Source organism: Tetrao urogallus, assembly GCF_951394365.1.
Source record: "Tetrao urogallus genome assembly, chromosome: 1".
Lineage (NCBI taxonomy): Eukaryota > Metazoa > Chordata > Aves > Galliformes > Phasianidae > Tetrao > Tetrao urogallus.
In genome coordinates, this window is record NC_136813.1 from 43,040,860 (window position 1) to 43,155,028 (window position 114,169).

General features: G+C 38.7%; 1 protein-coding gene across 3 annotated transcripts; it reads left to right on the forward strand.

The window, feature by feature from the left end:
* Positions 1-38,397: 38,397 nt before the first annotated feature.
* Positions 38,398-87,274, forward strand: NDFIP2 (Nedd4 family interacting protein 2; the record flags this gene model as incomplete). Of its 3 annotated transcripts, XM_079535450.1 has the most annotated exons (8): positions 38,398-38,433; positions 60,377-60,533; positions 61,512-61,639; positions 65,287-65,346; positions 68,483-68,570; positions 80,140-80,264; positions 83,257-83,323; positions 87,171-87,274. In XM_079535450.1, the coding sequence occupies 8 exons, from the start codon at positions 38,398-38,400 to the stop codon at positions 87,272-87,274; spliced, it is 765 nt and encodes a 254-aa protein (XP_079391576.1). The 3 variants fall into 3 exon arrangements, with proteins under 3 accessions (XP_079391576.1, XP_079391578.1, XP_079391577.1); XM_079535452.1 differs by lacking the exon at positions 65,287-65,346; XM_079535451.1 differs by lacking the exons at positions 38,398-38,433; positions 65,287-65,346 and adding an exon at positions 45,262-45,303.
* Between the last annotated feature and the right edge of the window lie 26,895 nt (positions 87,275-114,169).

A 114,169-nucleotide genomic window follows, 5' to 3' on the forward strand; every position in this document is an offset into this window, starting at 1 on the left:
TCTGACTGAGAGCAGAGCAGATACAAGACTGTTGAGCTGCCGTCCTGTTTCTCATGGCTATAGGGTTTGGATAATCAAACTTACATATTGATCTGTCAATATATCAGCATCCTGATGTCCTGCCTATGTTACATGGAATCGGGATAACAGCAGTAGTCTTGGAGTCCAGTGGTGAAGATAATAAGATATATTTGGATGCAGTAATATCAGGCTGTTGTCCTGTCTGGGGAACTTCTTCAAGATTCATCCCTATCTTCCCTCTGCTGATAGCAGCTCACCACAGACTGTTACTACCTACTTCCCCCTGAAAAAATATTTACCTCTCTTAATCTGTTACAGAACAAGGACTGTAGTATATTACAATCCTTATTTTTTTTCATGCTGCTGAGTAGAACTTGACCTCTGCAGAGAAAGTGTCAAGCATCCAACACAGCTAAATAAGCCAACACGTAAAACTATCAGTTTTTCAGGCACATCTGTGAGGTCTTTCCAGTTTCTCTGCATAGTGGAGAGTGAGCGGCAGGTCCAGTCAGTAGACAAAAAGTCACCAACATGTGAAATTCTTTGGAGGCTGTTTTGTACACATAAAAAAGGCTTTGGCTTGCAATCATCAAGATGCAAGTTAATTCCCCTCGAACATATAAAAGGGTTATGAAGCTTGGATGTGATCTATCTTTGAAAGGACAGGCACACAGAAATCAGGCACTGTGATAAGAATCTGGCCCTTAACCTTTTGCAAAAGGCAGTGTCTAGTAGAAACAATTCAGGAAAACACTGTGTCAGTCTCCTTCACTATTATCTTGGTAACTACCTTTGATCCTTAAATATACAAGCCAGCAAGAAAACATTGCCTCCAATTCTTCCCTTCATAAAATGTTTGGATATAATCGTGGTTGCAAATTTGCTGTGTCTGACACCTCATTTTCTATACTGCTATCAAGCTATTCAGAAGCACACAGTTATAAATGAAATTTGTGATCCACAAACGTATTTCACAAGTACGTTTTAGGCACTTTATCTGCATGTAACTTATGAACATTAAACTGCTGATAGAAGCATGCACTATCACCCCTCTGTGGCAATATTAACTATAAGAAATATATTTATAGCTGCCGACATTTCCTCTTTTAGCATTTGCGGACTAAACTTTAGGACTTACAAACCAACAGAACCAACATCTTCAGAAGTGGCCACAACGTTCTGTAGCACTTTTAAATCAATTTTCATTTAATTTCATGGCAGGAATTAGAAGAAACCGAAGCGAGAAAGTATTCATTAGATCTGAGAATAAAATTTCCTCTGACATGTAAGGTGGGTTCTTCATGTAAGATGGCTTCTACTTAAGACACAACATCAGAAGAATCTTAGAACTTAGAGGAGGTAGTCTTTGCTTAAACTGCAGTTGCACATGAAATCAGTGCTTTAATTTAAAAACATATTGAAAATCATATTTCATTTAATGCAACATAATAGAGAATCTGTGCAGAGGGTTAAAGTAATTATTAACTTCTCATGTTTCCGTGAGACAAATAAACTACTATTTCTCCTGTACCTATACAGTGTAAAGTTCATAAACTGCCCAAGAGGGGGGAAGAAAAAAAAAAAAAAAAAAAAAAAAAAAAAAAAATCATAAATGTCATTCCTCTCTATGTAATGAAAGCCAGAAAGAAGATACCAAGGGAAAGAATGAATTTTTGAAAAGATTGAAAAGTAGCAAATGAATAATTTAAAATACTCTTCTTAGGTTTCAACAATTGTTGAAATTTAGAAAATCAGTTCCTTTTGCTAAATGATAGTGGTACACTGTATCCTGAATATGATCTGCAGAGAACAAACACTTCTTTGGAACTAAATCACAGCTATTGCAAAATATGAAAAACAGATAAATACATGCTTTGTATTAATATAGAAAGTACATTTTAACATTGATGATTTTAAAGTATAAGTAAATTGTCATGGTGATAAGGAAATACAAATCTAATGCTCCTATTTATTCATGCATCAGAATTACTGATTCCTACTAGCACTTTCAGTTTATAAACACATTATTAAGTTCTTTAGAGTAGTACAAATGTTTTAATGTATTATAACTCCCAAGTTCATAAGTTTATTATGTGCCTAGTTTGCATTAGTTTCATCTCTTTCATTTTTTACATCTAAAAATAATATCATGAACATTTTCACCATTTCAGCCACTTATGTTAGAGATGAATATTGCCAACCAACACAGAGATTTTTATTTTTTTTTCTTTTTTGTCCCCAGTTCTTAACCAACTGATCTCCAAAGCTGTGGGGACTTTGATTATACACTATCTTTGTCAAGGTGTAAAGGCTGGATTTTTAAGAATTAAAGACCTTTTTTTGAAAGCTGACATTTTCTTGAATGTTCATTAATCTCATTCTAACTTATATTTTTTCTTCAAAAATTTTTTAAAACAAAGAATAGTTAATAGTTGAGAACATCTGTCTTTTTGCCAGGCCTGTCTCACTTTTGCCAGACACTGTCTTTATCATAAATAGAATATCAATTTGTGTTTTTGTTTGATTTCTTCTATGTCGGTTTATTTTTTTTAAGCTGCCAGACTGATCTACAGCATTATTAAATTCTTCAATATACACAGGTCATGCTTCACTTTATTTTCTTTTTAATAGGAAAGTGAGGTAGCATTTGCTGTTGTGTGTAGTCATTATTTTCTGTAGAAGAATATGTAATGTTACGCGTAATTCTGGTTCGGCATGGTGATCCCAACAGTTTCAGACATTAAGCCCTTAGTATCTTTCAGAAATCCAAACAAATAAAAGCACTTCAGCACTACAGGCCTTACAAGTATCTGAGTGGATGATGTGGAGGTAGAGGGTTTTATTTCCTTGCAGTGTGCCACAGCTTAGCCCCAAATCATTGGCTGAAATAGCAGGGTCAGTGAAATTGAATGGCATCACGTTGGCTTTATGGAACAGAAATATTTTGTTGATCAGATTTTTAGTTTGTGCTTCCTATGAGTTTGGACTTTTGCTGTTATTTGCTATTTCAAGATGTGTAGATACACATTTGTAGATCTGTAGATGTATGCACTTACTATGTTCTGTTCCTTTGCCTAATTTACAAGTAGTGAATCATTTTCATGCAACTGTAGTTTTAGAATCAGCAGCTGGCTTTCTTGTGTGATGCCAATATATAGGATTCCCAGAAGAATGTATTAGTGGATATTTCTAAACATGTCTATGATCCCATCCTTCTCCTGTATTCAAATGTGTAAGCTAGGGTCATTAGGGACAGAATGAAAATCTCTCTGTGAGTTATTATTTTTATTTTTAATTTTCCAAACTACTGAGCAAGCAGGTCTTTTAAGTATTTGTAGCTCATGTAGCATTTATCCTGAGATTACAAGACCCAGAGCTGAGCACTGCTTTTTCAAACTGACATTAACGCTTGTTAAACAGGTTTTCTGGAAAGCCAACGTCAGAACAAGTATTGCAGTCAAAAGTCAAATCTACAAACTGAAAAAGAACATTTATCTTTATCACTGTTTAAATATAGAGAGAGAAATTACTAATGGTGGATATTTAACAAACCTCACACTTACCAAGTCATGCTACAAACTAAGTCTATATAGCGTGTTTCTAAATGGCATTATGTTTTAAAAAATGAAATGGGTCAGTTTTATATTACAAGATGCTCATGTTGTGGAGCCTCATTAGTAGCCTCATTGTACTAATATGGGGACAGCTTGCTGTGGATTGCTCCATTATGCTAATGGCATCAAAGTGAAGCTTAGCCCCTACCTCTGCTATGGAAACAATGACTGAAAAAGGGCCCAGGCTGTAATTAAGACATTGTCTGCTTCCCAAAAAGAGGTTGAGCAGGAAAAGAAAGACATAGTTCGTAACTGCCCCTATGACACCAACAAGCAGAGCTTAATCTTCCAGAAGGCATCTTGATGTAGTCAGCAAGTACCAGCTGTGTCTCTGTGGTCTCTACATGAGCAAACAATTACAGGACAGAGCCACACCTGGATTTCTGCCTTCAAGTAGGGGTAAGTGGCTGCCCATATTCCTGAATTCGCTTTCAGGAACACACGCTAGATGAGCCTGGTTGAGGCAGCATGCAGCTGTGATGCTGAGGACTGGACTGTGTACCATTGTTGTCTCTGCATGTGCTCTGTATGGAGTAACTCTGGAGAAGAGACACTGGCTTACTTACGTCCATCCCAAATGTCATTTCCAAATTCCTATTTTATGTGCTTACATACCAGCTAATGTTCTGACTCATTTCTGGCCATAAATGTACATTTTTGTGCCACATTTCACTACACGTGGACTGTCGACTTTTGTCTGTGCCAGATTTTGAGGTGGTACTATCTAGTGTATTTCTGTACACAAATTTAATAAACAAATAGAATGGATAGTATCCTTCGAGTGTCAAATGTTAATCGTGCATAAACCATGGGGGAAGCAAGAAAGATGTTGATTTTGCTCTTCTTACTAGTTGTTGTGCTCATTCCACCTTCCTGTTAAATTCAACAGAAGTGGAGGAGAATTATGCTTTCAAATAAGTGTTTGTGCAGGATACATCACATTGGAGTTAAGACATTCCTGAGGCATGGTATGCCTTCTGCCTCTTAACTCTGTGAGGTCATGGTTGACTTGTAGTAAATGAAATAATAATCATAAGTGGCAAAATGTACATTTTCCATATATCTTGAAACCAGTAATTTATTTTTATTTATAAATAAATGCTGGTTTCGCTTAAATCCTACTGCCAGCTGCTCAGACAGACCACATGACTGATCCAATAAAGGTGGCTTCACACCACAAATGCAAGAGCTGTGTTATTCAGCAGATTCAAAACACTGCAAAATAATTTTGAAGGCTACGCCCCTATTGGAGTTGAAGATAATTCAGAGTACTTATTTTTTCTTCATAGCAGAATTCTGCATGCAGAATCCAGTGTAGTGAAGTAGTGAAATCTTACTTGTGTGAGTTCTTCCTACAGAAATGCATGAGTAAATCACCCCCTAGACGGTCTTAATCTTTTTTTCTTTTATTTTTTAATTCTTTGCTTTGGGGGTGTTATTGGATTTAATGAGTAATCGATTAAGAATTAATCTACTTTTAGTATTAAAAAGGTTATTTAAATCTTGTTTGTCAAGAATTTATTCAATAAACTCTATTATACTACAGTTTTCAGATTGCTCACCACAGAGATCACATTTTTGATAACGTGATGGATTATTAAAAATTACTTCATTGGAGAAGAGAAGGCTGAGAGGAGACCTCATTGCAATCTCCCAGTATTTAACAGGAGGTTATAAAAAGGAGAGGAATCAACTTTTTACACAGTTAGATGGTAATAGGACAAGGGGCAATGGGTTTAAGCTTAAGGAGGGAAAGTTTAGACTGGATATCATGGAGAAGTTCTGCCCAGAGAAAGAGTGGTGAGGTGCTGGAACAGGCTGCCCAGAGAGGCTGTGGATGCCCTGTCACTGGAGGTGTTCAAGGCCAGGTTGGATGGGGCCCTGGGCAGCCTGGTCTAGTACCAGATCTGGAGGTTGGTGGATCTGCCTGTGGCAGTGGATTGGAACTTGCTGGTCCTTGAGGTCTCTTCCAACCCAAGTCATTCTATGATTCTATGATTGCTAATACTGAGAAAATCTGTCATCCTTTGTGCAAAGCATTATTTTATTTTTCCGCTTTAGATCTTGGGAAAGAAACCAGAAAGCTTGGAAATAAAATCTATTTTGTAATGTTTTGATTTTCTGTTTGAAAGAAACAACTTTCAATTTTTTCTCTTCCCCTTTAAGGAATCCATTACAGCATGGTGTTTTAAGCTTGTATTTTCTCTGTTGCTAATGGTGAAGTTGGGATTAGTTTTAGATTGATGCTGCCACAGAGCCAGTAGAGGGAGCACAAACATTGCTTCCAGTGTTGGTGATGCTGTAGGGGCAACCTGGATTATTTCTCTAGGGAAAGCCGGATCTGTTTTTAGAGGAGATTTTTTTTAGAAAACTTTCAAAGTCTTTGTTTTACAAGATTCAGTGAAGATTAAATTAAGGAGTAGCTATTTTCAGCAATTATTATCAAACATAAAATCTATTCATAGTTTTGTAAATAGCTAGTGAATAAATGGATTCCCAACCATTGCACATTTTAGAGAGTTTTTTTTGTTTTTAATTTTGTTCTGCAGCCACTGATAAATGGGAAGGTTTTGTTTTTGTTTTTTACGAATACACTGAATGAAAATAAAATGCATAATCTGTGTGGCAGCTTTGTGCAACTGAAGAAAGGAATTTAAATTGCTTTTATGCCTTCGTTTTTGCTTAAAATGGCTTTTATATACTAAGGTATGTTATATATCGTTTTCAACTGCTACTACGTACAATATATATATATATATATTTGTTGTTGTTGTTTGTTTGCAAGCTGTTTTATTTTGAGTGTGAATAACATCTGTCCTTGCTTGAGAAAACATCTGAGCCCTTCATCTCAAGAGGTTCCTTCCAGCTGCAAAGATAGTGGCATTCTGTCATTTTCTAATACTTGTTTAAGAAAATATTTTTAAAAAATCCTTCCAAACACCATTTGAACATTATGATACAGTATGTAGAAACAGAAAAATATCTTCAGATTACCTGTTGACCTTCTCCATTAAAATACTTTCTGCAAACTCTGAATTGTATGCTTTCTGACCTGTTGTTCTTTTATGGTACTGAATAATACTTTTTCTGTAGGTAGCTCCATTTGCTTTAATGCAGACTTTCAAGAAGAGTAGTATTTTTCACTGCAAAGAAGCAGGCCAAGACATTTCTCTAAGAGCCAACATTACTTAATGCTTCCAGTCTTCTGTGTACTGGCCATATACTGCAGGATAAGACAGCGTGAGAGAGGGACTGGAGATTGTCGTTCCAAGAGTGGACATTGCAAGGTATGTGTGGTATTATGATCTTTTTGTCCTCATGGTTAAGTACAGTTAAATACTGCTCATACTCTTAAAATTTTGGTCCTTTTGCAGGTGAAATTACAGCTTCATTAAATGAATGGAAGTTAACCAGTGAGTTTTGTCCTTACAGAAGTGCAATTAAATTTTGAATTAAATTTAAGTTAAACTTGCTTTATTTTTTCCTTGATTTTCTTTCTGTCTTTTGAACGTGTTGCTTCAAATCTCTTTCTGAAGTCAGTGTTTTTTTGCAGAGCTGCATGTGGGTGGTCAGATCATTAATGAGGTTTATTTTTTATTTGAAGTTAATTTTTATATATCATATTGAGTAGTTATGAATGCCAGCTCTGAAAGGAATTAACTCGGGAATACATAAATAGAGTAATTTTAGTTGGCATCAAAATAAGGGGAGGAGAATATTACTTATATTGTATTCTGTAGATGATGTTGAATGGATTCATCTCCTTGAGTATAACTGAATTTATTCAAAAGCTGATACTGTGAGAACACAGAACTTTCTCAAAGGTTGAGCTAGAACTGTTAAATTACTTTCTAAAAAAGCCAATGACTATGACAGTATTTCCTACTTACATTATGCATAAAGGTGCAAAATTTTGCCATTTGAAAAGAAAAAAAAAAAATACAGCACATTTGATAATAACAGCTCTACAACTTTTTTTTTCCCCCTTCAATCTGGAGAGGGAATGAAGAGTCGCACACAGATGGTGATAACCACAGTTTTACATAGTTCCTTAGACACTCTGGTCTGGTCTGGACTGCAGTGATTTTTTCATAGAATCATAGAATGGCCTGAGTTGAAAAGGATCACAGTGATCATCTAGTTTCGACCCCCCTGCTATGTGCAGGGTCGCCAACCACTAAACCATGCTGCCCAGAGCCACATCCAGCCTGGCCTTGAATGCCTCCAGGGATGGGGCATCCAAAACCTCCTTGGGCAGTCTGTTCCAGTGCGTCACCACCCTCTGTGTGAAAAACTTCCTTCTAATATCTGATATACATCTCCCGTATTTTAGTTTAAAACCATTTCCCCTTGTTCTATCACTATCAACCCATGTTGCATCTAGCTTGTGCTTATTTGGACAAAATACTTTTTCCTTTCCTTTCATTTCCCCTATTGTAGCAATGTCCTATCGTGCTTTTCAGTCATGTGGTGTAACAGGGAAAAAAAGCCAACAACCCTTTCCAAAACCCCTACTGTTCTCTCACTAGAGGGGGCTCTCCCAAAATACTCAGGGGAGATAGCTCCAGTGACAGACTCTTCTAGTAGCGTGATTGCCATGGCAATGGCTAGCCTGCAATCAAATCAAACCAAATCTCTGCCAGGTTTTGCAAAAATAAATGCATGTTGTTATTCGCTTAATGTTTTAATATGGATATGCACTTGCTGGGATTTTAACTCCACGAAACATGCACAGTGTGAGATGTGAAACTGGCTGAATTTTTGATATTTAGATATTGGAATGAAAGAATAAATGCAATTTTTAAACAAGTATTTGACATCTTCGTTATCACCCATAGCAAGATGTCTGCAATGTTGTTTGCTCGGGAAAACCTTACTGGGTTACAAATCTGAAACTAAACACTTGTACCAGCACTCAGTAAATATGTTGCTCGACTAAATATAGAATTACTGTCATCAGCAGAGGGTATCTGTGAGGGAGTGATATTTCCTATAAATATACTAAGATACATGTGGATTAGTTTAATCTTACGAGGGAGATGTAAACAAACTTGACAACAGAACTCTGAATGGACAAAGTAGGATGCATAGAAAATGATCAAGGGAAACTACTCTGCTAGATGAAATCCTTGATTTTATACCATTTCAGAAAAATAAAACATTTCTTATTTGTTGAGCAGCTATTGAATTGAGAATTTATATAATACTAGAAGAATTTATTGGGGATAATTTTATGAAATATTTCATCCAAACCAGGATTTCTTCTATATTTATCTTATATTTTTAAATATCAACCTGGCCTTAAGTTCCTAAATTTTAATTTTCTTTCTGAGATGTCTGAAAAGGGGCAAATTTTCAGAGGAGGATTATTTAGTAGTTTGTGATTATAGCTTTTTCTCAAAAATAAACACATTTGCAACTCAGGTGAGCTTCCCAAAAACTTGTTCTTAATAACTAGTGGCACTTTACATTTAGACCGTGAGGTTAAAGGCATGAGAACATTTTTATAAAGAATAACTTGTTTGCCTGCAGTATCCTTTATGTTTTCAGATTTATCAGTAATCATAAAACGATTGCACTGAAAAAACACTGAAAACTTAAAAAAATAAAATAAAATAAAAAAATAAGTCTGTTGATTGTTGACCATCTTTGGGCCAGGACTGTGCAGCTCTACTGTCCTGTGTTTGGCCAGAAGAAAGAGTTCAGAGAAACTGGTCAGATACTTGAGCCAGAGTGTCTATGACATAAGAAATATATCAAGAATAAACAGATCACCCTCTCCAAATGATTTTTTTTTTTTGATAGTAGCAATCTAAGAAACATCCAACATATGAAAAAAAGATCCTATTTTGAATTATTGGAAAAGATGTTGCCCATTTTAAAAAACACAGAAGTTTTAAAATGTTAAAATGTTGATACAGATAATAGTGTGGATAAAAATACTGATACTGATGTGGTTAACATCCACATATCACAATAGAATTCCTATAGATATAATTACCATGCATTTATTTTTCGTAAAGGCATAGATATGAGACACAGAGACAGAGGTCTTTAAACTGCAGAGTTTGTCTTCTATTTATTCTAATCTCTTTCATGTAAAGAACAGTGTTCATCACTATTCCAAGTGATGGGGGGCTGTTGGAAAACCCCTGGATAGGTGTGGTGTTCACTCCTGAGGAAACATGAGAAACACCTAGATTAGCCGACTGAAAAGTTCTCCACTGTTCAGTGCAAGGGAAATACCAGAGATCTTTGAAGTCCAGCCACATTGAAGTGGGTTAAGTTAGTTCAAGTGCATCCTTATTAAAATCAGCTTGTATTTAAAGTTAGTAAGGCAGTCTTAGATAAGGGCACAAAATACCTTTGGAAGAGATAATTTCTTTAGCTAAAGTTAAAGCTAACTAAATTGCAATTTAGAGAGTAGAGAGTTCCTGCTCCCAACTAACCATTTTAATAAATGAAGATAAAGTAGTGGCATTTTAGGATTTAACACACTGCAAAAACCTGCAGATATTTTGTATTGATATTCTCAAAGGTACAGCTTAAGCTTATACTGGGCTATATATAGCCCAATATCTATACAGCCAAAATAATCCAGTATATATTGGATTATGTTTGTTCTGAAGGATAATGACTAGGAAGAGGAGATAGAGGACTTTCATACAGCTAGACTATAAAAAGACATTGGCCAGATTTACTCTCTGCACTTGGCCTTTTTTTCACTGTAATTTTGGTATTTTCCAGCTGTTAGAGGTCATACTTCTTTTACTAACTGATCCTCCATTGTGTGTTTGCTTCTGTTCTTTGCTCCATGAAGGCAAAGATAGCTGTTGGACGTGATGGTGGGGCTGCTGCAGCAGGTCATGGCATCTGAACAAGGCAAAGACCAGCCAACTGTCCAGGTCTTTGGGCACGTCTGCAGAGGTGAGGTGGGTCTTAGGCCAAGCAGGAAGCAAGATCAGTGGATAGGGATCATGCCTGATAGCAGCTAAGGTCAGCCACCATCTGCTGATCACCAGGCGAGTCCAGAGTGATGAGGCCAGTTCAAGGTCAGAGCCCTGATAGAATAGATAAGTAGATCAGAATAATACTCCTGCAGCCATTGAAATAATGGTATTCTGCAGTTTCCTTGTTATTAGATAACACTTTGTCAGGTACTGGAACAGTGTTGTTGCCAGCAACATACCTAAATGCTGCAGTGCTGTTTTTCTTCTCAATAGTTTCTGCTTTTAAAATATGTGCTGTGAATTCCAGCTGACACTGAGTACTTTGTCAGTGTAAATGCCAATGCATGCTGAAAAATTCCAATGGAAAAGTTTACAAGACAAACAAAAAATACAAGTAGTACTAACCTCATTTTCAAGTGAGGAGCAGAGCTTGCTGTGAATGGTACAAGGTGTTTTAGCAGAAACAGGACTTAAACTCAGTTTAACAGTCTATGTGCCGGACTAGCCTTCTGTCCATCACTTGGCTTATGGTTCCCTGCTAATGACCAACAAGTGGGTATTCCCAGCTGGAAGCTGCCATGACCCTGATCTGTTGTCAGTATTGGAGGACTCCTGTGCTTTGCACAAATCATAGGAAACATTTTAGCTACTTGAGCTGTGTGTGAATGGAACAGTAATGTTTATATTATCAGACCTGGTGATATTTTCATGTTCCTCAGGCCAGATGCTATGAGACACAGGCATGTACTGGCATCCCTTTATACTTGTAGAGCTTTGTTTTTGGGGAAAAGAAAGAGATATTGAGTCTAAAGAGAAAGCAGAAAGCTGTAGTGGACTGCATGTCTGTTATATTGGGAGTTCATGACCCCACAGCATGATCCCAGTAGGTCAATCTAGACATAAAGAAAAAGTCTTACATGGTTGCCTATGCCCTATTTTGAACAGAAATGCTTGATGAATTAAAGCTTTTCCTCAACTGTCAAGTCCCTTGTTTTTCCCAATAGCATTTAGCCCCTTGCTGCTTGCAATGATCACTGTGCGAAATGGAGCATCTACTCTATTTCTACTCAGTCTTTTTGCACAGATTTCTATGAGGAAGTGTAATGATATTTTTCCAGTGATTTGATTGTGGGCAAAACTAAAGCTATCACTATAACATGCAAGAGGAATACTGTCAGTTGAAGACAGCTTTAACATCAGTAGCCTCATTGCTTTGTGATCTCATTTTATTTTAAGTATACACAGAGGACTTTCAATTAAATGCAAATTAACTAGCGGATTTGTTTAATAACTGTGTGTAGCAGAGCCCTCCAAATGGTAAAAAAATATGCATACTTTCATCTTAACATTATGTGCTAAAAACTGAAAAGTGTTGCTGGCATATTATCCGTGATGCAAAATATTTATGAGTCTGTGTGTTCTGTGTATTAGTGCTGTCTGCAGATGCTAAAAACTAAGCTAATTTTGGAATGGTTTATAACCTATAAAAGTTATAATAGACTAACCCTGCATCTCGAATTAGCCTGTGGAGGTTGGTATGCACATGTGCTATAAATTAGACATCATGTTTTATAAATTTTTAAGGATACCATAAAACTATAACATAAAGTAGAAGAAGTGCTATAAGTGATAGTAGTTTATTAAATGCATGCACATTATATATAGCTGATTGCTGTTATAATTTTAAGATGTCTAGAGATCCCAAATGGCTATGGGCTTCAAACAAATACATTGTATGTGACAGTTCAGGTTATTAAGGCTGTGGAGTGCAAACAGAGAAAAAGTTTTTGAAAAAAGAAAGACAGTAAAAATAGAGATTTGCATGAAGGCATAGATCAGTTTATTCAAATGTTATAAATGTTCTGAAGATTTATAAGAGCTTCAAGACTTTCCTGGTCATAATGTAATAGAAAAATGAAGTGGACATGTATTTAGTGCATCCTTCATCCTAGATTTTGCTACTGCTGTTGTGGTATAACCCAGCAGCAACTCAGCACCACACATCTGTTTGCTCACTTGCCCCCAAGTGGGAGGAGTGACTGAAATGGAAACAAAATGGAACGGGTAGGTTGAGATAAAAACTTTTTACTAAGACAGAGAAGGAAACAAAAATGCAATTATAACTATATATGTATATAGTATCTATATATATATAGATATATATATATATCTCCACTGTTCAATTGCTTGCCACCTGCTGACCAACACCCAGCTAACAATACTACTGCCTACTAAAGAACACCCAGCTAGCAATGCAACATCTCACCTCTTGCCAACCAATGCCCAGTCTGCCCCAAGCAACATCTTCTCCTTCCCCTAAGCCTTCCCTTTTCCTTTTCTCTCCCCACACCCCACTCCCAGACAACTACCCATAAACTTTATGTCCTCCCATTTGATGTCACATGGTATGGAATAATCCCTTGCCTAATTCAGGCTCTAGTCCTGGCTACACCCCACCTCCTACCACTGTGCCATGATGGTCGATTGATGCTTTCTCCCATAATATTCTTGTATCCATGTTAGGAAATCATGATCTGGATGGCTGAGCAGCCAGAGGAGTGAAGAACTGGTTGGATGACTAGTTTGAGAGTGTAGTCCTCTGTGGAAGCTGGCAACTGTCAGGATCTGTGCTGGGACCTGTCCCGCTTTACAACTTTACCAGTGACCTGGAGGGAATATGCACTCACATAAATTTGGCATATGCTACCAAACTGGAGGTAAACAGCAGATGAGCTGGAAGGCAATGCTCCACCCACCAGATACCTAGACAGGTTGAGAAAATGTGCTTACAGGAACTTCATTAAACTCAGCAAGAACAAATGCAAGTTCCTGACCCTAAGAAGGAAGACTCCCTGGCAGTGATAGAGACTGGGATGCAGCAGTTCCAGGGAGAAGGCTCTGCGAGACAGCAATATGAATGCTTGTAGCAGGGAAGCCAGCAAATCCAGAGCAGTGTTAACAGGAACTCAGTTGGTCAAGGGAAGTGACTATCCCTTGCTTTACTTAGTGCTTGTTAGATCACGTCTGAACACTGTGTGCAGTTCTGGGCTCCCCAGTACAGGAAACACATTGTTAATCTGGGATTAAATCAGTGGAAGGCCACCAAGATGTCTAAGGATGAAGCCCTTTCCAAATGAAGAAAGGCTGAGGAAGAAAGGTTTCTTCAGCCTTGAGAACGGACAACTTCCAGGGCACTAACAGCAGACCTCAGTGCCTACGGGGAGATAAACAAGGAGATACAGCCAAGCCCTTTACAGCAGTGCATGGGGATTGCTGAGACAGTGGCACAAACTGGAACAGATCAGATGAGACTGTATATAAGGAAGAATTTTTCCCTATGAGGACTCTCAGGCGGTAGAACAGGTTGCCAAGAGAGGTTGCATTCTTTCCATTCTTGATGGTCTTCATCAAAGGAGTTGGACTAGATGACTTTTAAGGGTCCCTTCCAACTCAAATGATTCTATGATTCATGACCTGACTGGACAAAGCCCTGATGAACCAGTTCTGTCCTCAGTGAGCAAGACACTGGAATGGAGATTTACTGAGGTCCCTCCTAGCCTGAAATGTCCTGTGTGTTAATGACCTATATTTTATGATCTTAGTCACCTTTATGATTAACAACATGTCTAGAATGTGGTTAATTTGACCTAATTATAAGAGGAATGTTGTTGTACAATTGCCTGTTTCTTCACTATGAAGATAGTACAGACAGCTCAGATCTAATTATCAATATATGAAATATCTAAAATTAGGTCAGATTTTCATCAAAATATGAGGAAGCACTTTACTGTATAAGTGTTGGAATACTGGCACAGGTTGCCCAGGGAGTTTCTGGTGTCTTCTCCTTACAGACCTTTAGAAGCTGCCTGCATATCATAGAATGATAGAATCATATGATCCTGAGCAACCTGCCCTAGTTGTCCCTATTGAACAGGGGTTGGGCCGGATGGACCCAGAGATCCCTGCCAGCCTCAGCCATTCTTTGACTCTAATTTTGTGGATCCTACCCTGAGTGTCTGTTCCCAGCTCTCTGAAGGCCTTGGCTAGATATGAAAGAAAGAAAGAAGATATTTCTGTGTAGTGCCATGGCAGCTATAACACTTACCCAAAAGAAAAGTTATCTTAAATCTGGACTCCTCCGATTTTTATTTTTTAATCTGAAACTGTGTTGATACAAAACTAATATATATCCATAGTATGGATTTTGCCTGGTTCACTCAGAACACTAAGAAGGTCAAGTTATTGCCTTCCTTACTTCAGTCTTTACTGCTAAGACTTCCCCTTGGGAATCCCAGACCCTGAAGGTAAGAGAGAGAGTCTGTGGAAAGGAAGGCCTCCCCTTGGTCGAGGAGGATCTGGTCAGAGATTGTCCTGACGTAAGGAACAATGTTTAGCAGAGAGTTGGACTAGATGATTTCCAGATGTCCCTTCCAACCCCTATAATTCTATGATTCCTTTCTCTGGCCTTCTGTTCCTTGCTGGGCTGTGTACCGTGCACTGTGCACCATGCACTGGGCTCTGTCATGCCATGATGGAACTGTGACTTCTTTCTGAGCAAACTTCAAGTCCAATTTTCCCTTTTCCTCAGGAAATGGAGAGTCTAGCTGCTAATAATTCTATGACTCACTTGTTTGAGCATCAGAAAAAAATGGGAAAGAAAACTTCTTCATAGACTTCTGCAGGGTCTTGCTTTCTTCACATAGCCTTCGCATAATTGGTAAATAGACTACAGAATTACCATTTATGCTATCACATTATCTTGCACCTTTTGCCAGTGTAACTCTGACATAATCAGTTTATATACGTACAAATGCATTTTATAGCTGTATCTATAGCCATAAAAATATCATAATGTTCATTTATGTTACTAATAACAAGTTGGAAATAAACAGTTAAATTAAGTACATCAATAAATGATAACAGATATAATACTGTTGATTTTTCCCTTGATTACTTCATTCAGGTTATATAGTGGAAAAAGTTTGGTAGTTTTCAATCCATTTCAATTTACAGAGCTCCTATGCAGGAAATAAGGAACCCAAAGTTAACCTTGCTGTTCTTGGCTATTTTTATTACAAATAAATCCCATGGTGTGTCTAACACTTTAATTTGTAGCCTTTTCAAAATTATGCCTTTAGCTTAGTTATTGCCATGATTTTTCCTGCCAAATTTATGTTCTATGATTTATGACCTTTTTTTAAAATATATTCCTTGTACTAAGACAGTTTAGTGTATGTTGTTTGTTTTCTATCACTTAGCTTGCTGATACCGTTCTCCTTTGCAATTCAAACAGTAGGCATCTTTCTTCATACTAATTGAAAGCAAGAATGTGTATTTGACAATGTAGCTGTTACTGACACAGTTCTTTCTACTGCATGGTGTACTTTGTCTTCAAGCGTTAGCGCCCCAAGACACACGTATGCTTGAGCCTTGAGAATGCAGTTTTGGGTTTTCTTGAAGATTTTTTGCATTTTTGAATTCACAGAATGGCGCAAAGTTAAGATTTCAGAGCACAGAAATGAGGAGTGATTACCACTGGTTATGTTCAGCATCTCAACTATATATATCATGTGTACATAAACCACAAATCTTTAACTACTGAGTAGGTAAAATAACGTCTTACCTATCCATTGTAAATAATGCTGTTTTCCATTTTTTAACTTTGTGCACATGTATTCCTTCAAAAGTGATATTGTCCTAATTTTGGTCTTCAGTCTTGAAAACATTTACATATGTGCTTTAGTTTCAGACACCTGAATAGATCTGGCATAAGTAGTATTCCCATATAAAAACAACACTTGGAAAAATCTGTGCAGGATAAGTCTTGTTGATGAATATTTGAAGAGTATTGAAACTATATTTTACAAATTTCCATCCTGCTTGCTTTATTCAGTACCTATGAATTATTATTTATCAGAATATATTTTTACATATTACACCATAGATTTGAGAAAAAGCAAATAGTTTTCGTTACAACTATAATAGGTTACATAACTGAAGGCATTTCAGGTAGCCATTCATAGAAAAAAACTGTCAAGATTTACAGCAAATACAACATGCTCAGCCTTTTGTCATACTTATTTGTAGTTTTTACTCAATGCAATGTTTAATGTGAGCTGTCTCTTAAAATGGAACTCTTCAGCTTCTCTTTCTACTATATTATATCAGTCAGTACTTGTGACTCTATGTGGAATAATCACCTACTTGAAAGGCAAAAATGAAAGTGAGTAGTATTAAAATATGCTCTCATCCAAGCCTTGTGTATTTTTGTTGAAAAGATTGGTAAAACTGATATTCCTGTCCTTAGTTATTAGAGCGATATTGCTCAAATATGGAAGCAATTATTCCCATCCAGTTGGTTATCTATTCTCTGCCACATGTATGCTAGGGTAACATAGAAAGTGACTCTTGATCAGAAAACTATCATGGTGGTGATGCACTTGAGCAAGTTGCCCAAGGAGGTTGTGGATGCCCCATCCCTGGAGGCATTCAAGGCCAGGCTGGATGTGACTCTGGGCAGCCTGGCCTAGAGGGTGGCAACCCTGCACACAGCAGGGAGGTTGAAACTCGATGGTCACTGTGGTCCTTTTCAACCCAGGCCATTCTATGATTCTATGACTTGAGAGATAAAGGATGCTAAGAAAATGGATTTTATTACTTATTTTAAAAAAAAATTCCAGAAATTAAAGTAGAGCTCCTATCCAGATTTTTATATGGTTATTTGCACTACTATTGCTGCTGCTGTTGCTACTAGATTCTTGCTTATTTTTTAGAAAAATAATACTTCCACAATGACTGTGCTTCTTACCTACCATTTCCATTGTTGTTCTCTAATAACATACGAATCTCTTTTTTAAAAATTAATTGTCAGTATTTATGAACATGTAACCTTTCTATCATGTCTTTCAACTTTGCCAGGTGTGACTCATTTGGTAATTGTATTACTAATGTCACACATGCATTTTAAATATTTTAAAGTTTTAAATGGAGTATAGAGTCTCAAAATTAATTTGTAGTCTTTTGCACAGTCTAAATATGAAGACTTCTTGATAAGCAAGAATAAAGATTTTGGTAGTACTTACATGCATGAAATATTTTCATTAGTCTAATTGACCATGTCTGTAGGGAAGTTTTGAATATAAACATTAAGCATTTATTTGCTTTGGGAAAAATAATCTCTGTATCAGTTATGCTTAGTTCATGGGCATAATAAAAAGATGGATTTAACTCTGTCATCTCAGAGGAAAGAAGAAAAGACTCAAACCCCATCTAAATAGTAGAGAAATATTTCCCAGATCCTTTTTCTGTGTTTACATAACTGATATATCTAAAGTATTGGAGCAACTCAGCTGGAGATGTAAGCATAATAGGCAGCCACTATAATAATTGTACCAAATGCTTAAAAGCTTCTCTTTAAGTACTGTTAAGATTTAATTTTTTTCCCCATTGACAGAAGGATCCTAAGGCTTGCTATACTCATAATAGTGTTCAGAGTATTTTTAGTTATGGAGGAAAATGATGCTTTCATCCTTGTTTTTATTACCATTTGGCTGTTCTCGTTTGCAATATTTTTGAACTCAGATATATAGTTTCAAGATCTCCTGTGTGGATAACACCATCCTTAAATTGATAACAGAAGAAGCAGCTTGAAAGAAACACATTTTTTGACCAAAAAAAAAAAAAAAAAAATCAGCAAAAATAGAAGCTCCTTTTATGAATTTTGTGGTCTTCATTCAAATGAAAGATAAGAAAACTTTCAAAATTACATTTTAAATTAAAATGACTGAACTCAGTTTGAGGCAACTTTTGAATTATAATTGTCAGCTGGAGGAGAACTAGGCATGTCCTAATAGCAACTTTCTTCAAAATACTGTACCATGTAAGAATGAAATGCAGGAGACGTGTCTCTCATTCTCAGACTTTTGAAATATTAGAAAGAAGCAATTTCAAAAAATCTGAGGTCTGAAAGAATATTCTTTTCTTGAACCATTTGATCAGACTGATCCACCTCTTTAATGCCCATTAAATCTAGGAATTTTCCTGTCCCTATGTTTCCTTTCATATGATCCTGATCATCAGTATGTCTCATGTCACTCAGTCATGCTAGTCTTTGCCTGTAGATTGTAGGGAAATACTGATACATCTTTTCTTACAAGCAAAGCAGCAATTCACAAAAATAACTGTGTAGCAGTACTTTCAGAAGTTCAAAACAGCAGCTATGCTATCCACATATGTTTTCTAAAAAGCTTAAATGCTCATGAAGGGATGTGAATACTTGGTTGAGTATTTCTTTTTTTTTTCTTTTCTTTCCAGTTTTACCACAGGCATATTTAATTTTTAACCTATAGACCAGTAATGTGATCTATTTTTCATTTCCTTTATTGATTTACTTCACTGTGAAATGTTCAAAGTTTCAACTGCCATGTGACAGAGACCAGAAAAAAAACATGGAATCGTGGAAAATGAGGTGGGAATGACTACCAGAAACTATGTATGCTGGTGTTTTTTCACCATCATTATTTCCACGAAATATTCCAGTGGTAACAGTGTACTACTCAGAATAAGTTATTCTTTACTACAAGAAAGTGTGTCATAGTATGTCTGCCCAAAACAGGCGAGGAATAGGATTGAATTTCTTAAGTATTGCTCCAGTCCAATTCTAACTTTCTTAAGTTAATGTGTAACCACTTATCTAAGACAGGAAGGTGGTGAAAAGCTGGAAAGAACTTCCTAGCTTAGTGGGAAAGATGTGAAGGCAATTGGAAGGTCATTTCTCCCTGATATCAATAAAGAAACAAAGTGCTTTTTGCAAAAGGGTACCCCCCCCTTCCTTCCGCTTCTCCCCCTTCCCCCCCCCCCCCCCCCAAAAAAAAAAAAAACCAACCACCACCAAAACAACCAACCAAAATACAAATAAACAAAGAAAAAACAATCAAGAGGCCTTGTTCTTAGAAATCCTGAGCTAGCTATTGCTGTACTAGCAATTTTAAGAGGCTAGAGAGTATCTCATGCACAGTAACTCAGTGGTTTATATCATTAAACTGCAAGTACGATCCCTGGAGTTTGCTATAATGTCTGACTGTTCGTAGGCACGTGGTTTGGAAAATAACATGGTGAGAAAACATTCCCAGTAGGCATTTTAGGTCAGAACGCCCTATTCCAGAGAGTCTAGTGGTGTAAGTATGGGGGTGGGGAGCTGTTCCACGCCAATTGCCTTTGTTGCCAGAGAACAGTCCTTGGTACTTTTGATTACTTAACATAGACCAGCCAGCTGATGTGAAAATTTCTGGATGCTTGACAATTCCGTAAGTATGTTTACTTAAGTTGAATGTATAGATTCAAGGCCTAATTATAGGAACATAAAAAGATGTTGTCCTGAATAACTGAACAAGAACAGGGCAAAGTGTTCTTCCTTACTGCTGAAGGAAAACTGATGGCTAGGACACATGCCAGCTCCCAGCTGGATCACCCTGAGCCCTGTGTAGGCTTTCACTCCTCCACTGCTGCTCAGTAAGTGCCCTAAAATGCTCCTTCCTTTGCCTATTTTATCCATGGCCTGGAGTACTGCGTCCAGTGCGAGAAGGATGTGGAACTCTTAGAGTGGGTCCTAGAGGAGGCCCACTATGGTGATCAGAGGGCTGGAGCACCTCTCCTATGAGGAAAGGTTGAGGGAACTGGGCTTGTTTAGCTTGGAGAAGAGAAGGCTCTGGGGAGACCTCATTGTGGCCTTCCAGTACTTCAAGGGAGCCTATAAACAGGAAGGGGAACAGCTGTTTACAAGGGTGGACAAGGAGGAATGGTCTTAAACTGAGACAGGGGAGGTTTAGGTTAGATATTAGAAGGAAGTTTTTCACTCAGAGGGTGTAACACTGGAACAGGTTGCCCAAGGAGGTTGTGGATGCCCCATCCCTGGAGGCATTCAGGGCCAGGCTGGATGTGGCTCTGGGCAGCCTGGTCTGGTGGTTGGTGACCCTGCACATAGCAGGGGGGTAGAAACTAGGTGATCCTTTCACCTAGGATTGTGGTCCTTTTCAACCCAGATCATTCTATGATTCTATGATTCTATTTATACATAATTTATTCACACCAAAAGACAAATTATAACCAGAAAGCAGCTGCGACAGAAGTAACAGCATGAATGACTTGACTTGGTTTGCTTATACTCCCTTGTCATCTTTGTTACAGGACAATACTTTGAAGCAAAAAATAGTCAATGAACTAACACCTTTAAGGCTTCAAATAAGTGAAAGCAGTTCTCATGTTAGATCCTCAAAGATAGAATTCACTACTGCTGAGGTTTCCTACCTTGAAATGCACAGCTACTTTTGGCTTTAATGAACAGAGAGAATATCAAGGGGATAACTTGATGCTAAGTTCTTAGATCTTCATAAATCTTCAGATTACTTGAATTAGAAAAACTGTTGTGTCAGTATTGTACCACACTGCATCACACTCTTCTACTTAAATTTTTTAGTTGATGCAAGTGTCTTGTATGTTTAGTTCTGTTAAGGAGCAGATACTCTTCAGCAATCACTGCAGAATGATGATTCTTTAATAGCCCACAGTAAAAACAAAAAAAAAAGCTCAATTAAAGTGAAAGAATGAGACAGCTTCCTAGGAGATTGGTTAGGTTGTATCACCCACATATTTTCCTCTGTGCCTTTCTTTTTGAATCTTTTTATTATTCCAAGGTATTCTGGAAGAAAGGATGAGACCCAAGTGATGATTAGTTCCCATCAATTTAATGGGGAAAAAATGGAAAAAAATATTTTCTATAAGGGGCAGTCTTTTACAATTCATTTTTTGGAGCTAGAATTGTCTGAGGAAAAATTAAAAGCTTTCCGTTTCTGCAATGAGGCCATAAATTACATTACAGTTTGTTTGTTTGTTTGTTTTTAACAGTAATTTACTCTAATTAATTCTCAATTAATGCTTCTTTGTATTTAAATTGATTTGACATACAGGTATTTATGCTTACAGGCTGGTTGTTAATAGCATTTGTCAAGTTATAACAATAAGTTTGTTTTTCAGTTTGTTAAACTCCCTTTTCCTTACCCAATTTATTTTTCCCACATATTGCACACCTTCTATCATAAACTAGATTATCAGCTTATCTAAAAAGATGGTAGAACTCTTCTGTAGTTGTGATGTCCTAAAAATTTTAAATTAAATTAAACCACTTTTTTCCATAGTCACTATAAAGAGAGTAGAGTATACCCCAGCATATTCATCAACTAATACAGAAAGTAACATTTCCTTACCTAACTAAATAGGATATTGTTTCAGTTCCAAGCATCTAATTGATCACATAGATGTTTTATTTTAGATTCCAAAATTTTCATCAAAACTCAAGGCTAGATTACAGAACATTTTAATGCGTGTTGTTATGATTTTTCAAATTGGATCAAATAAGTATATTTCATCAGCTTTTTCATTTTTTTCTTGAGCAGCTGACAAATCAGAAGTATTTATCACAAGGGATACTTCCATTCTAAATCCCACATTCATGTTCCCTTCTCATTTCCTTTGTTTTTAAGATAGTGTAACAAAGATGGCATAAATGATAGGGATGACATGATAATCTTTAGATTTAATCTTGCTATGCTTTCTCATAATTTGATTTTCTCTTCCACAGAAATACTTGCAGTCTACTTAGCCTAGCTTGTTTTTTGTTACCTTGTATGTTTAATAATGAATCAAGGGATTTACCAATGTGTGTTAATGTTCTGTTCCCAAGAAATCTACACTGTTCTTCAATTTCTTCAAAAAATTATTTATCCTGGCTTTACTTCCAGAAGGAATTTGCATTTAAAGTAATTAAGAAGCTTACTCAAATCTTCCCTCAATTGTCCAGTAGCAATTATTATTTAAAATGAAAATACTCCCATTTTCACTATCGGAACAACTTCTCTAGTTCAGTGGCAGTATCTTCCCCTATTCCTTTTGTCTACTCTACCTCTACCACAAGCCTACACACTTTTGAAACCAGCTTTTAGAATCATAGAATCATAGAATCATAGAATCACCAAGGTTGGAAAAGACCTAAAAGATCATCCAGTCCAACCGTTCACCTATTCCCAATAGCTCCCACTAAACCATGTCCCTCAACACAACATCCAGCCTCTCCTTGAACACCCCCACGGTCGGTGACTCCACCACCTCCCTGGGCAGTCCATTCCAGTGCCTGACCACCCTTTCTGAAAAGTAATACTTCCTAATGTCCAGCCTGAATCTCCCCTGCCGTAGCTTGAAGCCATTCCCTCTGGTCCTATCACTAATGACACGAGAGAAGAGGCCGACCCCCAGCTCACTACAACCTCCCTTCAGGAAGTTATAGAGAGCAATGGGGTCTCCCCTGAGCCTCCTCTTCTCCAGGCTGAACAATCCCAGCTCCTTCAGCCTCTCCTCATATGGCCTGTGTTCCAGACCCCTCACCAGCTTTGTTGCCCTCCTTTGAACACGTTCCAGGGCCTCAATGTCTTTCTTGCAGTGAGGGGCCCAAAACTGGACGCAGTACTCGAGGTGCGGCCTCACTAGTGCTGAGTGCCTCTTGCAATACCAAACCTAGTAGGTCCAAAAAAGAGAAGACCCAGTTGAGATATTACAACAGTCTACACAAGTAGGTTGGAAAGCATAAACAGAAAGCTACTACTTATTGTCTCTTCCAAAAAAAAAAAAAAAAAGAAAAAAAGTTTATCAAGTGAATCTAGTAGGTGACAGGTTAAAAAACTAGAAAAGAAAATGCTTCTTCACACAATGTAGAACTCTTGGCCATTTGGCATTGGGATTTTACAGGCTTACTAGGGTTCAAAAGGCAATGAATATATTTATTGAATAAAATTCTACTAAGGCCTATTAGATACAAAGTTCTTGCTTGTGGTTTATAAGCCACTGACTCCTGGAATCTGTGCAAATATGCTGGGGTTGTATTACTACATGCCTGTCTTACTCTTACCCTCTTCTCTGTGCATCTACTACTGGCAGTTATGGGGAATAAGATACGAGGGTCTGGGACATATGTGACTTAGAAAGTCTGGCCTTGTTCTCTCTTCTTTATCACATTTTGCAGAGATTCTGTTTCTGAAAACATGACCTTTGACACATATTAATTCTCAGTTAATGTTTTCCAGTCTTTATCAAAACCCTATTCATAACATTCCTGTAGCCACACTGACAGCCTGCGTGTTTGCATCAAGGTCAGCCGTAACATTCACAGTTTTAAAATCACATCTTTTCTTTTTTACTATTATTTGATCTCCCCATCTTTAGTTGGATTCCTCAAAAACATTATAAAAAACTGAACTATTTTTTCCACATTCTTTACTGTGCCATGTTTTTGGTTTTGGCTTTTCACTGTCGTGCAGCTTCAGTCAAGTTCCCTTACTAGTATTCTGGAAAAGAAAAATTATGTGTCCTAGCTGAATTTGTAATTTTGCTTACGTAGAACATATATATATTCTACATATCTAATACAGGAAAGAACTCAATATGAGTAATGCAAGCTAAAATCTTTCTTTAAATAAAAAATGGTTGATAGGTAGAGGCTGTAAGACTAATGTAATTACTGTCAATAGCTTTTAGTTTTCATTAACAGTTGATTGGAACCCAGTCAGTTTCCAGGAAGGAATATTACATGACTGGGTATTATATGATCCATTATTATTCAACAAGTCCCTGGAAAAAGAAGATATTTCATGTGGAGCAGGACAAGAGAACTTCCATTCAGTTGCCCTTTCAGAGCCCTCAGATTTCTTGGACGGATGCTGTGTGATACCTGAATATGTTGAGCCTAGGTTCAGCTAGTTGGAATAGTTCATCCTGTTGGAATGTCCTGAGTATCCTTCAAGGGCCCTCGCCTAGGGTCTCAAATGGTCAAAGAAGTGCACTTGGAGTTTCTTGTATTTTTTTGTGAGTTTTGTTGTTGTTGTTGTTTGGTTTGGTTTGGTTTGGTTTGGTTTGTTGGTTTTTTTTTATTTGTTGGTTGGTTTTTAACTTAGCACTTACGAATGATTTGGTAAGTTGTGTAGCACAACTACAATGTGAAGGGAGACAAACAAAAGAACTGCCTTGATCCAGCCATACTTATCCATGAACTGGAGACAAATCAGAAATTAATACTGTCTTTCAACTGTTTTTTTTATTCTAAACTCCTGTGGTCTACATTATGATTCATGGTTTATCAACACTATGCTGGAAAATAATTAAAAAAAAATACATTTTGGAGCAATACAGCACTTTGATGGTACCTGAGAATTTCTTTCAGAGGGAGTTATGAATCCTGTTTATGTAGCTGCTTCACATCTTTGGGCAGATCAAAACAGTTAGGGACATGCAAAATATCTGGCCCTTACAGGTTAGAGATGTTTATCTTAGCCTTGCTTATTTTTACCTTAGGAAGTTCTGCTATTGTGTTACTAACCGTTGTTGCAAAAGGCACTGTTATCTTATTCTAGGCTTGTTTAAATAGAAATGATTATGATTCACTGAATGAATTATTCAAACTGGCTGAAGTGACAATGTGGTATTGTATCAGGATACAGGAAAATATAAAATTGTGTTTGTTCTTTAGCTTTGGACACTAGGGTATTTAAAAAAATAATACTAATGTGTACTTTGGCAAAACATCTTTAGCATTTGTTTCTCCCTCTGATAAAAGGTGACGTAAGAGCTTTCATGAAGCCTCTGTGTAGACAAGGACACCACTTGAGGGGAATGCCAAACAATATCGTAGCTCTTCTACAGTAGCCAGGGAAAACACACTTCAGCACATTACAGTTAGCTTCGAAGTAGACTTGTTTTTATCCTCTCTCCTTTTTAACTACACAGTTCTGCTCTCATTTAGGTGAATGAGATTTTTCACAGGAAATTTGCTTTTGTTCCATAGAAATGTAAAGGAAGGAAATGAGGCTTCAGAATAAGTATGTTTTTTTTCCTTTAAGAATTTTCTTTTGCAAGGTTCATACCAACAGCATTTCCTCTGCATTTACCTGAAGTTCAGAAATAACTTTAAACATTCATTCCTGTCAACTGCACACATTTATGTTTAGCTGTCTAAAATTCAAGTAAGACATTAAGGATACTCCTATGGTCTTAGAAGACCAGTGTTATGTGCTTCCATAAAACACCAAACAAAACCCTTTTATTTATGTCTTTTTGCATTTATTGCCATTCTTTTTAATGAGATACGTGGTACTGAGGTACTGTGTATCAGATGCCTCAGATTGTTTTGCCCTCATGAATGGGAACCGAACAGTCTTTATCATTGCCTATATATTTCTATAGAAGAAAACTAAATTACAGTTTGCATTTTGAAGCAAAAAGAAGAGGAGAGTGTGGCAGATTTTACATTCTACTGTAGATACTGAAACTTGGAGAGACTATTCAAAAATCACAAGCAGCTTTTACACTCACTTTTGCATGCTTCATTTTCTGAAAACAGCAGAAAGCAGTTGTTCTGCATCTTTTCTTGGTTATCACAGGCATAAATCAATTGCAGATTTGGAGGAAGGTATTTTAAATCTCAGATCTGCATGACATTCAATCCAAAGCCAACATATAGTGGTTTATTTTTCTGAAGAATCAAGTTTATTTTTCTGAAGAATCAAGTTTGAGCACTTGTTTATGAGTATTCCAGCTGTGGTATGCATGCTTAAGTGCCCACACTTAGGATACATTCCAGCTAGCATTGTCTGTTAGGGTTGTACTTGTGCTCAGAATATTGCCAGGCTCAGTACAGAACACATGTGAATGAAAGAAGCCTAGTCACTGCTTTGTGGTTTCTTTTTTTTTTCTGTTCATATCACTGGGATGTAAGTCAGTCAGTGCCACTTGGTATTGGACTCACTGATATTTTTGCCCTAGTAACTTGGTTTTGCATGGATTTTTTTTTCTGGTACTTGAATTGAATCTCAGCCTTTGGGTTTTAAGGGCTACATAGGATGGCTGTGGCACAATGATTTCACACAAACCAATTCTGACTGAATTTACAAACACAGGCAATGAAAATAATTACTCATCTATAGTAGCAACAGTACTAATAGTGAAGCTCTATTCGGTATATTCATTTGTCACCTAGATTTAGACGAAAGAAGTATAAAAGACTGTAGCATCAACATCTTTATGTTAAAACATGAAGGATATCAGTACTGATTACCTGAATACTGACAGATTGGCTGTTGTTTTCTGTGATATATCTCGTGCACTATTACATTTTTCAGTAACAAAAGTCAGCTATAATGCTTGGGAGCAACAGAGTAACAGATTACAGAAAAGATTCATATTTCTTTTTCCTTTTCTAAATTTGAACTTTTATATAAGTTCTCTCTAATGTGGTGAGAAACAGCCTTCGCAAAATTAGCATAGACTAATTCTGTAATGCACTCTTAGATGCCCATTACAAAATTCTCTCTCCTACTTAAGTAGTGCTTTTCTTTTTGTGCTTGAGAAGAAAGCCTGAAAAGATGTCCTGAAAAGATGGTTTTTTTCCCCTTTCTTAGCTCTGTTGTTGTGGACATCTGGTTCAGATGGAGTTAAGGGTCTTCTAGTTTATTCAAACATTTGATGCTATAAATATTCATTTCTTGGTAGGATTCCAATTTTTTGTGTCCATTGGCTCCTTTTCTTAACAAATACTTATGTAATCCTCCTGAAACTGGGAGTTTATAAAAGGGGAGATTTTTCGTAACTGCTTGCTCAGAGTTATCAGTTTATCTCCAAAAAATGCTGAAGAAAAAGTTATGTTGCGTAAAAGCATTAAATAGCTACACTGAATAAGACAGATTTTTTTTTTTTTTAAAAAAAGCACATCCTCTCTCCGAAACTGAACAAAAACACATGGTACATTACACAGCATGATTATATACTGAATTTTTCAGCTGTTCATCAGGCTTTGTCTAAAGTGCACAAAGAAGCCCTTCTTACAGACAACAGAAAGAATGGTATAGATGTGGTCTCTAGTTTAAACAGATTCTTTATACTTGGAGTTATCCAAAATTTGACAGGGCAGAGCCTGAATAAGCTCATCTAACTGGGCCTGGTCTTAGCAGAGATTTGGAATAGCTGACCTTCGTGTGTCCTTTCTAACCTCTGTGATTCTGTGATTCTATCCTTTTTACTTAGCATCCATTGCTAATCCCTTTGTGGGAGAAAACCAAATCCCTCTAATGCTCAGCTAGGATCTTCTCAATTATGCAAAATAAACATCAAAACAGACATTCTGTAGCATTTTGACCTGCTAGCTGATTTTAAGCGAATTCTGTCGTGCTGCCTGGCAAATGTAAGAAACAGATGTTAAAGAACTGATTAAAAGAATCATAGCCAGTAGCAATGGCTTGCTTACAGATTGCTAGTTTTCCTTCTGCTCTCAAGTCTTTTATGTTAGAATATGGCTGTGCCTTCTTCTATCTGATAGTTATAGAAGTGCATAGAGATTACTTACAGAGTGAGGTACTTAAATGTTGACTGCATATAGTTGTCTACATATGAGCTAAATGCCTAAATTCCCATTACAATCTCTGGAAATCAAATCAATACAGTCAACGGTTGTACTAAATTTTAATAATCTAGGTTGCCCACGTTCTCTATAAACTTTTTTCTGATTTATTGTATTTATATTACAGCTTAGGTTGATCCTGCCAATTTGGTGTGTTATAACTTATGAAGTTTATGTGGGTCACATGTTTTATGCAGAGCTGGGAATTTACTGCTATTCTAATTAAAGTCTTGACAGTCTAATCAAAGAACTATTATTAGTTCAGGTACACTGATATAGCTGTAGTTGCAGTTATCCAGCAGCTTACCCCATGATGGATATCCAGAATATCCCAACTTGCTAGTAATTGTTCTTTTTTCTTCTGTCATGCTCACCTTCCTGTTGTCATTCTAGTGACACAGAGGTCACCTGCTCAGGCTGAAGGCTTCAGTTCTGGAGTAAGGCAAGTTACCATCTTCGTGCCCTTCACTGGAAGAGGTGCAGTGTTGGGGATTTCTTCCTCCTCGTTTCTGGAAACATGATAAAGACGTTGAAGGTGTTGAAGGTTTCTTCCTCCTCATTCTTGGGTTTGTCTTTTGTCTTCTCTACACACTGGCTGATGCAGTTCAGTTGCTCCTTATTTATTGGTACAGTACTCCATATTACATCCAGATCTTCTGTGTACAGTACTTTGTACATGTTTCACATAACTGTTCCATGTACTTTTTGTTGCCACTGAATTGTTTTACCCAGCTCCCAAGGTTGCATTCCTTTGATGGACAGTAGCTGACTACTGTGAGTTGTTTATGACCTAGGGGCCTCTGTTATCATCCTGTGTCTGCACTTTCAAGGCTCCAGTTATCATCCCATGCCTGTACTTGTTTATGCTGCATTTTTATTCTAATATCATAGTTTATTAGAGAAAGGAAAACTACACACTTTTAATATCTATTACATATAAAAGTGCAAATTACAGTAATTCCAACACCGTTCAATTGTAAAAAGCTAAGCAAGGACAAGTCAAAGCTGTCAGACTACTGTTTATACAGCTAAACAAACCAAGACCAAGCTCTATGCTGGCCTAAACTTGCCCAGATAAACCATATTATGTCTGAAGACCGGTGGTGCCAGCTGAACGCAGACCCTGCAGCCTATTACTGCTAATGGGAACTCTGTATGTGCCAAGCTGTACAGCTGAAGGTCCTGCAGAGCTGTTCAGCTCACCTGCAACAGATGCCTCCCTCTGAACAGCTCAGACCCACGTGTAGTGTCCTAAATGGTTTTTGAATCCTGATGATGCATTCTTTGATCTTCAAGAAATGTGAATTATTAACACTTTCTTTCTTTCTCTAGTTTTGATAGTGCTAAAACCAGATTGTTTTTTTTTTTTTTCCTACAAATTCTCCTGAAAAGTAAATGCTTGGCAAAACTGTTTTGAAAAACAAACATCATAATTTTTCCTACAAATGCTTTCAGCCTCTGAGCGCTCATACGTCAGAACAACTGCTACCTTACACGTTTGGAACCAGATTTTCAATCAATTTATAACTTTGATGTTGCCCAAATATGACAATTCTGCTTCTTTGATGACTGGTACATTTGCCTCAGAGTAGAAATTGTCCAGACCAGTATGTTCTTCTAAGAAGACAGTGGTGTACTGGGGTAAGAAACATTCTCTATTGCCGGCTGACACATGCATTCCAGTCATATTCCTGCAGTACTTACTGACTTTTTGTAATATCTGATACGTGTAGATTAACTTTTGCTGGGATTCTTGCACAACTCAGGTCTTCTCTAATTACATATATTGGAAAAAAAGATGGTGGAAAACACTATGGCTCCCATTCAGCCTCCAGTTCTGGGATTCATTCCTATTTAAATTTGGCATAAGCTAGGAGATTTACTATGATGCATGCCTTGAATCTGTCCTTGAAGTAGATCTGGGATATGATCAGGAAAAACAAGGTCTTGTAAAATGATGTTAGATTCATAGGTACAGAGAGCAAAGACTATTTCTTAGTCATAGTCAAACTCTCTCAAACTGTCAGCCAACATCCTAGGCAATACAATTTCTCACATCTGTTAGTTTCTAAGTTTTTAAAGGTTCTTTCTAATCATTTTTCTCCAGTTTTCTCATGTCTCGTACCTTCTTTCTGAGACTTAACAATGCCTACGGATTTCACCATGGGTTCCCATTTTCAGCACCCACCATCTTGCTTCTTCTATCCTATTCTTCTAATCCTCTAAGTTAGAGGATTACCAGCACATGATTTGGTATTTCTGAAAGCTCTCACTGCACAGTATTCCAGAAGACAATGAAATAAGCTCACTTGACTTTTACTTAATCTATTTAACTCGTACACTTATCTGCTGGAATACACTGTGGTTCTGATCTCCTCCTGCCTGTTTTTCTTTTCTATTGTGGACATACTGCAGAACCAACATGGTGACTGATGCCTATAAGTTTTTGTCCTCCAAGAGAATATGGCTAGCATGTGAACATAGTTCCAGAAGTAGATAAGATTAATCTCCTATGCCAAGAATTAGATGTTTTCCTTTCCCCATTTATCTTCTCTCTCTTATTCCATGATGAGCAAAATAAGCTCTTTAGTGGCTTTTTCATCAACTTTCCAGCCAGAAATAAACAGATTACCTCTATTATATCTGCTTCGAGTTAATACATTTAGAGGAAGACTTCAAAGCCTTAGTAGGCTTCAGTAACAGATTAGATTGGATGAACTGCAGAAACAAGGTGTTATTAAGATATATTAAGAACTAATCAGCTAATAATCTGAAATATCCTCAAAAACAAACAAACAAACAAATAAAAAAACCACCAGTATGAAGTTGCTTCTGCTGTTTCTCTAAGAAGCATAACCATGTCAAGGATATATTTTACACTCAACTCCCCCATTTTGTGCACCTTCTTTTCATGTTTGAGTTCAGTTAGGAACTCTTTTTTCCTTCATGCAGGCCTCCTGCTGCCTTTCACCTCCAGATTGTCAGGATAGAGTTTTCTTAAATTTGGAGACCATCTTTAATACCAACCAACTTTTCTGGGATCCCACGGAATTCTTTCTTCCCAGCAGATTTCTGATGAGGTTGAAGTCTGCTCTACTAAAGTGAAGGCTGGTAGTCTGGATTTTTTTTGGTCCTGCTTTGTTTTCTTGGGATTCTGAACCCACCATCACATGATCACTGAAGTCAACGCTGCCTAAGACTTCCAAATTCCCAATCTGTTTTTCCTTTTTTTTGTAGCTGTATTTATGTAGTCCAAGAGAACTCCTTTTCTTGTTGGCTCCTTGACACTGAGAGTGCTTGAATTGTTCAGACTGAAGAAGGGAAAGCTTAGAAGAGATCTTATCAATGTTTATCTTGATGGGAGGGAATGAAAAAGAGGCTGTCAGATTGTTCTCAGTGGTGCCTGCAGACAGGACAGGAGCCAGTGGGCACAAACTGAAGCAGATGAGATTTCTGAGATTTCCTAATATTGAAAAACACAAATTTTTACTGCGGGGATATTCAAACCTGTCTTACTGTGAGGATGACGGGTTGGCAAGAGTGACTGTGGAGTTTACACCTGTGGAGATACTCAAAAGTCAACTGAATATTGTCCTGGGCAATATTCTCTAGGTGAGCCTGCATGAGCAGGAAGGTTAGATTATGAGATTTCAAGAGGTCCTTTCCAAACTCAACCATTTTGCAATTGCACAATTCTGATTCAGTGGTTCTGTAAAGCACAGAACAGTCAGATTTCTCTACCTACTTTATGCAACATTTGTCCTTGACAGAATTGGGCAGAGCTGACACTCCTTTTAGCAGAACAATCCTTGATCCTCACCTAAGTCACTACTTGTGAATAAAAAAATCAGTGAAGATCAAGCCCTTTAAGGATGGGCTACTTATTTACTTCAGTGTGCCTTTAGATACCTGGGACCTTTAGATTTTGCCTGAGGGGATGGGCTGAGGGGAACAGGCTGTCCAAGAACTAGTTCTGTAGAGATTCTGTAGAGATTTATTCTCCTATTATTAAGCCTTATAAATTATGATTATGTTTTGGCCAATTAACAGATATACTGCTGAATAACCTTGGCAAGAAGCACAAAGGAAATAAGTGGTTGTACATATCCTCATACTCTCTTGGCATATAGGCAGTAAGATAAGACTAATTTTATCAAACACTGTAGGTCTATTTTATCAACATCTACAGCTAAGCTAGTCATCAGAGACTGCCTTTGTAGTTGTGAGTGAAAAACAGACTCTTACTAAGGGCAATTCAGCTGGCTGATTTTAGACATTTAACTTTGAATGAGAAGAATTGTACACTGAAAGTGCCTGCTTTTCTCTACTGAGTATAAAAAATGTCCAAGTATCTACATCAGATGCTAACATTCCACAACAGAAGCATCAACACTCTGTAATGGAATAAATCTGGGCAGGACTGCTGACAGTATATTAGCATAGGTGTGGAGACTAAACAATGGGTGTAAGCACAGTGAGGTGGTGTGTGGTGTGTTTCAGCAGTGACAAAAGCGACAGTGGGTCACCTCTGCTGGTACAGATTTTTACAGGCATGACATGCAGGCTCTTGTTCATCACTGGTGAAAATGCATAGCTAATCGTGGTGACTATATGGAAAAAATAGCATTTTGTAGCTTAAAATTTGCTCAAACAGTGTTATTGTGGTCTTTGTATCTGTTTTATTTTCCATGGAAATAAGTAGGAGGCATTACTTTCAGAGCAACCTGTAGCCCAGGACAATTCCTCTTCACTCAACAAGGACCAAAAAGTCCAGAAGGTTGGCCACTTCTGCAATAAATAATAAAAGCTAGCTTCAGTAGAAGTTGACAGTGAAGACTGCTTCTCAAAATTCTGTTTCACTTTCTGCCACTGCAGTCCTGAGTCAGTGCAGATGTGGAAGGATACTTCCACACAGATTCAGTGTATTAGGCATTTTTTGTAGTAACCTGCCTGCTTTTGAAAAAGCAAGTGTGGGAAAGACTTGAGAAATTTTAATTACAGTTGTGACTCTATATTTGAGTATTACGAGCTCCTGAGGTGTGTCTGTATAAACTTTGGATGACTGCCACTGTTTCACCAAAATAGTACAATGCATTCTGACACTGTAATAATACCTGTTGTTTGACTGTTAACCCGCTAGTCCAGTGAAAAAGAAAAGATTTTCCATGTTAAACAAGTTGCTTGTTGAAGTAAGCAGTCATAGTCAACTTCAACTCCCATCTAAGTTCATGGTCTGAATTAATAGAGAAAGCTATGTATGTCTGAAATTCTCTAAATGCCTTTTGAAGGGCTTTGCAAAATACAGAATGTTATGGACTACCAAGAGAAAAGTCAAGGCATGAGGCCTTAGGCAAAATTTATTCTTAGTGCTGCAGCTGACTAGATTTGGTTTATGATATGGTAGTTAATTATATGGTAATCCTATATTTTTGTTTTTATTCTTGACTTACTTCCAAAGGAAGCCAAGTTGGCTTTATAGAGACCCACAGTGCTGAACTGTATGTTTTTTAATGCAGTTGTATTATAAACAGAATAAAATAGCGGTTCCTAATACAAGAGGCTTATAATTTATGTAGAGCTTTCTTTTATATAGAAGAAAATCAATTCAGGCATAAAGCTCGCTCAAGACCTGTGCATATATGAAGCATAAATAATGGTGAACAAAGGAAATGTTGTCTAGAATAAAACTATTATCTGTTCTGTGCAGGACAGTATGTCACAGGACATCTAATTTGAATCATTAGCATTGTTTTGGCAATAAAAAATTCATTTTATAGCTTTTTCAAGCAGATTCTTGTATTATATTGTAAGTGCTAGGAAAAATGCCAACACATTAAACTTACTGACCTTGTAGCAACTTAAGTGTGAATATATACCCAGCTTCCTCCTGTTCCTGTAGGACAGAGGCCATGCATTGCAGTTAATATTTCAAAGCAACACTACCACTACAAATGCAAGAAGTTACTTGTGTATCTATTCCTCAGCCTCTCCAGTTCTCCTTGTAAAACAAAATGATTTTCAGATAATATCCAGGCCTTTACTGTTTAGATTTATCGTGTACTTGATCTTGTGTAATTATGCTCAACATGTTTTAACATGGAGACAGTCTTCTCTTCATTCTGATGAGACTGCAAATCAGTTTTAGAAAAGTAACTTTTGGATTGTAGGTGAACAAATATTTGCATACTCTATTTCCTAAGGAATACATTGAAAAAAAACTGTTTTGTACTTAATTATACCAAGTTGTTAGTACAAAAAATATAAGCATTGCCAGGATAGTGGAGTATCTTCTCCGATCAAGACTTCATAATAGCAGTGGATTTATATTCACAGTATCCATCTGTATTGATCATCAATGCACAAAGTACATTGCCATCTGTATTTCCTACCTTTTCTTGCATTTTTCTCATCATATCTCAAGGTTTGGGGTTGATATTTTTTGTTCATTGTTTTTTAACAGGAGATATTTTCCCACATTTACCATTACTTCATAATTTGTCATATATTTACATTCTTTATTCTGTATTTCTCCTTTTCTGTCATCACTTTTATTGACTCTGTCTGACTTATGCACATTCCATTCAGCTCTGTTTGTTAAATAGAAACTTCAAAGTCATTTGGGGATTTTTTTAAAACAGTGTTATTTCTGTAACAGCACGTATTAGGCATTGCCAAGACTAGGGCTTTAACATTCATGTCTGTATCTTAAAAATTGCTGAAAAAGCTGTACCATACATACCTGTTCTCAGAGACAATCATACACTTCAGCAGCTTTACTGATGGACTCAGTACAATTTCTCCTCGATTCACAGCTTAATCCACAAAATTATGAAAAAAAAATAATCTCAAGTGGCAGCCTACATTATTATTAGTAGTAGTAGCAGTAGCAGTAGCAGTAGCAGTAGTAGCAGCAGTAGTAGTTGTACAGAAACACCAAGATATGCTGAAGAAGCTGCACAAATGCTACTGCGAGCATTGACTTCCTGAATTTGCTTTAAGCATACCTACATCTGTTTGGCAGATAACTTTTCCTCACTTCTACTGTTTCTTTTGTTTTTAACCATGTTCATGGCCAGCAAAGGGAATTAGTGTGAGCAGCCTCAGAGTCACGTAGAGCTCTGACCATGCTACAAATTTTGACAAAGTATAATTTGCACAGCTGTGACAAGCTTGTCAGGATATACCTGAACTAGTTTTAAACCATCTCTGTGACTAACAGGAAATAGCTGTGGCAACAGAGAGATTGGTGCAGACTACCAAATTCATCCTAAACCAAGGCAAATATTTGACGTTTCCCACTCTGAGCTGTGTGCTGCAGGAATTACAGTTAAAGCTTGTTCGGTTGTATCTGCATGGTATTTGGACATATACAAGAGCCAGCACTGCAAGATTTTATGCATGTATATACACACTGAATAAGCAGGATGACAGTGTAATTGAGAGTCTGTGTTCAGCTAGGAAATCTTAAATATAGCCTAGTGGTCCTGTTAAGAATGGCTTTGGCATTGCCTGTGTTGCCTAGAAAAGAAGAACAGATGGAGGACACCTCCTGCTGTTTCTTTCTAAAAAATTAAATCCCAGTGGTTTCTTTAAGCCATCTTCCTGCTTAAAATGGCTATCTAAATCGACATAGAGGTCAGAAATTTTATGGAGGTTTATCTGAATTTGGATCATGTTCTTAAGTCAGCTTTTCACAGATCTGAGCTTGCAACAATTGTTTTTACCAAGAACTCCTTTGTTGGCTCAGCTGTATGGTAGGGCAAAGTTTAAACTGTTGCAAACTTAGTGACTAAAAGCAAATAGGTTTCTTCTTTCTCCAAACAAAACTGAAGGAATGTTTTTGTTTATCTGTTTGTTTTTCAAATTTCAATTTTACACCATTGTTTTCTTTATTATCATATTTTCTTCATACGATGAGCATGTTCCATAATCACAGCTCTTTTACAGTAAAAAATTTACTACATGATGCAGAAAACTGTGATAGCAATTGCTGCCACTGTACGCCCTCAAAATTTAAGGTCAAGCTGAAAACTTAAATATTAAAACTGATATTCAACTATTTTAGTCAACATGACTTGTTCATCAGAGTCCAAGTTGTTCTGAAGTAGAAGTCTCACCTTCATTATATACTCGAAGTTGTTTCAGTGCTTGCTGATTACTTTGCAATACAGATTAATAGTCAAAACCTCTGGAACCAGTCAGTTAAACAAAAAATACAGAGCTACCACTATTTTGAAAATACATAGATCTGCCAAAGATGTTACATGGGCACTTCAGAAGTTTATTTTTAGGAAATTTGTTCCTAAAAGTACAGAAGATGCTGGAAGTTAAATTTATTACATGAACAGTCTAAATTCCATTTGCCATGAAGTCTGGTAATACAATTATGAGATTTTCCTTACATTACATAATGGAAGCACTGAACAGTGCTCTGTACACACTCTGTGCACACTATTTTTAAAATCAACATGGCCTTTGCTACTTTACGAATGACTGTTCCTTTATAGGAGAGAATAATTAAACATAGTAACTTTCATTATGTGTATAGGCAGAGGAAAAAGGAGGAAATCCTGCAAGGACAATAATAACACTAATCCATTTCTAACCTATATTCTCCGCCAATTTTGTTTCCAGACTGCTAGGGCTTTTCATGCCCAACAAAGTTCTCCTGTGAAAAGCAGTAAGAAATGCAGCAGAGCACTGCAGGTCCCACATTCCCAAACCAGGCCAGCTGAGGTAGCTTACTGACTGCCATGTGTGCCAGAAGCTGCCTACAGGTGAGGCTTTATGCTGGGTCCACTGTGTGTCCTGCCCCTCTGCTTCATCATCATGCCCAGCTTTTCTCCCACCCTGCCCAAACACCGCCCAGGAGCTCTCTCCACTTCTCAGATCTCCTGCACACACACATGCAAGGTTCAGGTGTACTCGCTCCTGGGTAAAAATCTGGGTAGAGGGCCAGGCCCAGAGAGTGGTGGTGAAAGGAGGTAAAGCTATCCGATGACTGATCACATATGATGTTCCCTAGGGGTTGGCATTGAGGCCAACCCTGTTTAATATATTTACTGATGATTTGGTAAAGGGAACTCAGGGCACCATCAGTAAGTCTGCAGATGACACTAAGTTGGCAGGAAGTGTCGATCTGCCTGAAGGTAGGAAGGTCCTACAGAGGGATCTGGACAGGTTGGATGAATGGGCTGAAGCTCAACGAGACCAAGTGCCGGTCCTGTGATTTGGTCACAGCAACCCCATGGAATGCTACAGACTTGGGGTAGAGTGGCTGGAAAGCTGCATAGAAGAAAAGGACTTGGGAGTGTTGTTTGATGGGTAGAAAACAAGCCATCAGTGTGCTTAGGTGGCCAAGGTGGCCAATGGCATCCTGGCCTGTTTCAGAAATAGTGTGGCCAGCAGGAGCAGGGAGGTGATTGTCCGCTTCTACTCAGCACTGGCGAGTCTGCACTTTGAGTGCTGTGTTCAGTTTTGGGTCTCTCACTACAAAAAGCCCTGGAGTGTGTCCAGAAAAGAACAACAAAGCTGGTGAGGGGTCTGGATCACAGGTCTTACGGAGAATGGCTGAGGGAGCTGGGATTGTTCATTATGGAGAAGAGGTGGCTCAGAGGACCACCTCTCCCTACAAATCCCTGAAAGGAGGCCATGGCAATGTGGGGGTTGGCCTCTCCTCCCTCATAACCAGTGATAGGACTAGGAGGAATGGCCTCAAGTTGCATCTGAGGAGGTTTAGGTTGGATATAGCGAAAATTTCTCTGAAAGAGTGGTCAGGCGCTGGAATGGGTTGCTCAGGGAGGTGGTGGACTCACCATGCCTGCAGGTGTACAATACACGTGTAGATGTGGCACTGAGGGACATAGTGAGCATGGTGGTGGTGGGCTGATGGTTGGACTAGATGATCTTACTGGTCTTTTCCAGCCTTAACGATTCTATTCTATGATTCTATGACTTAAAGCTCCTTGCAGCCTCCGCAGTGGTGTACAGCTTTGTCTTGAGACCTCACCCCAAGTGGGTTGTGCCCCACGATTGCAAAAATATCTCCATCGCTGCAGACAGAAGTTGAGCCCTCAGAGCACACAGACGCCACGGGTGTGTAGCAGTTCGGCATCGATTCACCTCGCGTGCGCGCCCGCCGGGCTCTGGGGGGTGGGGACAGCGCGTCACGGAAGCGGGCGGGATGGGGGCGGGGCTGCGGGGCCCCACCGGGGCGGGGGTGGAGGCGGAGCGGAGGAGGCTCCGCCGCGGGGGGAAGGGCTGAGGCGGCTCTGGTGGAGCGGGTGGGGGAAGGGCGAGCGGTGGAGCTTCGGCGGCAGGGATGGAGCACCATCAGCCCGCCAGCCGCTACCAAGTGGTAAGCGCCGGGGCTCGCGTGGTGCTCTCCAACCGTTGGTTTCTTTTTTCCCCGTTTTGTCGGCGGTGCGTGGCTGAGGCCCTCGGGGGCGGCCAGCACGGCCGGCCTGGGCGGAAAGCCGCCGTCGCCCGCCCCCTCCCCTCCTTCCGGCGGGGCCTCGTCCTCGGGTCGCCCGGAGGGGCTGCGGGTGCCGTCTGTCCTCCTCACGGCGCAGTTTCTGGGGGAAGGACGGGGGCTGTCGCGGGGATCCGGCGGGGCGCGGGGAGCCGGGCGGCGCTTTACAGCCCTCCGCTTCGCGAGCGGTTCGTGGGGATGGGCCGCGGGGTGCGCGGGGCTCCGGCGGTCCGTGTGTGCAGGCACACGGGAGCCGGGGCTTACCGTGGTTAGCCTGCAGCCCCGTGTAAGTGCTCCTTCGTTCCTCCTAAAGCGCGCTCGATTTGGGAGTAAAGGCTTTTGAAATGGTGTGGGTGCAGCCAGTTTGCTTAGAAGTCTGTGTTTGATCCTTTGGTTCCTGTACTTCGTGGCTTTGCTGAGGGTATGCTACAGAACCCTGAAGCTTGCGTTACTGGCTGTGGTTTGGATTTTTGATAACAGACTTTTGCCTAAATCCTGGCTATGATGCTGTTTTTGGCACCTTGAACGGAGGAAACAGAAGTAATTACATCTACTGTGTTTTGCGACTCTCTGCGTGTCTGGGTCTGATTTACCCATTTCCCTGGACATCAATGTTGCTTTTGGGTCCTGGCCATAAACTCGTGTTACTTTTTATGTAATGTAAGTCAGTATTTATTTATCACATTGTTTCTAGGCTGTAATGCTGAGAGTCATAAAAGGAAATCCCTTGTGTGGGTTCAGAGTGTTTCCACTGGGAGCCCTAGGGACTGTGTGGGGCTTCTGTCCTTGTGTGATGATACGTAGTGGTTGTCAAACAGCTGGCAAACATAGCAGCCTGTGACCTCAGAGGGGCAATGCATGCCTTCAGAGCAGCAGTGGGTCCTGAAGTGCTTTCCGAGTCCATGCATACTTTTTCCCATGCCACATGACTGTAATTTAGAGTCAGCAGAAGTCCTGGAGTCATTTCTTGCTCTTTGAAATGGAGAAAGAAAATGCTGGCGGAGCCATTTCTTAAAAGCCTTCAAATGCTATGTCCTCCCTGAGGCCTGAACTAACCTTGGTCTGTTTTAAAACCCCTTAGAAACTGTAGTTCTCTTACTCAAAGGAGTAGAAAAAAGCGTTGGAGAATGGAACAGAGATAACTTGCCTCTTAATATTTTTGTTCTATTTGACTGGAACTTCCAGCCATGGTGCTGGTGCCCAGCGTTGGATAAATGCTTCCTGGTGTGGCCTTCCAAAAGGGCTGATCCTAATGTTAGTTGGCCCGTTTGGTTTTCCATGTGCAGTAAGCTTTGTGGTTGGTTTAAGTCACTATTTTGTTATGGAAGTGTTCTCTGAAGCCTTCATAGTGACAACACTCTTTAGTTCCTTTGAATTTATTGTGAGTCATAATGAAACTGTAGTTTTAAACTGTAATTTTAAAATGTAGTTTTAAAAAAGGTTTAAAATACCTTCCTCATTGCTATCCTGTAAGACCATGCTGTTTTATCTTCAGAATATCTGACTGCCAGACATTGAGATTTTGGTAATGCTATTTATTTACTGTATTGAGTCAGAGAATGGTAGGACCTGACAGCTGCAAATGTACTTAATCACCTGTTTATTCCAGCTCGTGATTTTGTTAGGAGGTATTTCCTTATGTAACATCTGTGACAGGTAGTAGGCAATAGTTTACTGTAGATTTTATGGCTATTTAGTCATCTTTAAGGACAAAATACTGAGGTGGAATACTACTTAATGTGCTAACACTGCATTATTTTTGTAGGCGTACTGTTCTCTAGTGTTAAGTTTTTGAAAACTGATCAGTTCTGATGTATTCATTGTATATCTTTTTTTGTTTTGCTTCATGAAAAATAAGCACTCCATGCACTTCATCCTTCCACCCCCATTTTTGCCAATCCGCCTTTGCTTCTAACTAATCTTTCTTTGCTCTATTTAGTGCGAGTTCTCTTCTAAATCATAACAGAATTACTGGTTTACATCTCTGTGTCAGTGACAGTAGGACTTTTAGTGAAGTTAAAGGAGCTGTATTACTGCTGCCTCTTTCTGCTGTTGCTTTCTCTAAATACATTAAATTGAAAGGCTTAAAGGTGGGTGCTTTAATTTTTAGCTTTAGACCACAAGCCACTCTTAAGACTTTGTTTCATATAAAGTCAGCCTTTAGTTTATCTTCATTGATTTACATGAAAATACCAGTGCTAAATTCTTATTCTTTCTTTTCCTTCTGTGTTACATTGAAAAAGAAACAAACAAACAAAAAAAAAAAAACACAAAAAACTGCAACAGTTTAAGAACCTTCCAACGATACAGAGAAAGCTGCTATTTGGAATTGTAGCAAAGTGTTGTAAACGCAGAGCAGTCAGTAAATCAGCATTACGTAACTCTCTGCCGCAGGCGTGTGTGACTTGTATTGCTTTCTGCCCCCTCCTTTTTGTCCCTTCTTCATAGGGCAGAAAGACAACTAATTGATGGGTAAGAATTTGTCATGTCTCCCTGCAGGAATATATGACATCAGAAATAAGTTAGCTAATCTTGGTTTTCTTACTTTACTATACTTTTTTTTTTCTTTCTCTTACTTACATACAACAATCCCTTCAGTACATGTCTTAAATTTTACATTATTTTTTGATGTTTTCAGCTGTTTCCCTTTCTTGTTTCCTTTTTTTTTTCTTTCTGTTTTCTGCTCCTTGTTGAACAGAAGGACTGAGACATCAGCATTAGGAGATTATAATGAAATTTATTCACTGAGTGATCGTTGTGATTCTTTTTACCTACTTGTTCTTTGTCATCTGACCTTAATTTGTGCATTGCTATCTTACTGTTTGAGATGTCTGCTCCTACTGCTGCTTGTTTGCAGAGAAAGTGATGTGAATGCTGCTTTGTGAATCCATACTCAAGCAAAGCAAAAGAAATGCTTTTTTTTTTTCCCCCTGCAGTGTGTAAAAATGAGTGAGCAACTAAGTACTAAAGCTTGGGATGGCCTTTTCCTGTGAAAGGATTTTTCAGGTAAATGAGTCATGAGGGAGGACTTCAACTGCATGTCAGTGATTTAGGTGCATAAATCCCATTATAAGGTAAAGAATTTGTATGTTGAAATGTTTAAGAAATGTAATAAACTTCCCCCAAGTCCTTTTTGATTAAAGCTTTGGGTTGTTCTGGGATCAGATAGCCATGAATCTTTGACTTACTGTGGGGGAAGGAGGGGGGGCAAGGCTTCCAAAACCACAGCCTGCTATTGTACAGCACTGTAAGGATTAAAGACACTGGGTTGTGTTGTTTCTTTTTTTTTTTTTTTTTTTTTTTTTTTTTTTCTTCAGAGATGCCAGTCTTATGACTGTGAAGTTGTATGTGCTTTTTAGAAACAGGGTGAAGAGATCAAAGTTGATACCATAAACAATTTATTCTAATTAATTTGCCTGTATAGTGATACATGATGTGGATAGCTTTGCAATTATCTTAGCTGATGTTTAACGTTCTGCATCTCTTGTGCGGTGGGTTGACCTTGGCTGGCAGCCAGTTGCTAGCTGTGCTGCTCCTTCACTCCCCTTTCTCAGCAAGAAAATAAGATGAGAAACCTCATGGGCCAATATTAGGAGAGGGAGATGGCTCAGCAATTACCATCACAGGCAAAACAGACCTGACCTGGGGAAGACAAATTTACTGTTAATGAATAAGAGTAGAAGGAGTAGTAGCGAGAAATCATACTAAAAGCACATGCTTTCCCCATCCACTCCTCAGGCTCAACTTCAGTTTTGGTTCTTCTGCCTCCTCTCTCAACCCTGAGTGGCACAGCAGGACAGTGAATGAGGCTTGCAGACAGTTTCTAGGAATTTCTCTGCTGCTCCTTCCTCAACATGCTTTGCTCGTGCTCCCGTACGGGATCCCTCTCACAAGATGCCGTCCTTCCCAAACTGGTCCTGCACAGGCTTCCCTTGGGTTGCAGCTCCAACATGGCTCGATGCTATGGGATCTATCCTTCAGGAACTGCTCCAGCATGGGTCCCCATGGGCAGCAGCTTCCACAGCCTTCCTTCCCCATTGTGGCTTCTCTCACCCAGCTCCTGAGTGGGCTCAGCATGGGCTGTGCCTCCTTCAGGTCTCATCCACTGCTACCCTGTGGGCTCCTCCATGGCTGCATGTGGAGATCTGCTCCGTGTGGTGGTGACTGTGAGTTTCAGGGAGACAGCCTGCTCTACTATGGGCCTCTCCTGGGCTGTGGGGAATGCTTGGAGCATCTTTTAGAATCATAGAATCATAGAATCACTAAGGTTGGAAAAGACCTAAAAGATCACCCAGTCCAACCGTTCACCTATTCCCAATAGCTCTTACTAAACCATGTCCCTCAACGCAACATCCAGTCTTTCCTTGAACACCCCCAGGGTCGGTGATTCCACCACCTCCCTGGGCAGTCCATTCCAGTGCCTGACCACCCTTTCTGAAAAGTAATACTTCCTCATGTCCAGCCTGAATTTCCCCTGGCGTAGCTTGAAACCATTCCCCCTGGTCCTATCACTAATGACACGAGAGAAGAGGCCGACCCCCAGCTCACTACAACCTCCCTTCAGGAAGTTATAGAGAGCAATAAGGTCTCCCCTGAGCCTCCTCTTCTCCAGGCTGAACATTCCCAGCTCCTTCAGCCTCTCCTCATATGGCCTGTGTTCCAGACCCCTCACCAGCTTCGTTGCCCTTCTTTGAACACGTTCCAGGGCCTCAATATCTTTCTTGCAGTGAGGGGCCCAAAACTGGACACAGTACTCGAGGTGCGGCCTGACGAGTGCTGAATATAGGGGAACAATCACCTCTCTGCTCCTGCTTGCAACACTGTTTCTGATGCAAGCCAGGATGCCATTGGCCTTCTTGGCCACCTGGGCACACTGTCGGCTCATGTTCAGCCCAGCATCAATCAATACCCCCAGGTCCATTTCCTCTACGCAGTCCTCCAGCCACACCGCCCCAAGCCTGTAGCGTCGCCTGGGGTTGTTGTGGCCGAAGTGCAGGACCCGGCATTTGGCCTTGTTGAAACTCATCCCATTGGCTCCAGCCCAGCTCTCCAGCCAGTCCAGATCCCTCTGTAGGGCGTCGCTACCCCCAGGCAGATCCACGCTTCCAGCCAATTTGGTGTCATCTGCGAATTTACTGAGGGTGCACTCGATGCCCTCATCGAGGTCATCTGTAAAGATATTGAAGAGGACAGGCCCCAGCACCGACCCCTGCGGAACACCACTCACGAAACACTCTTTTACCTGCTCTCTGCACTGACCTGGCTGTCTGTGTGATGGTTTCCCTACGTTTTCTCCTTTTTCACATTTGCTGTGCAGCGTTTTTTATCCTTTCATAAATCTGCTGTCTTGGAGGCACAATCAGTGTTAATGTTGCTTGTGTCTCAGCTTTGGCCAATGACACTCGCCTTTTGCATCCAGCTGGAGCTGCCTAAGTCTGGAATTGAGGTTGGGGAGGGGAGGGCAGCTCCCAGTCTCAGAGAAAACCCTCCTGCACTTCTGCTCTACCAAAAACTTGGTGTGTAAACCCTGTAAATCTTAAATCCATTGTTACTGATTCTTTTCTCTTACAGTGTTACCTGGTTTATCCTTAGTTAAAGTCAAGTCTTTCAGTCTCAGGCATGAAAATCAACCTATGCAGGAAATGTGCACAAAGAAAACTTTCCTTTCTTGTCATAAGACTAAGGTTAGCTGTGGTTGGCAAATAAATAAAACCAAATATTCATTATTCTATGTCTTTGATTTAAGAACTCTATCCTAAAGGTAGTATATTTTATGTAGTATTTATTCTCTTTGGAAAACTGTTACCTAGTTGGTATTAGAACAGACTGAGCTAGCTTACATGAGGGAAATTCTGTTGCTTTCCTCATATCTGATGGTGAAGTTGTAACTGGAAGATAAGATGCTACATTTAGGAGACTCAGTTTATGGTACTGAAGAATATTGAGTAAAGATGTATTAAGTGGTAAGTTTTACTGTTGCTTGTCTACAATGGTTAAGCTGGCACATCTAGTATACAGACTTCTTATCCATTGACGATAAAGTCCTTTCAGTGCATTTTGTACTTGAAGTTTAGGAGGGCCAAAACATATCCTATGAAATGAGGTAGATTTTTTTTTTATAAAAATAGACTGTCCTTGCATGTTGTTTATTATTAAACTGTAAAAAATAACTTAAATTTTGTTTTTTTTTCTATCACACTTTTACTTGTGACAAAATTGTGTAATAAGTGGAGCACAGTGTTTCTTTCTTGAAGTTGTCTTAATGCTTTTATGAACACTTACGCTATTTTTGTGAATAATCTTGCTGCAAAAGAAGACGAAAAATTGCAGATATTAGTGTGTTTTCCAATGCAGCAATGATGCAGTGAAAATTTAAAAAGTAAGGAAATTCAGCTTTATTTTTCCGATTAAGTTTTTGAACATGTTTGTGTTTCATAAGAAACAAGGAAATAATGTTCAGGTCCTCCCTAAGGTAGCTCCTCCCTCGTTAAGGAGCTGAGATACAGTACTGAGGTACAATCTTGTACATCAGTTACAAATTTTAAGCAGGGTAATCTAACTTGGTTTGTTGCCCTGATGGTGTTTTTGGGAGGGTGGCAGATGTAATACCCAGCTCTGTGTCTGTTTTACAGGGAGAGATGCTGTTTCAGTGACCCAGCAGGAACAGTTGCAGACACAGAAGCTTGCTGCTGCTTTGTGGGTGCAGACTGTGGCATGTGGGCTGTCCCCATCTCTTTGGAGGGGAGGCAAAGGGAAGTAAGGTGGTTTTCATCAGCCTTGTGTTTAAAACAGATGAGTTATGTAGGACACCAGTGTTAGTGAACTGAAAAAAAGCTGAGTAGTAAAAAATGATAAAAATGTACCTGGGTTTACTCACGCTTGTTTCCAAAGGACTTTTTAGGCCTGAATTTAAGGTTGTGTCTGCACAAGGGAAATAAGAGGAAGAGATGGGAACAGCATTGTCCTTTCTGGTGGTAGCAAGGTGTTGGTTTGGATGAGCCTATTTTGTGAATCTGGGGTTTTTCTTAGGTTTCATGAAAGAAAGATGTACCTGCTCTGAGCAGTGACACAGAACTGTGAAATGTAAGAGTAAAGCTAAAGTAAATGTAAAGAGTAAAGGCCATGTTGTGTAAATGTCACATCTTGTAAGTCCTGTAATTCCTTTAAAAGGCAGAAGTTCTGTAACAGGAACAACATGCTTTCAAGTAACAGGGTTCTCAGCAGAAGATAGCTGTAGAGCAACCAATCATGTCTGCTCTGATCATGCTACATTAAAAACGAGGAACTTTAAGTCCTCTGTCAGCTCTTCTGAAAAATGAGGTAGGAACTACATAAGGAGAGCTTCAGAAAACTTAAAAAGTGCTGTGGTAATACAGAATCATATAGAATGGCCTGGGTTGAAAAGGATGACAGTGACCACCTAGCTCCAACCCCCCTGCTATGTGCAGGGTTGCCACCCTCTAGACCAGGCTGCCCAGAGCCACATCCAGCCTGGCCTTGAATGCCTCCAGGGATGGGACATCCACAACCTCCTTGGGCAACCTGTTTCAGTGCATCATCCACCACCTGTGGAAAAACTTCCTCCTAATATCTAACCTAAGCCTCTCCTGTCTCAGTTTAAAACCATTTGCACTTGTTCTATCACTGTCTACCCTTGTAAACAGCTGTTCCCCTTCTTGTTTATACACTCTCTTCAAGTATTGGAAGGCTGCAGTGAGGTCTCAGTGAGAAGGCTGAAGCCTTCTCTTCTTCAAGCTAAACAAGCCCAGTTTCCTCAACCTTCCCACATAGGAGAGGTGCTCCAGCCCTCTGATCATCTTAGTCGCCTTCTTCTGGACCTGCTCCAAGAGCTCCATGTCCTTCCTGTGCTGGGGGCCCCAGGCCTGGACGCAGTACTCCAGATGGGGCCTCACAAGAGCTGAGTAGAGGGGGACAATCATCTCCCTTTCCCTGCTGGCCACGCCTTTTTTAATGTAGTCCAGAACACAGTTGGCCTTGTGGGCTGCAAGTGCACACTGCTGGCTCAAGTCCAGCTTCTTGCCCACCAGGATCCCCAAGTCCTTCTCTGCAGGGCTGCTCACAAGGAGATCTCCCCCCCCCCCCCCCCAGTTTGTAGAAATACCTGGGATTGCCCCAACCCAAATTATGTTAGCAGCCCTCTTTCAGATGGGAGATGAGGTACTTAGGAAGAATGCCTAATTCTATGCTATTTTTGAAACATTCTTCCTAATGACAGTATTGACAGGAAGAGGAACATATGACAACATTGCTCTCAGCTGTCTATCAGCACTACTAGTTATCTAGAGGGGTCTCAGAGGATTGGAGGCTTGCTGATGTGACTCCCATCTTCAAGGACTGTAAGGAGGATCTGGGGAACTACAGGCCTGTCAGCCTGACCTCAGAACGAGGGAGAGTTATGGAGCAAATAATCTTGGGAGAGATCAAATGGCAGGTGCACGGTGTCCAGGGAATTGGGCCCAGCCAGCATGCAGGCAAGTTGTGCTTGACCAACCTCATCTCCTTCTACGACCGGGTGACCAGCCTAGTAGATGAGGGGAAGGCTGTTGGTGTAGTCTATCTAGATTTCAGCAAAGCCTTTGATACGGTCTCTCACAGTATTCTCCTGTGGAAACTGGCTGCCCGTGGTCTGGACAAATATGCACTCATTTGGGTAAGAAACTGACTAGAGGGCAGTGCCCAATGGGTAGTGGTTAATGGAACAAGTTCAGCTGGTGACCCATTACAAGTGGTGTCCCCCAGAGGTCGGTACTGGGGCCCATCTTGTTTAGTATCTTGATTGATGACCTAGATGAAGGGATTGAGTGTACCCTCAGTAAGTTTGCAGATGACACTAAGTTGGGAGGTAGTGTTGATCTGCCTGCCCTTAGGCAGGCCCTGTAGAGGGGTCTAGATAAGCTGGATCTCTGGGCTGAGGTTCAACAAGGCCAAGTGTCAGGTTCTGTATTTTGGCCACAACAGCCCCATGCAGCGCTATAGGCTTGGGCAGAGTGGCTGGATGACTGTGAAGAGGAAATGGACCTGGGGGTGTTGGTTGATGCTTGGCTGAACATGAGCCGACAGTGTGCCCAGGTGACCAAGAGGGCCAACAGCATCCTGGCCTGCATTAGAAATAGTGTGGCCAGCAGGAGGAGTGAGGTGATCATCCCCCTGTACTCAGCTCTGGTGAGGCTGCACCTCGAGTACTGTGTTCAGTTTTAGGCCCCTCACTACAAAAAAGACACTGAGGCCCTGGAACGTGTCCAGAGAAAGGCAATGAAACTGCTGAGGGGTCTGGAGCACAAGTCTTATGAGGAGCAGCTGAGGGAGCTGGGATTGTTTCTCCTGGAGAAGAGAGGCTCAGAGGAGACTTCATTGCACTCTACAACTTCCTGAAGGGAGGTTGTGGTGAAGTATTTGGCCTCTTCTCTCAGGCAACAAACAAGCAGGGAAATGGCCTCAAGTTGTATCAGAGGAGGTTTAGGTTAGACATGAGGAAAAATGTTTTCTTTCAGAAAGTGAGAATGGCCTGGAATGGCCTGCCTGGAGAGGTGGTGGAGTCACCGTCCGTAGCAGTGTTCGAGAGACATCTGGATGAAGAGCTATGAGATACGATTTAGAAGCTTGTGGTAGCAATGGTAATGGGAGGACGGTTGCACTAAATGATCCTACAGATTTTTTCCAACCTTGCGATTCTATGATTCTATACAACTGGTCATGTCATCATACCTAACTTCTTGTGACCTCATCTTCAGTTTATTGTTGATTTGATCACAGTGTTGAGTTTCATAGTCTCCAAACCTCCTAGACTTATGATGATTAAGCTGATGTAGAAGGGAGAAATGAGCAAATGGGCCTGTACCAACACACCCACCATGAGCAAATAGTTTTTGAACTCAGAAGGAAAGTAAACCGAAGAGGAGATGAGCAAAAAGGAATGAAAAAGTTGGCAACTTGTTAGGCTAGAGAGGCACTGCCAATGCTTCCTACTCAAGCTGAGCTATTATACAGCCAAGACAGTGGGTTTGAGCTGCCTCAGGCTTGGTTCTCCCACTTCCTGGGCAAGCACTGTAACAGTTAGCATAATTTAGTAAAATGGGCGTCCCCTTTGCCAGCTGTATTCTTAATGAAAATGACTAATATCTTCTGTTTTGTGCTGAAGTCATTTCAAAGCTCCTCAGCCAGGGCTCAGAGCACATGTCACGATGTGGATGCCTCATGGCTTGCGGATTTGTAATGAAAGTGGAAAATAATTTTCCAGTTTAACATTTAGCTGTTTATTCCACTTAAGCATTTCCATCATCTTAGACTGATTAGCCTATAACTGATACAGTCTAACTTTCCAATCACTCCATAACCAAACCATCATAGCATATCCTGAGTTGGAGTTGGACCCATGATGGATCAAATCCAACTCCAATTAGATACCGAGTCACCCTCCAACCCTTTCTCTGACTGTACTTCGTCCAGCGGGGTTTGGAACAGGCACAATGATTTAGCTTTTAATCTGTAACGTAGACACAAAAAAAAAAAAAAAAAAAAAAATCTGGTCATATCCTGTGCACTACTTCATTTGTTTGTAATCCCATTCTTCTTCAGTTATGGTTTGAGGTGCTTGGCAGAGATTTGTTATGTTCCTTCTTGTATAAAGCAACCTTTCAGAAAAAAAAAAAAAAATAGAGCAGAGATCTCCGTCTCTAACTTCTTTGTGTTAACACATTCATGAAAATAGTTTGTCCATCTCAGCTTTGATGACTCTTTTGCCTTTTGGTAGTAACTGTTTATGTTGACTGATAGTAAGAGAGGTCAGGATCTTGTCCTTGACAAAGCTGTATGTGTAACCTGAATTGTTGAAGTTGTTTTTGCTTTTCCTTGCTTAATCTGAAAAGATTATGTAGAACAGATCAGAGGAAAAGTTACGAACAGGAGGATGTTTATATTATCAATTATCTCTTTATTGCAGGGGGAAAAAAAAAACCCAGCTATATATGTATTTTTTTTTCCCCAAAGTAGCACAAGTTCACACTGAAGCATTGCTCTTGTAGTGCTTAGCATGGTTGACACTTCGCTTCACCAAGAAGTGAGGAATGCCTCAGACAAAGCATAAGACAGTTAGTATAAGCGTGCTGGGTGTTCCTGAGGCCTGTTGTACATATGATTATGGTATTTTGAATTAATTGCTGTTTTGGAATTTAAGAGAAACACTACCTAAGTTATTTTGAATGTACCGAAGCATTAAGATGATATCCTGGGCTTCATCAGAAGAGGAGTGACCAGCAGGGACAAGGAGGTGATTGTCTCTCTATACTCTGCCCTCCTATAGTCCTAATGGGGCCCCATTTGGAGTACTGCATCCAGGCCTGGGACCCCCAATACAAGAAAGAGAAGGAGCTGTTGGTGAGGGTCTGGAGGAGTGCTATTAAGATGATTAAGGAGCTGGAGCACCTCCCCTAACGAGGCTGAGGCAACTGGGCTTGTTCAGCCTAGAGAAGGCTGTGGGGCGACCTCATTGCAGCCTTATGGTACCTAAAGGGAGCCTATAAACAGGAGAGGAGTCAGCTCTTTGAAAGAGTAGATAGCGGAAGGATGTGGGGAAATGGTCTTAAGTTGAGGGAGGGATGATTTAGGTTGGATATCGGGGGCAAGCTCTTTACTATGAGAGTGTTGAGGTGCTGGAACAGGCTGCCCAGAGAAGTTGTGGATGCCCTGTCCCTGAAGGTGTTCAAGGCCAGGTTGGGTGGGGCCCTGGGCAGCCTGGTCTACTATTAAATGGGGAGGTTGGTGGCCATGCCTGCAGCATGAGGAGGGGAAAAGAGGGGGGTTGGAGCTTGATGATCCCTGAGATTCCTTCCAACCTAAGCCATTCTATGACTCGATAAAGACTTTCTTTTTTAAAGTCCAGAGCTGAGATTGGGGGGGGGGGGGGGGAGGTGGGGGGAGAAGCTTGCACTAAATGAGTAGTATAAACAGTTAGAAACAAGACTGATGTAAACTGTTAATATTAAAAAACTACACAAAATTCTACAATGAAAAAACATAAAATAAATGAGTAGGTTATCAAAGCCCTGCGTTGTTCGGCTACATCTGTCAAACAGCGGCCTGCGTTCCTTCCTCAGTGTCTGTTACTCTTATGTACTTCCTGTGGTTTAGAGGTAGCACTGGTTTGGTCACCTGCTGCTCCCTTCTGAACAGTTCAGCTTCCTCCTAGAATGCTAAGCTCATTTGTTTAGTTTGACTAGTTCAACTAGTAACAAACGTGATCTACCTGCTTCTAGATGTCTGTATCATGTCAGTATCAGAAGTCTGGAGACTTGTCCTTTCAGGCCACGTTTTATGCGGACTTGCTTTAAAACCTTTAGTCAGTACTCTAAATCTATCTTGCAGTAGGGATGAAAAAACTCAGTGCTCTTTATTGAGACATAAAATAATGCATTCTTTAAAGAAAGGGCCTGATGTTCGTTTGTGCTGTGCTTGTCTTATTGAAGCTGTGAGTCCTCTGGTGGATGGAGAATGTTAAGACCTCTGCGTTTAATACTGATATCTTCAACTGAGGAGCTTGAGTAGTCCACATTACAAAGACAATGAACTATGCTCAAAAAGTCAGGTATGATTGACCCTTTAATAAGAATAGTGTGTTCTTTACCAGTATAATAATTTATGGAATCATAGAAAAATCCCAAGTTGGAATGGACCTGTAAAAATCATCGAGTCCTACTCCTGTCTCTGCAAAGTACCACCCAAAATTCAAACCCTATGTCTGAAAGCATTGTCCAGATGCTTCTTGAACTCTGACAGCCTTGTGCTGTGACCACTGCCTTGGAGTGCCTGTTCGGTGCCTGACATGCTCTGGTGTAGAACCTTTCCCTGACACCCATCCTGCCCCTCCCCTGACGCAGCTCCACGCCGTTCCCTCGGGCCCTGTCGCTGTCACACAAAGCAGAGCTCAGTGCTGCCCCTCTGCTTCCTGTGAGGAGCTGCAGCCACCATCAGGCCTCCCTTCAGCCTGCAGTGCTCTGGGCTGAGCAAACCGAGGGACCTCAGCTGCTCCTCATATGTCTTGACCTCTAGACCCTTCGCTGTCTTTGTAGCCCTCCTTTGGACACTCTGATTTTCTGACATATATTTTGTTAGTCTTTTCATTTTGGGACTGTTTTGTAGCGTTGAGTAGAAAGCTCCTGCTTGACTAGCTTCTTCAAGTACAGAACAGATAAAGCCTCAGTGTTGTTAATAAAGTTGGGACTTGGGATGCTTTTCTTAACATTTTACTCTATACTTTTTACGGATGCTTACTTACTGTAATGTAGGAGACAAAAACTGGAGTCTTATTTTTCCAGATACTTTTCAGTCAGGCACTTGAGGTGAAACTTTATGCTTTCTGCAGTTTAGTTACCACAGTACTTCTCCAGAATGGGGGTGGAAGTAGGGAAACCCAACCAGTAAATTATTCTTTTTTCTTATTCTTCCCTTCATCACCACTGAGGAAGATGCGTGTGAGCCATTCTACTGCACTTGGACTTCAAGTGAAACATGCAGCATAACATTTACAGAAATGCTCGGGATTTTGAATGAACCTTGAATTTCTTGGCTTAGATGGATGTAAGCTAACCTAGAGGCTGGATATAACTATTGAACATTGAGACTGCTATTGGTGGCAGCCCTGTCTGTTGCCCAATTCTACAGGCTTTCCTGTTCCTGTTTACAGTTCACGGTTTTTTTGTGTATTTAGAGTGGTGAGAATTTACTTAATGAACTGATTCTGTGAAGTGGCTTGTAAGTCAGGATGTCACACTTGGATTTCCCTGTTAATCACTTGTTGCTGATTTGCCAAAGCTGTTTGTTAGTGGTAGCTGCCACCAGATCCTACAAAGCATTGCCCTTATCAGGAAAAATACTGAGGAGAAAGAAGCATCGTTATATGAAAGCTGGGAACTGCTTTAATGTTGGAACTTTATGAAGTTTTCGTCTCTCGCAAGAACTGCCTAGTGAAGGTACAGAATGTAAAGGGAAGCAACTGTCTTGAAGGCACAGTCTAAAATGAGTGGTGGGAGTTGGAAGTGACTAGTGCTTGCAAAGTCATCAAAGCAGCAGAAAAAACAATTGCAGAACTGTTATTTCACAAATGAGGCACAAAGCATTAGATTCAGAAATGCAAATTCATGCGTACAGAATCCATGGCATGCTAAATGGAATAGGCAGAGATGGGCCCTTTACCAATCATGATATAACAGCTGTGAGTATTACGGAAGTTTGAGTGAAGTGGATGGCAAGTACGTGACTAAGGTTTGTGTACTCCATGTGTCTGCTGATGGTTGTACTGGAAATGGAACACTTCCTTAAACTGAAAAAAAGTAACATGCTTTTTTTTTTTTTTATCCTAATAGATTTATATTTTACATTTTTATTTCTACCTAGAAGGAATTCAAGGAGGAAAGAAGTCTGTTCTTTTTTTTGTTGTTGTTGTTGTTGTTTAAAGTAGAATTCAGACCAGCTTCTTCAAGCTGTTCTTGAGTTAGCATTTGACTACATGGAAGGCTACATGGTTCTTGGTGATCTTTTTAGTAACTTCAAAATGCTACATTAGGACAAAATTGCAATTTGTTACTGTGTACAAGCTTTAGAATAAGCCTTACATATAATTCTAGAAATATTTTTACACTCATGCTTAAAATTTTCAAAGGAACTCTCTTCACTAATACTGAAGACACTGGTTCTTTGTTGGCAGACTTTACAATTAATTCCTATAATCATACAATAGGAAAAACTCTTGGAGACTGCCTGACTTGAAATTTTGCAACAAATATGAAAGATATCTGTTTGAATCATACCAAAATTGCAGTGTCTGCAATTCTGAGTAATAGAAAAGGAACTTCAGTAAGAGGTAAGTAAAGTGATTTAAGTCATAGAGTCATATAATGGCCTGGGTTGAAAAGGATCTCAAAGATCATCCAGTTTCAACCCCTCTGCTGTGGGCAGGGTTGCCAACCACTAGACCAGGCTGCCCAGAGCCACATCCAGCCTGGCCTTGAATGAAGTCTTAGAACTCTTCTAACAGTATATATTCTGATACTGATGCATAATGCTGTCATCTACTGTCATTTATTAACAGGGCACTGTTAATGGGGAGATGGGAAAGATCTCAGATGTAGGATACAAATGCAGATGTGCATGTTGTGCTGTCAAATGTGTAATAGTTTAAATTTGGATTATAATCCATTAAAAAACTAACAAGTAAATTTAAATATGCAGAACAGCAACTGTGCAGATGCACATTTTTGGTCCAGAAAGCCCTGATCACTATTTCTAATTCCTGTCCTTTCCCCACATGCTAATATGTTTCTTAGAAGAATACCTTCAAAAATCCAGTAGTCTAGATTTCTAGTTAAACAGAACTCGCTAAAATTATTTAATTATTTCCTAAGTTAGGTGCCTGTAAAGCATTTTCAGTGGCTATGGCTCTGTTCATTTTTGCATGAGAAGTCTAACTTTGGTGGAAGAGCCATCTTGTTGCAACATATTTTTTAACAACATTCATTATAAATCTCTTCAGATTCTTTTTGGTAGAAATCTGCCTCCAGAGGTTGTGGGTTTCCATGGTACCTAATCCTTATTTAGCAGACACATTTGGTATTTCTACACAGCTGTGGAATGGCAGCAATGGACTTCTGTTCTGCTTTTCTGCTTCTACTGCAGATTTTACATACTTGACCTTGTATCATAGTGACTGCTGTTGAAAGCTTTGTACAGGGATGTGTCATTTTAAAGACAAATTAAAACCTAACCAAGAAAAGAACAAACAAACAAAAAAACTGTCAATAAATTTCAGTATGCAATAGTTGAGACTTGCAAGGGATTTGATGTTGGGGATATGATTGCTTGGATCTGCTCTGTGCACTTCAGGATGCTGATTACAGTTTTTGAGTTGTAGCTATGAACAAAATAATTAAAAGCAAAAGATTGCTGGACTTCTAGAACGTACTGAAGTGCCCTATAATCTTCACTGTGTAATGTTTTATTATTTATTAGAATATTTTATTGTCTTCAGAGATTCACTTTTTTTCCTGGAGTTCTGTGGCTTGTGATGTGTGTTTCAGGAGAATGCGTTTGATGATGAATTACATGCATCTTATTGGAGTTCATTGATCTTAACACTTAAATGGCATTTGTAGGGTAATGGTGTGGGTTTTATGCTTATGCTTCTAAAAATGAGACAGCAGTAGCCTATAGTGTGAACTGTTGACCACTGTGTTATTTCCTTTGTTTTTTACCACTCAAGAGTCCAAAGGCTATCACTTCACTATTGGCAAATAAGTAAACTTATTTTTATGCTACTGAAACTGGAAAAAAAAAACAAACAAGCAATGCAAGGTGCAGTTACGAGACTGGCATTTAATACACAACTCATATGTAGCCTAATGAGATTGTTTGTATGTAGATGTAACATTCTAATTCAAAGCCAAAATTTCTTGTGAGTAGTACCTTGCTTGTAGGGAAGTTTTTAGTATAGATTAGCAAATCATTACCAGTAATGATATAATAAATGTATATATAACATATATAATAATTATATAAATTAATAATAATTAATTAATAATATAAATATATAGACATAATATACAATATTATTAATAATATTGTTAATAATACATTAACAATATTATAATTAATAATATGTATATAAATGAATAAAATATATAAAAATATATTATATATAATAATAATAAATAATGATAGTAATAAATTAGGTGCAATACACCTCAAAAATTTATAGAAAAAGGGGAGAAGCTTCCTCAAGCGTGATGGGAGAGAGATGACAGAGTTTTTATTCTGAACCTACTGTTGGTTCCATCTCTAATATTTAATATGTTCAAATTCTTGTGGAGCAAATGCTTGTGTAGTGGTATGGAAGAGGTCCTGAATCTAATGCAGAAGTGTTGAAATAGTTGTCGTGCACTGCAGAGGCAGTGTTAAGATAAGTCCTCTGCAGCACTAGAAGCTGTGGTAAGTGGATAGTTCTGGTTGACCTTTTGCCATCTGAAACTTACTCTAGGAAATGATAGATGTGGAAGTGTTAACTTCTGCTCAGGGAGAACGAAGAACCTCCATTGCTGTGAGTGTGTTTTGTAGAGCAAGTGTACCAATTGACTGGCTTAGCACACAGAATTTGAACTCGCATGATCTTATATCCATTTGAAGCATGATGTAAGAACTAGTGTTATGGAGCTTTTATGTTTTGTATTTGTTTGAACACCATTGGAAAGAACTTGTGAGTTGATCAGCATGATGTCAAACTGGAAGCCAAGCTTACTGAAGAATGTGGTAGTAATATCATGCAGGTGAGAATGCTGTTGAAGATCTCTGATGGCCGAGGCAGAACAATTACTCCTAAACTTATGCAATAAGCTTACCTAAAAGTCAGGCTTCGCTCAAATGCGTTGATAATAAAGGTATAAAAGAAAACAGAAAAAACAGGCTTGTTTGATGGCTCCTTACAGAATACTCCAATGTAAAATTGAAGTGAGAAGTAGCTTAAGAATTGTATTTACAGCTAGAATGATAAACATTAGTCATCCCAAGAGCAGAACCTAGCTTTTGTTAGTGGGGAATCAAGTGCTGTTTCCTGCTCTCTCCTCAAGGCAGTAACTTCAGCTTTTCTCTTCTTATTATACTCCAGAGGAAGACAAACAAAAACAAAAAGCAGAACCTGCTCTGGGTAGGCCAGAAGTTCTGCTTATGCCAGCAGGGTAGGCACTTGTGAGAAGACAGTATCAATAGTTTTACCTGCCTCGCTCACGAGGCGCTGATCCTCCTCTAGCGTGTCACCAGTTCACTTGAAATCTGTAGGAACCCAACTTTCCTTGAGCCTCTCCCTTCTTGTTTAATTTTGGCTTATGCTGGCTGGTAAATTTAGAAGTTATTTCTGGAGGCAGGGGAAGAAGGGGCCTAACATGCCGCATAGGTTTCATTTCCATAGAAACCAAGCTAAAATATATTCAGAAGGGAACAGAAAATGTCTGTTTGAGGTATTACTTAAGCTATGTACCTTTTCAGCATTTAGCATTATAAGTTTTTTTTAAAAAAAAAAAAAAAAAAAAGAGAGAGAGACCTGGAAACTTTTCCAGTAGTAAGATTACTTTTCCTGCTATTTTAATTAAGAGTATGGAGAAGTTACAGCTCATCTGCTAAAAAAAATTGTGGAGTTGTAAGCATTACAGCTGCTTTTGCCGTGATGAAGGTGCTTTACATCTTAGTTTGTACACATTGTGTCTGGCTGACAACATGAGCTTTACGATTAAAAAGGAATATTTTATAGCTTAAGAGAAATTAAATCTATATGCAAAGTGTTTCAACCCCTGCTTTCACAGCCCTTGAATTGCAGCACTCTGAAGGCTGAGGAGTCATAATGCATGCGTTTTTCAAGCTGTATTTATCTTAGCACAGTTAAAATTCAGTGCTAGATACAAAAGCAATGGCTCTTCTGATGACAGCAGCTCAAAATGTCTGGAGACTACCAGAGGTTCTGTATCTAAATATTGTGGGAAATATGGATATCTTCATTTTAGCATTTCATTCTCATCATAAATCACTTCTTTAAGCAAGTACTCCTTCTCTTCCTTTCCTTAAATCCTCTTTTTTTTCTTTTTTTTTTTTTTTCTTGTGTAGTTGTTTCCAAGGTGATCAGATACCTGCAATACCTGAAATCCACTGACACTTTAAAGAGATTATGAGCCAGAAGATGGTGTTTGGTTAAGAGCCCTTTACTGAGGGAATTGACGTGTGCTTCTATCCATAAGCCTTTTTTTTTTTAAAAAAAAAAAAAAAAAAGAAAAATCCCACCAAACAAAGCCTGAGAAGACAGCCTTTCTCTCTGCTTATGTTGTTCTTTTGCTGACAGAATGATGTTTCAGATTTTTTTAGAAAAGCACTGGAGTATAATATAACAACAGCTAATGCCCTGTACAAAACACTGACACCATTAGAGTTATGTTTTCTGATGAAGTGAATTCAAGTAGAGCATGTTTACTCTAGCTAGCTTAAAATACCAATGGCAGACTTTACATAGATTTTATACATCTTTTGAAAGATACCGTTTCCCATTTTGTAAAATGAGCTGTAATATGTATTTAATTTCAACAGCACATTATAGGTATTATAGGAATCTTACTTAAAAATATATGCTGTCTATGACATACAGTTGTTGCATTACAACGAACTTGATACACTACAGAATGTCTGACAGATCTGTAGAGTAGACTACAGGATAAATTGAAATGTTTAGTCCCTGTTTATGAGTCATACGAAATAAAGACCAGAACTATGCCCTTTCTGTGCACTACAGGTCATAACAGGACTCTTGAATAGAGCCTTTAGTATGGAGTTCCTCTGCTTATTAGTTAATCTTTCTATTGCAACAGAATGCATTGTTAATGCTGTCTATGAAGGAAAGAAATATTAGTTGCATATTCTCCCACTATAATGTTGCCTCTGTCATTTGTAAGTGCTTCTGAATCTCAAGTTTGGAAAAAAGTAGCTTCCAAGAAATAAGGCGGAAGAGATAAAATTAGTTTTTTCCTGGTGAAGGCAAAATGAGTACTGAGCAGTGCTGTGCTCCTTGCCCAGTGGGTGTTGTGATCTTTGTGCATCTGTAGTATGGTCAGAGCACAAACTGTGCACTGACGGGTAGGGAAATAAAATACCAGAACACTTACTGAAATGGAGGGCGAGAGGAGAGGAGGAATGAAGATAACCAACAGAACCCTATTACCCAGGCTTTTTTGCTTGCCCCTTTTTTTTTTTTTTTTTTTTTTTTGCTTGCTTGTCTGTACACCAGTAACATGTATCCCAAATACCTTTTGATATTTCATGTACCAGGTGTTAACACAAAAGGGTAGTAATTTTCTTTGTCTCATTACTAATTTAATTACAACTTTATTTAAAGTGATTTTGTTGGCTGTATCTGCTTCAGCACTGGATTTTTCTTGTGAATGGTTGTACTTAATTTAGAACCATGTTTCTATTTCTATTTTTTTCCTGACCTGTTTTATCTTTTTTTAGAATTAAGTGTTTTGTCTTCTCATGTGCTTTCTGTATCCCTAAATATATTAGGTTATTCTGAAGTGGTTTTCTTTTCTCTGACCTTAACTACTATGAATAGCTTTGCATATTTCTCAGTTTACTGCTTTTTCTGGATCGCTGATTAGATGTTAAATGACCTAATTGCTCAGTACCCAAAAACGTGCAATAACCTCTATCAGTTCTTTTGAAAGTGACCTTTCTTTATTAGTCTGTGCTTGTGATTAGTGTGCGTATGTGTGTATGTACTTATGCATATGCTGATGTATGTGGAAACTTACATAAGCTTGCTTATGCTTGCATAGCTTAAGCTTGTACTTCATGTTTAGGTAAAGCCTTCCTTATTTAAGTTGTTATTCTCAGAGTACAGTTTTTGAGGGAGTTCATGGAAGAAAGCTATAACAAATAACTATCCGTTTTGACTTTTGACACGTTTGGAGAGAGTATTTGTAGCAGAAGTCAAATGAAAATTGCAAGAAACTACTTCATTAAATTCTTCTGAAGTATTTTTTTTATTTCCTTTGAACTATCTTTTTAATTTACGTGCCTTTTGTAGAATGTCGTATTTGCTTCTAATTTCTGTTATCACTAGTCTAGAAAGAATAGCACAGAATTTATAACCTCCAGAACTTTGAACTGTTGATATAAAGAAATTATTGGTAAGAGTGTGGCACTAGTTAGCAAAGCTTTTTGAGCGCTCTTCTGAAAGTAATCTTTTCCAATAATTTGATTGCACTTCATTTAATGGAAAAATGACCCATACTCTTAATAATAATAATAATAATTATTATTATTATTATTTTTGCTAGGACAACTATATTCTGTAAGATGGTTTTTAGTTCCTGAAAACAGAACCTCTTCAGTCTTAGATCTCTTCAGTGTGTTCATCTGACTTGAGTTTTAAATATGGGTGCTTCAGTAGTAGTTCTCTAGGCATTGTGGTGTTCATGCTAGCATGAACACTAGTATATACTAGTACTTCTTTTGTTCCAAGTGTGTACTACTCGTAATATTCTAAATGGTATAAATTTAGCTAAAAATAATCAGACATTCTGTCTTAAAGAAAAGATCTGTAAGTTGATGGATCTGAATTTGATGGTTTTAATTACTGTTCTTGCTTATTCTAATTCTCATTTCCCCATAAGCTTAACTGTATAGATCCTTTTTTAGCTATATTTAAAGAAGCAAAAGTCCAAGCAAGTTAAAGTTCTATAGGAGAAGGATTCTTTCCAGAGTGTAGAAAATGCAGAATGTTTTAGAAAGAATTTGGATGAAGTTATTTGATGAAATACAAGAATAGAAAGGTCACACTTATGCAAGTAGTGTTATTTTTACTGTAGCAATGGAGAAGCAATCAAAAAATAGCGTTGCTCACTTTTTGTATTTTAAAATGGAGTAAAATACTCTTACGAACAAATGTAAGAAAAAATAAACTTTAAACTTTCTATTTCTATCTTCCTAATATTTTAAACATTCACTTTCCTATAGAGATAACCTTAAAAATGCAATTTTCTAAAATTATGTGGACATCACACTGAGCAGAAGTTACCGGTTTCTGGAAGAAGGGAAAATAAAGAGTCATTTAAGGCTGCTTTTGACTATGCTTAAGAAGTATTTCACTGGGTTCCTTAGTGATCGCAGGCTGCGTTTGTAAATAATTTTTGGCTTTGTTGAAGAGTGTTTTTCTTTCTTGATGATAGATCTGCAAGTTCAAAGTTATCAGGCAATTATCTCCATGACTCTTGTGTGTTTTCCTTTTAAGCTTCACAATGAGGATGACCCTCCTGAATCTTCAGTGGCTGAGCAGCCTTCTACTTCTACAGAGACGACACAGACTCCTCAGACAGCAGCCTTATCTGAAGCAGATACCTCCCCACCACCTTACTGTAGCATAGGCGTAGAAGCAGCTGCAACCTCAGGTATTTTTCTTACATACAACAGCTTGTCAGAGAGGCGTGTGTATGAATCAGCACTTGATCAACCTGGTACGTGCTGCAGTATTTTTTCTGCGCACGCAATTGCAGCAAGAAGTGAGGCTTTCATGCACAGCCCTTTGTTAAATTTGTTCAGAAGAAGCATGCTTCTAAATTATGCTGATTGTTCCAAATTACTTGACTAAAGGGTTGTTCATTAATTAGTGTAATGGTTAGCTTTTATTTAAGTCTGTGTGTAGTTCAGTTCTACATTTAATCTATGTACTTCACTGCTCATTATGAGACCTCATTAGCAATTTTTATTACTCTTTTAACTGCCACCTCCACCCTTCCCTGAAAGCCAAAGGATGTGCCATGTGTGGTGGAAAATACTGCCATGAAAAGATGGGTTTTGCTTTAAATGCTCTTGAAGAAAATTAGAATGAAAAATGTAGAGCTTTTTATTCACTACTCCATTTCTGATGAGGTTGTGACTTTCCTTTAGGGTATAGGAGGCTTAACAGCAGACAACATCAAAGTCCTTGTTTAAGCATAGTTGCCTAAATTTGCAAATTTGCATTTCACATTCACCAAGTAAATGTTTCAGAATTAATCTGACCTAGGTCTTTAATGTTGATTAAACAATTTTTTTTAGTATATTTCTTCGCATGTCTCTGTATGATAAAATGACTTGATTGGAATACCTGAACATATAACTAGGCTCATGAATTCTTTTCCTAACTTGTTTGATCCTTGTAGCATCAAGATTAAAAAGCAATTAAAATAACCATTAACTTGTTCACTTTAATTCTATAAAAATGCATTTTTTTTTCTCAAAAATTCTAAGAAATTGAGCTACAAATTTGAATTTCAGCCTCTTGAAAGAATGCACTTTAAAGTTCAGTAGTTTGTGCTCTTAAATCTTATTTTTTTTTTATATCTTTCTAGTTTAAAAATGCATAATGACCTCTTTATTTTGAACAGAAACACACAATGAATTTTATCCTGTACCACCTCCATACAGTGTAGCTACCTCTCTTCCTACTTACGATGAAGCAGAGAAGGCCAAAGCTGCAGCAATGGCAGCTGCTGCAGCAGAAGTTACCCAACGTGTAAGTAAAGCAGTTCTTTGTTTCAACTTTATAGAACTTGTGAGACTAATCTAATGATTTATAATAATAAGGACCATCTCATGGCCTACTCACTAAAAATAATGATGGGCAGGTGATTTTAATTTTTTATACATTCATTTTTTTATAGGTAGTGTAAGTTACTACTAGAGAAGTTGTACAGTGTTTGCACTCTTGAGGCTTAGTAGGTGGTTAAATATTTCTGAAAAACCATCCATTGCCCTGTTTTGATAGTTTATTCACTATCTTGTCATATTTTAATTAAATATCCACTGATAATGTCAATTTCTAGAACTAGTGCTGATTTTGAGTGTTTCATATGCTTAAAAAAAAAAAAAAAATTAGTAAAGTAAGCAGAACTTCGGAAAGGAATGAAATTCTCACTGTCTGGAAGAGTTGAAACACCAAACAGTAGATCTTTGTAAAAGATAAGTCCTTGCTATTTGTTTCTTGAAAAACTTAAATACTGGAAAACCATGACAAGTTGGAAGAAATGTTCCAAGTACTTAAAGAAAAAAGTCACATACTACAAGTATGGTAAACTGTAAATTAATAGGTATGCTTTCAGTACTTAGAGTTTTGTAAGAATTAATGTCATAATGAATGCAGTCTTCAAAATAAAAGCAGAAGCAAAACAAACAAAAAAAACTGAAAAACAAACAAAATCCCTCACAATTCACATTTCCAATTATTAAGTTAGTTTTATAAACAGTCAATGACATTATTTTTTTTTCTTTGAAATTCTGCTTTTTATTTTTATTTATTTTTTTTTTTTTGTAGGATTGATTGTAATATGCCATAATTAAATTGGGCTTTCAGAGCTTTCTCTATAGATCTACACCTTGAGTTTAAGGTGATTGAGTTTGAGATGCATTTAAAATCTTCCTAACTGGGTTGTACATGTCAAGTGCAGCATGTTTTTGAATGGAAAACTTCAGCTTGTGCAGCTGGAATTGGTTTCTTCCTTGATTGCCATGCAGTAATCACAGTGCACAGCAATTAGAGGTAGACACAGCTATAGTTAAAATAGGTCTATGTGACATCACCATTGGAGGTGTTACACAAGTCTGCTTTACTAAATGTAGCTGTGAATGCAAAATATTTGCATGGTTTCTTGCCAAGCTCCTGCTAGGAGGCAATGATTTTGTAACCTTTTAACAGAAGCGTGGATTATATCTAGTCTGTTAGTGCTTGCAACTTAAGTAGAAGTAAGGCTGAAGCTTTGGTCTGAATGTAGCCCTTGATTTCAGTCAGTGAACTTCAAATTTATTTGAGATGTTAGCAACTGAAACATTAATTTTATGGGTACTGTTAGCAGTCTTACAATACTTCTGATGCGGCATGTGCAACTCTTGCAATACTCTTTTTGCTTCTAACTTTGTAGATCTGGGACCCTATGAAGCGGAAGCTTTAGACATAGATGCAATTGTCTCTGACCTGGATTTAAATGGGGGTGGGAGGGAAGCCTGAAGCTGAGGTATAGCCTACTTAAGAACGGATCTAAGTAAAACTGGTTTTCTTCTTGTGTTTTTAAGCCTTTTATTTTGAAGTGCTCTAATTGTCACATATTTAGATTTTTTTGTGTGTTGGAAACATCTTTTACCCTGCCTCAGAAAATCTGATGGCTTTGGCCAACATAAGTTACTGAAAAATGAGTTTCCATACTTGATACATAAAGCTTTAGAACTACTAAATTTGTGGAGAGAGTCTCCCATGAACAAGTTCAGACTGCAGGAAATGGGGCTGCAGATGTGTTGTCTCCAGAGAATGTTTGCAGATGTCCTGTATCAGAACAGGATTATCAAACAAAAAAAGATAGGTCATACGACTGCCCTTAAATACTTTCAGTACTGAAACTGTGAGTTTCTGGTGTGCCATGGATAGTTTTATTATTCTTGGCCTTTGATCAGTAGGGAAGAGAAAGGCAATTTGACTCAATCACAAGGATGTCAGCAGTAGGTAGAAGAAAGCAGGACAAAGATCTTGAGACTCTGAAGCTTACATGTTGTGGGAAGAGAAGTCTAGATCTGGCTTTGCTAACAAAATGAACACAGGCAGGATGAGAGAGGATGAGTCTGAGTTGAAATGAGAAAAAACAAGGTTGAATGTAAGTCCAAATGTGTAAAAAGTACAGAGTGGTCATAAGGAGAAGTGAGAAGGAACAGAATTAACTGATGTTAGGAGGTTTGTGTTGCTTTGTGAGCAGACACTTTTGGAGCTGAGGAAGGGAAATAACTCTATTTGGAAATTATGCAATGTGAGAATAGTAAAAAATCAAATGCATTAGTAAAACTTAGTTGAACAGTCAGGAACGAATTGTCAAGACAGGAAAACAGGTAAAATGGAGGCAAGGGGCAGGAATCTAGATTTCAGAGATAGGATTGTAAGATGTGGTGATGAATTAATAAATGAACTTTTGCATAAAAATCTGACAGTATATGTTATTTTCCAAAGCACACAGAAGAACTTAGGAAATAAGGGCTGATGCTTAATGAAATTCATAAAAATTTCACCTACTCAGGAAAAATCAGTAGGAACATACCATCATTCCCCGAAAGCAGAAACTTGCTAAATGATTTGTAGATTAAGTCAGTACTGTTAATATCAGAAACTTTCTCAGTTTACCTAAAAGTGTTAAGTCCTGCTGACTGCTAAGGATCTCAAGTTTGATGGTGGTTTCTGATCATTTCGCTTCTTTTCCTTATTTTCCTTTAAGTGCACACAGAAGCTATATTAATGAAACAATATTAAGGCTATGGAAAATGTCACATAACGGTTAGGGTGATGATTTGTCATCCTAAGGGGAAAGATATTAAATATATTGATTCTGAGCTCCGAGTACTTGCAGAAGAACAATTAAGTCACTTGAATTTTGCACTAGTGGTCTGTAATTAGTTATTGCTTTTACTTTGAGATTACAGTCAGTGGCATCTGCATGCAATGTTTAAGTTACTTATTACATGCTTTGAAAAACATTCACAAAAAATATTGCTTTTCGATTTCTAATTTTCAGGTTTATGGAATCAGTGCTCTTAAGATAGTGAACTGTGCTAAGAGCTATGCTTGTAACTTCTTGCTTGTTGAATGAGGATATTTTGCAGCTTCACCACAATAACACAAACAGTTTAAAATGTTAGATGAGCTTATGTTACCTTGAGCAATACATGAAGCTGATAACCCCTTCATGATATACTCTAAAATGTACAGCAAAGAAGGCTACAAGCCTATTAATTTTCCAGAAGAGAGGAAAACTGCATAAAAAAATGTTTAATGAACTAGATTTCATACTTTTTTTTTCCTGAATGAGATAGGGATGTTATGGGGGGGAATAGATTGTGTAAACATTCATTTCTTTCATATGCTCCTAGTTATGTGCTCAACATATCAAAGAAATTGTAGGAATCCTTTGTCATCACTTGTGATAGCAGTAATTATATATATATATATATGTATATAAACTGACTTTTCATGTTTGCCTTTTTTTATTCTCGATGTCAGTTTTCAAAGGTTAGTTTAAACATGCAAACATACTGCTCACAGGTAAATGACTTGTACGTTGCAATGCATTGCTTTTATTTAATGCTCTTTAGTTGCGTTTGTCTTATGTTTTTCTGTTTTTACATGCTTAGCACGCCCAGTTTAGGGAGTCTAGGAGTCTGTTTGATGAAATATTCCACAGTCGTCCCGAGGTATGGTATTAGTTCTCTCTAGTTTAGACTCTACTTGTGAATTTTCCTACCGGCATACAAATGCTCCTGGGTTTCATCATGCCCTTTTTTCCCCTCTCGTCATTAAGTTTTCCTTTTTGTTTTGTATGCTGAAAATACAATTTATGTGTTTTTCCAAGTTATTTAATCATTTTTTCTTCTTAGTTTTTCTCTGTAAGCCTGCATTGGGAACAGTTTTTTTTATCAGTTCAGTTATTCAACAGGTTCCTGAAAACTCCAATTCCTTCCTTGATTAAAGATGGCTGTCTCACTGTATGCCATGCCAGGTTTCAGTTAAAAAGATGTTACAAAATCGTTGGGGGTTGGTGTAAACAAACAAGCAGCCTTCTCTTCCATAAATAGCTACAGAGAGCACTCTGGTTCCGGAGGAGCAAATAGATTTGACTTAGTTAGATGCTGTGTACCTTTTGATGTTCTTCAGCTTATAGATTTAGCTTATAGAAATTCCTCTGTGTGATATATCATTCATCTTGATGATATATTTTGCTGTTTAACCATTTTCCTGGTCACAGGAATATTAAATTTTCTGTTTATACAAATTTCAGCATGTTCAGCAATCAAAATGAATTTATCCATGATCGTTAATAGAACTATTTTGTCAAAAATCAATGAAAGATATTGAAGAAAGTTGTGGTTTTTTTTTTAGCGATTTGTGTGCATATTTGTGTGTGTGTGTGTGTGTACATACATATATAGCACTAGGATATCAGTGACATTCACATTAAGAATATAAACATAAGTATAACATTATTCTTATCGAGTAAAATATCAGTATCTAATAGAAGTATTATTATGAAACTATTGAGTTTCTAATCATCACTTGAGAGGACAGTCATTTTGTGTTGTCCCTTTTCATTTCCAAAAATTGAAGAAAGTGATAGCTTTGACACTAAGTATAATGAGAACACTGGTTTATGAAGGGCAGCCTATATTTGTGAGGCTTGAGCAGAGGACAGTTAATGTATTCAGTCTCTGGGACCAGTGATAAAACCAAGCACTATGTGAATGCATATGTGCTGAATATGGTTTAAAGGTAGAACACCATTTCATTGAAGATTCTGATCACTTTAAAAGGCTGGTTCTTGAAGACAGTAAATAGAACATAGCCCACTGTGATTCCATTTTGGCATGGAGTACGATGAATAAGTTGCTCATACTTATTGCAAGTGCCTGTTTTCATGTCCCTAGACCATATACTGATGCATGTTTCTTCCATATACAAGCCTTAGTAATGTGTGTATAGATGAATATGTTAAACTTTTTACTGTAACTAAGCAAGATCATTTCGTGAAGGGTAAGACTGAGTTGGTGAACTGATTTGTAAAAGCCAGTGTGAGATGGAGCAGCTAGCAAACAACTTAAGGGGAAAAAATGGGGTTTTACAGACCTTATGAAATTAAAATCAAAAGCTTTTGTTGCTAAAACTTGGAAAAAAGCTTCTGAGGCATATGTATTTTAAATATAAGCATTTCAAATGTAACCTTTTTGTTTAATGTGTTTTCAGTCTTTCCCTTCCCTTCCCCTATCAGTCTTGCAGCTGCAGCAAAGTCATGCTAAATAAACTAATGCTTTTATGGCTGCATAAGGTGACCACTTATAGGCATTTGAAATTACCTGGAGCTGAGTTATACTCTCTTAAGGTTGCTGTTCAACTCTGTGATTTGCAATTGCAATTGCAATTGTCCTTATGAACAATAGCGTGTTAATATTTTTTTGAGATACAAAGACCTGATAAATGAACTGAAATGGAAGATAGCAACTGGAACTTCATGACCATGTTAATAAAGGTTAATGGTGGCTGTCTGGAGTTGGTACAATTTGTTCTAGCAAGCTTAAATGGAATCACTACACTGTGGTAGATTTTTTTGCACTGTTCACAAAAGTGTATATGACAATTGCATGACAGATCATTATGATTTTTAATTATCTTTTACTTATGAATAGATGTATGTATAGAGATACATGCAAAGTAGCCACTGATATAGTGAGTGGATAATATGTTAAAATCATAATCACAAGAGTAAGAAGTACATTATTTCATTAGTAATTGTTTGCTCTGGGTAAAACAGCTAAATCTCATTTTAAGCTCAATTTATTTTTCATTATTTTTAATATGGTATTTCTTACTTCAATTCTAAGTCATTATGACCAGTTGTTGAAAAAGTGGAGGAAAAGTAAATAGAGGTTACTCATGTTTCTGCCCAGACTGCATTGCTACTGTTTCTGACAGCCGTTATTTAACTTATTACCCTGCTTTGTTTTGCTGTTGTTCATTTGACATAATGTTTAGCTGTTTTCTGCAGTTTTCATTAGACTCTTTGAAAATCTGTTGCAATGGAAACTTAGGTTTCCTAGCCCACACAGCTGTACATGAATTAGATCTTCCAAGTCCTGTTGAAGATATTGAGAAACAGTACAGACCTATACTTTCAGTGTGTTAAGATTTAGTATTTTGACATGACCAGATAAATTTCTGCACTGTTTTGACTGTCATCCATTTACTTCTGTTTAACTTAGGTATTTTCTGAGTTCAGATGTTTAAACAATTTTAATGTGCTCACGCCCTCTAGTGTCTCTACAGGTGTTGTTCCCTTTACATATATTTTACAGCGGTTTGTAGGATAATCTATAAATGGATTAGTGCTGTGCTTTTGCATCAGCATTTTTAAGAGTCTAACCTTATTCTAAATCCTTTTTCTTTAACTCAAAGCATTCAAAGATTATTCTGTTAGAGAAAAAAAATAAAACACACAAACTTTTGGAAAAATATTATTAGTAACAACTTGGCTGCATATTAAAATAAATATAATAAGAGAGGATTTTTATTGGTCTAGATTGTCAAAGTAGTCACTGGAAACAATTTGTAGTTAAGATGTATAGACAATATCTTCTACAGAAACTGTTAAATCCGTGCACTGTCAACATAAGTAACATAAGCCTTGTTTACAAATATTTTTCTTTCAAGTTCCTTGATGTGGACATATTACAGAAATGTCAGTTCTTTTCTAGATTTAGAAACATGATTAATACTGTAATCCTACAGTTAGTTATTCTAAAATAAACTTTTCACTAAATTATCACTAACCTGTAAATCCAGGAAGAAGAGTATCCACCACGGGATGATTTCAGTGATGCAGATCAGCTTAGAGTGGGCAATGATGGCATCTTCATGTTGGCATTTTTCAGTAAGTTATCTTGTATCCCAGACCTATAGAGGTATCTCTTAATTGTACCTTATTTCTATGGAATATAAAAAGTAACTGTGATAAAACTGCGTTAATGTACTGTATTTATTTTTTTTTACCTGTATGCAGATATAAGTGCATCCTGTTTTAGATGTAGCCAGTGTTTCGGTTTTTTTCCTGTGACACCTTTTGCATATTAGGGGACAAAAATAATCACTGTTCTGAGGTACATAAAGACTGTACTGTTTTACTATAAGTTGAGTAGTTCTGTCGTCTTCCAGTTGGACAACCAGCTCTAAAGGCTGAATCACAGAGACCTGGCAACCAACTTTAAGGTAGAAGAAATTTGAGAAAGAGTGTGCCGTATCGAAGTTGCCTGTATTAGTAGAGTGAATTAAGTAGCTGCGTGTGGCCTCGTGGAACAATTGCAGCTATGCTTAATTTCAGATTGAACTACCTGCTAGTGCATAAATATGTAGAGTTTTCAGATAGTCTCTGGTTACAGCCAGCACTACTTGACCAGTTATTCAGGCACTGTCTCTGTATGCTGTGCATTCTTTGCCTTGTACTTTACCTACTGTGTTGAGTAAATTTAGATTTAGCCACTGGAAGTTAATTGCAGAAGAATGTTGGTTGCTTCAGTTTCACTAATTACATGATTATTTCTAATTTTAAGGCTATTTCCCCATTCTGAAATGAATGAGTTTTTGTCAACCTGTGTAAAAGTTTGGGGCAGGGGATGCAGCCATTCTTCCTAGCAGTCATCAGGATGAAAGCTGATCATTCATTAAAATCCTCTTCATGCCTTTCAACCTAAATTTCATTTTAGTTCATGTCCCTTTTATGTCTATCTTAGTTACCTATTTTACGACTGGAGATGCAGGTTATAGAACTTCAAAATTTGTTCATTCTCATATATAATGCACAGCTTGGGGACTGTGTCTTCGAAGGAGAATAATTGGTCTATCTCACATAGCAAATATACAGATATTTGTTTGGTGACAAAGTGACTTTTGTATCCTAATCGGTTTCTGTAATTGGACCATAAAAAGGGTCCAATTTTGAGGGGTGAAGGGATATCTTCAATTTCTTTTTCCCTTCCTTCACCTGCCCTGTGTTCTGTAACCATTTGTATTTAACCTGTTTAGGTTCTGTGTATTGTATGAACTAGCTCTTGCTTTCAAGTCCTGATTCAGGCCTTCATTAGCACTGCGATTGGAAGTCAAGTGGATGAATTGATGGCTCCAAAATGTTTTAAGTCTATTATATCATTAGTGAAAGCACATTAGTTTGCACCTAGGAGTGTGGTAGTTAAAATCATGCTGTGCAGAAGCTGCACTAGAAGCAAATAATTTTGACTATTATATGTGGTATTTACGTATGAGAATTTACGTAGTTTATTTGGTATTTATGTTCATTATATGAGGAGTTAACAACTCACTGAATACATAGATCTCATTTTCAGTGTGGGTTTTTTTGGGGGGAGTGGGGAATTGAAGAATTAGATGAAAAAGGAACTAAATAACTCAGAGGGAATAGATCTCAAACAGTGTGTGGGATGTATTCCTCTTCTTTTAAGGACCATAGATTTGATGTATGACATGCCATGGTTTTATGATTTTTGGTTATCGATGTTCCACAGTAAACTCAGGGGTGCAGGAGTTAAAATTTCCAGAACAGCTCTAATTTTTTTTTTTTTTTTTCCTACATGGGTTATGTTTAAATCCTGGAAGCAGAGGTGGCAGATCAGTGAGAACCTGGAATAAGTTTCCTCATGTAGTTAAAATGCAGGAAAACAGTATCAGGAACTGTGTTGCAGTGAGAGGATCACAGAAAGAACAGCTTGTTCTTGATGAGCTCACTCAGATTCTTTCTGTGACTGTTACATACAGCACTTGTATGAAGATCTTGGGAGATGGTTGCCTTAATTTTAAGTGTAAAACAGAAATTAGCTTTTGTTACTTCATTTTATTCAATGAAGCATAATCAAATGCATATTTTTTGTTCTTTTTTTAATGTTCCTGCCTGATGATTGACATTTACTAGTGATGTGTAGCTACCATCTAGTGGTAGTTGCAGAACCTGCTAAAAATATTTTTCTTCAGGCCATCTAGTGGTCAGATATTTCTTTTGTGGCAGCTTGGTATGTAAAAGTTAAAAACCTCTTTGTCATCTAAGTTGAAAAATACTGTTGTGTTTTGCTTAACGAAAGAAAAGGAGACAATATAGTCTAAGTCTTTTACATCAACATGTTGCTTTGTTTTCAAAATGACTTAAGGTTTTGTGTTTTTTGTTTGGGTTTTTTTTTTTTTTTTGATTTAGCACTTGTTTCAGAAACTTAGGGGGAAAAATTTGGAAACCAACCTATTTTATCTTTAAGGAATAAAATCATATGGTTTAAGAAACTTTTGGAGCTTGTGATTATGGTGATGAGCAAAAAATGTGCTCTCTAGTGATCAGGGCTGGATTTCTATCAGTTTCTGTCATAGAATGGTTTAGGTTGGAGGGGACCTTAAAGATCGTCTAGATCCAACCTCCCTGCCATGGGCAGAGTTGCCATCCACTAGATCAAGTTGCCCAGGATCCAATCCAACCTGGCCCTTGAACACCTCCAAAGATCCATCCATAACTTCTCTGGGCAACCTGTTCCAGCACCTTACCACCCTCTGAGAAGAATAAATCTTCCTGATATCAAACTTAAATCTCCCCTGTTTTAATTTAAAGCCATTCCTTGTCTTATGATCATCAGAATGCAGAAAGTCAGTCTCCCTAGTGCTTGTAAGTACTGGGAGAGTATGGTGAGGTCTTGCTGGAGCCTTCTCTTCTCCAAGCTGAACAAGCTCAACTCCCTCAACCTTTGTTCATGGGAGAGACACTCCAGCCCTTTAATAATCTTTGTGGCCCTCTGCTGGACCCACTTCAACAGCTCCGCTCTCATTCTCTGCTGAGGGCCCCAGGCTCGAACACAGTACTCCACATGGAGAGACTCACAAGGTAAGAGTAGAGAGGGAAAATCACCTCCCTCTCTGTGCTGGTTGTCCCTCTCTTGATGCAGTGCAGGTACTGTTGGCCTTCTGAGCTGCAAGAGCACACTGCTGGTTCCTGTTCATCTTTTTTGTCCATCAGAGCCTCCCAAGTCCTTCTCCGCAGGTGTCCTTGAACCCTAGGAAAAAAAAATAAAAATGAATTAGAGCCCATAGATGAGTTGATGAAGAAAGGAAAGAAAAGAAGAAAGATCATAGAATCATAGAATCACAAGGTTGGAAACGACCTATAAGATCATCTAGTCCAACCGTCTTCTCGTTACCATTGCTGCCACAAGCTATGAAATCATATCTTGCAGCTCCTCATCCAAACACCTCTTAACCAATGCCAGGGACGGTGACTCCACCACCTCCCTGGGCAGGCCATTCCAGTGCCTGACCACTCTCTGAAAGAAAAAGTTTTTCTTCATGTCTAAGCTAAACCTCCTCTGGTACAACTTGCGGCCATTTCTCCGTGTCCTGCTCGTTGCCTGGGAGAAGAGGCCAAACTCCTCTTCACCACAACCTCCCTTCAGGAAGTTGTAGAGTGCAATGAGGTCTCCTCTGAGCCTCTCTTCTCCAGGAGAAACAATCCCAGCTCCCTCAGCTGCTCCTCATAAGACTTGTGCTCCAGACCCCTCAGCAGTTTCATTGCCTTTCTCTGGACATGCTCCAGGGCCTCAGTGTCCTTCCTATAGTGAGGGGCTAAAACTGAACACAGTACTCAATGTGTGGCCTCACCAGTGCTGAGTACAGGGGGATGATTACCTCCCTCCTCCTGCTGGCTACACTGTTTCTAATGCAGGCCAGGATGCTGTTGGCCCTCTTGGCCACCTCTCATGTTCAGCCAAGCATCAACCAACACTCCCAGGTCCTTCTCTTTTTCACACTTATCCAGCCATTCATCCCCAAGCCTATAATGCTGCATGGGGCTGTTGTGGCCAAAATGCAGGACCTGACAGTTAGCCTTGTTGAACCTCAGCCCAGAGATCCAGCTTATCCAGATCCCTCTGAAGAGCCTCCCTACCCTTAGGCAGATCAACTCAACCTCCCAGCTTGATGTCATCTGCAAACTTATTGAGGTGAGGGTGCACTCAATCCCGTCATCTAGGTCATCAATAAGGATATTAAACAAGATGGGCCACAGTACTGACCCCTGGGGGGCACAGCTTGAAACGGGTCACCAGCTGGACTTGATTCCATTAACCACTACCCATTGGGCACAGTCCTCTAGCCAGTTCCTTACCCAAAGAAAGGTATACCTGTCCAGACCACAGGCAGCCAGTTTCCGCAGAAGAAGCCTGTGAGAGACCGTGTCAAAGGCTTTGCTCCATTACTTTCACTGGTACTGAGGTCACGCTGACAGGCCTGTAGTTCCCTGGATCCTCCTTACGGCCCTTCTTGAAGATAGGAGTCGTATCAGCAAGTCTCCAATCCTCTGGGATCTCTCCCATTAATCAGGAGCACTGATAGGTGGCCGAGAGTGGCTTGGCAATCACCCCTGCCAGCTCCCTCAGCAGCTGAGGGTGCAGCCCATCCAGTCCTTGTGGACTTGTGACAGTCCAGATGGAGGAGGAGCTCTCTGACTGCCTCCACCTGAATTGCTGGGGGTATATTCTGAGCAGCATCCCAGACTTTCAGATCAGGGCGTAGAATGCCTAGAGGATAACTGGTCTGGCTACTAAAGGCAGATGTAAAGAAGACATTGAGGAACTCATCCCTCTCCTTGTCCTCAGTGGCCACGTTCCCTGCTGCATCGAGTATAGGATGAAAACTATCTTTGGTTCTTCTTTTGCCGTTGATATATATTTGTAAAAGGAATTTTTATTCTCTTTTACTGCAGTGGCCAATCTGAGCTCAAGTTGGGCTTTTGCCTTCCTAACTTCCTCCCTGCATACCTTAGCTACTTCTTTGTAATCTCCCCAAGCAGTCTGTCCCTTCTTCCAGAGGATGTAGACTCTCTTTTTCTCCTGGAGTCTCAACAGTAGTTCCCAGCTCATCCACACCAGTCATCTGCCCGTACGGCTTGCCTTACAGCACTCAGGGACAGCCTGTTCTTGTGCCTTTAAGATTTCTGTCTTGAGGAGCGTCCAGGCTTCCTGGGCCCCTTTACCCTTGAGAAGCGACTCCCAAGGGACCCATGCAACAAGCACCCTGAACAGATCAAAGTCTGCCCTCTGGAAGTTCAAGAAGGTAGTTTTGCTGGCCACTCTTTTGACATTTCCAAGAATGGAGAATTCTGCAATTCCGTGGTCGCTCTGCCCAAGATGGTCCCCAACCTTCACTTCTCCCACCAGTCCTTCTCTGTTAGCAAAGGCCAGGTCTAGCAGGGCACCACCCCTGGTAGGCTCTCCTGTCAGTTGCATAAGGAAGCTATCTTTCAAGCAGTCTAGAAACCTCCTGGACTGCTTCCTCTGTGCTGTGTTATATTTCTAACATATATCAGGAAAGTTGAAGTCTCCCATGAGAACAAGCGCTGGCGATCACGTGACTTCCGCAAGCTGCTCATAGAACACCTCATCCATCTCTTCTTCCTGATTAGGCAGTCTATAACAGACCCCCAACAAGATGTCACCGTTACAGGCCTTCCCCCTGATCCTTACCCATAGACATTCAACTCTGTCGTTCCCAACCCTGAGCTCTTCAATATCAAAACAGTCTTTAATATAAAGGGCCACACCACCACCTCGTCTATCCCTTCTGAAGAGCTTGTAGCCATCTATCACAGCACTCCAATCATGGGAGTGGTCCTACCATGTTTTGGTAATAGCAACAAGGTCATAATTAGCCTGACTCACAATCGCTTCCAACTCTTCCTGCTTGTTGCTCATGCTGCGTGCATTGGTATGCATGCACGTCAGTCAAGTAGACTGCCTCAGCTTAAGCATCGTTCCCCTAGGTTCATCTCTTGTGAGGCCTGTTTTGTCCCCTTCCCCCTTCGTAGCTAGTTTAAAGCTCTTTCAATAAGCCCTGCTAGCTCCTGCGCTAGTATTCGTTGCCCCCTTTGAGATAGGTGGGTTCCATGGACAGACAATAGGCCAGGGGCTGAGTAAACTTCCCCATGATCAAAGAACCCCAAATTTCTTGCTCGACACCAGCCTCCAAGCCAATTATTCATTGCTCATGCTTTCCAATCCCACTCAGTGTCCCTTACTGGCCCTGAAGGTATAGGGCAGAAGATCACTTGAGCTCCTGATTCTTGAACTAAAAGTCTTAAACCCCTGAAATCTTTTCTCATAGTTTGTAGGCTTGTCTGAGCAATTTCATCACTGCCCACCTGAACTACAAGTAATGGAAAGCAGTCAGATGACCTAACCAGTGTACTGAGTTTCCTCATTATGTCTCTGACCAGAGCCCCGGGAAGGCAGCACACTTCCTGGTAGCCCAGGTCAGGTCTGCATATGGGGCCCTCCGTTCTTCTGAGAAGGGAGTCACCCACTACGCCCACCCTTCTTTCTTTCCTGCCAGAGGCAGTCTCAAGGCATGGGGGTGACCGCCTCGCCCTAGGCTTTCTCCTAGGCAGATCCTCCATCACCTCTTCACTCACCTCCCCTTCAACTTCCAGCAACTGGAACCTGTTGCTTAGAGGGAGCTGGGGATCTGGGCTAGGTAGATGGGGGTGTCCTGTGACACCGAGTTGGGACTCTCTTCCAACCTTCCTCATCAGTCAGGTCTATTCAACTGTGACAGGGCAGGGGGTCCACCACCTTTCTGGGGGTATTTTCCCAGAACCTTTCCCTCTGGTAAGCCAGCGAGTCACTCTACCGATCTCCCGCTCACACTCCCTGATGGCCCTAAGTCTCTGCACCTCATCTTTAAGTTCCACCTAACTAAGTAGCTCATCCACCTGCTCACACCTCACACAGGTGGAGTCCCTGCTACTCTCCCTAGGCAACAGGCTCAGGCACTCCCTGCAGCCATAGACCTGAACAGTGACATTTCTCCGTCTGGGTTGCCATGGTCTTCTTAGAACAAGCCTGCTGTGTAGTGGAGACTGTGTTTCGGCCTGTGGTCGCAGGGACTGCCAAGAAAAGCTGGTCTCTTGAGCAAGGAGGGACCAAAGTTTACACTTCTCACCACTAGACCCACCTCCCACATGCACAGATGTAGCACCCTATGGGAAATGAAGGCTGTGCTCACTTACTGAACCTCCCCTTTCTCAGTGAGCAGAAACAGTGGTTTCTCACCTGATGTGTTTTGTGTAATGGAAGCTATTTAAAACTTATTATCAGGTGTGAAGGTTAAGGATGGGCGTTTAAACTGTGCTGCTAATGTGCCAGCTCTACCCCTGGTGACTCAGGAGCCCACCCATAAGCTGCCAGCTCCTAGCACAAGCGTGGTGCTGATGCTAGCCTCAAAAAAGCCTTAAAAAGAGCTTTTTGGTTGGCCTTTTTACTCCAGATCCGTTGCCAATGCAGACTTATCTGCTCAGAAGCTAGTCTCTGTGGCAAATGGATCAAACAGCTGAATTTCAAGTTCTTATCTTGATGACATGTGATTTGTATTTGAATAATTTCTGGGCAATTTAAACACGTCTACAACTCAACATCAGAGAAATCTCAATACAGAGAAATTTAAATTTTGTTCCAGGTGCTATGTTGGAACAATTAATACCCATTCCTTCATAAGCTAATGTTCAATTTTTAAAGCTAGTAAATGCTTCAGTCAATAAACTGCACACAAGCTAGGAAATCTACCTGTGGAGGCTGCAAGCAGGCATGAACTGAGAGGTATTGTAAAGATTAGGTTGGCTTAGCCACCAACAAAAAAAGACCATAACAAATTCATTGTACAGACAACTCAGGGAATAAAGGAAATAGTTGTATATGGCTGCATTTTGTATATGTAGTTGCCATTATAATCTCATTACAGACTTAAGCTGTGGGTTAAATTTGGAACCAACATATATCTTCAGACCAGTTTTATATTTAATATCATGGAAAAGATGCTAGTAAACTTAAGATGAGTAATTAATATGAAGGTGTAGAAAGCTAAGTTGAAAAGATCAGCAAGTGGAGTGAAAGAATGTGAGGAGGAAGAAATAGATATGTTCTACTTTGCTTGTTGCTATTGTTGGATTTTTTAATGTAATAAGATTAGAAATGGAAAAACTACATTTTTTGCATTGACTGTAAATTGTGGGAATAAAATATGTGTCAGTATTGGCATTGGTCCTGTAACGTGTTAATCACTGACAGAGATAGTGGGATCACGGGCACCCTCAGCACATTCACAGGTAGTACTAAGCTGAGTGGTGCAGTTGATAGAACGTAAGAGATGCCATTCAGAGAGACCTGGACAAACTTGAGAAGTGGGCCAACATGAACCTAATGAGGATCAACAAGGTCAAGTGCAAGATGTTGCACTTGGATTGGAGTAAAGTAATCCCAGGTATGTACTGGAAGAAGAATTCATTGAGAGCTGACCTGTGGAGAAAGACTTGGGAGGGGGGATGGGAGGGCCTGATGAATGAATAGCCTGGACATGAAGCTGCAGTGTGTTCTTGCAGCTCTGAAGGCCAACAGAAAACACAGAAATTTTAACCTATCGCAGTTTTTGGAAAGCAGCTTCTTACCTGTTGCTCAGTATGAGTTTTGTTGTCACAAAATAACTCTACTGGCTGATTTTTTTAAAATGTAATTTGAAATATATCCATATATGCTTACTCTTCTTGTTGTCACTTCAAGAGTGTGTTAAAAATAAAAACCTAAACCTTTAACAGTCCTACTTGTTGTGTGTTGTTAGAGTAGTAAAAAGAGAGACTGAAGTCATGGCTTCAGTGTAGACAGCGAAAGTTTAATCTAAATATCTTATATTTATTAAGGAGGACAGTAGCTGAGAGTTAGGCTAAGATATGAATATGATCCTTGGAATGGGAAACAGTTCTTGTTGCATAATGCAGAGGGTTGCATTTGTTGCAGCAAGAAGTTTGCACAATTTAGTGATTTCTGAGCTGTAGACAGAGATGCTTTGTTTTGTCAATCTCTCTCTGACTTTGAAATAAGTAGAAGCGTATGTAGAAGGCAAATCTCACTACTTAGTTCATGCATGCTAATAAAACTAAACTTGCATAATTTACAGCTGCTAGACAGTCTATGGTTTTTCTTTCCCATTTTTGTTATCTGATGCTAACTTGGAACAACACACTGAGTAAAGCAAAGGGAATAAAGTTTGAGCAATACTGGAAAACGTTGATGCCTTGTCTTTCAGGAGTTGTGCAAATAACTCAGTGTTAAATATCTTCCTGATACTCAGTGACTGAGGATCTTATTTTGAATTTTTTGCTTAGGATAATTTGAAAAGAAAATACAGTGGTGTTTAAAAATTTGACTCTAAGAACTTAATTCCCTTAGTATACTTGGGTAAATTATTCTTTTTACAATATATACGAAATGTAGGTGCTATAAATCCTTGCCTTTATATATAACCATTAAAAGTGGTAAGTACTATGCTTAGTCCATTATATACTTGTCTGTCGTCTTTCTCCTTAATGGCTTGCCTGTCAGAGCCACAAGTCAGTCACAATCAGTAGCATGAGGAGAAGGGGAAGAGCAGTAACTAGTTATCACAGAATGGCCAGGGTTGGAAGGGACATCAAGGATCCCCAACCCCCCTGCCACATGCAGGGCCAACAACCTCCCCATTTTATACCAGACCAGGCTGCCCAGGGCCCCATCCAACCTGGCATCCACAGCCTCTCTGGGCAGCCTGTTCCAGCACCTCACCACTCCCTCTGTAAAGAACTTCCCCCTGACATCCAACCTAAATCTTCCCTCGCTCAACTTAAAATCTTTCCCTTGTCCTGCTGTTATCTATCCTTTCAGAGAGTTGATTTCCCCTCCTGTTTGTGCTGAAAGGCTGCAATGAGGTCACCCTGCAGCCTTCTTTTCTCCAGGCTGAACAAGCCCAGCCTGTAGTTGTGTATGGGGCAGGAACAGACATGCTGAAGAACTAACTTCTGCAAATGTTACTGTTGAAAGTATGGTGAATTTGAAAAGCATGCTTAAAAATGGGAATTCCTGCTTCTAGAGCAATTTGTCCAAGCTTTCTCAAATGTAAATGCTGTTTGTTTTGAAAAGCTATGTAAATGTCAGGATTGCTAACATGTTGTTCTGCAACTGATATGTAATAAAATACTATTTGTTTATTTTTTTTCTGCATATACTGGGTTGGATCAGTGTTTCTTTAAAGTTTTGAGGGTTTTTTATTAGTAATTAACATAAAAGTAAACTTTCTCATCATCATCAGAGGCAAGATGTTTTCTCACTTGTACAAAATGACTGTGATGATGATGCGAAGTCTTTCAAAATTTCTCTTGAAACTTCAGTTCTTTAAGTGAATGGAAATTCAGTGTTACAAACTATTCCATTTCTGCTTTTGAGGAAAAATCATCACGACTCAATGTGGTTATTGGAGGAGTTGTAGCGAGGTTTTAAATTGCAAAGAAATAAATAAGAAATCTCTTGAAAGGGTTACCTAGAAACATTTTTTCTGTTCCCAAAGTTTTACTGTGTGTTCAGATTTTTACTGCCAAGACAGACGTTTCCTGTATGATGTAATGCTCTGCCCCCAAGTATTGGGTCTTAGACCATTCAGAATTTGTGTGCAGGAGTTCTCTCCTCTGTCCTACATCCATTCTTCCCTGCCTCTATGATGTCTTCTGGGTTTACTGTGGGCTTAATTTCCTTCATGTACATTGTCTGGTCCTTTCTGGGAGTTGTCATCTTCCTTTAGTGCTCTCAGCTGTTCTGATCTATGCCTTTTCTTTAGTTCCCTCATTCCCAAGGCTGGTATACTGCCTAATTGGGATTACCCCACTTTGACCCAATGCACTCAGACTGAAGCCTGTACGTATTACATTGTTGTGTGTCAACTGGATGAGCAGTAAGACATGAAACATGTAATTGTGTTTCTACTGAGAGCTGTATCAAATTAACAGAAGTAGCAATAGTACTCATGCTCAATGTTGTTTTTGTTGCTTCATTTTTTTAAGTTTCTATGTAAAGGATGCTTGGATATAGATCTAGAAGAGAAGACAGTAACCAACGAAACCAACTTTTCAACTTCATACACTGTGTTTACAGAGCAAGATCAGATGATTTTACTGTGTTCTATTCAAACTGAATAAAGTTAAATATGCAGCCTTGGTGCGCACACGTGTGCATATAACTAGATCACAAAATTGTAACAAGTTTATTTTCTGTTTGAATCCAAATATTGTATGCTCAAGTCCTTTATTTGCATTCACCCTTCTTGTCTACTGTTGTCTGCTCAGATTTCTGTAGCAAAGTATTACTTTCTGTCATGTTGGAATGTTCTCTTGTTTAAAGTATTAGGTCAGATCCTGTTTACCATTTACTTTATTATTAAGTGACTATATACCATTGAGAATGTCTGGATTCAAAGTAATCTGACAGCTTGAATTACCAAAAGGGAGCTGCAGACTCTGTAAGCATGTCCTTTTTAGTTATTAAGTGAAATTAATGTGAAGTCTGTTTACTTAGCTATACAGATTAACATAAGCTACTGTTTCTTTTATTTTATAGTGGCATTTATTTTCAACTGGATTGGATTTTGTTTATCCTTCTGTATAACCAATACCATAGCTGGAAGGTATGGTGCAATCTGTGGATTTGGTCTGTCTCTGATCAAATGGATTCTCATTGTACGGGTATGTTTTTTGATTCTACTTGTAGAACCAACCCATAATAATTTATCCAAGCATACAGTACTGGCATTATAAACAAGTATTTCCAGCACTTAGTGCCTAGAACTTTTTCTAACTTGCACTTTAGTAGGGAATTTACTTGCTATATGTTCATATGTACTTAGTAATGATGAAGCTTAATCTATTTTTATCTGATTTACCGTTTACGTGGCGTTTCCTTTAAAATAAATGTAGATTGACTCATTCTTTGAACAAATATTTAATGGCATGCATAAGTGGAGCAAATATAAAAATATCATTTTTATTATTCAGAAAGCTTCCTAAAAGAAAAATTTATAAGTGGTGTGTCAGCCTACCAAAGGAAAACAAAACAAAAAAACTTTCTTATCTCTAAAATATAAAAAAAACTATTAAAAAAAATATATCTAAAATATAAGAAAAGCTTTCTTGTAACTCACAGGGAAAAGAAAACCAGGTACATACATACAGTTTTGAGTCAAAATCAAGTTTGAAGTTAGTCATGTTTTTACCAGCTTAAATACTTTCAGAAAGTTATGCTAACTAAACGGAGGCAATTTCTCTGAGAAAATACTAGATGAAACTTAATAATTCTGAACTTGAATTACATGTGTCTCTGGTACACCATTAAAATCTCATCCTGCCTATTGAAGGAGAAGATCTTGGATTAATAGTAGTCTTTTATGTGCTGCCAACACTGATTATTATTTTTTTTCTCCTGTACATGCAACTAATATAACTTCATTTACTCTTTGCACAATAGTGCAAGGCTTGTAGTGAGGAGAGATTACATGGGGCCTTGGGTGGCACATGTCCTTCATCCTTCTTACATCTGAAAGGTATTTTCTTTTCTTCCCCAAGACAGAGGAATGCTACCAGACTAGATGGGATTCTGGTATATTTAAGTGGATTCAGGTTTGGAATGGAATTTGTCTTAATTGACAAGATGTGAATTTTTTAACTATGTATCTATTGTAGCTCCTTTAAACTTTAGTTCAGGTATACAAAACAGAAGGCAGAACTTGCTTGTTGCAGGTTTTACTGTTCTTGTCTACTTGAAAATACGCTCATAACACTAAAATGAACATATGCTAAACTTCTTTAAATAATTACTAAGTTGTAGCCTGTATTTCAAATCTTTTGTATAATCTGTTACTAATGTGGAAACACTAGATCTGATCAATTCCAAGACCTCAAGGCTTCTTTTTCACAGTGGAGGTTATCTTCCTGTGCTGCATCCCTTTCTAGAGAAAATAACAGAAGCAAATAGGATGTATGCTGACAATTTTGTTTTAATGGTGATGCGCATGTGTACATATGCACAAAAATATTACATTATTTTAATCTCCTCAAATGGTTTGTGCTGCACTTCTTCATTCAGTAGTAAGTAAAAAAAAATTGCCTAACTAGTCCTATTTTACACGTATAACTTAAAAAATGTATATATAGAAAACAAATAGAATTGGTTTTATTGTTCAGTAAGTTCTGCAACAATGATTTCTTTTGCTTGAAAAATAGCAGGAGTGGTGCATATAGGCCAGTACTTGATTGATCAGTGATTTTAAGATATTTTGTAAGTTTTGTTTCTTTTTTTAAAGGATATGTGCTTAGAGAAACAGGTAAAGTTGGGTTAATAATGCTGTAGTCCTTCTGGAAATTGAGTATTCATTTGATATTTTAATGAACTTATGAAAAGCATCATGCTTACTGCTGAATAATAGAAACTGTAGTATTTATATTATGTACTTATATTATGTATGTAAATTATGTACTTGTTCTTTTAATTCAGCTTAGCAATTCTATTTCTAGATTATTTTTTTTCTTGGATTATCATTAGAAATGAATACAGTACAGTATTAAGCCTTTAAAGATTTCAGAGGAGGTGGCTGTATTTTGAAGAAAACATTTCAATTTCACTGCAGTCACTTGTGGGGAACGAAACCCAACAGCTATATCTACAGTTCTTTCAGCATCTGTGATTTTTTTATAGAGTAAATGATGCCTGAATTGCATGATTTCTTGGTTGATAACTACTGAAGTGCCCTAGAAATGAAAATGTGGTCTACTGGGACAGGATACAATAAATGTACTGAATGAAGGAATGGAGGTGTATGAGAAATATGCAAAGCTACTAAAAAGGTTTTTTAGTTCCTTCAAGCAACTTTTCACACATCTCCTTGTTCTATTTCTTATGTATGCTTTGGAGACATTTGATTAGACTTTTTTTTTTATCAGTGAAGCATGCAGTCTGGAGTCTGCTAAAGGCAAAGATACCTGTCTCCAACATCATCACACCCTGCCCTCCAGCTGCCTCCCACATCAGAGAGGACAAAACTGTCTACCATGGTCACTAACAGGAACAGTTGAAATGCCTCTTCAAGGTTCATTTAGTTGCGTTCAGCTCACTGCTGGGAACTGAATGCTAGTTTGAAAATGAAAAGACTTTAATGAGTTGGAGGTCTTTATGGGGCTGGTATTCTTGGCAGCGATTAACAGTAGGGGGTATACAGAAGGTCAAAAGCTCTTCTTTTGAGGGGTCAGCAGAACATCCCCATCTGATAAGATTAAACTAATGTGGCTTTTGGTGTTAATATCTGAAGCAGCAGGCTGCAGTAATGTGTTTGGGATGGCAGGAAAAAAAATTGTCAGTGGTGATTCATCCTAATAGAAAATGTCAGATGATTTTAGCAAGTATTACTTGCCATATATATATATATATGTATATATGCATGCTACACACACACACACACGCACACACATAATATCTCTTTAAAGATTTGAAGTAACTTTACCAGTATCATGTTGACTTTGACAGCTTTTCTTGCATATTAAACTACTGCACAAATAGTGGTTTTGCATTTTAGGAGAATACATTATTTTAACTCGAATTTACTTTTTTCTCTGTTCCCAGTATTTGCCTGAAGCATTAAATGTGTCTTAGTCATTTGTCTTACTAAGCCTTGTGTATAAATTGCAGTTTTCAGATTACTTTACTGGATATTTCAATGGACAGTACTGGCTTTGGTGGATATTTCTGGTACTTGGTAAGTGGCAAAGGCAAATATTTCTGTTTTGTTGAAATACATCATGTCCTTGTGAGTAGTGTTTTAAAACGTGCTCATCTGTATACTTCTATTTTTCTGTTGATAGTTTCATATGCTGTTCTTATTTCTGTAGTGTTCCCTAGGTTGCTACCATGTTGTGAACTGCAGACTATTCAATTAACATTCATGTGAAAATTCTGTTATACAAGTGTAATTGCTTATGTACCTGAAACTTGTAACTCGTGCTTTTTAATTTGCTCATGCTGATGTAAGGGTGCAGAATTGTATAATGTTTCTAGGTTTTATGCAGAGAATGTAGTGAAAGTGAGTGATACCAAGTACTTATATATGATTTGTATGTCAAGCCTTAGCGTTTTAAGAAACATGACTGACCTTAGGAAGGCGGAGTCAGGTACCTTGCACATAGGTTATAAAATGTCCTTTTCTAGTCTTTTGAAATGCATACTGCCTCAGTAGTTACTCAGTCGAACAAGAGAATGGCTTCATGCTTTCTGATCACAGTGCTTCTGTGACATCAGCTTTTTCTGAAGTCTGTCTGCTTGTTCTCAAAGTTTTAGACAGAAGACCAAGCTTGATGAGTATACTTTTAGTGATGATATACCAAACCTCAAGCATTTTACCCCTTTTCCTACTGTGGATTTTGTGATCTGAATGTGAAATTTGGAGTGATTTGCTTTTACAGGATGAGTGCTACTATCCATTTTATTTTCTAGCTCTGGAAGCATGGTAAACTGCTGGTTCAGTAGGTGGCACTCTTCCCTTTGAGTCTAACAGCACATCTTAGTAAAATGTTAAGTAATTTTTTTTTTGAGAGTGAGAGACCTGATTGCTTTTGATTTATTTATCACACAGAAGAAAAGCCTAAAACATTAAGTTATTTTTTCTGTATTTTATATATCTTCCTCTTAATAAAGTTTGAGGATGTTCACTAGGCTTCTTAATAGCTTCCTCTACTGTTGTGCTCTATATACCTCTTTGTTACTAGAGGCATACAGAAACTGCAGATGAAACATTCCACAACACCAGTGCCTTGAATACTTCCATATTTTGTTTTAGATGATTGTGTTTAAGTAGCAAGTGGAACAATTATTTCCATGTTCAAATATCTCCAGATAAACTTCTAAAGCAAACCTTTGTGGTGCTTTTTTTTTTTTTTTTTCTGTTCTTTTATATTACTTGTCCTATTCAGAAGTCAGCCCACTTTGATTTTCGAAAGCCTTATTTTCAGCCAGAGCTTTACTCACCTTTTATTCCAAGGCACTGTGATCCATGCAGTTTACATCCAGCATTAGCATTCCTTTGTCTTATAAATGTTTTACATGACATAAGCCAACAGTGTTTTTAAACTGATAAGATGGCTTAAACTGAAATTACTAGAATACTATACATGGATTTACTCCTATATACCTTCTTAATAGCAAATGAAGGAGTATTATCAAATTATGGAGATTCTGTCATGGTTTCAGGTAACTTTCCAATCAGAATGTGCTAAGTAGTATATCCTGTTTCTCTTTAAAAGTGAGTAAATAGAATCTGACTCTTCCGTTCTGTTTTTTTTTCTTTTTTTTTCTTTTTCTTTTTTTTTTTTGAAGCCCACATTTTGCTGCCTTTCTCTTCTAGTGTTCACCCATCTGTTCATACTCCCCTCACTTCTTCTAAAGTCTGGAAAAATCTTGGAAAAGTGAAATGGTCTATTTCCAAAGACTTCTCATGCGTTGCTAACAAACTGGGGAGAGAGAGACAATTTTCATATTTAAATTTAAATGTTAGCCAAGGTGTCTTTCTAAGGAACACAATGGAAGCTGTATTATCTTGCTTTTTCTTTCTTCTCTAAAAATAGAAATATAAAATATCAGTTGAACATGGACTGTTTTTCCAGCTTGTAATGCAGGAGACATGTTTTCAGACACCTTAAAATCTTCCTTAACCACCTTTTGCTGTTTTAGCTGATTTGAGCTGAGTATGGGACTATCTCTGGTAACGTCTGTGTATCAGCTTTTCTAATAGACTGACTTTTGATCTAGATCTTACTGCTCTTACTACTCTGGATTTTCCATCCAGAATTCACCTTAATCATAGAAATAACCTTAGGTCAAGGTTCCAGTAGTCAGTATATTATTCTCTAGGGTTGTTTTCTTTTCTTTCCTTTCTTTGTTATTGGTCTGTGTATGTCTTAAGGAAGTTGAATTTGAAGATGCAAAAGAGAAGTAAAATAAAAATTGGAAAACAAACTTTTACAATAGAAATGAGCATACAAAACAATATTTCAACAGGGAGAGCAAAAAGAAAAAGTGCATCAAATATCAAAACATCTGTGTAACTGTAGATCATTATTAAGATATAAGAGAACAGAATGAAATCCTTTGCTGAATTTGTTAATCTTTGTTTGAATTTTTATTTGAATCTTTGGAATGTGTTTATGCGAATATATAAACACAGGTATGTATTTTCAAGGTTTCTACATGTTCTTGAAAAACACAAATGAACCCAATCCCTGTATACTGAGAGCTACCCTTAGAATTCAGTTGTCTACCTAAAGTATATATATATATGGTAAACTTAATTTTCTGACTGTGGTCATCTTGCCTTTTAAATGCTAAGATGTATATTTAATCTAAACTTAGGATCCTACTCAGTATTGATCTTGCTGAGTGTGTATTTTGCTGCTCTGGCAAGTACCAGATACAGCATAGGAATACAAAGATTAAATGTGCTGACATATCAGTCTTAGATGATGTAAAAAAAAAGTAAAGTGTTAGGGGTTTGTAGCGTTAGGGGTTTATGTTGTCTCCATAGACTTTGAAAATATTTACTAATACTTGCTGTATTTTGTTGATGCTTGTCAAAATGATAAATGAGCTCCCAAATGGATAGCATGGCATTTCTGCTCTTCCTTGATTATTTACAATTTGGTTTTCTGTGTCTGAACCGCAGGCAAGTGGGGTTTTTTCTTGCCTATGAATGGGGAAAAAAGAACACAGACCTGCTTAGATAGTACATCCTGTTGTGCAATGAATTGCTCTAAATTTCTGCTTCTCTCTGCTGTCTGTATAAGTCAGATTTCAAACTCCAAGTCTTTGGGGGTGAATTGATCTGTTGAGTCAAGGAGAATCCAACAGGGCTAAAAAATCAGTTGAAGTTAATTTATCAGAGGAAAATGCACTTAAGAGCTCTACATCTTTGTAGATTTTCACTGTACAATAGTGCTTTTCTGGGTGTCTGAATTTAAAAAAAATTAAATACTTTTTGTCAACTCCACGATTCAAATTAAATTGTTACACACGATGAGTAGCTTACTTTGAATTGACTGCTTTTCATATTTTCATTCATCTTTGGCTAGTGCATTTTCCTAGGTTTCTAGAAGGTTTAATCTTGAGCCATAATGTCCTTTTTATTATTTATTATTTATTTATATTTATTATATATATTATATATATATTTATTTATATTTATTATTGTCTTCTAAGAACAATTTGTACTGTGTTCTCTTTATTTTGACTCCTTAAGTACATCCAAAGTAAATTTTGTACTTGTAAGCTCTTTAGAGAGTTTTATCTGAATATCATGTGGAATACGTATTCTCTTTTTAGTGCTTTTCATGTAGTCTCTTAGCAGATGATAAATTAACTCAGAATAAGTGTAAAAAAACATTCCATAATGATATATTCTTATATAATACAAAGTAAAAGTAGAGGGCTTGCTTGTTAAATTTGTAAATGATGCATAAAGGCCTCTGTTTTTTGTATACCATGAATTTTTAAGAATAACCTTAAGTGGGATATTTCAGGTTGATATACTTCATTTTGTTCATTTTCTACACCTTCAGGACTCCTCCTGTTCTTTCGTGGCTTTGTCAATTATCTTAAAGTCAGAAACATGTCTGAAAGCATGGCAGCTGCTCACAGAACAAGATTCTTTTTCTTGTATTAAAGGTAAGCAGTTTATAGGTTGAGATGAGATGGATGAAATATTTGCATTTAAAAACAAACAACCTTCAGTCACACAGCAAGAACATCTTGCTGTTGCATGATTTTTGAACATCTGTCATGAATGTTGCCTCTATTCTACATGTACTTGGGAATATTTTAAGTCTCTTGAAATTATTAAATTTGAAAATAAACAATGTATACTCATTGCTACCCCCAGTCCTCCCTGGAACCAATATTCAGCAACAAAAACAAAAACTAAATAGAACTAGTAGTTTATTATGTGCTAGATGTAGTATTTGCTGCCCATCGAGATACTGTCCTTTGTGTAGGAAAACTGGCTTTAGTTGTCAACCTTGTGTTAGCAAGCTAGGAAGCACTAAGCTGCCTGCATAATAAATCTGATTGTCATGAGTGACATGCATGTTCAGAAAATAGAAATAGGTAAGTGTTGCTCCTCTTTACATGACTGGCCTAAGACAGTGACATACAAGGATAATGATTGTGTATGCAACAATATGTTCTATGTATCCTTCAGGTAGCTGACACACAGTCTGCCACATATCCACTCTTAATGCTTTTTATCCATTAGGTGGGCCTATTGGACTTCATTATGTAAATTAAACACAAATGGAGATTTTTGCTTTAACTTTTTACCTGAACTGCATGATGAGATAAATCTAAATCCAGAAATAAGTACTGTGGCATCTCCTTTACTCTGCAGTTTACTTGAGTCAAAGCACAGTGTTTAAGCATTTTAACCGTGTAGCAGCTCTTGATGTGATAAAGCAGACTAACTTTTTTTTGAAATTGGCAGCAGTATTACTATGGAGTAAACAACAACACATGTTTTTGAAATCTGAAGGGGGGGAAAAAATGGAATTACCTGGAAAAGATTATTCCATTTATGCCAAACAGTGATATATGGTTAATAACACTAATAAATAATTGTGCCATGTGATATACAGTTCTTGATCATGAAATGAACCTCTTAACATCTCTGTGATGTGTAAGCTTTGCTCTGACATTTTGTGAAACTGTAGTAAGTTAAAATTTACTAAAATGTTGTATATCATTATTTATTGATCTGAAGTGGTATCTGCATGGCAGAATTACCTTTTTACAAGAGTAGCATGTTTCTCACTTTCTTAAGTTTTTAGAATATTAAAATTCATACAAAGGAGACTGTGAAAACCTGTACCTATTGGCTTTCATTGTAATGAAGTATAAAAATACTGTTTTAAAAATTATCACTAGGACTAAACGGTATTTGAAAATACCTTGAAGAGAATAAGAGTGTAGGATAATGTGGCCTGTGATTCTTTGTTATCCCTTCATAAAATTCTGCATTTGGACCAAAGACTGATACCTTACTCAGTATTGAGTGATGTTAATGTCCTGTTTGACTTTGGTGGCTTCCTTTAGCTGTAAGCATTTTCAACCACTGGGATGTATGAGTTGATAAGGGGTTTGAAATTTCCTTAGAGAACTGAACACCTAGATGCTATTTGTTTAAGTGTTGTAAGTATTGAAACAAGAAGTTCAAATTAGTTGCTATCACACTTCAAACAGCCTTATTCTTCTGTAGACAGGTAACTTCATATATAATGGCTATTAGTTTTAATTAAGAAGTAATGTAGCCTTTGATAAAATATAGCTTTGTAACCGTTAGTAAAAAACATTGCTTTTACAGAATAATAAGTTGTCAATAATTTGTACCATCCAGACATGGGTGGAGGGAAGGCTGTTCTTTGCTGCTGCTACATTTCATGTCATTTAGCAGTGTTGCTTCCGTGTAATCTCTCCAGTGAACTGAAATGCAATTCTTTCTTTATCTCCAGACTGCATCAAACAGACATTCCTTTCTTGTACCAGTGTGAAATTTCCAGATGATCCCTAATCCTGCAAGTTAATAGGATAGAAGACTACTAAAAACAGAAGACAAATAAGTGAAGATACTGCTTCAAAATAGAATGACAGGATGGCTTATGCTCAAGTGCCAGTTGTAGTCATTCTAATAAATATTTATAATTGCTGCCTTTTGTTTCAGCACATCTGCATACATGCTTATTAAAAAAAACAGTAGTGCTGAAGTAAGAACAAACCATCTATTAGTATTGATTAGGTACAGTCAGACTTGGTTAATCTGTGCTTGTTTTACCTGACACGTGTAAGTGGTAACTTATTTCACAAAATGTGTGTACCACTGACTTGTTGATCTCAAGTTTGAGTAAAATGAAATGCATTAAATGATTTAGATTAACCAGTTCAGACAATTTTTTCTATAATTTAGATTCATCTAATGATTATGTAGAACAATTTTACTATTTACTAAAACTCAAAATTTCCTTGCATTCATCAATATTTTATTGAATTCACACCAGAATACTGGTTTACTTAGGGATGATACCCCACGTTGAGTCCCCTGTAAATATTTCTGCTTAGATTACTATTTAAATTGCTTCTTAGGAACTGTGTCAAAATATATTTTGTAACAGTATATTCTCCAAATTGTTTAATCTGCATAAGAGCTATATGCATTTTTTTGTTAATTTGACTATTTGGGTATAATTACTATTAGATGTAATTTTTGAGGAAAAGGCATTGAATTGGTTATCATCACAGCTTTCCTCACATGGATTTTAGCAGGAAAGGGCTTGAGTCGAAAAGCCCTCATTCTTATGTATGTAAGAATGATCCCATTACTTGATGGAGCTCATGTTAGCAGGGATGGACAGCCTTGCACCTGTAGTCCTGGATTATGCAGTTGGATCCTTGTGTATGCACCTTTGTTCCTGAAACAGTGTATTGCAAATGTATTCCCTGATTTATAACACTGACTGTTTAAAAATTCTCAAGTTTGATATAAACTCAACATCTATTTAGGATATTCTCAAGAAAAAGAGGAAAAAAATTCTCTGCCATTTCATAAGAATAAACTAAATGCAAGATAACTTTGGAAATAATCTATGAAGGAAAAGAAATCTTACTTTTAAAGCTCTGAAATTGGAAAAAGTGTGTTGCACTTCTCTCAGTGTTCATTTAAGTTATACCATTACTTTGCTATTAAATATCATCTCTTTGGGGGTTACTCTAAGTGCACATTTGATTTCCTTTAATGTTTATCATTTATACTTCTACCTAAGAAGGAGAATGCATCTCTCAGTCCTTTGTACAACTGGAATTTCAGTTGCAAAATACATTGGTTGTTGGTTGCACCTTTGGGGAAAAAAATTACAAATACTTTCCTCCAGTTTTTATATTAGGATTCTGCCTTTTTATTACTAACATTAAAAATGAGATTTATGTTTTGAGTTAGTGCTGTATTCAATTTTGTATCTGTAATGAATGTTTAAAATATGCATATGTAAACTGGTTACATTATTAGTTTTCTTAATCTTTCAGAGATACTGAAAGTGATTAAAACCTTAGGGGCACCTTCACTTCCCCGCTTTTTATGGAAAGTAAAATTAAGTAGAAGTTCCTTCTAAACTTAGCTGTTGGTTTCTCTGTTCTTTTGCATCCATTGTCTTATGAAATAAGAAACAGATAATAAAACAGTGCTTTGTTTTGCTAATTAAGACTTAGGCTTGTTTTTTTAATTTTATTTTTATTTTATATATTGAAAACCGCACACTCCAGTATTTGTGGAATTACAAGGAAGTTAGTTGACAAAAGAGATCAGTCTATCGTCTCTTACTTTTCTCATGTTTTATGGCAACATACTGTAGCAGCATTTCTTTGTAATGAGTTAATGTAACTGTGCAAAGCATGCAATATTGATTTCTTTTTTTCTGTGTTTGCCGCTGTTAACTAGTACAGTTTTCCATCTGTGTCAATTTCCTTCAATTAAATAGCAGTCATCTGACAGATTTATTTTGGTTTGCTCCAATGCATTCTACAGAAGGTTTCCTACAGATTCTTGTTGGCTTTTCATGTGTTTTGTTGTTTGGTTGGTTGGTTGGTTGGTTGGTTTTTACTGCATTAGCTCAGAAAAGTTCTCTTTCAGACAAATGTTACATAGGGTTATCTAATCCTCTGTAGTTGATGCAGCAGTTTGGTAGCCTGAAATCTCATCAGCAGGAGGAAGGGAATTGGAACACAATTTTCAAAGACTCTGCAATCTATTCCAGATGTTTCAAATACTGCATATTTTCCTTGCTATTTCCTGTGAGCTTGGTTAGGAACAGCTGGCTCTGTGGTTTAGAGACACCTGGCTAGCTTTGCTTTGTGTCTAAGTTGGTTATGAAAAAAAATATCACTAACTCAACAGTGAAGTTGACTGTAAACAGATTTTGTATGAATGTAAATACGGCTTTGAAAGTTTGGGGCAAAAACAGTTGGAGTGGAGAAGAGAAAATTTCATTTTATTCAACTGTCTGAATGTAATGCATTTAGTTTTTATCATCTACTTTTATTGATGTGAACACCACAGGGAGATGGATATCATGAATGTTATTCAAGTAGCTTGCAGCTCACGCTTGGGAAATGATCCATCACTAACGCTTCCAAAGCAGATGACTCTGAAATTATAGTTTTGGGGAGGGAGGGTGAAGGTTACCTTTAAGCTTTCACTTTGCTGTCTCAGCTCCAGTGTATCCTGGAAGGAATATATTGTGCCCTACTCCTTCTGAGTCTGCTTCTCTTTGAATGATGGCAACAGGTGAGGAAAAGAGATTTTATTAACATATTGTAGTATCACAAAGCTTTTAATTTACTTTCTTTAATCTCATTTTTGAGAATGTTCTTCACTAAATACTCTGCATCAATCCTTCTGTGTTTGTTTTCTTTGTTCACTTGAACAAAATATTCAACTTGTGAAGTTACCACTGCTTTCTGGACTTCTGAAAAGTGACTAACATCTGATATGAAGATAGATATCTCTCAGTAAGGAAAATGTTTCTAATCATCCTAAAACTGGATTAGCATGTACACACTGCTATCCAGTTTGATGTATGTTGCTTTTTTTTCCCATTATCCCAAGACCCTTAGCATGATTTTTCTCTGTTCCAAGGATACTTTTACTGTCTACATCTTCTCCACTTGGCATGTTGTTGCAGTTATACTTATGTTTTTGCATCTTCACTCTTCAATTTTCTTGTGATGAAAGAAAAACTGTGTGTGTGTGTATATGTGAAGGTACCCTCAGTGTAATGCAGGAAATGTTTCATTGTTTCATCATTATGCACATCTTACACAAATGTCTAACCTAAACCTAACCTTTTCTAGATTGCTGTAGTACCCTGACTTCCAAATGCCCAGCTGTGTGGAACAGATGCCTACTGGTATAATTTAACAGTAAAGCATGCCTCACTTGCACATGTTCATTAAATTGGTATTGCAGTAGCGTTGCCAGTTTCCGTAGATCCTCTACTTCTTTGAGGAACAATATCCATCCACTTCTACTGTACGTAGCTGATGAGCACTGTGATGATCACTCCTGCACTGTGAAGTTTTAAGTGTATTTTCCCATTAGTAGTGGCCAGTTGTTCCAGTAAAGTCTGTTGGTCTTGTGGAAAGTGTTATTACGAAGGCTACTCCGAAAATAATGTCTCCTATTTTGTTATGTTGATCCATGATGTCTGAGGTGGATGGAGATGGTATGGCAGTAGACACTGAACCTTCCCACCAATATTTCATTGTTTTGTTGCTGTGCAAGAGAAGGCAGCAGAGGGGCAATCTGACAAAATGACATCTGACATGGAAGTGCGTATGAAGCAGAAGTGCATCATTGAATTCCTCCTTGAAGAAAAAATGACACCTACTGACATTCACTGATGTTTGCTGAATGTTTATAGAGACCAAACAGTGGATGTAAGCACAATGAGGTGATAGGTGGTACACTTAAGCAATAGCAACAGCAAAAGAGGTCATCTCTGCTGGTGCATATTTTTATGAGCACAGCATGCAGACTCTCATTGATTGCGGGTGAAAACGCATATCTGGTGATGGTGGCTTTGTTGAAAAATAGCATTTTGTAGCTGAGCATTTGCTCTATCAAATAGTGTTATTTTGCACTTTGTGTCTATTGTAGTTTCCATGGAAATAAGAGACATTACTTTTGGAGCAACCTATATAGATGAAAGCTGATGCTAATAGCTCTATAACTGTAGTATGAAGTCTGTTCTTCCTCGCATCTGTAAGTGATCTCTACTCAACTAATTAGACAGCTTTCCTTGTAACTTTAATAGAAAGTCTTTGTTCCATGGGGATCACTTTTGCAGAAGAAACTGATGAGACAAACCCTACTATTTTTACCAGAAATGGAAATCAAATCCAACATAAAAGCTGTTACTTTGAGGATAGTCTGACTCTTTATGAAGGCAGTGATTTGTATTGTAAATAATTACCAGCATTCAGTTGTTAGTGTTACTTTGATTTCTGAAATATTGCTAACTTTCTGATGAGGAGTCAGTGAGGCATCATACTTTGTGTGTGTTTTGTTTGTTTGTTTGTTTGTTTTTAAAGTAGAATAATAGAATTGTAGGATCATGGAGTGGCTTTGGTTGGAAGGGACCTCAAGGACCACCAAGCTCCAACTCCCCCTGCCGCAGGCATGGCCACCAAGCTCAACATTTAATACTAGACTAGGCTGCCCAGGTCTCCATTCAACCTGGCCTTGAACACCTCCAAGCATGGGGCATCCACAACCTCTCTGGGCAGCCTGTTCTGGCCTCACCACTCTCTTGGTAAAAGGAAAAAAAAAAAAAAAAGTGGGGAAGTCATAACACTCATTCTGGTTTTGCTGATAGCACTGTAAGATAGATGTGTGTTGAATGCAAGAAATACAGCATAATCTCTTGGTTAAATAAAAAAGTGTACATATTCAAAAGATTTAAATGTTTTTGAATCGCGACTGTAAACTGACGTTTGCATTGGACTCAGTGGATTACATGTGGCTTGGCTCAGGTCTGTGCCTGATCTCTCCTCATCAGGTGCAAGTGTTGCTCTGCAGCATGCTCTAGATATGCTGTGTTTTCAAATTGAGGTTGCTAATTACTCTCTTCTTGCTCATTAAGCACATTTACTGACAGGGAAGTGTGCAGACTTTCAACTATATGTTTGCAGTACCTAATTTAGCTGGTGTTTCTGACAATGTGATGTGAATATATTTGTTTGCAATCATCGCCCTCTTTCTTTCCCACTTGACCAGTTCCTAGGCCACTTTGCTTACGTATGTAATTTGTGAAAGTAGTCCTTAAGTTTTCTTATCTTCCTGGAGGCAACTGGAATAGCAATCCTGCACTCAGGCAGATGGAAAGTCCCAGCTCACTGTCCATGAAGACACTTGGACAACAGTTGTAAGTGTTAGCTGTCCCATGTGCAATACTTCTACAGTAGGCAGATTGTCTACCTGCCTTGACAGTAAGAATGTAATCTTCAGCCTTAGTTTTGATTGTATAATCTGCATGGCATATGCAGCTTTCTCATCTCTTGCAGTATTGAGGTTTACGTTAACAAAGAAATTAGTGTTGTCAACTTTTATATTTTGGCACAAATCTTGGGATGATGTGCAGCTTTCTTCTGTCGCACTGAGTGTGGTAGTAATACAAGGTTCTGTTGAGACAGTAGAAAAAGGTCTCTTTCTTTCCAGCATATTTTTGATGATTTTCTAGGTTGGTGCAATATACCTGAAAGTTTGCTCCTCATCTTGAGTGAAACTTTCTGTGATTGCCTGATACAAAGAGAGTACTGTGATTCATGATTGACTTCTTAGGAATTACCATTTTACTCAAAATGTTCATTTTGTAAGACAAACTACTGCTTACTAGAAATATTGTCTTTCCAGTTACAGCAACAGCTGTAGGAGGAACATTACCTAGAACAGTCATTGCTCTACTAATAAGATCTAATATAATTCATGATTCATCATGAGAGATATCTATCTTGTGATTAGTAATTAAGTGAAATTTGTCCACTTAGAAATGTCTTTTCACCACCACTTTTCATGATCATGCTCTTGAAAGGAATAGTGTGAAGTAACTGGGGAACTCTTGACAAGTGTGTGGTGCAAGATGCATAGTTCTTGCCTCCATCAGTTCTCTTGAAGATACATAATTCAACACGGTCCTTCAGTTTTGTTGTCTTTAGTGCCAAATTAATAATTTTAGAATATGAGAAGATATGTTGTTGCTTTCAAAATCAGTGAACTTAGAAGTAATTCCTTATTAGTCTGCTGTCAGTAAATGTTATTGCAAGGCATTTTTTTGTGTGCTTATTTCCCTGTAGCTTTTATAAATCTTTCTCACAATGGTAACTGGACCACATATACGTTATATGTAGAATTTGATCTATATCTGTGGTCTATACCCAGGGTGACTTATTGCATTTTATAGACATACAGTAGTATGCATTTAATCTGTGATGATGTTAAGAAAAAAGATAGTGTGTGTTTAAAGAATAAAATAAATGTGGTGAGTTTTGCTTTGGGATTTTCAGTTTTCTACTCCTTCATCTCTGCCCTTAGTGCAGAGAAAATGGTGATTTCTGCATCTCAATTTTCTTGGACTTTCTCTGTTCTGTTTTTTGAAGCCTAATTGTTGTGGAGTGCTGAGCACAGTCCTGCTCCACATCTTTTTAGAACTTCTCATTATGCATCATTTGTGTTATAAAAGTGATTAAACAGCCAGTGTGTATGATTTATTCCAGATTTTGGGCTTGTGAAATGCATAAAATGCAATCCATAGTATTTGTGCTCCTAATTAGTACAGAATTGTTTTGCCTTCAAATGAAAAATGCCATACAGCTAAGTCTCAATTATCCAGAGGTAGTTTATCTGCATTATGAATCGATGAATGCCATTGACTGACACCTGCAGTGGTTTTGTTTGGCTGCCAGCTCTGCACTCATCAGTTTAGTCACGGCAACAATACTGCTTGTGAGTCCTGATTTAGGTTTGAGTTTAGAAGTGTTATTGCTGCCATTATGTGTCACAGACCCCGAGCAGATACATCCTCTGAAGCTGAGCTGGCTGCATTCAGAGCCGTGTTAGATTTCCTGTGCTGTATGTTTGGTACCTGGACTAGTGGGAAGCGCTGCAGAAATTTCACTTTGAAGCCAGCCTGATCCTTATTTGATCAAGCTCAGGCTTAGACCTTTTATGCCACTCTGAGCATCACCATGGTGCTCTTTAGCACATCTTATCTATGTTAACTAGACCTTCTTTTCATAGTACTGCGAAGTGCATATCAAGCTGATATCTGTAACAAGTTCCTTTATGAATGTGTTTTCTAGTGTATTGCTCAGGTGTTTGATGGGTAGGAGCTGAGTTATTGTTCTCAGGGTCATGTCTATTCTTTATGTAATGGAAAATCGAATTCCCTGACTATCCCAGCTCCTTTCTAAGTGCTACAATTCAGCACATTAAAGAGTTAGGTGTTCTCTTATTTGCTTTCCTTTGGGACCAAGTTTCCACACTCACTTCAGGGTCAGTCGTTGTTGGAGGGAAGCACAGGAGGTATCCTAGTACAAGTTCTCATTCAAAGCTGGGCTAGTGCTGAATTTGGACCATATTGCTTAGGATTTTGAAAACCCCAGAGAGCAACAATTCCACATGATCTTTGGATAGCTTGTTCTAGTGCTTTGTTATCCTCACTCATGATCATCATTGACCTAGTTTCTGTGAAAGAGACAATCAGTGGCTCCTTCCATAGTACCCGAAGCCCTGAGTGATTTCCTGACAGGCAAATCCTTTGAGGCTTGAAGAGCGATGTCTTAGTGCCTATGCAGTCATGCAAACTGCTCAGCTGTCAAGTGTTGAGAGGGAAGAAGAGCATCCGGTCTCTAATGAATTGCTGACATTTCCAACACTGAATAAGGGATGACAGGCCTTCTTCCTCTTTTTCCACTATTGGCTTCTTCAAGGATCTTGATCCTCAGAGCACTGGATGCTGTAAATTTTTAAGACTGTCACTTCCAGGAGGCCTCTTCCTCCATACATGACGTTAGGTAATCTGTGAGTCCTACTGTAGAATAACTCCAAGTTGAGGTATCTAAATTGCTTGGAGTGGGATTTAGAACTTCTAATTTCATTTACCTAAATATTCGATCATCTGGTCTAAGCTAGACCACCAGGGATTACTTTGTAGTCATCTAAAGAGTGTCATCATCTCAAAATGATGCGAAAGATGCATGTCCCAAATAGGGTCAACTGAATCAGTGTTGAAAAGTACTCGAACTGCAAACTGTACCTTTTGATACCTTTTAAAAAAAATGAGCCCAGCACATTCATAAGAAAACAATAGCTTTTGGTCACAATGAAACTTGTTGAATAGTCTCTCATTTATAGGAAACTGACTTTTTGTCTTTGGAATTCTGTTAAGCAATTTTACTCCAGCTCCCAGTGTTCCTGCCCTTCAGGCACATCTGTCCTGTGTCTGAGGATACCATAACTTCCAGAGTCGCCAATTCTCTAGGTTCCTCCAGGATCCTGCCTCATATTTGGCAGTAAGCTTCAGTCTGTGGTGTTCTTAATGAAATGGTTTGGGCTTTATGAAATCCTGTTTTCCTACTGACTTTGTTTCACAAACAAATAAAGATCAGCTGTTTGCTCTCTTCTCATCCAAGAACTGAGGGAACATAATATGAAGCAAGTATGCAGAGATGTTGAATTTTTTCACTAAACATGCCATTTAGCTGTGGGACTCCTTTCCCCAGTATTGTGGTGACGAGAGTGACTACGTTCTTTACAAAGACCAGAGAAATAACTTCCCATTGCTATACACCTTTTTGGTATGGTTTCTGGGGCTGTATGTTTTTACAGTAAAGCTGGCGAGGTGTTAAGAGTGACAGACAATGAGTTGCTAGTCAAAATTTGTTATGTTCCCAGCATGTTTACTTACCTTATGAATGGTCTTTATTATTTCTAGATTAATTGCTACTTGGGATGGATTTTGAGATACCAAGTGTTCATCCAAGCACTCTGAGCCCTGTGGTCTTGCTTGACTCTCGAATCCTCCTCCCAAAAATACCAACATCTCTACCAGAGCAGAAGATACTCCTTGGTCCCCAGGCCAATTGTGTGGACTGGCTTCCATCTACACATTTGCAACTTTGCCTGCTCCAAGTCTGTTGGCTGCATCCATGCTGCATACATCCACAATACTCGGCCTTGGCTGTTGTTGGGTCTTAAGTCAGGAGTATTATTTTCCAAGGACTTACAGAGTAGGAGAGGAAAGAGAGTCAAACCTGGTGCAGTCTTAGCCATGCTGCCTTTTGGGAACTGCTTCTGGAATACAGTTTCTTGACAGAACTGCATCCAAGTTCGGTCATGGGGAGAGAGCCTAGTTACAGCAGTCCAAAATAGCGCCAGAAAATGATCTAATAGCTCAACAGCGCAGAAGATCAGGGCCCCATTGCTTGCATTCAGTGTTCAATTCTCATTTAGCAATGTGGATGTAACCTTAAAACCTATATCCATTATGATGCAAAGTTACTTAGCTGTGAGCTCCATCAGATAAATTTGGAACAAGCCTCTATACTCTTGAAGGAATTGCGTAGGTTCTTTCAGCTCTGGTGAACTGTTTCATACTGCTGCAACTTAAGCAGAATATAGGGGTTGTCTGAATGTCTCAGTCTCTTATGAAATGAGAAGTGATTCAAAATGCAGTGCAATAACCAGAAGGACTTGGAGTATTTAGTTGCAGGCACTGGGGAACAGGAGAGTCTGCCACTACTCAGAATCTCAAACCTGCCTTCCTCACTGCTTGATAAGTTAAAACGCTGTAACTGTGTGAATTCCAGGCAGGTAGCAGGAGATGTATGTTAATATTTAATTTCCATCCTGCAAGATTTAAGAGTGCCTCCCAGCTCCTAATTCTGCTCTGTATCCCATCTTCTGGTGCGCTGGTTTCCGTACAAAGGAAGGGGGTTGCAGACAGCTCTGAAAATATCCCTGGATCTGAACAATTATGAAAGGAAGGTGTGTTACAGAATACACTTGCCCTGCCCAGCCAAAGAGACCAAATTCAGATAGTTTCACAAGCTGTAAGGTCTCAAATCCTGCCAACATTAGCACATAATCTTCACTTTATGTTTGCAAGCGGTCCCCTTGCTTTTGAAGAGGAGGAGTTGAGAAAAGAGGCTTCTTTTATAAGATTGTTTTTTAGTTTGACTTTTTTTTCCGTCTTTATTAGTCTTTTTAGTTAAAAAGAAAACAGCAAATGTGGCTCGTTTAATATTGTAGTCAAGTTTTCCTCCTTTAGGCTTCTGTAAAGAGGTACAAAAACTATTACAGAGCTGTTTACATAAGGCTAAATAATAACTGGCTGTTTATTGAGGGGCCAGATAAGTATCTGAAAGGTAATGCCTTACGTAGGCTTTGGATTCTGCCTGGTGCTTGTGCCCACCCAGAAGGCTCAATAAAATGTTTTTTTTTCTTTACCACTGTTCTACTTAGAGGAGGCTTCCTGAATTCAGCTATATAAACTTTTAATGAGTGACCTATTTGCAAAACTCCTTTACGGATTGGCAAACAGCATTGATACAGAGCTCATAATGCTTTCTGTGCTGCCACCTCCTTCTCCTCCATGTCCCCTCTAACTGGAATGTGACCAAAGCAGAAATATTTTGAACCAAACTTGACAGCAGCAAAATACAGCACTGACAACAGCTAGATACAGCATTTCTGCACCTTGTTGTATCAACATTGGAAAAAAAAAATAGGCACCTTGTGTTGCGACTGGTATTGTGTACCATCTGCCCAGCTGATGAGAGGCTTTTCAGCCCTAAAGTAAATAGCTCTTGCTAAATGCTAAGGCCTGTACTATTGTTGACATACTGATAAAAAGCATTTGCAGCATCCAGTATGCTTTCTCTCACTGCTTTTGAAAGGTGCAATGAGTTTTAGCACCAAAAAAGCAATCGGTTTGGATGTGGCATGTTGTGCTTTAGAAGGAAAAATGCGAACGTCTGTCTGGATGGAGTGTAGCTCTCACTCCTGCTTCCTCTTTACCTGACAGTCACAGGATCTGTGGTTTTTTTTTATTCAAACATAGGAAATGTTGGATTAATTTCTCCATATTGAGCTATGACACCTTCTTGAAATTTTATTATTATTATTACACTTTGATCTTCTTTAGGCTTAATGTATTCCCTAAAAGGAATTTAAGAACTAGAACTGAGGGGCAAATAATCCTCAAACTTCAAAGGATCAAAATAATTAAAAAACAAAAATTTGGTTGCAGAAAGGGAAAGGCAAGTTGCAATGTTAGACACTGTTTGAAACCCAGATGTCTTCACACTAGTCAAGACAACATGGTGAGAGGAGTTTTTAATGATGTAATGGTTTTGTGATTCTTGGTTTTTGGTATTCCACATCATAACATCATGTAGTGCATGGGTAATTAAAGAGTTAATAATCCAGTTCCTTGGACTGGCAACTTTCTGGATTCTTGGCTCTCAGAAGAGAAGAAGAACTACATATCCCAGGGGACCTTTTGCGTGTGAGGCGAATGTGGTAAGTCACAGGAAGAAGGAAGTCATGGGATTTTGCTCTCTCTTGCTGCTGCCTGGCAGAGGATATGGATGTGCTTCCAAGCCATATGCCTTCAGTTCAAAGTGGGCTTTTTGGTTTTGGAAAACTCTCTCTCTCTCCTATTTTATTTGATTTGTTAGTCTCAATTTCAACTTGATTGTATTATATTGCGCTATCTTGCATTCCAGTGTCATAGTTAGTAAAATAAATTTTCCTCCTTAGATAGTTGCTGCTGTTCTGTTTTTTTGTTTGTTTGTTTGTTTTGTTTTTGTTTTGTTTTGTTTTTTTCTTCAGCCCAGCTCCCTACCCCTTTTCCCTTTTCTTTCCCATTTTTGGAGGCCGGGGGCCCACAGGCCTACTGCCCGCCTGTCATGGGCATAGATTGATCTAGTTAACTCCATGACAAATGAGTAGTCCAGTTCATCATATGATATCTCAATAAATTCTGAAAAGCAGAATTATTACTTGTGGGTGTGCAGTCAGGTGTTTTTTAAGCAAAAAAAAAGGAGTTGAGCTAACTCCTAGAGAGAGCTGTGGTCCGAATTTATCCCAGAGACAATTAGCAAAGACTTTTTACAAAAAATGTTGCCAAAAAATTAATTATGTAGTGCCTATAGACTTTACTGGTTACATCTTGAAAGATATCTATACTGCTGCGATGATGATGAACTGTATACATCACATATGTTGTAAAAAGAAAGAGATAGGGAGAGGAGAGCAAACAAGCGCCAATTAACATCTGGTTTCACCTGGAACACATGGGTTTCTCATCTTGGAGTCTGTTCTGTTTTAAAGTTCACATACGGGCTTTGTGAGAGGCCAGATGCACATGCTGATTGTAAGCAGAGTCTATCCTTCATGTATAAGGTACCTAAAACTTCACTGTTTATTGCTGTACCCAGAGAGAACCACAGAATCATAGAATTGCTCAGGTTGGAAAAGACCTTAAAGATCATCAAGTCCAACTGCAACCTGACCATACTATCCTAAATCTAACAACCCATCTCTAATTCATGTCCCTGAGAGAAGGACAAAAGCACCCACATTCATCTCAAATTTGTAGTCAGAAAGTGAAATAAAAATACACATCTGTTGTCCAGGACATTACACTGTGTTTCAGTGGTTTCCCAGTGAGTTGCCCTGTAGACCCTTTTGCCTCTTTAGTAAAAATTTTTGATATAATTTTCCTCCCCAGTATTAGGCTAGCTCTTTTTTCTAACAGCAATTAACAGAAGGCACAAGAGATCCGTTTGAACAAGTGGCCTGGAAATGCCAAATTTTGACTGCAGTGCAGTTGAAGGTTTGTGTAAACGTCTTCAGCCTGAGATCTGAGTTCAAATATTGGTTAATTCAGCATGCTGGAAAGAGCTTGAGAGTTTATTTGTGTGCATCTCAAAACCACTGCATAGTTTGGCACAGGAAGGGAATAGCAGAGAATTTGCAGGTCAAGAATGAGGTTAGTTGGCAGAAGGGTGAGGAAGCTTGCACAATACCTGCCCACAATTGGTTTGGCTCTTGCTGATACAAATGTCCCTTGCTGTCATAAGCTCTGAAGTCATCTACAAATCAAACAATTTTAAAGAAACATCTGGTATGTTATAGACATTTGAATAAAACTGTAAACAGGAATCAAGCTTATTAATGAAATGGTCTTTATCAATGGAAACGGGGGTCTGGTTCTTGAGGAGCAGAGATTGATGGGAGATGTCTTTCAGGGGAGGGAGAGGAGCCTCTTCTGTGCAGTGAAATGCATCCATCTGGACTGTCCCCACCAGGTGTTTTGGTGAAGTTCTCCATAGGAATGTGTACTCATAAAAAATGGAGATTCAGTGAACAAGCCAACAGGCAGGGATGGATTTATGTCCTTGGCAATCCAGACCGGTCTCCATATGTTGTTAACATTAGATGGCGAGAGAAATTAACTGTATCACATGCTGTTGCACAGCCTGTATTTTGAGCCTCTCCCGTTTAAAAACAGCGTAAAACAAATGGAAAAGATAAAACAAGTATTTTCCTCAAGTGAGAACAGATGGCAATGTTTTCAGGCGCTGGAAGGCCTCCATGACCAGGAGGCAGCAGAGGTGCAATGAGTGCTCCTCAGGGCACTGGATGACCTCTTTATGCAGCAGGAATGTCTAAATCCTCCAGAAACACACTTTTTGTCACAATAATGTATATTTTTTAACCAGCTGTCCTCCTTTTGCCTTACTGTGGCTTAAAGTTGAAAATATGAGTATGAAATTTCTTGATGGACACAATTGTTACTCATTATGATGGTTGGTTCATTAGACTGAATTTTTCCCATTGTCCTGCAAATCTTATGGGGCCTTTAATATGGCACCATCGAGCATCTCAGCTTTCTTCCTTTCATATGTTTCAGGAAACGTGGGAGTTTGTTATTGATTTTTGCAACATCTAATTTGCTTGCAGGCTGTCTGGCCAGTCGATATCTTCAGCCATTTATGGGCTTCAGTGCCAGGAAGCCGAGGAGTCGTGCCTGGGTTTGGGTGAGGGACCAGATATTGGCAAGGCTTGGAGGTAACCTCCCACTACATGAATAAACCACGGAGTTGCTTTGGAAAGCAATTAGCTTGATAATTCTGCAGTTCAGCCCTATGTATAATTAATTTACAAAATATGTGGGCTGACTTGAGCTCCTTAAAAGCCTGAGTTGGAATTTTGTTTAACAACGTGAATTTTAAGTCTCTGCAACACAAAAAAATTGAAACAAAACAAAATGAAAAAAACCCACTTGCTATTGTCCAACAATTTTGTCAGTAGAGCATCTGTTTGGAAAGGCTTCAATTCTGATTTCACCTGTGGGCAATTTCAGCTTCCCAAAGGGGTGCCCCAAGCACCAGGTTGACTGGGAGCTGTTTTCATTATCCCTGATCACATTTTCTTCTTCAATAAAAACGACTGGCCTACTGAAATAATAACATCATTAATGAAGTTGCTTTACTTCCCAGTAGAACACCCTAACCAATAGGCCTTCAGGTCATTTCCCTCTCTGTTCAATCTAAATTTAAGTTAATTAATTGATACAAAGTGTGGAGTGGAAGGGTTGCAGTAGGAGAGCTGCAACTCCCCAGAGATGGCTGTTGTGGCTTTCAAATCCCCAGCACGGAAAATGGGAGCTTGTAGCAGTATCTCCCAAACCTTGCATGTGGGCTGCTGGATAAATGCACTGCTGCCTTTCTTTTGTAAATGGTACCTAAGCACTGCTGTTAAACCATTAGGAAAGAGGTTTTGCTAGTCCGGTATTGTTTGGTTTGTTTTTTTGTTTGTTTGTTTGTTTGAGTGTCAGTGAGAACTCCCTTCTTCAAACTACTTTTTGCTTTGAAAAAAATTGCTTTTTCGGTTTTTCAGTGGTTTAATGCCAGGCTTAAGTAAAACAAACTACCCAAATGAATTTGTTCACCCGTCTATAACTACCTGGGCCTTGCTGAGAAAAGACAGAGGGGAATGCAGCTGCAGGGCAAGGAGAGACCTTGCTGTTATTTCATCTTCCATCTGCTGCAAGATGATGAATTTTGCTGCATGTGGAAAATAGTCATGGCTATAGGATTGCAGTTTAGCTCTGACCTTCTGGGCAGTTCATAGTACTGGGGAGCTTGACGGTTTGATGGGTTTGCAATCGTCGTTGCACTTCCTTACACTCAGTAAATGTTTTGAAAGCAAATGCTCTAGCTCCAACCACTAGAGACTTTATTTTTCAGTGTAATCTGAGATTGGAGAGCATATTTTGCAGAAGGGCTGAAATGCAGGCCTTTGTGAAATATAGAGCAAAGGCTGCCATCATTCGTTCATGCCTGTATTTCTAATCACTGACAATCTGGAAACAACCAAAGTGCTTTACACCTTCTGCAAATGAAAATGACTGAAATACTAGGCCAGCCAAATGCTGTGATATGACTACAAATAAACTACAATGTCTGGACAAATCTAGAGTGGATTATCTGTCTAATCAAAATTTGTAAGGTGTTTTCAATGGAACAGAATCTGAATTTCTCAGCATCAAATCATCAAATAACTTAACAATTGGCCAGGAAGTCAATTGTTTACACTAAAACAGCTTTCTTTCAAGGCTTTGGGTGTGGATGAATCAGAATATTTATTTAATGGTGGAGATGAGAATTTACCATAAACACATAATCTTGCGTGTACATCTTTGATGTAAATACCTTCTTATCCCTAATGCCTCTAACTGCTGCAATTATGTATTGTGCTATTTATACAATCAGGAACATACAAATTAAAAGAGAAAATCCTACACAGAGTGTGCAGAAGCACCTGATGCAGGGAAACGGAGCCCTTGTTTCCTTATGGGTTTTGTGTTTCTAGCAAAAAAGATGGCTTCCAAGCACAAATGTTTTCCTTCTTCCATTTAGTTACAATATAGGTGACTTCTAGAGAAGAAGAATCAACTTCTTTTCTCCATCTTCATAATCATAGTATTGTAGGGGCTTGCAAACTTTGTTGTTTCTCCTTTGCTGGGTTCAGCAGTGTGCTGGCTGTGTGCTTGGCAGCACTTGGAGCAGTTAATGGTGAAGTGATCACTGCTGGAGGAGATGCTTTGCAGGCCGGTTCCATCGAGGCGTGTGTCTCCCTTACTGAGGATTTTAAAATTGTACACTGGGAAAACCCTACTTGCCAGAACAAGATCTTTTTACTCACAGCAAGAACAATCTCCTATTGTCTCCAGGGATAAAATGGTGCCAGTAAAAGATAAAATCCCCGTGCCAACATAGTGATACATAGTTATGTTAACTGCTTCACCACTATGTTTAACTATGAGGTAAAGACCTCCAAGTGATTTTTTTATTTTTTATTTTTTCCCTTCTGAACTGAATCTGAAGGAACTGAACACAGCAATTACACTGAAATAAAAACAAATTATATGTTCACAGTAAGAATGAGTACTGCCATTTCTGGGGGGTTCTTAAATCCTGTCTGTATGGCAGGGAATGAAATTCTGAGCCTAAAGGGTGCACTCTCCTTTCCCTTTGTGCACCTCTGTTATCTCATGACCCAAGTGAAAAATTGCATCCTGCCTGGGGACATCCATGCAGCATTTTGAAGCTTCGGGAAGGATGGGGCCTTTTACAAGGCTCCATGGTGGCCCATCCCTAATTGGCAATGCGATGAGCTACTTCTATGCAACATGCACTCTCTACATAGCCCTCTTCGTGAGAGGAACCTGGAGCACCTCTTTTAAGAGCCATTGTCAGCCTAGGGTATGAGGTTCTGTGTGCACCAGAGCAATTCCTGGAAGGGATGCTGGATGCAGCAACACTAAATTTGAGTGGAAAAACATTTAGCTATCCTGTGCTTGTTATTTTCCACCATAGGGATGTCTTCAGGACATGATGTAGGGATTCACAGGGCATCTTCTTGTGGCACACAAGTGTGTTATTGTTGTGCTGGTGTCTCTTCCCGGACAACACTCTGCCAATGGCTGTGTGCCCAGGAGATGCGTAGGGTAGACTGCAGGGGAGATGCTGGTAGACTGCAGAGCTGTCAGGCTTAGGCACTGCTGGTCAGTAGAGGCTTTCATGATCCTTTGGCTACTTGGATATATGCAACGGCAAGGAGAATTTGGTGGTCTGAGGCTTGCTCTGTGCTTTTGTCTGCTATTCCCTACACAAACTGCTGATTGTGCCAGCAGTTTCCAAAGAAGTCTATGGCTTCTCCTTTGATCTCCCGTTGCTCTTCCTGTCCTGTTAAAGCCCACTTTGTAAGTTAGCTAGAGGATTGACTGTCTTTCATAGCACTGGTGTTATTTTTGAGCAGTCCTCAAATGTGTGTGATATGTCTCATCTCACCTTGCTTCTCTTTCTTTTCCATGTTTCCCTGCTCCAACTTCCCTTCACTAAATTAAAAACATCTCTCTTATTAATCAGGCAACTGAACAGTCAATAGTGTATATTGCACTGTCTGTATATGTACAACACACATACACATTCATGCCTATGCATATGTAGGTAGAGCGTTGCAGAAGAGCTCCAAACTCAGCATAGCTCCTAAATGCTACTGCGTTACAAACAACCAGCCCTGCTTTCAAAATCTTTTTAAGTTCAGATGTGCTCATTGTGGAGAGCTGGCCCCATTATGGGGCTTGCCCTTTTCCACTGATTACGTGGCACCAAAATGTAGAATTGAATGCAAGTCTAGGTTCACGCTGAGAAAACCCTGCTAACCTCAGGGAGAAGGAATTAGTCAGTTTTGGAATTTTAATTTGGTCCTGACTGTATTTCAACTTTCTTTTAAAAATCTGAAAAGCACGAAAAGCAGGAAAACCATGCTACATAGATGCATGTCATTGAGTTAAAATGTTTGTTTGGAATAAATAAACGAAAGTGCAAACTGTTGCAAACAATCTGGCTGCAGATTGTTGTCAAAATTATATACACACATGTATATAAATTTTCATTTCCTTCCTCTCCAAGATAAATTATCCCTTAAGCTTCTCCTGTGGAACATATGTGTCTCTGGAATTTCAGGACACTAAAATGTGTGGAAATGCAACATGTGAAATCAGAAATACATCTGGTTATGTACTTTTTGACTCTGGTATGGCTCAGCTTCTTGCTTCTCAACAATGTTTAGATTAAGCCCTCCAAGACAAAAATCGATTCTCTTTGTGTCTCTAAATTTGCATCCATGAAAATTAAAAACAAAAATAAAAATAAAAAAGAGGTGCTTTTTTTTGGTAGGGTCTTTTCCTGTCTAGCTTTACATCTTTTCTAATTGGTAAAATCAGCTGTTATGACAGAGGCAGCATCATAAATAATAAGCAGCAAGCTGTCCAACTCAAAGCTTCTTTCTCACGCTATTTCCTGCGGAGTCAGATTGTATGGATGCCTGCAAATATCTAAATTTGAACATCCCTATTACCTTTCTGAGCTTTAGAGTCTGCTCTTTGATTTGTTCTCTCAAGCTCCTTAGAGCTCCTTCTCTGCCAGTTTGGATGATGTGTAGGAGTCTGATGAATACGCTCATTATCTAATACAAAGTGGCATAAAACACTCATGCCATGAACTCCGCCACACTGCTATACCCTGCTGCAATTCTCTGATTCATGCTGTACGAGATTAATAGCATTTATGTTATTCATATATCTTAGTTGACCTTGATCTGTTAGAAACTCCCTCCTTTTTATCTCTGTCCCATACTGGGGAGGTTTTGTCCCACATTAACAATGGATCTTTTGTACTTCAAAGCACATTCCCCCCACGCCCAACATCCTGAGTTTTAATTTTCCTTACATATATAATATCTGCTCCCTTCTCTTTCCCTCTCATATTCTTACCTGTGTTTAATGGGCTGATACTATCTCAGGAGCTGCAAGCTTTTATTTTTGAAAAACATAATCCGAAGTTAACCCTTTGGAAGCTAATTGCAGGAAAAAAAAAATAATAATAATTCTGTTCTCTTACTGAAGGAAACAAAAAACGTGCTGTAAGACAGCCAATGCTTGTAGCTTTTCGCTTCAGGGGCTGTGGAGAAAACAGCTGGGAAGCTACATAAGATGTGTACATGTATTGTATACAAGGGGGAAAGATGATACGAGAAGTGAAATGAGGGGAAAATGTCATAGATACGATTTTTTTCTGAAAGCTATGGTTCCTGCACGATGAGTCTCACTATGAGCTAATGACAAAAACGGGCCTCTGAGTGTGGTGAAGAAAGCCTGCCTTTAGCTCTGGGGCTGGCCTCATAGCTGTGCAACCAGCATCTACATACAGGGGCCACAGGCACTCAGCCCTTCTGGCCTATCTCACTTGGCTGTGAATGCTGTCCCTGTATTGCCATTGCTGTGACACCACTGCAGGTGAGCTGGGAGCTCTACTTTGGCTCCTGAAGAGCACGTACCAATGCTTGGGGCTGTCAGAACAGGCCCACACCCCAGTCCTGAACCTGCAGCTGGCAGGAACTGTGCAATTCTTTGGGGTAGAGCGGCTTTTCAGCCTAGTTATTTATTCACTTAGCCCTCTGGCTTATGGTCAGCGGCTCATTAATTTTTGTGCCCTTGGCTGTCCTGGCCTTAAGCATACCATCAGACTGCCTCCAGCCCCAGCCCTCCCCTCTCCCTCACGGAGTAAGGATGATGTCTGGCCCCACTCCACATCCCAGTGATGCTCCTGGCTGCAGCGTGGTCTGTGGGACGTTTATGGGAAAGGAAAGAAAGCGACTGTGCAGAGGACATAAAGCACCTTTCATTGAGATGTTCTGCGAATTCCTGCTGTTTTCTGTTTTTTGTTTGCTTGGTTTGTATTGTTTTGTTTTTACATGAATTACCATGGAATGGAGTTTTTCTTATGAGTTTTCCTTGTGCACGTGTTGTTGTTGACCCCAGGTCTGAAGCACACTAAATGGTCTATGTTGTAATCCACTGAATTAGTCAGGGGAGAAGAGAGAGAGAGAGAGAGAGACTTTTTTTCTTCTAATCTCTGCTTTAATCCTTCACAGAAAAACCTGACACTTTCTGAAAGAATTCCTAAGTGATAACAGCCTTATCGTACTGGACCTGTGGTATAACTGTGCTGTACTGTGCTAAAGGAAAGCTCTGTTGACTCTGGATTTGCAACAGAGCATAGGCTGCTTTCACGGGATTAGAAACCCATATTCTTTGGCCTTGTGAAATTGTTTTGCTTTCTTGGCATGTTCGAACTTTCTGAGGAAGTGAAGGACTTCCTCTATGAAGGGCTGCACTGACTTCATTTCTTTGTGCTCCAAGTACTGAGACAGCAAGTTCCTCGGGAGATCTGTTCTTTGTTCACGTTGGGTTTATTTATGACATGCATCTGTCTGCCTTTTCCTCTCTGTGTTCAATACGAAGAAGAAAAAAGAAAGAAAAAAAGCACAAAGAAGAGAAGCCCTTGGTGCTTCTACAAAACCCTGTTCTCCAGTCTTTATTCAGGAACAGACTGTCACTGTAATGCATGGTGAATTACATGGCAGAGTGCAGTGCCAGCAAGTGTTTCTGAACATCAGCAGGGAGAGCATCCTGCCCACCACCTCTTCCTGGACTCTGAGGAGAGGAGCTCTATTATATATTTTTTTCTTTTTCTTTCTCTTACTCTTTTTTTTTACTTATTTTTTTCTTTTTCCCTTGTAAATAATGAAAGACAAGCCATGCATCAGTATGGACAACCATTCTCTAGATTTATGGCCCACCAGGACCCACCTTTTAGGCCCAAAATTTTCTGACTTTTGAAGCCTGAAGTTTTTCATGTGACACTATGTGACAAATTCCTCTTTTCCACGCAGGCCATTTGAATTCCTGCAAGTGCTACAACACACAGGTACAGCTTTCAAAGTTGCACAGGGGTCTTCATTAACAAGGTGAGGTCCCAACACAGTGCATCAGATGTGGCTGTGTTGCTGCTGTCCTGGGACACCCACAGGACATTGCTTGAAAAAAGACTTGCTATCCTGAAAAGTCTGTACCTGAACACAGTAATTTTTTGTCATGGATCAGACAGATAGATATGTAGTTTGTGATCGCAGAGTTGGTTGCTAAATTGAAAGTTTCTCTGTCTCCACATTAAAGTCATTCTTTAATATCCTGATTAGTCACACTCAAGAGGAACAAAGGTGGAGGTGGAGTGAATCACTTTACAGGGATTCTTCTTCATTCATGGGTGACCCAGGTGATATGCTTTGACTAGCTGACACCATTTTACATATCCATATTTAGTCAGAGTGAATCCCACCATGAACAAACACAGGCAGTTCCCAGCTGGAAGCCAAGAGAATGCTTGTAACAATTCCTCAAAAAATCACACAGCTTAGATCTACCCATGGGACTTCCTTAAAGGATGGATGGAGTTTCTACCTATTACACATGTGACAGCATGTACTTAGCTGCTTGCCAATCCACAACATAACATAGTAAGGAAGATGCAGTGGAAGGAAAAAGGGGTGAATGATCATGGAACTTAAATGACTTCTTCCAATAGAAGAGGAATTATTTGCTTTTCGTGTTCATGGGGTCCAAGAAGTAATTTCGTTTAACTGGAGTGAACACAATTTTTCTGGTGTAAAGGTTGATTAAATGCTAAGCTGAATGAGGAGGCCATGAAAATCTACCACTATGGTTATTTCAGTAAGAGATTAAACAAACTTTAGTTTAGTTTGGGTAAAGAAATAAGATTAGTTGAAGAAAGATGGATCTTTCTTGCAACGGCAACCTCTGGGCGCAGAAGTCTCCTTCCTACTTCCAGTAGTGAGCAGAAGTTCAGAGGAGACTGACTTTCACAGCATTTGAGAATGGCTCAACTGACGAGTCTGGATTTGTGGGAAAACTGTGAAGTGCTGACAATTCATGAATACAGGGATTATAACAGAATTCTGAATAAGTACTTCATTGCTCATCAAGGGCTGCTGAAAAGCCATTTGAATTAATGAGTTACATGACATGAACCTGGAAACCAGGCAGCCAAGCCCTGTCTGACATCAATTTTAACAATTTGGTAAAACATCTTTGAGAATGAATATAAAATAACTAAGCATTTGTTAGAAATTCCGGAAAATGCACTGAATAGAGGTAGTGGGAAATGTGACAATACAGTGATTATATGATGTGTCTTGCTGTGCATGTTTTTTGTGTGTCCCTGCCACTGTGTTCGCTATAACCATCTGCAGTTGTTGCCTGTCTTGTTTGGAATCAAGACAGTGGCTGTATTTAACTGCCACCCTTTAACTGCCACCCTTTAACTGCCACCATATTTCATAGTTACATTGCGACTTGTTTCTTAAGCTCCTCTTAGAAGTGGATTCAAGCTGGCACCTTAGATTGGGCTATTGTGGTAAGGGATGTGGCACAGTATGGAAACACCAATTCCTCTTCACTTACTGTAGAGGGAGCTTAGAGGACTAGCTTATGTTGCATATTCATCTATCAAACTGCTGACATCAGATTAATCTAGCTCTGCCACTAGTAAAATCAAACCATTAGAGAGAAAGTGCCAGAAAACAAATCCACAGAAGTCAGTACAGAATGGAAAAACTCAGCTGGCTGTTAGGAAATACTTACTGAGATAGTGAGGTTTAGGCAATGCTTCTGAAAGTGCAATACCTGTGTTGACATTGCATAGAAATGCTTGCTGGTAACTGGGTCACAGCTATGAAACAACTGCTGGTTACCATACTGCATCTTCTCTCACAATACCAGCAGAAGATGGGGGCCATATCCCTGGCCAATTGTTAAAGTATTTCATGTCAATGTGAGCAATACGAGACTTTTCTTTCTACTTTGACTGTTATTTGAAGGAAATGGCTGGCTTAATTACTGAAGTCCAAAAGAAGGTTCTTGGCTGTGAATTCCACATGTTCACATGTAGGGAGGCAAGTTCCTTGCTGTTCAGACTTAGGTATATATTTTATTTTGAGAGAAGTAGAAAGGAATGACACAAAAACAACTCCAAGACTGGTCTTTACAGGCAGAAGTTTGTGTTTGTCTCTCAACTGTCTGTCTTCTAATGTGAATTATGTGTCAGCTTGCTTCTTGACATCTCACCACATCTTTAGGTTGTGTGAACTCCCAGGAGAAATGTTTTTTGGTACTAAAGGAAGTTTACTAGAGAAACCATGAGTTAGGTACTTCTGAGGTGATTTGGCATCTAAATAGAGAATTTGAAAATACAAATTTGACCTCAGAGATATGGAATAAAATAACCATAACACAATTCTTTCCTAATAGCTGCTCTGTATGGAATGCAGAATCCCCATTTGAGTCTTCAGCAACTTTCACTTGTGCAATGAATAACAGGCTGTAGGGGCTAGAGGACTTTCAGTTCCTGTGACTAAAATTTCTATATCTATAACTGGCTGTCCATCTATCTGTAGATAATAGGTCTCAGCAGGTAGACCTATACCAACCTTGAGGAATCAACTGACTTCATTGTGTTTTGCTACCGAAGTTGTGAACATTTTTACAATACGCTGCAGTGCCAGTTCTAACTACTCTGGGAAAATAGACCCTGTATATTTTGGATACTTTGCTTTTAGCCCCTAAGACTCAGAATTTTAGAATCATTGAGGTCCTAATTGTGTGTGAAATCCCTTGTAGGAAAAGGAATCATTTGCAGAAAGGAGGTACTCCTGCCTTTGTGACACAGCTGAGGTGACTGTGACACCTTTGTGCTGCTTAGTGTGGGGACTTCGTCTTTGCTATTATCACAGATGAGACCTCACACTTCTCCTTGAAATGTTTATTTGCAATTAATTTGGAGACAGCGTGAATTCATGTGTCCTAGGTATAGGTGTTTGGGGAACAAAAAGAGAATTGTCTTATACATCCTGCCACGTTGTATGATGCTACTAATCCTACGTGTTTACTTTCAATTTACATTGTTAGCTCTATTTATCGCCTTTTATTAAAGCTTATCAGGCTGATTGTCCTGTTATGAGAAAGATGAACACCAACATGTAGAACAACCTAGATAAACAAGCTGAAAGTAGTTGAAAGCTTCCATACTCAGAAGCACCTTATTTGAACTTCTTGCGTGGGAGTACTTACTTGCAAAAGACAGGATATTGATAATCAAACGTACAATTAACTGAAAAGGTTCTGTGTTCTTTGAGTTAAACAAAAGAATATTGCATAAAATCTCTTGCAGTTAATTTTTTCAACTTTTTTCACTCCTTTAAGTGAATAAACATATATGTTGCAATCTGCTTTACTGTAAGCTGGCTAAATGTAGGGACATTATGTGAACAAAAAAGATCAGCTTTCAATGATTTAAAATCTCATGGAACTGTTGATATAAATGGCTTCATCTGTGCAAGCTGATCTGTCCATCTGTTATATTTTAAAGTGACTCATTTCTATATTTTAGTCAGAGGCTCATTATGAACTTCATATCAGATCTCCTATGTAATTCAGACCACAGCTCAAATAACAGTTTTGAATCAATCCTATAGTGTCTACAGGAGCTGAAGAGTCTCTTAATGACATCTCATTGACTTAGAAACTTATATATTATAAACTAATGGCAAGACATTTTTGCCTTAATACCCTTCCATTGCATTTCAGAAATGATTTTATGTCACCATCTTCCTGTGTGAGCCTTTCTAGTGCACCAGTTTCTTTCCCTTCCTTCCCTTCCCTTCCCTTCCCTTCCCTTCCCTTCCTTCCCTTCCCTTCCCTTCCCTTCCTTCCCTTCCCTTCCCTTCCCTTCCCCTTCCCTTCCTTCCCTTCCCTTCCCTTCCCTTCCCTTCCCTTCCCTTCCCTTCCCTTCCCTTCCCTTCCTTCCCTTTCCCTTCCTTCCCTTCCCTTCCCTTCCCTTCCCTTTCCCTTCCCCTTCCTTCCCTTCCCTTCCCTTCCCTTCCCTTCCCTTCCCTTCCCCTTCCCTTCCCTTCCCTTCCCTTCCCCTTCCCCTTCCCCTTCCCCTTCCCCTTCCCCTTCCCCTTCCCCTT